The sequence below is a fragment of the Macaca mulatta genome, chromosome 20 (assembly GCF_049350105.2).
Source record: "Macaca mulatta isolate MMU2019108-1 chromosome 20, T2T-MMU8v2.0, whole genome shotgun sequence".
Taxonomy (NCBI): Eukaryota; Metazoa; Chordata; class Mammalia; order Primates; family Cercopithecidae; genus Macaca; species Macaca mulatta.
In genome coordinates this window covers 50,960,805-51,104,983 of record NC_133425.1, presented here as the reverse complement: position 1 = coordinate 51,104,983, position 144,179 = coordinate 50,960,805, and the positions used below count along the sequence as shown (strand labels likewise).

The 144,179-nt window shown below is 39.1% G+C and overlaps 3 protein-coding genes across 4 annotated transcripts; all 3 read right to left on the bottom strand.

Moving 5' to 3' along the window:
* Positions 1–30,300: 30,300 nt before the first annotated feature.
* Positions 30,301–105,963, bottom strand: LPCAT2 (lysophosphatidylcholine acyltransferase 2). Of its 2 annotated transcripts, XM_001088176.5 has the most exons (14): positions 105,683–105,963; positions 89,709–89,848; positions 86,447–86,664; positions 84,768–84,880; positions 82,751–82,811; positions 81,855–81,913; positions 80,267–80,301; positions 77,086–77,140; positions 68,100–68,182; positions 64,521–64,646; positions 62,986–63,139; positions 39,134–39,232; positions 34,311–34,446; positions 30,301–30,629 (listed from the first exon to the last, which is right to left on the bottom strand). In XM_001088176.5, exons 1-14 carry the CDS (start codon positions 105,851–105,853, stop codon positions 30,445–30,447), a joined length of 1,635 nt encoding a protein of 544 aa, XP_001088176.2. In that variant the 5' UTR covers positions 105,854–105,963; the 3' UTR covers positions 30,301–30,444. The 2 variants fall into 2 exon arrangements, with proteins under 2 accessions (XP_001088176.2, XP_014981673.3); XM_015126187.3 differs by lacking the exons at positions 30,301–30,629; positions 34,311–34,446; positions 39,134–39,232 and adding an exon at positions 52,558–53,783.
* Positions 46,260–48,587, bottom strand: CAPNS2 (calpain small subunit 2). Its single transcript, XM_001088386.5, has one exon. It carries the CDS (start codon positions 47,188–47,190, stop codon positions 46,444–46,446), a length of 747 nt encoding a protein of 248 aa, XP_001088386.2. The 5' UTR covers positions 47,191–48,587; the 3' UTR covers positions 46,260–46,443.
* Positions 105,964–108,791: 2,828 nt separating the features above from the next.
* MMP2 (matrix metallopeptidase 2) lies at positions 108,792–136,320 on the bottom strand. Its single transcript, XM_001087939.5, has 13 exons — positions 135,889–136,320; positions 132,398–132,624; positions 131,368–131,516; positions 130,105–130,233; positions 129,755–129,928; positions 126,509–126,682; positions 125,396–125,569; positions 122,977–123,132; positions 121,375–121,510; positions 117,589–117,725; positions 116,183–116,342; positions 111,833–111,942; positions 108,792–109,692 (listed from the first exon to the last, which is right to left on the bottom strand). The coding sequence occupies exons 1-13, from the start codon at positions 136,039–136,041 to the stop codon at positions 109,589–109,591; spliced, it is 1,983 nt and encodes a 660-aa protein (XP_001087939.2). The 5' UTR covers positions 136,042–136,320; the 3' UTR covers positions 108,792–109,588.
* Positions 136,321–144,179: the final 7,859 nt, after the last annotated feature.

The window sequence follows — 144,179 nt, the reverse complement described above, 5'->3', positions numbered from 1 at the left end:
TTTTTTGTTGTTGTTGCATATCTGCCGTGCTTTGGTATCAGGATGATGCTGGCCTCATAAAATGAGTTAGGGAGGATTTCCTCTTTTTCTATCGATTGGAATAGTTTCAGAAGGAATGGTACCAGCTCCTCTTTGTACCTCTGGTAGAATTAGGCTGTGAATCCATCTGGTCCTGGACTCTTTTTGGTTGGTAGGCTATTAATTATTGCCTCGATTTCAGAACTTGTTATTGGTCTATTCAGGGATTCAACTTCTTCCTGGTTTAGTCTTGGGAGGGTGTATGTGTCCAGGAATGTATCCATTTCTTCTGGATTTTCTGGTTTATTTGCATAAAGGTGTTTATAGTATTCTCTGATGGTAGTTTGTATTTCTATGAGATTGGTGGTGGTATCCCCTTTATCATTTTTAATTGTGTCTATTTGATTCTTTTCTCTTTTCTTCTTTATTAGTCTTGCTAGTGGTCTATTTTGTTGATCTTTTCAAAAAACCAGCTCCTGGATTCGTTGAGTTTTTGAAGGTTTTTATGTGTATCGATCTCCTTCAGTTCTGCTCTGATCTTAGTTATTTCTTGCCTTCTGCTAGATTTTGAATTTGTTTGCTCTTGCTTCTCTAGTTCTTTTAATTGTGATGTTAGGGTGTTGATTTTAGATCTTTTCTGCTTTCTCTTGTGGGCATTTAGTGCTACAAATTTCCCTCTACACATTGCTTTAAATGTGTCCCAGGGATTCTGATATATTGTGTCTTTGTTCTCATTGGTTTCAAAGAACATCTTTATTTGTGCCTTCATTTTGTTTTTTACCCAGTAGTCATTCAGGAGCAGGTTGTTCAGTTTCCATGTAGTCGTGTGGTTTTGAGTGAGTTTCTTAATCCTGAGTTCTAATTTGATTGCACTGTGGTCTGAGAGACAGTTTGTTGTGATTTCTGTTCTTTTACATTTGCTGAGGAGTGCTTTACTTCCAACTATGTGGTCAATTTTGGAATAAGTGCAATGTGGTGCTGAGAAGAATGTATATTCTGTTGACTTGGGGTGGAGAGTTCTGGAGATGTCTATTAGGTCTGCTTGATGCACAGCTGAGTTCAAGTCCTGGGTATCCTTGTTAACTTTCTGTCTCATTGATCTGTCTAATGTTGACAGTGGGGTGTTGAAGTCTCCCATTATTATTGTATGGGAGTCTAAGTCTCTTTGTAAGTCTCTAAGGACTTGCTTTATGAATCTGGGTGCTCCTGTATTGGGTGCATATATATTTAGGATAGTTAGCTCTTCTTGTGGAATTGATCCCTTTACCATTGTGTAATGACCTTCTTTGTCTCTTTGGATCTTTGTTGGTTTAAAGTCTGTTTTATCAGAGACTAGCATTGCAACCCAAGCTTTTGTTTGTTTGTTTTCCATTTGCTTGGTAGATCTTCTTCCATTCCTTTATTTTGAACCTATGTGTGTCTCTGCATGTGAGCTGGGTCTCCTGAATACAGCACACTGATGGGTCTTGACTCTTTATCCAATTGGCCAGTCTGTGTTTTTTAATTGGTGCATTTAGCCCATTTACATTTAGGGTTAATATTGTTATGTGTGAATTTGATCCTGTCATTATGATATTAGCTGGTTATTTTGCTCATTAGTTGACGCATTTTCTTCCTAGCAGCGATTGTCTTTACAATTTGGGATGTTTTTGCAGTGGCTGGTACCGCTTGTTCCTTTCCATGTTTAGTGCTTCCTTCAGGAGCTCTTGTAAGGCAGGCCTGGTGTTGACAAAATCTCTCAGCATTCACTTGTCTGTAAAGCATTTTATTTCTCCTTCATTTATGAAGCTTAGTTTGGCTGGATATGAAATTCTGGGTTGAAAATTCTTTTCTTTAAGAATGTTGAATATTGGCCCCCATTCCCTTCTGGCTTGTAGAGTTTCTGCTGAGAGATCCGCTATTAGTCTGATGGGCTTCCCTTTGTGGGTAACCTGACCTTTCTCTCTGACTGCCCTTAACATTTTTTCCTTCATTTCAACCTTGGTGAATCTGACAATTATGTGTCTTGGGGTTGCTGTTCTCAAGGAATATCTTTGTGGCATTCTCTGCATTTCCTGAATTTGAATGTTGGCCTGCCTTGCTAGGTTGAGGGAGTTCTCCTGGATAATATCCTGAAGAGTGTTTTCCAACTTGGTTCCATTCACCCTGTCAGTTTCATGTACACTAATCAAACGTAGATTTGGTCTTTTCACATAGTCCCATATTTCTTGAAGGCTTTGTTCATTTCTTTTCACTCTTTTTTCTCTAAACTCCTCTTCTCACTTCATTTCATTCATTTGATCTTCAATCACTGATACCCTTTCTTCCACTTGATTGAGTTAGCTATTGAAGCTTGTGCATGTGTCATGTAGTTCTTGTGCCATGGTTTTCAGCTCCATTAGGTCATTTAAGGTGTTCTCTGTGCTGTTTATTCTAGTTAGCCATTCGTCTAATCTTTTTTCAAGGTTTTTAGCTTCTTTGCAATGGGTTTGAACATCCTGTTTTAGCTTGGAGAAGTTTGTTATTAGTGACCTTCTGAAACCTACTTTTGTCAACTCATCAAAGTCATTCTCCATCCAGCTTTGTTCCATTGCTGGCAAGGAGCTATGATCTTTTGGAGGAGAAGAGGCACTCTGGTTTTTAGAATTTTCAACTTTTTTGCTCTGGTTTCTCCCCATCTTTGTGGTTTTATCTACCTTTGGTCTTTGACGATGGTGACCTACAGATGGGGTTTTGGTGTGGATGTCCTTTTTGTTGATGTTGATGCTATTCCTTTCTGTTTGTTAGTTTTCCTTCTAACAGTCAGGACCCTCAGTTTCAGGTCTGTTGGAGTTTGCTGGAGGTCCACTCCAGACCCTGTTTGCCTGGGTATCACCAGTGGAGGCTGCAGAACAGCAAATATTGTTGCCTGATGCTTCCTCTGGAAGCTTCGTCTCAGAGGGGCACCTGGCTGTATGAGGTGTCAGTTGGCCCCTACTGGCAGATGTCTCCCAGTTAGACTACATGGGGGTCAGGGACCCACTTAAGGAGGCAGTCTGTCCATTCTCAGAGCTCAAACTCCATGCTGGGAGAATCACTGCTCCCTTCAGAGCTGTCAGACAGGGACGTTTAAGTCTGCAGAAGTTTTTACTGCCTTTTATTCAGCTATGCCCTGCCCCCAGAGATGGAGTATTCAGAAGCAGGCAGGCCTCGTTGAGCTGCGGTGGCCTCCACCCAGTTCAAGCTTCCAGGCTGCCTTGTTTACCTACTCAAGCCTCAGCCATGGCGGACGCCCCTCCCCCCACCCAGGCTGCCACCTCGCAGATAGATGTCGGACTGCTGCGCTAGCAGTGAGCAAGGTTCCTTGGGCATGGGACCTGCCAAGCCAGCCACAGTATATAATCTCCTGGTGTTCTGTTTGCTAAGACCACTGGAAAAGTGCAGTATTAGGGTGGGAGTATCCCGATTTTCCAGGTACTATCTGTCATGACGTCCCTTGGCTAGGAAAGAGAAATCCCCTGACCGCTTGCACTTCCCCGGTGAGGCGACGCCCAGTCCTGCTTTGGCTCACCCTCTAAGGGCTGCACCCACTGTCCAACCAATCCCAGTGAGAGAACCAGGTACCTCAGTTGCAAATGCAGAAATCACCCGTCTTCTGCATCGATCATGCTGGGAGCTGCAGACCAGAGTTTTTCCTATTTGGTCATCTTCCTTCTGTTCCTCTTTTTACTCACTTGATAAACTGATAACAGGCTAAAACTTGATATTCTTTGAACTACATCTTACTGGTGTGTCCGACCACAGGGGCTCCCTGCTAAGTGACATGGGTGTATGTGGGAGACACTGTTCTCTGTCACTTTCACACTGAGCTACTTAGGACTGGGCGCAAAGCCATTCTGTGGTTCTTTCAACTGCCAAAACAAGTGGATGCAGGCATTAGTTTTACATAAAATGGAAGGAGAATCAAGAAGATAATTCAAGTTTTAGGTTCTTACCTTGTCATGGTGGTACAGAGAGTTTAGCAGCCCAGACACTAAGGAATTAGGCATATACAGGAGCCAGAGAAAGAGATGTCACACACAAATCCTACAAGGAAAGGGCAGTGGTGGTTCCTCAGTGCCTAATAAACCTTGGTCTGACATCAGAGTAAAAAATGCAAATGTAGTACAATATCCTGGGGGCATTAATTACTTTAGGGCATCTTGCTGCTGCCCTGTTAGACAGTAATTTGTTAATCCTTAGGATTTCCTGACAAGATAAGGTTTGTATGCTCTTGCTGCCTTTAAGTTACACAAAAGCTTCCAAGGTTCCTGGAAATGTTATCAATTGCAATATATTTTGAAACCAAGCATTATATATCAATCACACTTCTTGAGTTTCAAATTATAACTAACTACCATAGCACACAAGGCCCTTCACAACCAGGCTGCCATTTATCTCTCCATGCTTGACCTCATGCATTACTCTTAGGCTCTCATTTACTCCAAGTCAGACTAAACTGTGGGCAGTACTTAGACCACCAAGCCTCTGTGGATCCCTCCCTTGCTTGTATGTAGCTAATGCAAGCTTCCAGACTCAGTTTGGATATTGTTTCTTTTAGGAAAATATTCCAGGCCTCTCTCACAAGGCCAGACTTAGTAAAAACTGACTATTTTTCTGGAGCACTCAGGGCTTATTTTAAATTCTAAATGACCTGAATTCTAAGGATCCCTGAAAGAAACCGATTGAACAGTCAAATTAGGGTAACTTATGGGGGATTTCAAAAAGGGTCTACTTCATAAAGATGTGTGCAAGATCCAGGGAAACCACATGGGATACAGTACTCTGGGACTAGTAACAGTGAAGGCCATTACTACCTTTAGGCCAGAAGGAGGAAGTGGTTATCAGAATTCTGATAGGACAGTAACATTTCATTTCCTTGAAATGAGCTGTGATCTTCAGCAAAGGGATGTAGTCAGCATAAGAACACTATAGGGAAAAATTAGGGTGATAAGTATTCTGACTTCATCCTCTTGCCATCCTCTGATCTCCTGCTAGGTCTCCACATGGGCTGAAACCAATAGGACATAAGAGAGCAAGGAAAATATTGCCTAAATGGCCTCCCGAGACTGAAAGCAGGCTGAGTATAATGGCAGATTACATACAGAGAAACAATAATAAAAATGACAGCTAACTTCGTATGCAAAACAATAGAAGCCAGAAGACAATGGAAATGGTATATTTAAAGTAGTGCCAAAAAGCCCTCCCAATCCAGAATTTTATATTTAGTAAAACTATGCTTCAGAATTAATGATTGAATAAAGAAATTTTCAAATCAACAAAGACAGAGACTTTCTCACATGCAGAACTGCATTACAAAACATGTTAAATGAAGTTCTGGAGGCTGAAGCGAAATGACAGTAGATGGTGACTCAAATCTATAGGAAGGAATAAAGAACATGAGTAATAGTAAATAACTCGATAAATATAAAAGTCTGCATTTATTTTTTCCTCTAAATTTATTTAAAAGAAGTGTGACTTATTTTATTTTATTGAAGAAAAAACTAATCTGCTTATTGGCAACATAGTGTTTGGGAAGAAAACTTCAGGTTTAGAAACTCTAAGGACAAAGAACAGTGGGCACTAATGTGCATATGGAATGCTAGGCCAATATCCAAATGGAAAAGTAGGATCCCTCAATCATGGACTGAAATGCAGAGACCCACACTGATCTGAAGGCAGTTATGATTTCCAAATTAAACAAGTATATGACATGATTCTTTGCACCAAAAATTATAAAGAGTTGCTACACTTGTAATAATGTAGGTAAATACGTGATAACAATTGCACAAATAATTAGAGTTATAAATGGAACTATAATGTTGAGAGTTCCTATATTGTACATGAATTATTGCAATACTGAGATTTTGATAAGTTGTATAATGTAAGCCCTACAGCAATCACCAAAGAATAATACAAAGAGGAATAGATAAAAATCCAATAGATGAGTTAAAATGAATCTTAAAGGCCATTCATTTAATCTAAATAAAGAAAAAATACACAAGAAAGAAAAGATGGCAAAATGGTATATTTTGTGTCAATAATTATAATAAATGTAAATAAACTAAGCACTCAAAAGGCAGAGTATGTCAATACTTGATACAAAAGCAAGACCCACTTATAGGATATCTAGAAAAGATATTCTTTAAATATATGGACATAAATAGGGTGAAAGTAAATGGGTTTTTTTTGTTTTTTGTTTTTTTTTTTTTTTTTGAGATGGAGTCTCGCTCTCTCGCCCAGGCTGGAGTGCAGTGGCCGGATCTCAGCTCACTGCAAGCTCCGCCTCCCGGGTTTACGCCATTCTCCTTTCTCAGCCTCCCGAGTAGCTGGGACTACAGGCGCCCGCCACCTTGCCCGGCTAGTTTTTTGTATTTTTTAGTAGAGACGGGGTTTCACCGTGTTAGCCAGGATGGTCTCGATCCCCTGACCTCGAGATCCGCCCATCTCGGCCTCCCAAAGTGCTGGGATTACAGGCTTGAGCCACCGTGCCCGGCAAGTAAATGGTTTTTTGTGTTGGAGTCTAGTTCAGGAGCTCAGTCTAAAACAATGGCCTCCCACAAATTTTATTTAACATTTCCTAAATAAGCAATTAAATTTATGCATTTTTCTCTAAGCACTACTTTCATTGCTTTCCACAAATTTTGTATTTGCATTGTCATTCAGTTTCAAATATTTTCTAATTCCTCTTTTAATTTTCTCTTTGACTTTTGGCTTGTTTAGAAGTTAATTGTTTAACTGTAGAATAGTTGGAGTCACTTGTGTTGAGTACCACATAATCAAACTGAAATGTTAAAGAAGCAGGAAAATCTTCAAACAGACCAGTTATTTCTAAAAATAGGAGATTCACAGCAACCAATCAGAAAGACCAGTTAACCTGAGCTGGTATGATAATGAAATCCCTTGCTTTAACCTTTCCAAGGAAAGTTGCATGGAAGTAACCTGATTTTTACCAATTTGCCTTTTGTACTGCTCTGTTTCTTTGTTCCTGTTCAACCTACTTTATGAAAATAATCATTCAGCCATATTCAACAGAGCAATTTTCTATTTTTTTTTTAATAGATGGGGTGCTTCCTGATTCAGGAATCACTAATAAAAGACAGTTAGATCTTTAAACTCAATTCATTGAAATTTTGTTTTTGGCAGAAATGAAATAATGCTTAAAATTAATTATCTTAAAATCCATGTTAAGTGGCTAGAAAAAATATGAGCAAATGAAAACCAAAACTTGAAGAAAGGTAATAAGAAAGATAAGAACACAAATCTATTGAAAAGAAAATAAGCAACAGTTATAATTCATAAAGTATAAGATATACTTTATAAATGTCAGCAATAAGAGAGAGGCTACCACTTAGATTCTGCAGATATCAAAGGAATAACACAGGAATACTATGAGCAACTTTATTGCAATAAAATAAAAAGCTTGGATGAAATAAACAAATTCCTTGAAAATCACAACCTATAAAATTAAAAATGATGACACCATCAAATGTTGGTAAGACTGTAGAGTGATCATGGCTCTTATCCATTGCTGATGGGAACGTAAATTGGCAAAGCTATTTTAGTTTCTTATAAAGGTAAACCTACAGTCACTTAATGACCTATCGATATTTCTAGGTATTTGCTCTAGAGAAGTATAAATGGAGGTCCACAAACACACGTGCACCCAACACAGGAGTGCCCAGGTTCACAAAACAAGTTCTTAGAGACCTACAAAGAGACTTAGACTACCACACAATAATAAGTTGGTACTGGTAGTATTAGATAGATCACTGAGACAGAAAATTAATAAAGATATTAAGGTCCTGAACTCAACATTGGACCAAAGGGATCTGATAGACATCTACAGAACCCTCTATGCAAAAACAACAGAATATACATTCTTCTCATCACCACATGGCACATACTCTAATATCAACCACACTATCAGATATAAAACAATCCTCAACAAATGCAAAAGAACTGAAATCATACCAAGCACACTGTCAGACCACAGCACAGTAAAAATAGAAATCAATAATTTAAAAATCAGTCAAAATTATTCAGTTACATAGAAATTAAACAACCTACTCCTAAATGACTGTAGGGTAAATAATGAAATTAAGGGAGAAATCAAGATGTTCTTTGAAACTAATGAGAACAAAGATGCAACATACCAGAATCTCTGGGACACAGCTAAACGCAGTATTAAGAGGAAAATTTAGGCCGGGTGTGGTGGCTCACACCTGTAATCCCAGCACTTTGGGAGGCCAAGGCGGGTGGATCATGAGGTCAGGAGATCGGGACCATCCTGGCCAACACGGTGAAACCCTCTGTCTACTAAAAATACAAAAATTAGCTGTGTGTGGTAGTGTGTGCCTGTAGTCCCAGCTACTCAGGAGGCTAAGGCAAGAAAATCGCTTGAACCCAGGAGGCAGAGGTTGCAGTGAGCCAAGATCACACCAATACACTCCAGCTTGGGTGACAGAGGGAGACTCCATCTCGAGAGACAGAGAGAGAGAAAAAAAAGGAAAATTTATAGCACTAAATGCCCACATCAAAAAGTTAGAAAGATCTCAAATTAACAACCTAACATTACCATTATGACTAAAAGAAATAGAGAAAGAAGATCAACCAACCCCAAAGCTAGCAGAAGGCAAGAAAACACCAAAATCAGAGCTGAATTGAAGGAGACCAAGACACGAAAAACCATTTAAAAGATAAACAAATCCAGGAATTTGTTTTTGGGAAAACAAAATAGTAAGATAGATAGGCTGACAGCTAGGCTAATAAAGACAAAAAGAGAGAAGATCCAAATAAACACAATCGGAAATGACAAAGGGGAATATTACCACTGACCCCACAGAAATGCAAGTAATCATTAGAGACTACTATGAACACCTCTATGCACACAAACTAGAAAACCTAGAAGAGATGGATAAGTTTTTGGACACATACACCCTCCCAAAACTGAACCATGAAGAAACTGATTCCCTACACATGTCAATAATGAACTCTGAAATGGAATCAGTAATAAATAGCCTACCAACCAAAAAAAGCCCAGGACCAGACAGATTCACTGCTGAATTCTACCAGATGCACAAAGAAGAGCAGGTACCATTCCTACTGAAACTATTCAAACAAATTGAGGAGGAGGGATTCCTCCCCAACTCATTCTATGAGGCCAGCATCATCCTAATACCAAAACCTGGCAGAGACACAAGAAAAAAAAAAGAAAATTTCAAGCCAATATCCTTGATGAATATTGATGCAAAAATCCTCAACAAAATACTGGCAAACTGAATCTGGCAGCACATCAAAAAGTGAATCCACCACAATCAAGTAGGCTTTATCCCTGGGATGCAAACTTGGTTCAACATATGCAAATCAATAAATGTGACTCATCATATAAACAACACTAAGGACAAAAATTATAAGACTATTTCAATAGATGCAGAAAAGACTTTTGACAAAATTCAACACTTCTTCATGTTATAAACCCTCAATAAACTAGGTATTGACGGAACATACCTCAAAATAATAAGAGCCGTGTATGACAAATCCACAGCCAACATCATACTGAATGAACAAAAGCTGGAAGTGTTCCCCTGAAAAACTGGCAGAAGACAAGAATGTCCTCTCTCACCACTCCTATTCAACATAGTATTGGAAGTCCTGGCCAGAGCAATCAGGCAAGAGAAAGAAATAAAAGCCATGCAGATAGGATGAGAGGAAGTCAAATGATCCCTGTTTGCTGATGATATAATTCTATGTATAGAAAATCCCATAGCCTTGGCCCAAAAGTTCCTTCAGCTGATAAGCAACTTCAGCAAAGTTTCAGGATACAAAATTAACATACAAAAGCTTCCTACACACCAACAGCAGCCAAACTGAGAGCCAAATCAGAAACACAATCCCATTCGCAATTACAACAAAATGCATAAAATACCTATGAATACAGCTAACCGGAGAAGTGAAAGATCTCTACGATGAAAATTACAGAACACTGCTCAAAGAAATCAGAGATGACACAAACAAATGGAAAAACATTTAATGCTCATGGATCAAAATAATCAATATCATTAAAATGGCCACACTGCCCAAAGCAATATACAAATTTAATATTATTCCTATCAAACTTCAATGACATTCTTCACAGAATAAGATAAAGCTATTCTAAAATTCTTATGAAACCAAAAAAAGAGCATGAATAGCCAAGGCAATCATAAATAAAAAGGACAAAACTGGAGGCACATTACCTGACTTCAAAGTATGCTGCAAGACTACAGTAATGAAAACAACATGGCACTGGTACAAAAATAGACACATAGACCAATGGAACAGAGTAGGAAGTCCAGAACTAAAGCCACACACCTACAACCATCTGATCTTTGACAAAGCTGACAAAAACAAGCAACAGGGAAAGGACTCCCTGTTCAATAAATGATGCTGGGATAACTGGCTAGCCATATGTAGAAGATTGGAACTGGACCCCTTCCTTACACCATCTACAAAAAACAATGCAAGGTGGATTAAAGACTTAAATGTAAAACCCAAAACTATAAAAACCCTGTAAGATAAGAAGTTAGGTGATACCGTCTGGACATAGGAACCGGCAAAGATTTCATGACGAAAATACCTAAAGCAATCACAAAAAAGCAAAAATTGACAAATGGGATACAATTAAACTTAAGAGCTTCTGCACAGCAAAGGAAACTATTAACAGAGCAAATAGACAACCTACAGAATAGGAGAAAATATTTGCAAACTATGCATCTGACAAAGGTCTAATATTGAGCATCTATAAGGAACTTACACAAATTTGCAAGAAGAAAAACAAGCAACTCCATTAAAAAGTGAGCGAAGGAAATGAGCAGACACTTCCCAAAAGAAGACATACATGCAGCCAACAAGCATATGAAAAAAAGTTCAACATCACTGATCATTAGAGAAATGCAAATCAAAATCACAATGAGATACCATCTCACACCAGTCAGAATGACTATTATTAAAAAGTCAAAAACTAACAGAAACTGGCAAGGTTGCAGAGAAAAATGAACACATGTACACTGTTGTTAGGAGTGTAAATTAGTTCAGCCATTGTAGAAAGCAGTGTAGCAATTCCTCAAAGATCTAAAAACAGTGCTACCATTCAACCCAGCAATCCCATTACTATGTATATACCCAAAGGAATATAAATCATACCATAAAGACATGCACGTGTATGTTCATTGCAGCACTATTCACAATAGCAAAGATTATTAAAGGTAGATGGGATAATGAAAATGTGGTACACATACAACATGGAATACTACGCAGCCATAGAAAAGAATGAGATCATGTCCTTTGCACGAAAATTAATGGAGCTGAAAGCCATCATCCTGAGCAAATTAACGCAGGAACAGAAAACCAAATACTGCATGTTCTCACGTGTAAGTGGGAGCTAAATGATGAGAACACGTGGACACAAAGAGGGGAACAACAGACCTGGGGCCTGCTTCAGGGTGGAGGGCAGAAGGAGGAAAGGATCAGAAAAAATAACTATTGGCCACTAGATTTAGTACCTGAGTGACGGAGTAATCTGTACAACAAACCCCAGTGACACAAGTTTACCTATATAATAAACCTACACATGTACCCCTGAATCTAAAACAAAAGTTAAAAGAAAACACTTGTACATGAATGTTCAAAACAGATTCTCTGAATACTCTTATTCATAATAGGAAAAACTCAAAACAATTCAAATATCTATCATTAGGAAAACAGATAAACAAACTGAGATATATTCGTACAATATAATCCTACTCTGCAATAGTATTCATCAACATAGGTGAATCTCATAGATAATGCAAAGGAAGCTGGACACCAAAGGGTGCATATTTTATGTACTTAAAGCATGTACTGTATAATTTCATTTATAAGAATTTCTAGAACAGGCAAAGCTAATTTGTAATGATAGAAATTAAAACAGTAGTTGTCTCTGTGGTGATGAGGATTATTGGCTGCAAATAGACTTTATGGAACTTTTTGAAATAAGAGTGTGGTTTACATGAGTGTTTCCAGATAGATTTTTGCATTCCATTGTTTACATATTTTAATTAAAATAGCTACAAAAATAACAAAAATGCATGAACAAACTTTTCTCAGTCAGAAGTTTTATAATATTCCCTCTTCTTTGTGTATTTCCATTTCACAAGTTTTTGCTTTAAAATCTTTTATTTATCACCCTATCACGATATTCTTAGTTTTTGTGTAAATTAAGGCCATAAGCATTAAAATGTCTTCTGTATTGAATGTGTTGAATGGAATGTATTATATATTTTACTACTATCAAATACAAAAGCAAACTTTCATTGGAAGTGCATCTTTTTATGAGATGAGCAGGATTTCTTTCTAATTAGTTCATGCATCTGTTCATGAACATTGCTTATTGCTAAAAGGTCATGGTTTATCATTAGTACTATTCCTATTTTCATTTTTATAGATAAAAGCCCTGAAAAAAAATCATTGAAATATATAAAAGATGGGAATGGAAGAGTGTGTTATAAAAAATTTATTTGAATTACATTTATTTGCCAAAAATCATATAGTGATCAATTATCACAGATTATTTGTAATTATTCACCAGTTCATGAGTTGAGTAGTCCTCCTCCAATTTTGTTGAAAACAATGAAAACCACCTGATTTACAAAAGTATTTGTTACCCAATTATTTGCCGATTATATTTTCCCACCTGTCACTATTTCAAATTGTTCCTTTGTTTCATGCTCAGGAAATTCTGACACCCCTGGATTAAAATATGACCTTAAGAGTCAGAATAGATGAGAAATATACCTTTTTCTCTGTAAAATATAGGAAATGTAAATGTAAAAGGAGTCTCCTTTGAAGCAAAGCAGATTAATTTTAAGAGGTCATTCTCCTTCTTATCTCTCCACCCCAACAAACTACATTGCTGTGAGTTTCATGAATAAACATTGCTTGTTCCTGAATATTTTGTTTCATCTGAAGAATGTGTTTCATAGTGTTGGCTTATGATTTAAAAAAAATATTTCTCAATATGTGGTAGTGCCCATTTTTAGATACTTAAAATTGTTTTTCTCTTAATTCATTTTTCTAGAAGTTTTTAAAGCTGATCTTTTTATTTTGAGATAACTATAGATTCACAAGCAGTTGTAAGAAATAACACAGAGAGATCCTGTGCATCTTTATCCAGTTTCTCCGGTGGTAACATCTTGCAAAACTACAGTACAATATTACCACCAGATGACATTGATATAGTCAAGATACAGCACATTTCCATCACCAGGAGGGAGGAGTCCTCATTTTGTTTGTTATAGCCACTGCCACTTCCAACCCACTCCCATCCACACTACCCACCTTAGTGTCTGGAAACCACTAATTGGTTCTCCATTTCTGTAATTTTGTCATTTCAGTAATGTTACGTAAGTGGAATCATGTAACATGTAAGTTTGGGGGATTGGCTGTTTTCACTTGGCATACTTTAAGGGGGTCTGTATGGGTACCAAGGAGTGGAGCTTTGATGATTAAATTTATGTGTCAACTTGGCTAGGTCGAGGTATTCAAATGTTTGGTCAAATACCAGTGTGATGCAGCTGTAAGGACATTTTTTAGAGAAGATTAACATTTAAATCAGTAGACTTTGAGTAAAGCAGATTACCCTTGACAATGTGGGTAAGCCTCATTCAGTCACTTGAAGGCCTTAAGAGAAAAGAGACTGAGGTCCCCAAAGAACAGGGAATTCTGCTTCCAGGTTGTCTTTGGACTCCAACTGCAACATTAACTGTCCACTGGGTCTCCTTGCCAGCCAACATTGCAGATCTTGGACTTGCCAGCCTCCACAATTATGTGAGACCATTTCTTAAAATCTCTCTCTGTCTCTCTTTTCATGTATCTATCTATCCATCTTCCTATTGATCCACTTATCTACTGGCTTTAATTCATTTTATATATTATATATATGTATGTATGTATATATATATATACACACACACAGAGAGATACATATACATATATATTTTTGTATCTTTCCCACATGTTATTTTGATGTGTTTTGGGGGGTTTTGGTAAATATCTGCCATGGAATTCTAACTTGGCTAAATTTTAGTTAGAGTGTTTCTTGGTGCTTCAGTATGTGGTCAAATTTCATGTATGCTTGGGAACATATAGTCTCTAATTGTTGAGTGTATTCTATGTATGTTCATTAGCTCCAATTTATTAATTAACTTGTTCTAATATTTTATAATCTTACTAATTACTCTCTGCTTTATCTATCAATTACTGACAGAAATGTATTAAAATCTCTCTCTGTGATTATGGATTCTTCATTTTCCTGGTTAATTGTCACTTTTTCTTTGCATATATTTGATGTTAGATCATTAGATGCCTGTAGGTTTAGAATTATTGTATCTTCCTAGTGAATTATACCTTTTATCATCATATAATGACTTCTCTTTATCCTTCCTAATGTCTTTGAAGTTTACTTATTTTAATATAAACTTATATTTTGCATGGTATATCTTTTTCTTCTTTGATATTCAGCTTCTTTTTCTTTTTTTTAATATTTATTTTAGTTTCAGAGTACATCTATAGATAAATTGCGTGTCACAGGGCTTTGGTCCATATACCATTTCATAACCCAGGTAATAAGCATAGTATCCAAAAGGCAGTTTTTAAAAATTCTTACCTTCCTACCACCCTCCACGCCCAAGTAGGCCCCAGTATCTATTGTTCCTTTCTTTGTGCCCATGTGTACTCAGTGTTTAGCTCCCACTTATAAGTGGGAACATGTAGTATTTGGTTTTCTGCTCCTGCATTTGTTCGCTTAGGATAATGACCTCCAGCTCCATCCATTATGCTGGAAAGGATGTTATTTTGCTCCTTCTTATGGCTGCATAGTATTCCGTGGTATATATATACCACATTTTCTTTATCCAGTCTACTGGATAATCAATTTAGGTTGATTCCTTGTCTTTGCTATTGTGAATAGTGCTTCAGTGAACATACATGTGCATGTGTGTTTATGGCAGAGCAATTTATATTCCTTTGGGTACATACCCAATAATGAAATTGCTAGGTCAAATGGTAGTTCTGTTTTAAATTCTTTGAGAAATCACTAAATTGCTTTCCATAGTGGCTGAACTAATTTATGTTTCCACTAGCAGTGTATACGCATTCTCTTTTCTCTGCAGCCTTGCCAATATATGTTATTTTTTTACTTTATTAATAGCCATTCTGACTGGTATCAGATGATATCTCACCATGCTTTTTATTTGTATTTCTCTAATGATTTGTGATGTTGAGCATTTTTTCATATGCTTGTTGGCTGTGTGTATGTCTTTTTTTTTTTTGAAAAGTGTCTATTCATGTTCTTTGCCCATTTTTAATAGAGTTTTTTGACTTTTTCTTGTAAATTTAAGATTCTTACAGATTCTGGATATTAGACCTTTGTCAGATGCATAGTTTGAAAATATTTTCTCCCACTCTGTGGGTTGTCTGTTTATTGATAGTTTCTTTTGCTGGGCAGAAGCTCTTTAACTAGGTCCCATTTGTCAATTTTTGTTTTTGTTTAAATTGCGTTTGGTATCTTTCTCACAAAATTTTTACGAGGGCCTATATCTAGAATAGTATTTTTCTAGGTTTTCTTTAAGGGTTTTTTATAGTTTTAGGTTTTACATGTAAGCCATTAATCCATCTTGAGTTAATTTTGTAAATGGTGTAAAGAAGGGGGCCTATTTTAGTCTTCTGGATATGGCTAGCCAGTTATTTCATCAGCCATTTATTGAATAGGGAATCCTTTCCCCATTGCTTGTTTTTGTTGACTTTGTCGAAAATGAGGTGGTTGTGGTGTATGGCTTTATTTCTGGGCTCTCTACTCTGTTTCATTGGTCTATGGGTCTGTTTTTGTACCAGTACCATGCTGTTTTGGTTACTGTAGCCTTGTAGTATAGTTTGAAATTGGGTAATGTGTTGCCTCCAGCTTTGTTCTTTTGGCTTAGGATTGCTTTGGTTACTTGGGCTCTTTTTTTCTGGTTCTATAAAAATTGTAGAACAGTTTATTTTATAATTCTGTGAAGAATGTCATTGGTAGTTTAATAAGAATAGGACTGAATCTGCAAATTGCTTTGGGCAGTATGGCCATTTTAACAACATTGATTCTTCCTATTTATGAGCATGTAATATTTTTCCATTTGTTTGTGTCTATTTGTTGTGTCTTCTCTGATTTCTTTGAGTGGGGTTTTGTAGTTCTCATAGAGAGATTTCACCTCCTTGGCTAGCTATATTCCTAAGCATTGTTTCTTTTTTGTGGCTATTGTGAATGGGGTTGTGTTCTTGATTTGACACTAGCTTCAACATTATTGGTGTATAGAAATGCTAGGGTTTTTTGCACATTAATTTTGTATCCAGAAACTTGGCTGAAGTTGTTTATCAGATCTGGGAGCTTTAGGGTAGAGACAATCAGGTTTCCTAGGTTTAAAATAATAGTGTCTACAAACACAGATAGTTTGACTTCCTCTCTTCCTATCTGCATGCCTTTTATTTCTTTCTATTGCCTGATTGCTCTGGCTAAGACTTCCAGTACTATGTTGAATAGGAATGGTGAGAGTAGGAATCCTTGTCTTGTTTCAGTTCTTAAGGGGAATGCTTCAGCTTCTGCCCATTCCGTATGATGTTGGCTGTAAATAGTTCTTATTATTTTGAGGTATGTTTCTTTAATGCCTAATTTACTGAGGATTTTTAAATAAAGAAATGCTGAATATTATCAAAAACTTTTTCTGCATCTGTTGAGATAATCATGTGGTTTTGTTTTTATTTCTGTTCACGTGGTGGATCACATTTATTGATTTGCCTTTGTCGAACCAAACTTGCATCCCAGGGATAAAGCCTACTTGACTGTGGTGGAATAGCTCTTTGATGTACTGCTATATTCAGTTTGCTGGTGTTTTGTTCAGGATTTTTGCATCTTTGTTCATCAGACTTATTGCCTGAAGGTTTCTTTTTTTCCAGATTTTTGTATCAGGATGATGCTGGCCTCATAGAATGCATTAGGGAGGAGTGCCTCCTAATTCTTTTTTTTTTTTTTTTTAATAGTTTCAGTAGGAATGGCACCAGCTCTTCTTTATATGTCTGGTAGAGTTTGGCTATGAATCTGTTTTCACCTCAGTTTTTCTGGTTGGTAGACTTTTTATTACTGATTCAATTTTGGAACTCATTATTGGTCTGTTCAGGATTTCAATTTCTTCTTGATTCAGTCTTGAGAGGTGTGTTTCCAGGAATGTATCCATTTCTTATAGGTTCTCTATATGTGTGTGCATAGAGGTGTTTGTAATCATCTCTGGTGTTTTGTTGTTGTTGTTGTTTTTTGCATTTCTAGGAGTCAGTGGTAATGTCCCCTATGTCATTTCTGATTGTGTTCATTTGGATCTTTTTTCTTTATTAGTCTAGCTAGCAGTCTAGCTATCTTATTTATTCTTTCAAATAACCAATTCTGGTTTCATCAATCTTTTGAATTTTTTTTGTGTGTCTCAATTTCATTCAGTTCAGCTTTGATTTTGGTTATTTCATGTCTTCTGCTAGCTTTGGGGTTGGCTTTCACTTGTTTTCCTAGTTCCTCAAGATGTGATATTAGGTTGTTAATGTGAGAAATTTCTAACTTTTTAATGTGGGTATTCAGTGCTATAAAGTTTCCTCTTAACCCTGCTTTAGCCATGTCCCAGATATTCTGGTATGCTGTATCTTTGTTTTCATTAGTTTCAAATAATTTCTTGAGTTCTGATTTAATTTCATTGTTTACTGAGAAGTCATCCAGGAGCCGGTTGTTTAATTTCCATGTAATTATAGGGTTTTAAGCAATCCTCTTGGTATTCATATCTATTTTTATTGTACTGTGATCTGAGAGTGTGGTTGGTATGATTTTGTTTTTCTTTGGATGTGCTGAGGATTGTTTTAGCCTGATTGTGTGGTTGATTTTAGAAGATGTGCTATGTGGTGATGATAAAAATATATATTGTGTTGTTTTGGGGTGGAGAGTTCTTTGGAGGTCTATCAGATCCATTTGGCCCAATGTTGAGTTCAGGTCCTGAATATCTTTGTTAGTTTTCTGCCTCAATGATCACTGTTATGGGGTGTTGAAGTCTCCTATTATTATTGTATGGTTTATCTAAGTCTCTTTTTAGGTCTCTAAGAACCAGTTTTATGAATCCGGATGCTCCTATTTTGGGTGCCCATATATTTAGGATAGTTGAGTCTTCTTGTTAAGTTGAACCCTTTACCACTATGTAATGCCCTTTTTTGTCTTTTTTTTGACCATTGTTGGTTTAAAGTCTGTTTTGTCTGAAATTAGAATAGCAACCCCTATTTTTTTTTCCAGTTTGCTTGGTAGGATTTTCTCTATCCCTTTACTTTGAGCCTATTGGTGTCAATGCATGTGAGATGGGTCTCCTGAAAACAGTATACAGTTGAGTCTTGCTTTTATCCAACTTGCCACTCTGTGCCTTTTAATTGGGGCATTTGGCCCATTTACATTCAAGGTTAATATTGATATGAGAAGATTTGATCTTGTCATTATGTTGCCAGCTAGTTATTATGCAGACTTGACTGTGTAGTTGCTTTATAGTGTCAACAGTCTATGTACTTAAGTGTGTTTCTGTGGTGGCTGGTAATGGTCTTTTGTTTCCATATTTAGGATTCCTCATGTAAGGACTTCTTGTAAGGTGTGTCTAGTGGCAACAAATTCTGTTAGCATTCACTTGTCTGAAAAGGATCTTATGTCTCCTTTGCTTACAAAGTTTAGATTGCTGAATGTAAAATTCTTGGTTGGAGTTTCTTTTCTTTAAGAACGCTGAATATAGGCCCACAATCTCTTTTGGCTTATAGGGTTTCTTCTGATATTAAACTTTTCTTATATCTGTTACAAACTGCATAGCACTGGATTAACTTTAGCTATCTTGATAATTTAGTTTACATATTTAATCCATTTATATCAGTTTGCTTATTGGTTAATTTGGATTTATTTCAGTCATATTGTTTTTGTGATATTTACCTTGCTTCTTCCATGTTCTTGTCTCTTTTATGCACTAGTGGTTGCTTGATTTTTAATGAAATTAAAATTTTAAATTAAAATTCCCACAATAGTTTCCACATTTCACCAGCTGTTTCTGTTCTTTTCATGGTTCCCTTAAAATCTTAACACAGATAATTAATAAAATCTAAAGAAATCCAAATCTCCATCCTACTCCTGACTAAGGCTTTAAACCTGATCATAGTCCTCTCCTCTTTTATATGTTATGATTGTGTAGTATTTTAGTTCCACTTTGTTACTGATATTTATTCACTGTCCACTGTCTTCTCCTCTTCTTCCTCCTATTTCTTTTTCTTTACAGTCAATTTTTTAAAAAGATTTATCTACCACTTATTTTATTTATCATTCTTCCTTGAATTTTGGTCTTTACATCAAGGTTCATTTTCTTTATTTTTGAAGTATATACTTAAGATGCTTCTTGAATAAATTTTTTTTGTTACAAACTGTTTTTGTTTGTCTGAAAATAGCTTTATTTTACTCTCAATACTTAAAAATTAGCTTAGTAGGATATACAATTCTAGGTCGACAGTTATTTTCTCTCAGCATTTTAAAGATACTATTCCACTGTCTTTTGGCTTTTGTGGTTGCTGCTGACAAATCTAGCAGTGCTACTGACAAGTTTGTTCCTTGGTAAGTAATATATTTACTTCTGGCTGCTTTAAAAATCTTCTTTTAGTTTCTGCAGTCCACTATGTTGAATTGAGGTACAGATTTCGTTTTATACATTTCCCTGGGGCTCATTACAGTTCTGAATCCAAGGGATTCACATTTGTTGACTCCAGAATAGTATTATCTATTAGTTCTTCAAACAATGCTTTTTTTCCCTCATTCTTACTACTCTCTTCTCAAATTCCAATGAAATCTGTGCCAATTATTCTTATTCTTGTATTTTTTTTTTTACCTTCTTTTCCTCATTTTTCTCTCTTTGCCTCTGTATGCTGCATTCTGGACAGTTTCTTCAAATCTATTATCAGTTTCCTAATTCTTTTGTAAAGCTGTGTCAGTATTTACAGTTTAACTAATCTATTTAGTGTAATATATAGTTTTATTTTCTAGATGCTCTATTTCTAGAAGCCTTTTTCAAATAGATCTGGTCTTTTTTATGGTACCATGTTCACTTCTCATAGTTTCATCATTTTATTAAACAGCCTTTAAAATCTTGCTTTAATTTTTATATTCAACAATTCTATAATCCAAAGATTCTGAGATTTTTCCCGATGTTTGTTTGTGCTGACTCTTGCCTTATCTCCTTGCATATTTCATAATTTTAGAACTTTGGTTTGGCTGGGCTTTACTTGGCAATCCATCACATGTTAGGTTGAAGATGTATCCTTCCAAAGATTTACATTTCTATCTAGTTGGTATCCCAGGGAATTCTTAATTTTCAGCATTGGGGATTCATAGACCATATCAGTAAATTTCAAACTTTGAAAACATGTGAGGTCAGCTCTATATTTTAAAATGCTTGGGATGGAGGCAGTGAGGAAACTCTGCTTCCACCTATGATGGGATAGCTAGTACTTGGTTAGCCCTCTTGCTATAAAGTATTATTAAAATGAACAAAATATATGAAAACTATTTTCAGACTTCCGACAAGAGGCAATGCAGGACTATGATTCCCAAGAGAAGGAAAACAAATGAGGTGATATAATGACCACTCTGTTTTATTCTGTCTAGAAAATTTTCTGGACTGTTTTGTAGAGTGCAAGAGCCCAAACAGAATACAGAAGTGTCACTTAGCTAAGGAGACAGAGATTAGAGCCTGAGGAGGCTAAGTTGGTTGGAAAGTGTGGAGTATGGTACTGAGAAAAAGGAAGTTGGTTATAGATAGAGCTACAGAAATCTCTATAAGAAACCCCTTAAGTCTTTGGTTAACTATTGTTACAAACTGAATTGTGTCTTCATCCCCCTCACCTAAATTCATGTGTTGAAACCCTAGCCCTCAACGTGCCTGTCTGTGGAGACAGGGCCTTTAGAAAGGTAAGTTAAGGTTAAATGAGATCATAAGAGTTGTGCTCTAATGCAATAGGAATGGTGTCTTTATAAGAGAAACAGATACCAGAGCGCGTGCTCTCTCTCTCTCTCTCTCCAGACATGTATAGAGAGAAGAGATCATGTGAGGACACATGAGTAGGCAGCTGTCTATAAACCAGAAATCTTACCAGAAACCATCCTTAATAGCATCTTGATCTTGGACTTCTAACCACTAGAACAGTAAGAAAATAAATTTCTGGTTTGTTAAGCCTCCCAGTCTGTGTTATTTTGTTATGGCAGCCTAAGTAGACTAATATAGCTACTAAGCCACACATGCTCAGCGAAAGACTCCATGAGGCCAGATAAAGAACATCTATTGAAGAAACAAAAAAGTACTGAGGTAAGAATATCTACAAAGGAAGTTGTATATTGAATAACTACTGGAGCTCACATAAGGTTGGAACATAGAGCATAGAGCCAGAGCATAGAGACTTTGTTGAATATCCAGGAGATTCAAAAGAGACCCTCAGAAAGGCTACACCTTAGGCACAAGGCTAATCTAATCCTAGAGTAAAGAATACTATGGCTCCTTTATTGTAAAACCTTAAAATAAGCCTAGAAAGAGCCACGCTGATCTGCAAGTAAATTAACTACCTGGCAGAACAAAACTATACACCCGATTTAAGGATGACAGCCAAATCTAGACACTTAATAAAGTGGGATGCATAATGTCCAGGATATAACACAAAATTATCGGACATGTGAAGAAAAAGGAAATATGACCTATTACTAGGAGGAAAATCAGCTGATAGAAATAGAAACAGGAATAACAAAGACAGAATAGGAAATAAAAATTTTAAAACTACATATAAATATATTCTAGAAATTTAGGAAATCTATGAACACAATGAGAGAATAGGAATTCTCATTAGCCAAATAGAAGCTAAGAAAAAAACTAAATAAAAATTCAATAAGCAAAAAAATGTGGTATCTGAAATGAAACAGTTATACTGCAGTAGATACAATTGGTGAACTTGAAGAGCAACAAAAAATATGAAAACCAAAGCATACAGAAAAAGGAAGATGAAAAAAATTAACATAGACTCAGTGACCTATGGGGTAGTTCAAATGGTCTAACATATATGTAATTAGAGGAGAGAAATGAGAAAGATTAGGGGCAGAAAAATTATTTGAAAAAAAAAATAGCTGAAAATTTTCCAAATTTCATGAAAACTCTAAACTTACAGATCCAAGCAATTCGATAAACCCCAAAAGCATAAAGAATATCACACCAAGGCAAATCATAATACAATTTTTCAAAACTAGTAATAAAGAAAAAAACGTTAAAAGTAGCCTGATGATAAATTACATACAACAGAACTAGGAAGATAATTACTGTTAATTTATCATCAGAGACAATAAAAAGAAAAAGACAATGAAATCTGTAATGTACTAGAAGGAAAAAAAATCAGCCTAGAATTCTGTATCCATCAAAAATATTCTACAAAAATGAAGCCAAAATAAAGACATATTTAGACAAAATAAAGTTGAGAGAGCTTATCGACAGAAGATTTGTGCTACAAGAACTGTTCAAGGAAGGTCCTCATGCTTAAGGAAAATGATGAAAAGTGGAACTACATAAAGAAATGAAGGGTGCCAGAAATAGTAAATATGTAGATAAATACAAAATACCTTTCTTTATCAAAGCCTTACTTTCTCTCAAGGGTAATTATTTATAACAAAAATAATTAAAGTGTCTTGTGGGGTTTAAAACACACAAATAAGATATGACAATAGCAGAAATAATAAGGTAGAGTAAAATGAAAGTATATTGTTGTAAGGTTCACATGCTATAGGTGAAAAAGTATACTATTATTTGAAAGTAGACTATATTACATTAAAGATACAGTTTAGATGTGAAAGATATTGTAAGCCTTGGAGCGACCATTAAAAATAGGTAATTATATCTAATAAGTCAAAAGAAAATATAAAGTGATAAAATGTCAAAAAAAATGATTAATTCAAAAGAAGTCAGAAAAAGAAGAGAGAGTATCCTAGAACAGATGGAACAAACAAAACAAAAAGCAAGATAGTAGACTCTGTATGGTAGTAAACCTAACTGTATCAATAATTACATTAAATGTAGGTGGAGTAAATGCTCCAATTAAAAGACAGAAAGTGTCAGATAGAAAAAAAAAATCAAGGCCTGAATGAGTCATAAAATGTTCATTTAAGAGATGTTTAAAAATATTTATTTAAAAAATAAGGACACAAGTTAATAGTAAAAGGATGAAAAAATATAAACCATGCAAACACTAATGATAAGAAAGTTGGCATAGTTGGAGTAGCTATGGTAACATTAGCAGCATTATTAGAATTAAAGAGGAATATTTCATAATGATAAAAGGGTCAATTCATCAAGACAATGAAAATCATAAGTGATTATGAATCTAAGGGCAGGACGTCAGACAAACTGACTGCTGATAAAACCATGGTTGCAGTTGACAATTTCAATATCCCCTTTTCAATAATTATAGAACAAGCGGACAAAAAGTGAGGCTATAGAGGGTTTATATAGCATTACCAACTAACCGAACCTAATTTATATTTATTGAACATTACACTCAACAAATGCAGAATACATATTCCTTTCAAATGCACATGGGACATTCAACAAGACATACAAACACTGGGCCATAAAATGAGTTTTGAAACATTTTTTAATTGAAATTTTTTGAAAAATCAGAGATTCTTTCCCCCTGCTCCAACCAAGCACCCAGCCCAAGACGGAAAACTTTCCTCATTGTCTTTTTTTGTCAGAAGATGGATTTTTCCAGTTCTTTCTTTTACTGAGCCTCTAACCCTTCATCTGTTTTTTCTGCTATGAGGTCTGAGTTTAACATTCCCACCTTATACAAAAAGCTTGTCTTTTGTCTTCCATAGCCAAAAAATACTAAGTCCCTTTGTTACTGAGATTGACAAATGTCTACAGGACAACTGTAACTTTTAGGCTTTTACACAGTTCTGGTTTTCAGCTGCTTTCCACTTTTGGCCATTGAGGAGTTCCCTCAGTATTTTGCATGTTCATCTTGTGCATTTCAAAATACGTTTGTGATATTGTGTTCAGTATTCTAGGGGTTTTGTGCCCAGCAGGTTCTCAGGTTATCTAGTTTCCATGTTACTGGAAGTTAAAGCCTGTCAAACAATTGTTTGGTTATTTTAAGGGTTCAGGTTACTTTGGCTGAATCAAACATCCCTTTATTTAGAGTCAGGCAGACTTGGGTTTGAAATGTAGCCCTGGTATTCACCAGTTATGTAACTCTGAGCAAGTGATGAAACTTCTCTGAGCCTTAATTTACATATGAGTTTCAGAGATCATAAGTCTGGGTTTTCAAGTTTGTTGTAAGGATTGTCTCTAATCTTACACAATACAAGGCAGAATAAGCAAAAAAAAATTAATGTTATCATTATTCATTCATTCATCAAAGATCGAATGTTTACTATGTGTCAGGCATACCTTCTATATGCTAGGAATAACAGACAATAAATGTATAAACAAGTAAATAATTTCATGTAAGTTCAAGTGTAATAACAAAACAGGTAGTGGGATTGAGAATGTCTGTAGAAACATAATGGGCATTTCTAATTAGTGATTGGAGTTCCTACTGGATGATGTGACATTTGATTTAAAATCTGAACCAAGATGAAAACGTTCTGAAATTGGAGTGTGGTGATGGTTGTACAACTCTGTGAATATAGTAAAAACATTAAAATGTATACCTTAAATGGATAAATTGTATGTCTCTGAATTATATCTCAATGAAGCTGTTTGTTCAAAAGACTAAATGAAGAAGAGAAAGCCAGATAAAAATCCTGGGGAAGAACACTGTAGCTAAGAGAACAGCAGCACAAAACTCTGAGGCTAGAATAGGGCATTAGCCAGTTTGAAGAAAAGATTTGCTGGTAGGAGTTTAATGAGGGAGGAGATTGGAGACAGTTGAGATTTAGACTGTGGGTACGAGCCAGACTCAACACCCTATTTAAGGGTGACAGGGCTTTGTAGGCCATGTTGAATATTTTGATTTTTTTTCCAAAATGCAATGGGCCTTTGAAAAAAATTAAACTGGAGAAGTGATGTCTGGTTTATGCTTTGAAATAATCACTGTGCTTTCCATAAGGCAAGAGAATTAACAGGATAGAAAAAGCACAAACAGGAAGAAAAGCAAAGGAGATAATTCCACGGTAACTAGAATGAAGTCCTAGGTATCCCACTTTTGACTTAGTCCTCAGTTCCCTCAAACTCTACTTTTTTGATTATATTCTTATTTTGAGAACAGAGGTGTGACCAAAAGGGCCATCACAGCAGAAGGACTGATAAGAAGTAGAGAATTCATGCTCCACCACTACCCACAAAGGAAAAAAATTATTGTAGTATCCTGAAGTTCAAATTGTCTCTGATTTCCAGTACCTGGACTACTCAGAAGGTTTTGACATTTTTGGCTGACTGAAAATAGGCCATTCTAAACCGTCTCTGTCTTCCATTTAAAAACTAAGTCAACATTTGATATATATCATTCATCAGTAAGAAAATATATGGCAGAAGCTAAATCTATAAATTCTATAAATCAAGCAGCTGTATTGTTTTATATAAATGATTAAAAGTATGGCCTTTACAATCAGACAAAATTTGATTTAAGCTTTGTCATTTAATGAGTGACTTAGAAATAGTTTTAAATTTTGTTAAATAAAATAAGGGACAAACAAAACTATGAGTCATTGAGGTTCAAATGAGTTGAACTGTAAATAAGATGCCTGTACATCACTTAGCACAATGACTAATACATAGTAGGCCAATAGGTAATCCAAATAGGTAGCAATTATAATTATTATTGCTTATTGTAATAATTGTTGTTTGTTACTTTTACAAAGGAAAAAATATTTTGAAAAGATGAAATCTACTCACTTTTAAAAGACACGAACCTGTTAACTTCACATAAAATTACCTTCAGGCTAAGTTATGGTTAAAATTACCATACTCAATGTAATCTATAATAATATCAAAATTTTCCTGTAATAAAAATAGTTTCAAACCAATTTTAATAATTATAAAATCTTCAGCAGATTTTTCAGTAAGTTTTAGCAAACTATTTCTAATTATGAACTACTATGGAATATTGAGTTGGATTTTTTAATAGATCCCAAATAAAAGTCAAACTCATATGGAGAGGTGAAGCCAGCTGGGCTTCTGGGTCGGGTGGGGACTTGGAAACTTTTCCGTTTAGCTAGAGGATTGTAAATGCACCAATCAGCACTCTGTGTCTAGCTAGAGGATTGTAAATGCACCAATCAGCATTCTGTAAAAATGGACCAATCAGCACTCTGTAAGATGGACCAATCAGCAGGACCTGGGTGGGGCCAAATAAGGGAATAAAAGTTGGCCACCTGGGCAAATAGTGGCAACCGGCTCGGGTCACCTTCCACACTGTAGAAGCTCTATTCTTTTGCTCTTCACAAGAAATCTTGCTGCTGCTCACTCTTTGGGTTCGCACCAACTTTAAGAGCTGTAACACTCACTGTGAGGTCTGCAGCTTCATTCTTGAAGTCAGCGAGACCAGGAACCCACAAGGAGGAACCACCACCTCGGGACACATCACGTTTAAGAGCTGTAACACTCACCATGAACTCCGCGGCTTCATTCTTGAAGTCAGCAAGACCAAGAACCCACCAGAAGAAATAAATTCTAGACACAATATGTTTAATATTAGAAGAATGATTACACATAGTTTGTTACAGATTTCCAAAAAACAGTAGGTACACTTTTTAAAATTTACATTTGCAGAGAATTTTAATGACATTGAAAAATGTTATGCTATAAGTGAAAAAGTAGAATATAAAACAGCATATACACATTGTTGTTTTGAAAATGTAAGAAACTTTGAAAAAAGATGGAGTAAAATATGTGTAAAACTGGTAATAGTTGATTTAAAGTGGTAGAAGTAAACATAATTTTTTCTGTTTATATTTTTCTCTACCTCTTTAATTTTGCTAATGTGCATAGGTTCCTTCAAAATAAGAAAATGATAAAGTTAATACGTTATAAAAAATAGGGAGCTGGCTGAAGTGCAATGGAGACAATTTGTTAGAACATGTTGGTTGTTACACAGACACTTGAGAGGTTTGTTGGGAGAGAACGATTACCTAGGAACAAGAGTTACAGTAAATGAGGTAAAAAGGGCAAAAGTTCTTCAGATTACTATCCTATTTACCAAAGTTTGTGATACGTATTTTGAATATATATGAAGAGTTTCACCTCTATCAAGCCATAGCACTTATTTATCACTCTGATATAACAATTTAACAAAAACTTGAGGCGTTCATTCAAATGCGCAGAAAAGGAAACAAATGTAAAAAGTCTGCTTTCCCAGGAATGGTCTTGTAGCAGTATCTTTCTATCCATGTTAGCATTTTCTATATAAGAAACAAATACCCAAAGACTTTTGTAGTAGAGAGTCCATCTGTTCCAATATAGTCAATGCCCTTCTATTTGAGCATCAATTAATAGCCTTCAATGAACCACCTTGCATTCGGTAATAGTTTGAAGGTGAGAGTTCTGATTCTGGGAATCAGATAGCTTTACTGCTGTGCCTCATGCAGAGAGTAGAACAGATGTCTTCTAAAAGGGAGGCAGTCTCCTTCAAATATCCATAAGAGCTAGCATTATCATCACACTCAGCCTTATAAGGCTCTAAAAGCAGTGGCAGAGGAGGACTAAACACACATAATGCGAGCAACTTGGTCTATAAGCAGTCAGTATGTCATTATCCTTCAACAGAACTGTTTCAATTGAATTTTTATGGTTTAGAGGTTTTAGGATAAAATATTTCTCACTTCAAAGAGTATTTTTTTATATTATTATATGAAACCATGGTGCATTTAACTGATTTAATAAAATGTAATTCTTACTTTAAATCTTAAGAGGAGAAAAGCCTCTGTGAAAGAAATCTTTGTTATTAGCAAGGCATATAAGCAGAGTCCTGGTCTGCAATAATATTGATGATCATGACATGTGTTACTATATAAAATTCAACCAGTTAAAATTCAATGTCTTTAAGAATATTGCTACTTTTGGCAAAATTTGAGTTTTTCATTAGAGTAAAACTATTTCTGACATTTCATAAAGCTTAATGCAAACAAAGATGATTAATCATATTCATAAATATGTAAACATGATACTAAAAAGGTATATTACATTCAAGACAAAATGGCAGAACCAGAATTTTTTTAATTGCTAAGAATTTTATGTAGCAAGTTTGTTTATTCAGTAACATAATCACAAAATAGAAATATCACATTCACAGAAATGGAAATAAAGAGCATAAAATATTATTCTAAAACAGAAAAGCAGTGGGATCACTTTCAAGAGCGTCATAGAAAACCTTTAATTTACAGTGCTATGCTTTCATGATTAATAGGATTAATGTGTGGTTTTTCTTTGATAAAAGTCATGATTTTTTAGTATTACATACATTCATTGCATATGACAGACACTATGATAAAGACGTACTGTTCTAATTACTTAAACAATTGTTTTGGCTCATTGAACACCTTGTTTAAATAGCTTTAAGACATATAAGAGGCAAATAATTACATATACCTAAGGATAAAATTTTCAGGTATTTAATTATCCAAACACACATTTACCCATTAAATTAGAACACTAACTGCTTCATATGTAAAACTAGTTTGAAATCATGACTCTTGATTAAACACATACTTCAACATCTCTCATGAGACTTCCCAACTTCAAAAATGACTTTAAAAAATTAGCTTGGAGGTGAATCACCAATACATTCAGAAACACAGCCAAAACAAGGAGTTTTATTTCAAAGACTGAATTCAGAAAATAAGCCAACTATTTTTGTACATTATATTAATAAATTGGTTCTTTGTTGAAAATCTCAAACGTGAATGATATTAGCAATATGCATGTATGAGACCCATTAAAAATGGCAATTCAGAAAAATTATTGCTTAACCTAAAGGAAAAATGTTGCTGTTGGATTCCTGCCTGGGTCTTAAATTGTGGTCTTGCATTAATAAAGTAGGTTTTTTGATTCCCTAGCTTTGGGTGATACTTTGAAACCTTTTGTGTTTTCTGTGAAGATACTTCACACAAGTTCTAAAATTTGAGAGTCTACTTAACAAAATAAAATTCCCACTTGGAAGATAATATATTAATTCTAATATTATATAAATAGAACAAATCTGATTCATTTATAGGGCAAGTGCTACATTCTGAACTATCTAACTCAAATTAAATTCAACTCTGTGGCAAACAATTCATTTTCTCATTAGCCAATCAACGTTACCTTCAATAAGGCAATTCCCATTTACCCTCTGGCCATAGCAGTTGTCTTAAAACCAAGTTCTAAACCTGTAGTTCATGTAAAAGGATATGATTTCCTTAGCAAGTAGTTAAGAAAATCTACAACAGGCTGGGCACGGTGGCTCATGCCTGTGATCCCAGCACTTTGGGAGGCTGAGATGGGTGGATCACCTGAGGTCAGGAGTTCGAAACCAGCCTGGCCAACATGGCAAAACCACATCTCTACTAAAAATATAAAAATTAGTGGGTGTGGTGGTGGGCACGTGTAATCCCAGCTACTCAGGAGTCTGAGGCATGAGAATCACTTGAACCTGGGAGGTGGAGGTTGCAGTGAGCCAAGATCGCACCACTGCACTCCAGCCTAAGTGACAGAGTAAGACTCCACCTCAAAAAACAAAAGAGAAAAAAACTACAATAGAGATGTATGTTAAAGAGAATATAAGTTCTTAAGAAGTTGCATCTAATTAATGAAGCTCTCCCTTCCCATATTCAGTGATCCAAGACACTGAAATTTAAATGGAAAATGAATCTTTAAAGTTATAGATGTAAAATTCTCAGATTCTTCATTCTTATTTCCCAAATGGAAAAGGATTAGAAATAATAGAATATTATTGATTTTTAGAGGAAAGTAGATTAAAAAGTGTTTATATTTTTAAAACTTTATATAAGGTTGCTCAATCCTCACCAATAGTAAGACCATTGCATTCATTTGTATATGCAAATTAAACTGGAAAATCCATAAAAACATATGTATCACCAGTAAACGAATCACTAAACTATGATATAATATAAAAGAAAAAGAAATATTGCTTGATTTTTTTCCAATAAAAGCAAGGTTAATAAAAACATTTTTAGTAAGAAAATCTATCATTTTTATTTAAAAAATCTTTCAATTTTAAACATCATTACCAACACATTAAAAGTATTATCAATAAGTGCCTTTACAATTTCAAGCAAAAGCTACTGTGTTTTCCTTATTGGAAATACTGCTTTCAGTCATCTTTTTTGTCTGAGGCACTCTCTTCATGCTTTTCAGGGCTGACTTTATTACTGGCAATGGAGGGGGTTGTCTGGACTTCTTTTGGTAATGAAAACACATGGCACGTCTGGAGGTCTAGGTATGTGGTAAATATCTTAGCATATTCTGGATGCCTTAAGGCAAAACTTTTAAATTCCTCTAGAAGAGAAAGAAAAAAATCCAATAAGTTGGGGTGAATCTTCTTTTGACATGATGCAGATTAATAAATGACTCTAATAATGCAATTATTACAAAATTCTACTACTCAACACATGAATATTGCTGATGAAAATAAAAGTTGTACAACCACTTTGGGAGATAGTTTTTCCATTATTTAGTCAAGTTGAAGATATACATACTCTTTGACCCATTAATTCTACTCTGAGGTATATATCCTAGAGAAATTTGTGCATATTGTACTCTGAGAGACATGCATGAGAATGTTCACAGCAACATTATTTATAATAGATAAAAAATAAAAACAACTTGGATGTCCATCAACAGTAGAAATGCATAAATAAATTGTGTCATACTCATGGAACATAAGGCTATAAGGCAATGAAAATGAATGAACAGCTAGTAGTCACAATATGGATTAATCTTAAAGCCATAATGTTTAATGAAAAAAGCAAGATATAAAGTAACACATAATTGTATCAGTCTATTTATATAAAGTTCAAAAACTTAGACAAAACTAAAATTTAATATTTAAAGAGACATACTTTAGGGGTGAACTGTTAAAGTAAAATAAAGCAAGGCAGAGATTCCTTTTTAAGTCAGGATAACAACCCTCTTCTTTAAGAGAGAGGTAGAGGTGTGGTTGGGAAAGGGCACACAGAGGTTTCTGGAGTTGTGGAAAAGCTCTATTTCTTGACTTGAATGGTAGTTACACAGGTGTTCACTTTATAAAACTTCATTGTGCGTTATATGTTTTATTTAGTTTTCTGTATTTTTGTTATTTCTAGCAATTTAAAAAATGTTTAAAAAATTCTATTACCCACCACTTTCTATAACTGGTTTTTAGAATTATTTGAGCCCTTAACTCTGGTACAGAAAAACACAGTCTTAAAAAGCTGAGCCTTGATTTATAATCAATAATGGATAGGAAAGTGTACAATATATAATAATCATACCACAAGACCTCCAAGTAGAGGAGTTCTTTTTACCTCAAGTGTTTTAGAAGCTGGGATAGGGCTATAAAAGGCTTAGTTAATTATCAGGATTTGAACCTCAATCCTCCAGTAACCTGGAGTTTCTGAAATATTATTCTGTCTTCTATTTTTAAATCCTTCTACTGTCTACTTTTGGGTGGATAAAACTTTATTGAGCTTATTACAGCAAAGACAGCATGGTCTTTGGATTAGTTGCCATTTGGCTCTATAATAAAATAATTTTAACTTTAATGTTTAAATTTAAATAAATTTAATGTCCTATTTCTATCCATTTACTTTTTAAAAATCCTCTGATAAGCAAGGGTCTGTGTCATGACACATTAGACTACCTTACTCTTGAATATAAAAATAGGTCTTAGTCTGCAGTGACCTGTGATCATGCCATTGCACTCCAGCCTGGGCAACAGAGTGAGACCCTATCTCAAAAAAAACAAATATACAAACAGGTCTTAGTGATGAGGAAGTCACCAGATTGAACCCAAATCATTATTTGCAATTGCAATGTTGTTTTGCATTAATAAAACACTTTTTATTTCTAAATCAGGCAAACTACTAATTGTTCTTTATTAACTTCCAAAATAAAGTTTCTAGTTTCTAGGGATACATTATAGAAAAAAATAAAAATAAAGTTTTATCTACATGAGTCTGTTTCAATGACAGAGACACATAGAAGACTTAAGTGACTTCGAAGATAAGTGAGCATGACAGTTGATTTACTGAAACCAAGAACTTTAATTTCAAGACTATGGCCAAAAGATCAAGATCTTCTGTTGGGATGTCAGTGGCATTAAAGAGTAACTCATTTCTAGAAGTCCTGTGATTGACTCTACGTGGAATTTGAGCATTAATTTAGATAACAGAAAACTGAAAATAAAGTAATTTAAGGCAGCAGTCCCCAGCCATTTTGGCATCAGGGACTGGTTTCATGGAAGACAATTTTTCCATGGATGGTAAAGGGGATGGAGGAGATGGTTTCAGAATGAAACTGTTCAACCTCAGATCATCAGGGACTGGATTCTTATAAGGAGCATGCAACCTAGATCCCTCGCATGCGCAGTTCACAATAGGGTTCATGCACTCCGACGAGAATCTAACGCCTCCACTGATCAGACAGGAGGCAGAGTTCAGGCAGTAATGCTCACTCGCCTGCCACTCACCTCCTGCTGTGCAACTCTGTTCCTAACGGCCACAGGTCAGTACCGGTCCATGGCCCAAGGGTTGGGAACCCCTGATTTAAAGGATCACATTTAAACAATGTAAATGGTCACATTCATGACAGATATCAATATCTACTTTTTAAACAAAATTATACTTAAATACTTCAAACATGCTTGAAAAACATAGCAGATTTGCCTATTTGCAGAATAAGGGGAGATATTCTGTATTCTGCAAAGAAAAAGGTTGAACTCCAAAAAACAAAGCAGATTTCCCTGCAAAATTACTTAAATCAACAGGTTATAATGGTTTTCTACAAATCATTTTTAGTATTAGCTTCCATTGAAGTAGTTATTCCAATAGTTTTTCAAAATTTAGTAGTTTAGAGTAATAGTCTTACTTATGAAAAGAAAATAGCCAGGGAAGAATTAGTACAAATGAGTTTATGACTCATAAGTTTCATTTCAGTATTTATACTTCCCATTTTATGCTATTTTTTCAAATGAACTCAATAGATTAAGTGCTCTAGGCATTTAATTATCTAAATGACAGTAATTAAAAGTAAGAGAAGTATGTGATCTACTTTTCCCATCCCATGAAAGTTAACAAGCTGAAACTCTTGAACACCATAAGGAAAGAGTAATTAAAGAGGAGTCTCCCTCCAGCCTCAGGGGAAAGACTGGGGAAGATAAGCCAGCTTGACATCCATGACCACATCAAACCCAAGATGGGGAAACAATTATCTTGGCCTCTCCATTGAGGTGTGTTTCTCAACAACTACACTGTGAATAGAGAAACTTCAGCCCAGTGCAACTTGTTTTGATGGGTGGACTTGAGTCATCAAGAGAAAAGACAGTTACTGATGGATAGACCTGCCACTTTGCCACAAGGTCTTTCTCCCTGATAGACCCTAACTCACAGGTGCTGCTAGCAAGATGGCATGAGACAAGGAATGTGAAAAGTTACATAGGTCACTAATAGTAAACATCAATAAATGGTTTAGCTACTATTATTGTTGGTGCCTCAGTCCATGTTCCTTTACTATAGTTGCAACCTATTTGGTTTACTTGTTCAGTTTTGCTTGGCCACACTGACACACTTTACAGTGAGAGCACTAAAGTATAGAGTCAATAGTGCAGGCTCCAAAGCCAAACTGTTTTGGTTTTTGAATTGTGGTTCTGATGTTCTTTAGCTAAATTATCTTAGATAAGTTACTTAAATTCGTTGCATCTTAGTAAAATAAGAATAATTAAGAATACCGATTAGATAGGCTTGCTATAAAGGTTAAATGGGTTAATATATATAAAATGTTTAGAAGAGTGCCTAGCATATAAGTCCTCATAATTAGCTATTACTATTATGCCATTACTACTATTATTACTGTGGTCATCATTATTACTATTATGTCTATTATTAATGTAATTAGTTAAGACAAACAGCACTCTTGATCATCAGTCCATAGTCTGGATGCCCTCCTTGTAAACTAAGTCAGGAGGCCAAATTGCCTACTCACCATAGGAAATTGAGTCCCCTTGGGCTATTTCTTTGAAGAGACCAGAAACATCAAGGTCAGGCACTCCAAGGGAAGCCTGTAGAATGGTAGAGAACTCTTCCTCTGTTATGTAGCCATCCTCATCAACATCAAAGAGCTGAAGAAAATAAAATGTAAGAATTAGTTCCCTCAGGGTCATAGTGGTAGGGAATAATCTTAGAAAATAAAGTCTTTAATAATTCAAACATCTACTGTGGCACGGGCTAGAAATATGTATATTAGGAAAGTATCATCTCTGCTACCCTCACAACACCTGTAGCTTGACGGTTGAGAGAGACAGGATTAAAACAGGAGCTATACTGATGGTACATAACAGGGGAGCTCCATGGGGAACATAATGAATCCTACCCAGAGAGGTCCAAGAAGGCTTCACAGGAGTTGACATTTGAGTTGGGTCTTAGAACATTAAGAGAAGTTCCCAGAATATACAGGGAATGGCAAGTGATTGCTTGGGGCTCCAGTCAGGAGATAGAGACAAACAGGAATCAGATCATGGTGTGTATATAATTCCTCACCAAATCCTTTAGGATTATAATGGGAGTGAAGGTAGTATGATCCCATGAGAACTGAGAAAACTTTGAGGCAGAGTATGGAGGATGAATTGGGAGCAAGAGGTTGATAAAACCAGAGGCAGGAAAACCAATTAAGAGTCTGGTTTTGAGATGTAGGAAGGATAGGAAGGGACAGAATTCATAAAAAGCAAAGACAAGACTTGCATATCAATAAGGGGTCTGTAGTGATGGAAAGGACAGAAGTAAAAATGATATCTTCTAGCTTAGGCAACTGGGTGAAAGCTGGTTACATTAACCGAAGTGGGAAAACAGAACAAGTGCCAATGAGATCAAGAATTAGATCTAGATAGGTTAAATTTGAATCAGAGGTTCCAGGAGTAAATAAGAGATTCAGAATATCAGTTTAGGAAACTGAGGAGTCTTGAGATATGAATTTGGGTAAAAATGGAAACTATAGGCATGTTTCAGCTTATCTGTAGAGAATGCACAAAGTAAAGCAAGGCCTGGGAACAGCAACAGTTGAGGTATGAGTAGTGAAGAGGAACTGACAGAAAAGGCTTAGAAGCAGCAGCCAGACGAGAGAACCAGGAAATAAGAGCATGCATCCTAGAAGCTAAGGGGGTGTGTTCAGGAAAGAGAAAGAGATGCTAACAGTGGTAAGGGCTAACAGAGCAAAATGCCATAGGAGGGCCAAGCAAGAAGCAAAACCGTTTGTTGGATTTGATTATCAGAGGATCCTGATGACTTTAGTAAACAATTTCAGGGGACCGGAAGCCAGATTGTAATGGGAATCATGAGATGAATAGAAGTGAAAAGCAGAGGCAAGAAGTATGGACTCTTCATTTTAAGAAATTATGAAACAAAGGGAAAGAGATAATTGGGGTAGTACCCAAACACAAAAGAGGTTATTTTAGGAAGGGAGAGACTGAATATGTTTTAGGAGGAGGGGAAAAGGCAGTAGAGTGGAGTAGACTGAAAGTCATGCAGCAAAATAAGGATAACTGATGGATAATTAATATTCCATATTCAAAATCCTCTCCTGGGTCTTAAGAATTTTTAATTATATGAGTACTTACTTTTTATAAGCACTGATCAAAAGTGTTCAAATCACTTTACATGTATTAACTCACTCAACCCTCACAATAGTCTTATGGTAGGTGCCACTGTCAGTCCTATCTTACAGATGGGAAAGCTGAGGCACAAGGAAGTTAGGTAACTTTTCCCAAGGTCACACCACTTGCAAGTAGTACAGGGGGCATCCAAATCCAGGCAGATAATATCTAGAGTTCCTGATGTTGAGATTTCTACTTCTGACCAAATACAAGATCAAAAACGGAGAAAAACAGGTATTAGATAAGGGGTGATAACTATGAAAAAAATAATAAGCAAATACTGAATCATGTTTTAATGGTCCCTAAAGGGTAGGAGAATAAAAAAAATGTAACTTGAAATTGAGATTTGTTGCCCCAGCAGACAAAGCTCTGGTCTCAATTCCATTTCTTACCACTCAGTCCCTAGTTAGGGGATACAATAGTTGAAAAGTGAAAAGTGAATTGGCATCTGTTTTCACAAACTGTAGACCTCAGGCTCTTCATGTGCCTTGGACTTCACACAGTAATTGCTGGGACTCAGTCATAGCTCCCTCCTCACAAGCTCTAAGCTTTCTTCAGAGGCCTTCCATTTCTAAACAGTTTGCACCAACTCATCTGAACAGTCTAAATTCTTGCCAGGTTTGGTGCTTTGGTGTCTCTCACTTCTGTGTAAGTTCCTTTTACATGGTCCATACTAGATACTTTTATTTCTTCTATATGTGCCCTTTGCCATAACTCCCCTCACTAAACTCTTCAATTTCCCTCACTTGCTCGTCACTACCCACTACAAAGTTCCTAGATCTAAGGTAAACCCCATGCATGATCCGGACTCTGGTAGAAAGTTTAACACCTCAGTTTCCTTTGAAATGGGGACTGATATCTCCCCATTGCACAGAATAATGTGGAATCTTAATGAAAACATTCTGTCTTTCCCATCAAGCACATGGCCCAAGACCAGCTGGACCCTCCCTGAAATGTGTATTATGAACAGAGTCGAAGTTTGCTCATTTTAACTGCAGTGCCCAGGGAGGGTGTAAGGATATTCCTGCAGCCAGGACCTCTGAATCTGCCTGGCTGTGAGTTTTCCCTTGAGTCTACTCCCTGGCCTTACAAATAATTCCACTTTGGCGTCAGTCAGCCAGTCTATCTTACTGCTTGCAAATGAATCCTGACTACTATTCTACCTCTAAGTGTCACTGTGAAGGTGAAATAAGATAAAAGATGGGAAATTAACTGTGAAGTGCTATCCAAATAAAAGTATGTAAAAGAATCCTATATATAAAAGGATACTACTAAATAAAAAGTATGCAAAAACACTTCCAAAACATAAAACACATTTGAAAAGGAGGGTTAAAAAATAACCAATGTAAAGCATAATTCTTGCCTTACTGAAAAAAAAAGGTAATTATAGTTTTAAGCCTTCCTTTCTTCCCTTCCCCTTCCCCAAACCAAGGTCTAAGCTAGATAAAAATCTCACAGCTTCTTTCAAAACGTAATTACTGTGATTAAAGGCCAAATTTTATATCAGGTCTTTCATTGGTAAACCAAAAATGACCATTTGCTCAACTAAACTTACAATTACACATACAATCCCCAAACAGAAACAGAAATATCTAGATCAGAATAAGTTAGCTGTGTGTAATTTTAGGTTTTATGATGAATAAGTCTGTAAAAGCTGAAGGATTTAAACTTTGGAAAAAGTCTGGCCCTTGCCTTATGACCATCTGCTAAGCATCAACCATTTAGGTTCTTTACAGGCCTAGCAGTTAACTCAGTTTAAACCAATCTGAAATAAAAAGTAAACTCAGGGGCTCTTCTATCAATGATAGTGCACATGAAAATTCCTAAGGCTCATCCCAAGTGGCCTCTAAGACATAAGAAATGAACTCTTGGAAGAAGAAAGTCTTTCTAGATAATAGAGGGGGAAAAGACTTCTTGGAATTGCAGGGAGACATTCTTCTCCAAGAAAGTCAGGAAAAGATGAGTAGAAAACAGAAACAGAAGGCCAGGCGCGGTGGCTCACACCTGTAATCCCAGCACTTTGGGAGACGGAGGCGGGCGGATCATGAGGTCAGGAGACCAAGACCATCCTGGCTAACATGGTGAAACCGTGTCTCTATGAAAAATACAAAAAATTAGCCAGGCGTGGTGGTGGGCACCTGTAGTCCCAGCTACGCGGGAGGCTGAGGCGGGAGAACGGCGTGAACCTGGGAGGTGGAACTTGCAGTGAGCCGAGATTGCGCCACTGCACTCCAGCCTGGGCAATAGAGTGAGACTCCGTCTCAGAAAAAAAAAAGAAAAAAAGAAAACAGAAACAGAGAAGGTCTGCAGCTCTCCTGCTGGACGAAAGCAAGGGAACTACGTGGCTGTACAACAAGGGCAAATATACACAGCTTAGCAAGACAACGAGAGAAATCAAGTTTCTCTTTTACTTGAGAGACGACCTTAGAACAAAAAGGGCATATCATATTTAAACATACTGATTAGATGAAGCCCCTTTACTCTCAGAACAGAACCCACATTTTGGGAATGTATTCTTCCCTCTTCTTTTGCACTTGTAAGTAAATGGTCCTCAAAATTCAAACTTTCATCAAGCTCTGTGGGAACCAGGGATATGAATTTTATTCATCAGCTCCCAATTTAGACCCCTGTATTGCTGTGAAAATATATGTGATACTACAGAAAGCCATGAGGGGCAGGAACTTGGGACATTTATGATGGTGTTCACTTGATGCCACAATGACAAAACAAATGTCATTTAAAAAAAGTACCACTGAAAATATCACTGACATACAGAATGAGAAAATAAGGATAGATCAGAACTTTCCAGAGAGTGAATTAGGATGACTAGTGACAGGTGGTGTTTATTTATAAATTTCCCCTTTGGGGCTTCAAAATGGGGAAGCTGAAAAGAAATAATTTTTTAAGTTAGCTTGTGAAATCTCCTGCTCTTCAATCTTGATGCTGTTAATTAGGCTACTTCTAGAGACTTTTTGTGTAAACAAATGCTTGTGTTTTCTTTATTCTCAGTAGCAACTGATTTAATCACATTATTGTCCTGTACATGTCACAGCAGATCTATAAAATCATGTAATAGATTCACTGATTTCCAAATAATACACTTAGAGTCAACACTTGTTTACAAGGCAGACCAAGATGCTTTCAATGGGGCTGACATTACCTTAAATGCCACTTGGATGATCTCCTCTGTATTGGCAGGGTTGCACAAGACAGCCAGGCCAATCACATATTCTCGGAAGTCGATGCTGCCGTCATGGTTCTGTGAAAGGATGGGAGAAATTAATTAGAAGGGCCACTAGTGGAATTACTATTAATCCTACTACAAGGTGAAATTCAGGTATGTCTTATAGCTCAACATCATCATTCACTGTTCCTATTTGGAGAAAAGTCTCACTGAGAAGGAACAGCAAGCAAGTAGCCCAACTATTCCCAAGAAGGAAGAAAAATATATTTTCTGTTTAGCAATAAATATAAACTATTTATGACTGGGGCCATTTATCATGGCTCAATGGCACCCAGTGTGGGTTCTTGAGCTCAGCTTTGCCATGACTGGAGCCCCTCTGGGAGGCAGGACCTGTGAGTTTCATCCTTTGTGTGAGTGAAGTGTTCATTCCACAATTACTGGTGGTCCTGCCATAAAGACCAACATCAAAGGGTCATTAAGGGTCCTAAAGGGTTACTAAGCAATCTTCCACATGTGGAAAATGGAAAGAAAAGAAAAACGGCAATAATCACAGCTACATTTTTTCTTTCTTCCAGGCTTAATCTGAAGTAAACCAGGAGCAACTGAAGCAAACTTGGGCAACTTTAATAGCCCTGGGGGACATCAATCACCCCAGAAGATCTTGCACTTCTAAGCCAATGAAAATAAAGCATAACTAGTATAATACACCTTAGGAGGCATTTCCTGATGGCAATATAAAGGAAGAAATTGATCATTGTAATTCGGGCTGATTAAATACAGAGTTTTCCCTGTACATTAACTGTTTACCTAGACAGGAGCACTAAGAAGATGAAAATGGAGAGAAGAAAGCTTAGGAGAAAAGGAAGAGAGAGAGAGACAGAGAGAGAGAGAGAGAGAGAGAGAGAGAGAGAGAGAGAGAGAGAGAGAGAGAGAGAGATAAGGCAGACAATAGGGAGGACTGAAAGAAGAGAGACCAGACAGAGAACTAAAAAAGAAAGACGGAGAAGAGGAGAACAGACAAATGAGATGGAAGTGTTAGAAAAAGATAGAGAGGTGGAGGGAGTATAGGAGGAAGGAGAAAGAAAGAGAACTGTAAGTACTTGATTATAATACCAGGTGTTAGAATCATTTTGGCAGCAAAATTTTCAAGTGATACATTCCCAGATAAACTACGAGCTAGTAACAACAAAGCTAGGGCAGTACTTAATTTGATAGACTAATAATAATATTTGACACCACAAGAGTATGATAATTGTCTGTGATGAAGTATCTACACTTCAATCAAAAGTTTCTTAAAAGCAAGGGCTGTTTTCTTTGTGTAACAGTGTATTCTCATTCCGCGGCACACAGACGGGGCTAAGGGAAAAAAAACAAAAAAACAAAAAAAACAAGAACAAACTTTTTCTCATCTACCCTTACCTACTACTCTAGGTTCATAGAACTTTCACTTCTAAACACTAAGCCAATAATTCTTTGCTGGAGTTTCATGGATGAATTTGGGGAAGGGAGGGCTGTGAAGCCCCTGAAATGGTATGCAATTTTTATGACATCTTTCTAGAGAAAAATGTAGCTTTTATAAGCTTCTCAAAGCAACCCAAACTTAAAAAGTTAAGAATCATTTTCACCATATTACTTTATCTTACTGCAGGGCGGAAACTAAAAGCAGCAATAATTTAATCTCACTTTCCCACCAGAGAAGGTAGAAACAGAAGTTTCGAGATTTCCCTAAAGGAACAAGGTTTATTTCTGAAACAAACATTCAGGTCCTCTGACTTCCTTTTGTCTGATTACCAGTTTGTCAGAGAGCTGTTTTTTCTGTTTGTTTGTTTGTTTTTTTTTCCTTTTCTTTAATCAGCTTTATTTGTGTTGATTACATTTACATTCAACAGAATGCATCCATTTTAAATGTAGAGTTTGACGTGTTTTTTGGTTTTTGGTTTTTTTAAAGATATGCTCTTACTCTCTTGCCCAGGCTGGAGCGCAGTGGCTATCCATAGGCACGATCATAAGCGCACTACAGGCTCGAACTCCTTGTCTCAAGAGATCCTTCCACGTCATCCTCCAGAGGAGCTGTAACTACAGGCATGTGCCACCACACCCAGCTTAGTTTGATGTGTTTTGACAAATGTATACACCATGGTAACCAGCACCACAGTCAGTATCTACATTTTCATCACTCTAGAAGTTTCAGAGAAGGCAGAGTATTAAAGGAAATCTTTTCCATCTTTGCCACCACCATTTAATTTTCTTATGCACTCTGGAGGGCTGTTTTTACTGAGCCTTAGAGGCTGAGGAGCTTCTTGAAACATGGCTATATTGCTCAACATAGATACATTTCTTCTGCAATTAACTTTTTCCACTAAGCAACATAGAAGTCTTAAATAGAAGTTCTTAAGAACAGATCCAAGAATGATTTATGGACACTGAAGTTACTATCACAGATTATCTGAATAATTGGAAATACTCCTTTGAATTTATGTTGTATCTTTATTGTGAGACATCCAGTTTTTATCTATACTACCAAACCCTATGTGTAACACAGGTCAAGCATCATTAAGTCATTTTGCAGATGGAGAAACAGCAGTGTGACAAACTCTTAACATTACCACTAGTCACAGAACAAGGTAATATTCTGGACCTCTAATTTCATTAACATATGAGTGGTTCTGAATGACAAAGAATGTTAAAGCAGATGATCACAAGAGAGGGTATATGAATGTTTTCATCCTAGTAATGTGAAGGAAAAAGCAGCATGGAAATTATTCTGAGAGATTATATTATTGGGTTAGTAAATCAATACACTGTTAAGATTCCAAATTCAGAATAACAAAATTTAGAACTGGAAGGAATCTTATAAATCATCCATTCAACTTCTTCATTTTTACCAATGAAAAAAATGAGACAAAACTTTCTCTGAGGTCACAAAACTAACTACTGCCATAGCTGCAATTAAAATTTAGTTAATCTGGCTGCTAACTAAAGCAAATGGCTTGATAAAATGTACCCCAAAATAGATAAAAATTATACAGCAAAATATACTATTTTTAATTCTTAAATATTGAATCAGTATCATGATAAGAATTATTCCACAATCTTTGGTTCTTCTCTTTAAAAACCTACTGAGGTCCCCAGGAAGAATTATAAACTTAATAAAAAAAAATCTAGACTTGAAAATATTTCAGAGCCACATTTCAAAGGAGACCAGCTCTTTGGAGGGAGGCCATAATCCCTCTCCATAACCTGTCCTAATCTGGAGCCCAGAGAAGTCCAGAGTTGGAACTAAGGACTTGCATTGGGTAAGTACAAATAGAAAAGATAATGGTCTCATGGAAACTCCAGAGAGTGGGCGCCATCCCTTTCCTGGAAGTCAGCAGGATCAGAAAAGCATGGAAGTGTGTGTGAGGGGAGGTCACTGTGAGCTCATGGCCCCCCAGCACATTTCATCTGCTCAGTCACACAACACCAGCTTTCAGGGCCAGCAGGAAGCTCTAGGCTACTTGTTCAAATATTGTCCACTTAAAACTCTTGAAAAAATACGTGGTGATTCTCATGTGTCTGATTCTCAGGTATCAGTTCCTTCCAGTTGTGTCACCATTGAATTTATTCAACATCTTTATTCATGTGGAATTAGATACTCTTTATAACTTTTTATGTTCAGCAAAATGTAAGGATATGGTTTTGAATACATTTTGCAATGATAGTCCCTCAAGAAGAGGGACCATTTTTCTTTGTTGTGTTATAACTGATATATATCATCCCTGTAAATGAGAGATAATCAATGTCGTCAAAATAATTTTAAAATGTTTACATAAAACAGAATTTACTTGACAGCAACCAACAGAAAAAAAGTCTTCACATCTTGAAAGATACTCTATAAATCGAAAGGAGTATTAGTATTAAAATACAGTAAATTCTCAGTTATGCAGAAGAGTATGCGAAGAAGTATTCTATTTAACTGAATATTCTGATTAAGAGCATATTTCTAACCATATAAATTGTATCAATTTTCTAGGAATAAAATTGTTTTAATATACTTAAATATTTTTAAAAAGCAATTCAGAAGGTTCTTCAAGATCAGTAGGCACATTAAATATCCATACGTCGTAAGTGCCTCCACAAATATTTTTTAAGTCCCCACTATATGTGTAGTTGTGTAATACTACTGATAAGATTTTTTTTAATAATTGTTTTTTCAAGACAGGGTCTCCCTGTGTCACTCAGCCTGGACCTCCCGGGCTCAAGCGATCCTCTACCTCAGCCTCCTGAGTAGCAGGGACTATAGGCGTGTGCCAACTTCCTTGGCTAGTTGTGGGGATTTTTAATTTTTTTTGTAGAAACAGAGTTTTGCCATGTTGCCCGGGCTAGTCTTGAACTCCTGGGCTCAAAGCGATCAGCCTGCCTCAGTCTCCCAAAGTGCTAAGATTACAGGCTTGAGCTACCATGTCTAGCCAGTACTGATAAGATTTCTGACTGGGGTAGCTAGATAAACCAACTTTTAAAAACACATGCACCACTACCCAAAAATATTTTTAAAGTGACCTTTAAGATCACATACAAATTTTGAATGTTTTTGGAAGTTTGCTGTTCATAGTTACAGAGCACATGGTTCTTTTCCTTTTTTATAGGTTATAAAATTTAGTGGATTATATCAAGATAAAGTTACTTTTCAAAATCACATGGGATATTTTGAAATTTAAAAATGTAGATGTATAATTTCATATATTTTTATCACTGAGTATGATTTTCAATTTACACTGATTAAATTACTTAATGTTAGAAATTTGAAAATAATGGCATGGAGTTATATGAATGATCTTATATAAATCTTAGGCTATAAATAGTCTTGCATACAGAACAGGCAAATTTTTAAAAAGGTGTCAAGTTAAGTATTGCTTCTAACATTAAAAATGCGCCTTTACAAATATTGAATGAAAACTAAGAAATTCAATCACTTGCTAGGCTATTGGTTCTGCACAACGCTAAATATTTGGTTACTTGGGAAAAGTTCAGATTTTTAGTTTCTAGTATCCACTCTGATGTCTGAGGTTACTTACACAAATTCAGAAGAGAACAGGAGAGAAACTTAGGTAATTTCGGGATGTTTTTCCGTGAGCATGCTAGAAGAGAATCGTAAAAGTAGGTAATCCTTTAACTTGAGGAGCAAGGGCAATAATACTACTCCTAGTGTGAGATGATTGTTTTAACTTTTATGAAACATTTACAGTAAAGTGAGGAACAAAAATGTGGTTACACTGTTCTTTCCACAACCATCCTGTGGAAAGGTTAAATTATAAACCTAATATTCTGAGACCTTAAAAGATGTCTGGCAGCTTTCCCCTTTCTTGGCTACTTTACTACATCCATGCCTAACATATTCCTGGACTTATTCTAAAATAGAGAGATTGATATTAATGTGTGGTTGCTGGCAGCAGCCTCCTTCTTGTGTAACCACACCTGGTCTAAGTAGCATACCAGACCAAGGTTAAATTACAAGTCCCTTGAGGAAAGTGGATGTGATCTCTGTGCTTGGCTCCATTCAGAATTATATGTGTGTGGTGTTTCATAAATATTATATGATGGTGATGATGGTGAACACGAAGGCCAAAAGCCAACCTCTCCACATTTCACTAGGGATTTTTAACAGGAAGTTGTGGACGTTAACAGGCTAGTTACATCATTTCCATAGTTACAACTTTCTTCTAAATGAGTCCAAAGAGGAAGGAAGAATTTATCTGCAAACTCAGGATGACCCTCCAAAGTAGCCTGGGATAGAGACAATGCATTAAAAATCAGAGAAGCAGAATGGGTGGAGACCAATTAAATAGCAGACAGAGGAACTGAGCACTTACAATGCAGCCTCTCTAGCTGTGTCTACTGGCACCGGGATTCTGGATTCTGTTTGCTCTGCTATAATAGCCTGTTATCAAAATTATAAAACCAAACCAAGGTCTGTACACAAGAAAGGCACAACTACCCCAGCTTTTGGGTGGCAATTTCTTGGTATTTCTATCTTCCTTCTCCTGAATGCTGGCAACACTGACTCTCCTGTTTGGCCTTAGTTTTGGCTGAGACAGGCTTGAAAAATACTGTGAGGCAGCCCTACTTTAAAGCAATCGAGGCTGTCAACCTTGGCTGATCATCAGAATCACTTGAGGAGCTTTAAAAATATTCATCTCTGGGCCCCACTTTTAAAAAGTCTTATTTAACATATTTGGAGACTCAAGTATTAGTATTCCTAAAGAGCTCTCCCAGTGATTCCAAATTGCAGCCAGGGCTGAGAACAATTGCAATAGTCAGCAATATTTGTTCTCTATATTGGTTTACATTCCATTTAACTGATTACTGTTCATGTGTTTTTCTTTTTTCTTCTTTGTTTGCTGCTTGTTTCCTGCCTGTAGTTTTCAAAGATGAACGAAAGAATTTTCCTTGCTCTAAGGCAGGACAAGACACGACAAGAGCTGGCTAACGTCAGCAGGGCATGCCTGATTTTGTATGAAGTACGTGTAAGAGCGAACATTTTGATTCATTAAGGCAGCTAGAGACATTTTTGAACTATGAGTGTATACTGTTTTATTCCCCAATGTCTTTGACTCTCTTTACAAATGTATCAAAACAAAACGAAATTGCTATGTGCTTTTTACTAAAGAAACAGAATTAAAGAACTTTAGAATTTTAGGTAGTAGCTCCATCATTTTTTAAAAATGCTACCCTTATATGAAACTGCTTAATTTCATTGTCTGAACCTGTTTCTTTACGGTTAAATAAGTTTCCTAAAAAGCACTTTTCATTTTTTTACATAATGGAAAGAACCAGGTGTAAAATTACAAGAAAAACAGATTTTGAACCTCTCTCCCCAACTTCTTAAAATGGAAAATGTATCTCCTGAGGGTTTTCTTGATTTATTCCAGGATTTAAAAAATTCATTCTTAACAACAATAACAACAATAATAAAGTTCCTACTCCTTGGAATTTATTCACCAAATAAGCAACACCTTTTAAAATCTACTCCGTTAGAATTCTACCCCACAACTTCCCCATCATATATATGTAAGTCCATATAAATCCAAATCTCAAAAACCTGATATACAAACCACTCAGAACATTTTTCATGAAATATCTGTTTTAATTCAGCAGTAAAAGGCAGCACACAATCAGAAATACGTAGGGTTGTGAAAGAGCTCGCCAGGAAATGACAGCTGTTGCACAGGGTATCAGCAACTGCGTACAGCATGGCAAGGTTTTCAGTCCTGTCCTCCTGTCCTCCTCTTGACTTCTCAGTGCTCACTTCAGGAATACATGGTCAACTGCAGCCACTCTTTGATAGACACTTGAATCAGGCCATCTCTATCTCTATCCAGAGACTTGAAGGCACGAAACATGGCATCCAGGCGGACCAAACAGCTGATGAAATTGTTAAAATCCATATCTCCATCTTCATTAGCATACCGGCGGACAATCATTTGGTAAAGTTGTTCATTTAGCTGGAAGCCTGCAGCCTGCAGAGCTCCCCGCAGCTGAGAACTTCCCAGAGACCCAGAATGGTCCCTGTCATACTGCTTATAAACACACTGCCATTTCTTGATGTTGTTCCATAGATACTTAAATTCTTCAAAGCCCAGCTTCCCAGTCGTGTCACTGTCCATGACAGATACAATGCTCCGGCAGGTGTCAAGACTAAAACCGTCGGTCTTCAGATCCTTGTGCTTAGAAAGGACTTTGTTGAGAATATTCATCAGGTCAGTGGCACCCACCTCCATATCTGGTCCAGCCAGCTGTGTAAATTGTTGCCGAAATCGCCTAACTTCCTCACTTTCTGAGGCCTCCACATTGGTGAAATGCTGTTGAATAGGAGGCGGTTCTGGAGTATACTGAGCCGCTGCAGCCTCACTGATAAAATTCACAATTCCTCCAACTATCCCTCCAATATTTCTTCCTCCTCCTTCTCTTCTCTGACCACCTCCTCCAAAGAGGCCTCCAAGAGCTTCTCCAAGACCTCGATCTGCTCCTTCCAATAGAGCCTTTGCAAGAAACATGCTTTCAGTTTAACAAGCAAATGTGAAAGCTGCTGCAATCTTAGGGATGGTATGAGAAAAGATGAAATGGAGTTCAAGTGTTTACATGTGGAAGAACTGGCTTTTCTTTACCTGCTCACACTGCACCACGCCCCATGATGTGATGTTTCACATCCTCCTGAAGATACCTGAGTTCCATGAGGTCCTAGAACCTGCCATATTTTACAAGGCCTCAATAAAATTGTTTTCACTCTTCCAGATATTCATAAATTATAGTATGTATGACACCTTAGGATAATAGTTTTAAAGAAAAAATATTAAACTCTGCATTTTTATGTCATTGATTTCTTAGTCCTGTGTCTCAGCACCTAAAACATGATGTGCATTTTCCTAACAGGAAGAAGGTAAATGATGCAAGGAAATCAAAAATTTCTTTTCTAAGAAATATTTATTGTTAGGATAGAATTGAAGAAATCTTGGGCATTGGAAGAATATTTATCTAATCCTCTTCCTTTAGCAAAGATTCTCAAAATCAAGTAGTCCTAAGAAAAACTTAGGACAGAGATTTTTAAAATGCAAGGTCCTGAGTTCCCACTCCCAGATATTCTGATTCCATAGGTCTGCTGTGGGGTCTGTGATCGACATTGCTAAAATCTTTTTTGAAGTGTAATATTCATGTAAAAAATGTATCATATAAATCACAAATGGATAGCTCAAAGAATTTCACAGACTGAACACATACATGTTATAGCATCCACATCAAGAAATAGAACATCACCAGCACCCCAGGGACCTCTTCATACTTCTCTCCAGTTACTTCCTTCTTCCAAGGATAACCATTGTCCTGATATCTAATACTATAGATTTATTTCTGCACCTTAAATAAATTAAATCAGAAAGTACAGACTCTTTCATCTATTACTTTTTCATTATAAAAATTTTAAATATTTTAAAATTGTGATAAAATATGTATACCATAAAATATACTATTTTAACCATTTTTACGTATAGAGTTCAGTGGCATTAAGTGTATTTGCATTGTGAAACCATCACCACCAACTAGCTTCAGAACTTTTGTCATCTGGCAAAACTGAAACTGTACTCGTTAAAGAATAACTCCCATTCTCCCCTTCTCCCACCCCTGGTAACCATCACTCTACTTTCTATCTCTATGATTTGACTACTCTGCATGCCTTATATAAGTGGAATCGTACAGTATTTGTTCTTTTGTGACTTGCTTATTTCAATCAGCATAATTTCTTCAAGATTCATCCATGTTGTAGCATGTGTCAGAATTCCCTTCCTTTCTAATGATGAATAATATTGTATTGCATTAAAATACTCATTTTGTTTTTCCATTATCCCATTGGTGAATACTTGGGTTGCCCTTTTGGCTATTGGGAATAATGCTGCTATGAACATGGGTATACAAATATTTGTTTGAGTCTTTGCTTTCAATTCTTTTGGGTACATACCAAGAAGTGGAATTGCTGAATCATATGATGCTTCTATTTTTATCTTTTTAAGGAACTACCATATGCTTTTCCATATTAACGATACCACTTACATCCCCACCAGCAATACACAAGAGTTCCAATTACTCCATATCCTTGCCAACACTTGTTATTTTCTCTTTTGTTTTGTTTTCTAATAATGGCCATCCTAATGGGTGTAAAGTGGTATATCATTGTAGTTTTGATTTGCATTACCTTAATGATTAATGATGTTGAACATCTTTTAATGTATTAATACTTACTGGCCAAAGAAGATCTTTGGAAAAGTGTCTATTTAAATCTTTTGGCCATTTTAAAATCTGGTTATTTGTTGGGTTTCTTGTTGTTGAGTTGCAGGAGTTCTTTAAATATTCTAGATATTAATCCCTTATCAGATATACAATTTGTAAATATTTTCTTTCATTCTTTCATTCTGCAGGTTACCTTTCCACTCTGTTGTTAGTGTCCTTTGAAGCATAAAAGTATAAAATTTGTATGCGGTCATATTTTTTTTTTTTTTTTTTTTTTGAGACGGAGTCTTGCTGTGTCTCCCAGGCTGGAGTGCAGTGGCGTGATCTCGGCTCACTGCAAGCTCCGCCTCCCGGGTTCACGCCATTCTCCCGCCTCAGCCTCCCAAGTAGCTGAGACTACAGGCGCCCGCCACCACGCCCGGCTAGTTTTTTGTATTTTTAGTAGAGACGGGATTTCACCATGTTAGCCAGGATAGTCTCGATCTCCTGACCTCGTGATCCACCCGCCTCGGCCTCCCAAAGTGCTGGGATTACAGGCTTGAGCCACCGCGCCCGGCCTGTATGCAGTCATATTTATCTATTTTTCTTTGGCTGCCTGTGCTTTTGGTGTAATATTCAAGAAATCATTGAGAAATCCAGTGTCTTGAAGTTTTTCCTCTGTTTTCACTGAAGAGTTTTATAGTTTCAACTCTTATGCTTAGATCTTTGATCCATTTTGAGTTAACTTTTGTATATGTGTAAGGTAAGTTCATTCTTTTGCATGTGGATATATAATTTTCCCAGCACAATTTGTTGAAAAGACTGTCCTTTCCCCACTGAATGGTTTTGGCATTCTTGCTGAAAATCATATGACCATATACACAAGGGTTTATTTCTGGGTTCTCTATTCTATTCCATTGGCTTTTATGTCTTTCTTGAAACCAGTACTACACTGTTTTGATTACTGTAGGTTTGAAGTAAGGTTTGAAATGAAGAAATGTCAGGCTTTCAACTTCGTTATTCTTTTTCAAGATTGTTTTGGCTATTCAGGGTCCCTTGAAATTCCCTGTGAATTTTAGGATTGATTCTTCTATTTCTGTAAAGAAACATTGGGACTTCGAAAAGGATTGCTTTAAATCTGTAGATCACTGTGGGAAGTACTGACTCTTAATATTGTCTTCTAATCCATAAATATGGAATATCTTTCCATTTATTTGTCTCTTCTTCAATTTCTTTTAGCAGTGCTTTGTAGTTTTCAGTGCACAAGTCTTTAGCTTCCTTCTTGAAGTCTATTCGAAGTATTTTAATTTTTTTCTATGCCATTGTAATGGAATTGTTTTCTTAGTTTCCTTTTCAGAATTGCTCATTGTTGGTGTATAAAATGCAACTGATTTTTGTGTGTTGACTTCATATCCTGTAACGTTGCTAAGTCCCTTAATTAGTTCTGTTTTTTGTATGTGTGAGGGGGGATCTTTAGGGTTTTCTACAAATAAGATTATATCATTTGTTAACAGAGATAATTTTACTTCTTCCTTTCTAATTCATATGCCTCTTACTTCTTTTTCTTGCCTAACTGTTCTGGTGATGATTTCCAATACCATGTTGGTAGAAGCATGAGAGTGGCATCCTAGTCTTATTCCTGATCTTAGAGGAAAAGCTTTCAGTCTTTCATCACTGCACATAATGTTAGCTATCAACTTTTCATATATGGTGTTTATTATGTTGGGGCATTTTCCTTCTAGTTTGTTGTGTGATTTTATCAGGGAAGAGTACTGAATATTGTCAAATGCATTTTCTGCATCCGTTGAGATGATCATATGATTTTTCCCCTTCATTCTGAGAATATGCTGTGTTACATTAATTGATTTTCATATACTGAACTATCTTGCATTCCAGGAATAAATCCCACTTTATCATGGTATATAATACTTTTAATGTGCTGTTGAATTCTGTTTGCTAGTATTTTGTTGACTTTTGCATCCATGTTCATATGGCATATTGTTCTGTGGTTTTCTTGTCTCCTAGTGTTTTTATCTGACTTTGGCTGTTGAATTCTGTTTAATGTGCTATTGAATTCTGTTAGACAGTATTTTGTTGACTTTTGCAACCATGTTCATACAGCATATTGTTCTGTGATTTTCTTCTCTCCTAGTGTTTTTATCTGACTTTGGCCTCATGGAATGAATCAGAAAGTATTCCCTCTTCTTTAATTATTTGGAAGAGTTTGAAAAGAACTGGTGTTAGTTCTTCTTTCAATGTTTGGTGGAATTTTCCAGTGAAGCCAACTGGTCCTGGGCTTTTCTTTGTTGGGAGGTTTTTGGTTACTGATTCAATATCTTTGCTAATTATAGGTCTATTCATATATTTTACTTCTTCATGATTCAGTCTTGGTAGTTTGTGTAGGAATTTGACAATTTCATCTAGCTTATGCAATCTGTTGCATACAGTTGTTCATAGTACTTACTCACCATCCTTTTTATTTCTGTAAAATTGGTAGCAATGTCTTCTCTTTCATTTCAGGTTTTATGTGTCTGGCTTTCCACCCCTCCCCCCCCAACATTGTATTTTTGAGATTTGATTTTATATTTTTAATAAGCATCTTCAGAAGTCAGTCTGCAACAGGTAGCCCAGATAATACTTTGAGAAATCCTACCTTTAATACTAGTTATAGTCAGAGTACAAATCCTCCAGAGGTTGTTGGAAGTTCTATTGGTGAACTTGGGGAAAAGTAGCTAGGACTTAATGATTAAGTCATTATATTACTTAGCATTTGGGGTCTCAATTTCAAATCTACAAAATGATAATAATAATATCTCCCTTGCTTACTTTAAATGATTCAATCTGATTTATTATGTATCAGGACTTGGGCTCAGTACTTAGGTTACAGAGGTGAATAAAGCAGGATGGCTGTGCTCAAGAATCAAGTAGAACTATAGGAAACTGTTACAATTATAATATGAAGTCTATGTTCACATTTCTACTATTAATACTAATCTATTGTATTTGTATGTAATATGTTTTAGAGCCTAGGTTTGATTGAATTCCTCTGAAAGATACAAATGTATTTCAGATAAGGTAAGAAAAATTCAAGAAAAGTTAAGCTAGTTATCCAAGGTCATGTAGCTAGTGCACTGTCCTATGATACCAAACCAGTATGGGCATGCAAAAAGGAATCAGTGAATTCCACTGAGGCAAAGGAAAGGAGAACATTTACCTATAGAAGAGATCATGTGTAGACCTGACTAGAGACTGAGTCAGAGTTCTCCAAATAGATAAGGGATATATAAAAGGACAGTCTAGCAAAAATACAGAGGAGCTAAAGGATATGAGGTATTCAAGAGATGGTGAACAGTACAATGTAATGAGACTCTATTGCTAGGAGTGATGAGAGATAAAGAGAGATCAATAAGATGGAATCAAATTGGAAAGGGCTTTGACTGCTATGTGGCAGAGTCTCTCTCACAAATAATTGTAGAAACTACTGACAGCTCAAATGTAAAGTCAAAAGGAGATTAGATGTGAAATTACTTTGGAAATTATGTAATTCTAGAATTGAATAATGATTATTCTAGCTATTATTAGGGAGAGAATAGTAGCGAGGGGACATCGCTCTGTCCAGGACATGAGAGCAATGTCCTGTCTTCTGCCACACTGAGTGGTTTGTATAAAACTTTCCAACAACTGATTTTATTTCTCATAGGCACAATGAAATGGCCTCTGTGAACACCAAAAGCCAAATGTCTTCTTTAACTACTCAGCAAAAGTATCACAAAAGAACTGTCTTCCTTTTAGGGAATCACAAGGGGCCATCTGGCTTTAGACAGATTTAAACACATTCATACAAGCTTCTCTCAGAGAAAATTACATGAACTTTGTTTTTATAATATTGCAAATTAACTTGATAATATCGACTGTCACATAAAATGTGCCTCCTTGTGCCCGTCTGAAGTGTTTTTTTGCTGTGGTTTAAATTCAATTCTTCTCATTTATTTTCTGTGAAGATGGAGGGCATTTGGCTAACAATTTCTCATAAGCCATCATAGAATAAAAGACTATTATTAGATTAACAAGCTTTTTCTCCTCTGGATGATTTAATCCCCTATGGCTATTTATTAGAACATTAATAGCAACCTTAATTTCTGTCTGTGGGAACTCTACCATCCATATCTGCAAAAAAAAAAAAAAAAAAAAAAAAAAAAAGTGTAGGAGGGGAAGAAGCCACATCTGATGGATAATTTAGTCCCAATTTGGGGAACCAAGTTATTAGACTTAAAAAGTACACACTGAGACACAATGTTATTTAAAACATTATTCAAAATAGTCCAAAAGTGGAAGCAACCTAAATGTTCACCAACTGGTGAACAGATAAGCAAAATATGATATATCCACATAAAAGAATACAATTCAGCAATAAAATCATGACTGATATATGCTACAAGATAGATAAACCTTAAAACATTATGCTAAGTGAAAGATGCCAGACACAAAAGACATACATTATAGGATTCCATTTATATAAAATATCCAGAAAAGGCAAATCTATAGAGATAGAAAGTTGATTGGTGGTTGCCTAGGGCTAGGGGATAACTAGGTGACAGGAACTAACAGTTAATGACATAAAAAATCATACTGGGGTGATGGGAATGTTCTAAAACTGCTTGAAAGTTGATGACTGCACAACTTGGTAAATTCACAAAAAAAATTATTGAATTGTATACTTGGGTGAGTTATGATATGTAAAATATGCCTCAAGAGAATTATTTTTTTAAAAGTCAATAGTGACAGTTTGTAGTAAAAAAGAATACCAAACTAGGAATTCTAGTCCCAGTCCTGCAATTAACCAGCTGTGTGGCCTTGGGCATGTAACTTCCTCTCTTGAGCTGGCAATCTTCTGCAAAATAAAGAAGATAGGCAATTTGATATCCAAAGGTCTGTTTAGCTCTACAATTCTGTGAATCTAGATTTGTGACAGCAACATCATTCTTGTATTTAGTTTCCTTCTGGCGCCTAGACATTTTTATGCTATATATTAATTTAATTTAATCTTTCTTTATCTCGGTCTGGTTCCACAACTTTTAAAGACATGCTCACTTACCCTTATTCCCACTTTGACATATTGTCTGGTGACTGAAACCTATTAAGTATGTTGCTTTCCAAACAGAATTCCAAGGGGAACTGAACCTCATCTAGAATAACAGAAGGAATCACAACTCCCACTTTAGATGAAGCCTTTCTGTCAAGTGAGGCTTTCATCTAACTGCAACATGATCTGGACCAGACCTTCCTAATTTGTTGATAAGAATGTCATGTTGGATGAAATCAAAAGCCTTTCTAGAGTCCATATAGATGAAATCGATTTCATTTTCCTTATCATCTTGGACTGTCACTCTGTCATAGAGGGAAATTGAATTGATATGACACAATTTTCTCTTTACAAAACCTTGTTCTTTACTTCCTTGTGCTCTTGGAGGAGGCCAGTAATTACTACCTTGCTCTAGTTTAAAAACTTACATTTTAATTTTACAGTCTCCTTTCTGTTTCCTCTATGCATCTCCCAAGTATACTTGCACTGAGAAGCCAAAAGTAAAGCATATAATTCTCATGTCTAAATGGACATTTTAGTTAACTACACTCGGACATAGGAAATACTATGACGGACTAAATGGAGGAACTAAGTGAACCTGAGAATTGAATAGGGAAATACTCAGACATATAGAACCAAACTTTCAAGGCATGTAACTGAATAGAAAAGTTTATGTGTCCCACCCAGAAAGTTATAGCCCTTTTTTTTTTTTTGTAAACTATATCATATAAGTTGTGGAGTAGAATTCATATAGCAAATCCTGATTAACTGGGATTGGAATCAAAATGGTTCTTTTCATGTGAATTATGAAATACTATATTACATATAAAACCTTAACTGGAAACTTAAAAGATAGAAGACTTCACTGTTTATTTCCAGTCATTTAAGCCACCTAAGTGCCCTGTCCTAACTCTCAGCATGAGCAGAAAACCTGCACACTACAGCACCCTACCTTCTCTAACAGGAAGGAGCAGGCAAGAATGTTTGTTATTATTGGCACTCAAGATTTAACACATGAACTAATACCAAGAACAAGAACAGGGCAGACAGGAAAAACTTGGAATAAAGAAACACATTCATTCCACATAATGTGAAACAGTAATAAAACATCTACAGAAGTTTACAATAGCCAAGAAGGCTGGATTGCCAAAGTGCTAAAGTATACACAAACTTTTCCTGTCTAATATTTAAACAAAGTACATAGTAATGCCAGAAGAACTAAGTACTTGTTAGGAGGCAGAAATGGGAAAAATCATGACCGTTGTTAAATTTTTTACAGAATGGAAATCATAACTATCTATCTAAATTTTCCTAAGGAATAATCTATGATGCATATAATGGTGTTGGTAAAAAGAGAAAGTGAGCTCATGCCAGGCTACAGCTGAGAATTAGAAATCAATTTCCTCACTCTTTTCCTCTCATCTGTGAAGATGAATGATACACCACTACTTACAACTATGGGAGGATAGTTACAAGAGCTAGACAGATTAGTCAATAATAAAGAGTCTTAGTGATCCCTTTAAATCAGATGTAGAATACCCACGAATTAATAACAGTCACTATAAGTCAGACTTATAGTGACTTATAGTAATCCTTCAATCCAGTTCTTAAACCTACAAGCATGCTTTGTTTTCATCAGCTTAGGAAATACAGTAGGGACCAGCGAACTACAGCTGGAGGGGCAAATCCAATCTGGTGCCTGTTTTGTAAATAAAGTTTTATTGGGACACAGTCATGCCATTCATCTATGTATTTTTATGGCCATTTCTGCACTATAATAGTGGAAATGAATAGTTGTAACAGACACCATATGGTCTGCAAAGTCAAAAATATTTTCTATCTGGTCCTTTGCAGAAAAAGTTTCCTGACTGAAATACAGCTTTGCTGCTAGTGAGTATGGTGACAGTGTTAGATAGAAAATTAAGATGAATGCATCTTGAGATGTAGTGTGGAAGAGACATGACTTGCTTGTGGTAGGAGGTAAGAGGCAGATAATATGGTATATTGGCAAGCTTGCAAAAAAAATTATGTGCTTACACAAATATGTGAGAACTGTTTTATAGGTACAGAAGATACTGCTGCCAGGGCAGCACACAACTGCTGAATAACACCATGCTGAAGGAGGATGAAATGAAGAATGATGTTGTTATGGACATTGCAAGACATTGTTATAACTGTAAAAATGATTGTATTATAATTAATTCTGATTTAGCCACTGTAAAACTTTCCTAATCTTAAGTGTCTTTGAATCCCTTCAAGTGTGCTGGCATAACATCTACTCTTAATCTGAATTATAAACATACAAAATGTTGAGAAGCCACTGTTTTAAACCATTGTTTAAGCCCTTAGCTCTCACTCATCTGGACATTTAACTAATCCCCAATGAACCTCTGAACCAGAGTTAAGAACACATTCACGAAAATAAAGAAGCTAACTTAAACCTAAAGTTGAAAAGGGTCTTTTTTGTTTTTCCAAGATATGAGACCTTCCAAAGGAAATTATCCCAAACTAGTGAACTATGCCATGCTTTAGATCATGAATACCACATTTCTGTTGGACCTTCAAATTGTCTGCCATCAAATATCTGAGAATCTAAAGACATGTTAGAAGGAGCTAATAGCATATTTTTGTAGGATAAATTGAGACAAAAAATATTATGAAGTTTTTGCAGACTAACCAAGAATGCAGGTGGGAAGAAAAAGTAAGGGAGTGGTGGAGAGATATTGAGGTTTTCCCTCCATCCCCTAAATGCCAACCACAACAGCATTAGACTTGAGAAAAGATGAGAAAAAAAAAGAAGAAAGGGAGAAAGGAGGATAAAGTGGGAAGGGAATATGGGAAGGGCATATGGGAGCATTTTCCACTGCAGGAATTTCTACCTGCTGAAAGAGCAACAGGGACACCTTACCTTTTCTCTTTCCCATCCTTCCTCCCTTTCCTCCCATTGTGCACTTAGTTTAGCAAGATAAACTACCCTGAGAGAAACAAGCTATGGAGCTGCTGAAATTTCTTGCCTTTCCCATCAAACGTCCCTCTACTAAATCACTTACAGAGACTGAGAAAACAAGCCTAGCATGGAAAGTGGGTATGTGTATAAGGTGTGGCATCAATTGCACAATTCAACTTCTCAAAACAAAGTAAATCTTCACAGGCACAGACATTCAGGTGTGTTCAGAACAGAAAGAGAGAGAGAGGAAGAGAGAGAGAGAGAGAGGAAAAAGGAAGGAAAGAAAGGTGAAAATGCATTAATCATTAATTCTCCAGACTATTTTCTCTACCTTCCAGTATGTTGGAGATCAAAAGAAAAGTGTTTTGAAGAACAGTTATGGTTTATATCTAAACCTCAGACATATCATACAAAGAAGTAAAACAAACAAACAACCAAAAAAAACCCCACGATTATAAAATAATATGTCAGCCTACCAAATCAGTTCATGCAAAACTGTGGTAACCAAATAAGCTACAAAGGCTCACCAGTCTTCCAACTGCCTGGGCCAATTGTTCTCTCTAGTCTGAGTTAGTCAATCAGCTAGCTGGCAGTTATTTTAATCTTTGGTTTATATCCCCTTCCCCACTCAAATCTTCCTATACTCAACAGTGCTGTACAAACAATGAGGGTGTTGGCAGGTATCATCAATCATCAAAAGACAGAACTGGTGTCATAGCAGTTCTGTAACTGCTAGCTATAATAGTTTGACACCTGAAGGACAGGGAAAGCTCTACAGATATTATTTTTAATTTTGATTAAAACTCCTTATGAGCACAATGTCTAAGATACGCTATAAACTTCGTCCTTTGTCCCTGTTTCATGTCCCTATTTCCCTGCCTCCTGTCCTGGTTTGTAGGTCCCTGCCATATTCTTTCCCATTACTAGTTTCACATATATAGAAATGTTATTTAAAATTACTCACATGGTTTCCAAAAACATAGTGGAAAATTCTATATAAATCTTAGAAATATTAGTAATCATACAAGTAAAAAGGTACCTCTAATTTTCCAACTTGCACAGTTACATCCAATAATTTACTTGTGGCCAGTGCAGTAACTCATGCCTGTAATCCCAGCACTTTGGGAGGCCAAGGTGGGCAGATCACCTGAGGTCAGGAGTTCAAGACCAGCCTGGACAACATGGTGAAGTCTTGTCTCTACTAGAAATGTAAAAATTAGCCAGGTGTAGGAGTGCATGCCTGTAATCCCAGCTACTTGGGAGGCTGAGGCAGGGGAATCACTTAGACCTGGGAGGCAGAGGTTGCAGTGAGCTGAGATCATGCCACTGAGCTACAGCCTGGGAGATAGAGTGATACTCAGTCTCAAGAAACAAACAAACAAACAAACAATAATTTACTTATTTCTTCCCCTAAATCTTCATTGCACTTTTTAGTAATACTGCTGCAGTCATACATTAGTATTTAATACATGAAAACAGATTATTTGTATGCTGCATGCAAGCCCAGAAGAGAGGTCCAGGCACTACACCTAAAAGAAGGTGGCTTAACAGCATCTTGTTAAAGAATAGTTCATCTATGAGGTCACAGAATAAGTCATTAGAAGAATGTATTGTGCTCTGGGAAAAAAGAAAAAAGCCCTGGTTATTTTGGTCATCGAGTAATGTTTTCTTTACAAACTACTTTTTTTTCCCAATAGTAAATATAAAGCTGGAACTTTTGTTACATGCCAAGATGGATGGAAAATTTAGCCAGCGTATCATTCTCAACTATAACTGGAAACTTTGAACAAAATACAAAAAGCAACTACCTCTGGACAAAATAGCATAGGAGGAGGATTGGTGAGGAAAGTCAAAACTTGAAGAACAACTAGTAGGGCTGCAAAACCATGGAGGCAACTTAAAGTAGGACATTATTAAACTGTTGAAAGAAAAGAACAGTCCACTCAGAATTTTATATACAGGTTTATCTCATGTTATTGTTCTTTGCTTTACTGAACTTCAAAGATAATGTATTTTTTGTAACAATTTGAAGATGTGTAACAACCCTGCATGAGCAAGTCCATCAGTGCCATTTTTCCAACATCACCTGCTCACTTCATGTCTTTGTGTCATGTGTTGATAATTCTCCTAATATTTCAAAAAATTTTGTCATTATTATATCTGCTATGGTGATATATAATTAGCAATCTTTGATGCTGTTTTATAATTATTTTGGAGCACTACAAACTCTGCCCATGTAAGATGGCAAACTTAATTGATAAATGTGTGTGTTCTGATTGTTCCATGAACTGACTGGCCATTCCCAGTCTTGTTCCCTCTCCTTGGTCCTCCCTGTTCCTTGGACACAACAATACTGAAATTAGGCCAAGTAACAACCCCACGATGGCCTCTAAGTGTTCAGGTAAAAGAAATGGTTGCACATTTCTTACTTTACATCAAAAGCTAGAAATGATTAAGCTTAGTGAGAAAGGCATGTCAAAAGCCCAGACAGGCCATAAGCTAGGTCTCTTGCATCAAACAGCCGAGCTGTGAATGCAAAGGAAAGTTCTTGAAAATTAAAAGTGCTACCCCAGTGAACACACAAATGATAAGATGGTGAAACAGTCTTATTGCTGTTATGAGGAAAGTTTGAATAGTCTGGATAGAAGGTCAAAGCCACAACATTTTGTTAAGCCAAAGCCTAATCCAGAATAAGGCTCTAACTCTCTTCAATTCTGTGAAGGCTGAGAGAGGTGAGGGAGCTACAGAAGAAAAGATTGAAGCTAGGAGAGGTTGGTTCATGAGGTTAAGAAAAGAAGTTGTCTCCATAACATAAAAGTACAAGGTACAGCAGCAAGTGCTGATGGAGAAGCTGCAGCAAGTTATCCAGAAAATCTAGCTAACATAATTGATGAAGATTTTCAACATAGATGAAATGGCCTTTTAATGAAAGAAAATGCCATCTACGACTTTCATAGCTAGAGAGAAATCAATGCCTGGCTTCAAGGCTTCAAAAGACAGGCTGATCCTTTTGTTAGGGGCTAATACAGTGGGTGGCTTTAAGTTGAAGCCAATGCTCATTTGCCATTCTGAAAATCCAAAGGCCCTTAAAAATTATGTTAAATCTACTCTGTCTGTGTTCTATAAATGGAACAACAAAGCCTGGATGACTGCACATTTGTTCATAGGATGATTTAAAGATTATTTTAAGAACATTGTTGAGACCTACTGCTCAGAAAAAAGATTCCTTTCAAAATATTACTGCTCATTGAGAATGCACCTAGTTACCCAAGAGCTCTGATGGAGATATAGAAGGAGGCTAATGTTGTTTTCATGCCTGCTAACACAATATCCATTCTGCCACCCATAGATCAAGGAGTAATTTCGACTTTGAAGCCTTATTAAGAAATGCTATAAGGCTATAACTGCCATAAGAAATGCTATAAGGCTATAACTGCCATAGCTAGCGATTCTTCTGATGGATTTGGGCAAAGTAAATTGAAAACCTTTTGGGAAAGATTCAGCATTCTAGAAGCCATTAAGAACAGTCAAAATATCAATATTAACAGGAGTTTGGAAGAAGCCAATTGCAACCCTTATGGATGACTTTGAGGGGTTCAAGACCTCAGTGGAGGAAGTAACTGCAGATGTAGAAATAGCAAGAGAGCTAGAATTAAAAATGGAGCCTGAAGATGTGACTGAATTGCTGCAATTTCTTGATAAAACTTGAATGGATAAGATGCTTCTTATGGATGAGCAAAGAAAGTGGTTTATTGCAATGTAAACTACTCCTGATAAAGATGCTGTGAACATTGTTAAAATGACAACAATTGATTTAGACTATTACATGAACTTAGTTGATAAAGCAATGACAGGGCTTGAGAGAACTGACCGAAATTTTGAAAGAAGTTCTACAGTGGTAAAATGTTATAAAATGGCATCGAATACTACAAAAAAACTTTTTTTTTTTGAGATGGAGTTTCGCTCTTGTTGCCCCAGCTGAAGTGCAATGGCATGATCTCGGCCCATTGCAACCTCTGCCTCCCAGGTTCAAGCAATTATCCTGTCTCAGCCTCCCAAGTAGTTGGGATTACAGGCAAGTACCACCATGCCCAGCTAATTTTGTATTTTTAGTAGAGACAGGGTTTCACCATATTGGTTAAGATGGTCTCAAACTCATGACCTCAGGAGATCCACCCACCTTGGCCTCCCAAACTGCTGGGATTACAGGCATGAGCCACTGCACCCAGCCTACAAAGAAATCTTTCATGAAAGGAAGAGTCTATTAATGCAGCAAACTTCACTGTTGTCTTATTTATTTAAAGTACCACAACCAGCCCAGCCTTCAGCCAACTACCATCCTGATGAGTCAGCAGGCATCAACATTGAGGCAAGACAATCCATCAGTAAGAAGATTACAAGTTGCTGAAGCCTCAGATGATTGCTCACATTTTTTAGCAGTGAAGTATTTCTAAAATAAGGTATATACATTGTTTATTTAGACATAATGCTATTGCATACTCACTAGACTACTCTATATTATAAATAAACTTTTCTATGTACTGGGAAACCAAAAACTGCATATGGCTCACTTTATTGTGATACTCCCTTTATTGCAGTGGTCTAGAACCAAACCCTAAACATCTCCAAGACCTGCCTGTACAACAAAAATATCCTTCAGAATGAATGCAAAATAAGCTAATTCTCAGATAAGATAAAATAAAGGGTTCTTACTCTTAAGTATTTACCCAAGTGAAATGAAAGGAAAACCTACATTTATATAATAACCTATACACAAATGCTTAGAATGACAGCTATAGTCATATTTGTCCCCAACTGTACACAAACCAAATTGCCTCAACTAGGGAATAAAGAAACTATGGTACATCCATTCAATTGAATACTACTCAGCAGTGAAAGGGAATTAATTATTGATCTATAAAACACCATGCCTGGATCTCAAATGCATTATACTCAGTGAAAGAAGCCATACTCAAAAAAACTATATACTGTATGATTCCATTTATATGGCATCTGGAAAAAGATAAACTATAGAGATGGAGAACAGATCAGTGGCTGCCAGGACTTAAAACTGGGGGAAGGGCTTGACTACAAATGGAATAACTGCAAGAAAATATATATATTTTTTCAACTGTTGTGTATCTTGAAGGCAGTGGTAGTTACATGCTTCTGTGCATTTGTTAGAACTCATAGAACTGTAACCAAAAGAGTGCATTTTACTATCAATTTTTTTTTTTTTTGAGAATAGGGTCTTGCTCTGTTGCCCAGGCTGGAATGCAGTGGCATGATCTTGGCTCACTGCAACCTCCGCCTTCTGGGCTCAAGTGATCTTCCCACCTCAGCCTCCTGAGTAGCTGGGATTACAGCTGTGCACTACTATGCCTGGCTAATTTCTGTATACTATCAATTTTATATATTAAAATACAAATTAAAAAATAGAAAACCTGAAGTCATGATACAGTTTTCCTAGGGAAACTTTTTGACAATTCAGTTATCTAATTGCATGTACTTAAATATTCATAAGCAGCAAACTGTATCCCCAATATAATGGCAAATGGCCAGATTTTAATTAAAATCTTTGTTACAAAACGTCACTTGAAAATAAAAATCTATTTGGTCTTCATCCAGGTTTGTGGAAGTCTAAAACCTTCAGAATAAAATTCTAACACGCATGTCATCAATACATGAGTTTTGATATAAATTTTAAAATTTCTGCCAATTATATAAACTCTTTCAATTCCATACCACAAATGTGGTTATATGGCCACAATATTTATTTCTGACCTGGTATTTAAAATAATAGATATATTGTATTATATTATATTACACTAAAATAATAGATACATATATTATATACGACACTATAATAAATGTTACTATACACACACACAATTATTAATATTGCTATGAAGGAGAAAAAAACAAAATCATGCAATTAAACTATAGGCTCAGGCTTGATTCTTCTAACACTGACCTATCAAGTTTTTCAAATTGTCTACCATATTGATTTATTCACTGTAGGACTGACAGAGTAAAAATGTGAAAGATTAAATTTTAACATACCCTGTCAAAGAGTGCAAAAAGTTGTCTCAAGACATCTGAAACAGGCAACTTTAAATACTTGGCGAATTCGTCAATTCCAATTCTTCCTCCTTTTGAGGAACTCGCGATAGATGCATATTCATCCAATTGCTTACGAACACCATCCCAATCTAATCTAAACACACAAAGAATTATAGATACATGTTATTAGCCCTTTACAATTCACATGGACATTTTATGGGCATTATTTTACTAATGTATCTGAGAGAAAAATATTTTAAGTGTTAAATTTGTAAAGGAGAATAAAATAGGTATTTAAAAGCACATATTGAACATATATGCAGGCATTTAATCTTTTAAAGGATATTTATATAACTGACAATTATCTTAAATATCTCAGGGAAAGAAAAGTAAATAAAAAGAAGAACATTGTAGTGGAATAATAAATTATTCATGAGAAGAAAATAAGAAAGCAAGTATTTTAAATCTAAACATTACTTAGTGAGTCCATAGCACGTTACTAAGTTTTTAAAGGTGAAATAACAATTCTTGCTTTCAAGAAGCTTTCAGGCTGATAATGAATTCATATTTCACAAAACGTTATGATAGGGAGATTCATTAGACTGTACACATGTCCTCCAAGATTAGTTATGAAAAACCACTGTGATAAAACACTGGAAAATGTACTGTAGCTTACATCATACCCTATTTCTGCTTTGTTGAATTAAACAAATGAGCTAACACATACTTCTTAGCCCAATTTCAGTGACTATCTAAACTTTTTAAATCTACAGAACATTGTGACCATAATACGCAAACAAAAGCAAAACATTTTTATCTTATGATATAAATAATATTTTCTATACCAGTTATCAAAATATTATACTTTAATACTGAACTTTGATATAGTAACTGGTTCTTCATCTCCTTCATAGACAGGATGTTAATAAATTCTGCAAATTCCAGATAGGGTTGAGAACAGAATTAACTGCAATAAGGGTAGAGGGAGGTTGAGGGTTATACCTTTTACAGCAAATAGCTCAACAAGAAAGTTCTCAATGGTTTAAACTAGATCATAAGAGCACAAAGAAGAATTTTTGCCTTTTTTAAAAAATAGGTATCCAGAAAAAAAGGTAGATCTAGGGCAAGTATTTAATATTCAGTGATGGTAAGAATTGCAACTATACAAATCAATTCATGTTTCACATGTGAAGTTTTGACTACCACATGCCAGTATCATCTAATGATGCTGTCCTTGTAAGAAGGTGGCAGGACTAACTTCTCTGAGTCACTAACTCCCTCTGAAGAAGGAGGCAGATCTGTGTGGATCCATATTTATTATCCCTTGGTCTCCTCCTGTGGCCAATGCACATATCTCTGAGTTAACTGTTCTTGAAAAAGCAAAAGTAGATGAATAAAATGTGAGATAAATTCACATCTCCGACTTTCCTAATAAACACCAAGTGGGAACTAGAGCAGGAGAAAATAAACAGATAGGATTTCAGATCCCCTTTGAACAACTTTATGAAAGTACAGTCATTTTAAAATACACTTACTTCAATTTCCGGCTAATTTTAGTAAATTCCACCAGCCCAGCTTCCATAGGCAATGTTAGCTGTCCTGCTGAAATCATCAATCTGCAATCTTCGTAGGTATGATCTGTTACTGGTATTCCCAGAGCTCTGAAAGTATTAAGAAGCAAACTAAAATTCATTTTTTTAAAAAAAAAGTAATCATATTTCATTAGGCTTTAACTGGTTCCAAACAACAGCAAATGAAAAAGTATTTACTACTTTTTAAACCAGTAACTCTCGCTTTTCTTGACAAAGAGACATGTTTCTCCATTTCTTTGCAGACTTACTAAGGATCAGGTTAATCTCCTTATATCTACATGCTTCTGTCTGTGTTGCTGATAATTTTTGTTTTGTGTTTTAACTATAATGATAATAGTTGCCTTCAGTCTCATCGAAAGTAATTAGAAGACTTAGGTTCGAGTCCTAGTGGAGTTTTTTTACCAGCTGTGGATGAAGCCTCACTTTTCTCATCTGTGCATAGGAATGAATATTGTCCTTATTCCAAATGGTTACTGTAAGGACAAAAAGAGAATGCCTGTGGAGGGTACTGTTTAAACAGATAAATGGAGCCAAACGCAGTGCCTCACGCCTGTAATCCCAGCACTTTGGGAGGCCAAGACAGGCAGATCACTTGAGGCCAGAAGTTTGAGACCAGCCTGGACAACATGGCGAAACCCCATCTCTACTAAAAATACAAAAATTACGTGGGCATGATGGTGGCACACCTGTAGTCTCAGCTACTCAGCAGGCTGAGGCAGGGGAACCGCTTGAACCTAGGAGGCAGAGGTTGCAGTGAGCTGAGATTGCACCACTGCACTCTAGCCTGGGTGACAGAGGGAGACCCCATATCAAAAAATAAATAAAATAAAAGAAACATATAAATGGCATTTGTATATAGTGTAAGTAAACAGTCTATCCAAATTGCTAGCTATTTATGTTTTTAATCTTTTATAGCTAGAGATCACCTTCTTGCTACATAGCAATCTTCCAAAAATACTGAAGCAAATTGATAAGTTAATATTTCTTCTAAACCTAAACATCCTCCATCCTTAAGTGAAAGTATAGCTCCTAGTTCCTACTTCACTACACACAGATTAAATGATAGTGAATTAAATTTGAAAAAAAATACATATTTATAGGAACTGGAAAAACACTGAATACCAAAAAGCAAAAACAAAAACAAAAAAAACATGCAGTACATGAGATAAAGATTCCTCTTCACTAAATTTTTATTCACAAATATTCAGTGAAAATCATAAAATTATGTCTTTAAACTGTATTGGATTTTGTTGAATCATTGCTAGAAACATTAAATTTTGAATGAATACAATCAGAATAAAACATTTTTTTCAGCTGGGTGCGGTGGCTCAAGCCAGTAATACCACTACTTTGGGAAGCCAAGGCAGGCGGATCACCTGAGGTCAGGAGTTCGAGACCAGCCTGGCCAACATCGCGAAACCCCGTCTCTACTAAAAATACAAAAATTAGCTGGGCATGATGGTGGGCACCTGTAATCCCAGCTACTCGGGAGGCTGAGGCAGGAGAATCACTTGAACCCAGGAGGTGTAGGTTGCAGTGAGCCAAGATCGCTCCATTACGCTCCAGCCTGAGTGATAGAACAAGACTCTGTCTCAAAACAACAACAACAACAACAAATTTTTCTGTCTAAAATATTTTTTTCTAAGCTCTTTGATTAATAAGTGTTTTGGTATAAGAATATATAAGATGTAAAATTAAATTTTAAAATATTTTGGGACTTAGAATAATAAATGGTACAGTATAATAGTTAAGAGCTTGGGCATTGGTAACAGGAAATGTGGATTTGAGTTCTAGCCCAGACAGTCACTACCTAATGTGACTTTGGGCAAACTACTCACCTCCCTGAGTCAGCTTTCTTACTTGTACCATAGAGTTGATGTAAGGATAATGTTAAATAAGTTGAGGGCTTACCACAGTACTTGTGTTTTCAAATGCTTTTATCATATACTTTCCTACTTGAGTCTCCTAATAATCAAAACCATGAGAAAGACAAGGCAATGATTTTAACTCCCATTTCACATGTGAGGAGAAGGGGATTTGGAGGAGACTTGTCCAAGGTTGTGCAGCTAATCAAGGTCTTTCTTACTCTTTATCACAAGTCATTATTACCTCCACACCTTTGAATTCAGAAAAAGGCTGTCTAAACAAATCCCTTCTCTTGTTTCTAAGCACAATTTGGGAAGCCAAAATATCTGATATAAGTTCTCTCATTTTTTTTTTTTTTTCTTTTTTGAGACGGAGTTTCGCTCGTTGCCCAGGCTGGAGTACAGTGGCATGAAAACTCAGCTCACTGCAACTTCCGCCTCCCAGGTTCCAGCAATTCTCCTGCCTCAGCCTCCTGAGCAGCTGGGATTACAGGTGCATGCCACAATGCCTGGCTAGTTTTTGTATTTTTAATAGAGATGGGGTTTCACCATGTTGGCAGGCTGGTCTCGAACTCCTGACCTTGTGATCCGCCCACCTTGGCCTCACAAAGTGCTGAGATTACAAGTGTGAGCCACCGCGCCCGGCCCACTTCTCTCAATTTCTGATAATTATCTTGCTTTCTACCTTTTGGATATAAGCTGACATGAAAACATAAGAAAGGAAGAGAAGAAAACAACATAAAAACTAACTTTGTAGCTGATCTAGAAACTAGATAAAACAACCACATCTTTATACACTTAATAGCAAATTTTTTGCCAAACATTTATTCTATTTTGAAAATAGTTATTCTGCAGAAAAATATTAAGATACATATATTAGAATAAAACATATAGCTACATTCAGAGTTCTCATTGAATTTTTACTAAGAGAATAAACACTGCTGGTCTATTAGCTCCAAACTTACTACTGGGAATGATGGAGGTGGTATGTGGGAAGAGGGTGCACACCTGGAAGGCTCTGAGGCTGCTTGGGTGGTGGTATAGTATAAAACATTCTTTCATTACAAGATAGGGGTTGATTTATCTAGTCAGAATAATGGCCAGTTACAACTCTCTTATATGCAGGAAAATATTAACCTTATGTTTTATAGTTTCTAAATCCTAATTTATAGCCATCCATGAAGAGGTGACTTTTTCCCTCTTCTATGCATCTTTTTACATGGCAAACTTTCTCCTTTTTGGTGCTACAGTCAGTAACACCTTAGAAACACTCAGCCTTGGGCAGCTATATGAAGGTCGAAGGAATAGAAGGTGGGCCACGTCAGGAACCACTGAGATCATCACAAGGCTCATTTGACAGTGGCAGGCCAGCTTAGGAGAATCCACCCTGTGCAAGGCACTGACTGGTCTTTTCTGGTTACTGAACCCTCCCCAGTCTTTCCAGTAAAGACATATTTCCTTATTTGTGGTATGCAGCTGGGGAAAATATTTATAGATTGTTATACTGACCTCATCCCTGGGCACATTATTTTATGTATCAAAATGAGTTGGGGAACGAGGCCTTCAGGGGTTAAAAAAAATCCCTAAAACGAGTTAAACAACATGTACAAATAATTTTCAAATTATTTACAAATTATAATCAAATATAGACACTTACTCTGCCATTACATTCCGGACTTTATTAGCAAAAAGGACAGGATCATTTTTTTCTTCATCATTTGGTACTTGAACTGGCATAAACTGAAAGACAAATATACCTTTCTATAACAATGTCTTAAGCCTAAGACATTAAATGCCAAGTAAATTAATTTATACATTATCAATATATTAAAGCATCTACCTTTCTAGAACATAGCTTATATGAGGTAATGGGACACTGGGCTTAGATTCAGGAGATCTGTTTCTAAGCCCTGGGTCTGCTTGTGTGTTAACTAGTATGTCTTTTAACTTTGCTGAACCATCTCCTCAACTCTAAAAAGAGGGCTATGATCACTACTTCCCTGGTGACTGTGAGGGTGAAACAAGCCAGTGTCTGGAATTCTGGAAGTGTAAAGCTATAGCTACTAAAATCTTTCTCCTCGAGCTGCATTTTCAACTACTCCCATCCCTTTATGTGAACTTTTTTTTTCTTTTCTTTTTGTCTTTCATCTTCTCTATTTATTCTAATGTCAACCATATTTTTACTATTTGGTTGAACTTTGTTTAGTCATTTATTCTGCTTTTTAAAAAAAATCTTAGTATTGGCTTTACAGCTTTTTGCTTACCATCATTTTTTGCTTTAGCATTTTTAATTGTATTTTTTCTCCACTTGATGTTCTGTGATGCCTCAATTGTATTGTTCTTGTTTTTATTTATGGTTTTCTAACATTAACAAGGTTTTAGTGCCATATTCAAGTTATTACATATTTTTCAGCACCTACTATATACCAGGCAAGATTAGTAGGAACCTATTGCCTGCTCTAAAGAAGATCAATATTTTAATAAGATAGAACAACACATTAATAACCCCATATGCTAAGTGTCATTACCTCTATTGCCCCCAATTATAGATGGGGCTCAATAGCTTAATTAACTTACCTAAAGGCATACAAGTCACATGGCCAGAATTCAGCCCAAGATTTGTCAGATTCAAAAAAACCCTATTTTCTCCACTAACCATCCTTCCTGGAGTATGAGAGCAAGAGGTAGGAAAGGATTAATTTTGTCAGGGGCCAAGGAAATGCAGCCAAAGAGGAAGGTGGTGCCTAGGGAGAGAGTGCACACAAGAAAGCTAATTCGGTTAAGGGTGCTCTACAGAAGAACTAATACCTGATGGTGGCTTTTTAAGGATAAGTGAGATTTTTGCCAATAGTTACTGTTTATTGAATTATAACTAGAAACCAGGCATCATGCTAGGTGTTTTACATACATTATTTTATTTCATTAATTTTTCCCCAAAATAGGTGATCAGGTGCTGCACTAAGCCCTAAAAAACATGACAACAAAGTCCCTGCCCTCAAGAAGCTCTCCATTCAGTAGGGTAGAAATTTATGAAACAATGAGCTAAATCCACCAATAAGAGTTACCATCCATTAAACATCTACTGTGTGCCGGGTATCTTATATTAGGGGCTTTATATGATTAACTCTCTAAACAATTCCTTGAGGTAAATCCCACCACTTCCATTTGATAAATAAAGAATGTAACTAGAAGTAGTTGAAAATACCATTTTTTTTTCCAAATGGACCTGTTTTCACGTCTTGTCAATCATATTAAGAAACCTGTGAGCATTGGTATCTCAGAGGTGACATTTAAGCAAGGGAATGACATGACCAGGTCCAAGTTTTTGAGTGGTAACTTCAGCAGTAAGGAGTGGATGCATCAAAGAAGAGACTAAGAGTGGGGAGAATGTCTGGAAGCAGCTGCAATCGTGGGAGAGACAATAAGACCTTGAGTAGAGGGAGTGAGGATGTGGAGGATGACATGGATGCAAGTGGCATTTTTAAGAGAAAATGTATGGAATTATAGAATAATGTGCTATAGGACATTTTTACTTTTCACATTTATCTGATTATTTCCTCTCTAAGGGGGCAGCTGCAAGCTGCAGAAAGAGTTCTTGGACAGGGTTGCTGCTTGAGATCTGCCGTGTGATCCTGGAAAAGTCATTTAGCCTTTAGGAGCCTCAGTGCCTTCTCTTGTCAAATGAAAACATTTAACTAAATGATCTCTGAAGTCCTTCCCATTGGAATTCTGTGTGTGGCTCTCTATTTTGCATAGTTGTTTTTTAAGATGGAAAAATAAACTAAGCCACCAGAGGTCCCCACATCCTTATATATTTAGAATAACTATCTTTGTAAAGAAGTATTTCTAAAAATTCCCTGCATCCTGATCTAGTAAAATTTCTTGAACTTTCTTAGTATAAAATCCAAGAAAAAAACAGTAAGTTGAAATTAATGTTCACAAAATCTCTAACAAAACAGTGTAAGAAATTAAAATTTTTAATTGCCATATAATTCTTCATCTTTTAAAAAAGCCAAACAACCATTTGTAATACACTTGATTTGTAGGTCATAAAAGCACATACTGAAAAACCTGAAAAACAAATTGCTGCCACACTGTTAACCAAACATAATACAATGAAATACAGGTTTGGTTTCTATTAGTGCAGGTAGTATTTTTCATAAAATGATTTTTAATAACTCTCATATTGGCATGGCATCTTATTCTTGAGGAATAAAGATCCACTGAGAGTACAAAATAATTAAAATCCTAAATTTGACACCCATGGGCCTTGGAGGCCCTATTCCTCCTAAGAAGCAATTCAGTGGAAATTCTAATAAAGTCACCTCTCCTAGGATAAGACCTTGCCCTCTATATCACATTTCCATTTTGTACAGTCATTCAAGACTCACAGTATGAATGTATCCTTTATTTGGAAAGGAAAATCAATCAAAGAAAGGGGAACATGATTGCCACTATCTTTTATGGTTCCCAACACACACCTATATACCCTAATGACTTCAAGCCCTGAAGTTTTCCTTTCTAACTTCATCTTTTCTCAGTATCCTCAGTACTCACATTGATGACTCACTTGACATCTTGGCCACAGATATTCTTCTAGACTCTACTTCAGCCATGGAAACAAACTTATGACTCTAATTTCTGATAAGTTCTTCAATCAGTTTCCCCTCATTATCTATTAGTGTTTATTTCTCCCCTAATCTGGTCTTGCATAGACCATGACAACTTAATGGTCACATCTGGATCTAATCATCCCTCTTTAATCATTCCACTCCCTCTGGCAACATCTCCCTGCCTATCTACACTGGACTTGGGAGTCGGATACTTCTGTATGACCTGTTACTTAGAATCTTTCACTTCTGCCATGCCCACAGTGCCAATCACACATCCTCAGCCACCTCTCCTGATCTTGCCTTCATATTCCTGTTAGGGACCACTGAGAGATGCTAAAAATGTTAAATATGTTCCATGCTTTTCAAGTTGCAATTCCACTTTTACCTCACTCTCCCTGGACAAATGGCATTTCACTTTCAACTTTATAAAGAAGACAGCTTATATAAACTTACTCCCTTCTTTTGCACCTGAAACTGGCTTCATATCTCCACTCCCCTCTCCTTTCAAATACAGTATTCTCTGTGCCTTCACCATACTTAACTTTGCACCATCCTGTCCCAGATGAGGAGCAGACTAAGTGACATGTTTCTCAGATTAACATCTCTTGTTTGTGCTTTTGGTCCCAGAGTCCCCCACTTCCTCTTGGTCCTTAAATTGCATACAAGCAAGATACAAAATTCTTCAGCCTACTATTTAAGACATCCATCAACCAAAGCCAGTCACTTACATAAATGCTCCGTATCACTAAAGCTAGTTTATTCATTTTTTCTTGACTACATCAAGAACATTCCTTTCTACTAAAAAAAAAAAAATGATGAGGAAGATTGAGGAATTATGACACTATAATCAATCTTTTATTTTTTCCTTGCAACAAACAGAAAAGAATTTTAAAAGGACAATCTTAACAAATGTGCAGTTCTAGTTCTTTCTGTAATTCTTCTTTTAAATCTTCAAAGAGAAAAAATGCAAAATAAGGAAGATATTTATAAACAATGTTTGCTGCTTCCTTCCCAAAAGAACAGAAACATCCAGATGAGACAGAAAGTAAAAGTTAGTGCTTACTGAACACTTACTATGTGCCAGCACATAAGTAACCTTATGACTCCTCAAAACTCTATAAATTAGGTGTCATTATCCCCATTTTTGTCAGTGAGAATGCAGGCTTAGAAAGGTTTCATTTTCTCAAGCACATACAGGTAGGTAGTAACAGGATTAGAACAAAAACTCTAGTTAATACCCTTTTTATTTCTCTATTAGTATTCACATATTCCAGAATTTTACCAAGTTCCAGAAGAAATTAGCTTTGTTAGAACAAGTATATATATGGGGGGGCGGGGGGCGGTGTGTGTGTGTAGTTGTGTGATTGAGGTTTTCTAAAAGGCTCATTTTAGATTAAAAACTACAAATAATTGTAGTGCATTTGGATACTTAAATAAACTATATAAATGTCTTTGAATCCTCCCTAAGTAATTAACTCTCTACAGATCTTAAAAGTGATATATACATATAGCTGTTGATCATAATACTCATCATTAATTGCAATCTTTCCCTAAATCAGAAATTCTTTTTAAATAAAAAAAACCTTTCTATTATTTTAAGGAAATGAATTGCCCATCACAGAGCATTTTAGGCCTAAAACTAGCTACTATAAGCTCACTATAAGCTTTGTAAATGAATTTTCCTAATGAAAATACAGTAGTCTCCCTTATCTGGGATTTTACTTTCTGTGGTTTTAGTTACCAACAGTCAACCATGGTCCAAACACATTACATAAAAAAGTCTGGAAATAAACAATTCATAAATTTAAATTGCATGCCATTCTGAGTAGGGTGATGAAATTTCATGCCTTCCTGCTCTACCCTTTCTTCATCACAAGGAGAAGAGGGATGAGTATAGTACAATGAGATTTTGACAGAGAGAAAGAGAAAGACTACATTCACATTCAGCTCTTATCTATATTGTTATAACTGTTCTATTTAATTATTAGTTATCACTGTTAATCTCTTATTGTGCCTATTTTATAAATTACATTTTATCAGAGGTATGTATGTTTAGGAAAAAAGTGAGTATATATAGGGTTTGGTACTTTCTGCAGTTTCAGGCATTCACGGGGGGTCTTGGAACATATCCCCTACAGATAAGGGGGGACTTATTACATGTTTAATATGCCCACTACAGACAATTTTTATGTATCTATAATATATACTAGATGGCTTCTAAAGTCAACATGCTTTGAATACAAACTGAGATATAGCCTATGAAGGAAACTGACTGCACAGTCAGTGTAAATGGCTTGTTTCCATTCATAAACTAGCAGAGGCCCACTTAGTGCTTTATAGTGTGACTTAGCATGTATTCTCTCTCATAAGATAAACTAGCAGACTCTTAATTCATGTCACATTTTGCAATGTTTCCTACTAGCTATTTTATTCCCTATGCCCTAAGCCATATCCTTATAAATGTATACTTGTGAAGTAGCTGGTCACATTTTGCAATGTTTCCTACTAGCTATTTTATTCCCTATGCCCTAAGCCATATCCTTATAAACGTATACTTGTGAAGTAGCTGGTTAATAAAAGAATGACTAAAAGATACTTTAAGAACACCCATTATGCCGCATTACAATTCAAAGAATAGCTTTTAGTAGAACCATACTGTAGACAGACGTCTTCATCATTGTTCAAGGATGCCAGCAGAACAGTTACACAGGACATGAGGTTTAGAACTAACTATATTTTTAAGATCCAAGAGTCGAGAATATAATAACCTTTTCAAAAACACTGTATGTTTCTATGTTGGGAAGCAGAGAGGGCTGGGAAGAGGTGGTAAGAAAATATTCCTGGCCGGGCGCGGTGGCTCACGCCTGTAATCCCAGCACTTTGGGAGGCCGAGGCGGGCGGATCACAAGGTCAGGAGATCGAGACCACGGTGAAACCCCGTCTCTACTAAAAATACAAAAAATTAGTCAGGCGCGGTTGTGGGCGCCTGTAGTCCCAGCTACTTGGGAGGCTGAGCCAGGAGAATGGCGGGAACCCGGGAGGCGGAGCTTGCAGTGAGCCGAGATCGCGCCACTGCACTCCAGCCTGGGCGACAGAGCAAGACTCCGTCTCAAAAAAAAAAAAAAAAAAAAAACAAACGAAAATATTCCTAAATATTAGATTCATTACATCTTAGATATCTAATGATTTTGGTAATTAAAGAGTTCGGTAGTCATCATTACTGAGAGGAAACGTGTGAAACTAAAGGATATGGCAGTCAACATAATGGGGTGTCATGTGACTCACAAAAGCAAGAGTGTCTAAAAGGGCACTTTAATAATTCATTCAAAGTTCATTTGAAAAACCATAAAATTAATACCATATTCTTGAATAATACATCTTACATTAGGTTTACCTAATATTCAAGAAGTTCCAAAACCATGTTTAAAATAAGATAGTAGCAAGGATTTCCATCAATTTTAAAGAAAAAGAAAAAAGTGGGTTACTTGAGAACAACCAAAACAATTGAAACTGGAGCAACTAAATGTACTGAGACCACAAACCAATCTCAAGCGGGGCCTCGTCAGACATAGTGGAAAAGCTGGAACTTCAGAGATGGCCCAGCTCTTACAGAGCTTCAAGCCAGGGCATGGTATACTTAGTGCCTGAAGGGCTGCTGGGATACATTTCGGTTAAATCCAACAGTGAGTATTAAAATATTAAAATATCATAAAGTATTCAGGAGTCACCTGGGTGAAAGGGGGAGTCATAAATTTAAAGTAAAAGTAATTAAAATAAGAATATCTGTACTAAATTTGAAGTCCACAAATTCCCATCCTCTTGTTCTGCACCGCAATTCTAATTCATCAAATCTCTGTCGATGCGGCTATTTTCAAGCAGCTGAAAGTCATTTTATTTGTGAAGTTATGGAACAAATAATACATTGTTTTCTTTGCCAGAAAAATATGATCCAAACAGGTCTCAGAACTGGCTGGAGAATGCAAATATTGTAATTTTTTTTTTTTTTAAAGAATGAAAGAAAAAAAAAAAGAAAGCCATGACACAGAAAGGAAATGTGGTAGTAATGGTCATGACAAAAAAACAAAAAGAGGACTCTGAATACCTCTGTTGTAATGCAGTTTGACCATTGACATGCTACGGCAAAAAAGACAGCTTTGTGTACATTTGTTTTTTTTTTTTTTTTTTTTTTTTTTTTTTTGAGACGGAGTCTCGCTCTGTCGCCCGGGCTGGAGTGCTGTGGCCGGATCTCAGCTCACTGCAAGCTCCGCCTCCCGGGTTCACGCCATTCTCCTGCCTCAGCATCTCAGCTCACTGCAAGCTCCGCCTCCCGGGTTCACGCCATTCTCCTGCCTCAGCCTCCCGAGTAGCTGGGACTACAGGCGCCCGCCACCTCGCCCGGCTAGTTTTTTGTATTTTTTTTAGTAGAGACGGGGTTTCACCGTGTTAGCCAGGATGGTCTCGATCTCCTGACCTCGTGATCCGCCCGCCTCGGCCTCCCAGAGTGCTGGGATTACAGGCTTGAGCCACCGCGCCCGGCCAATATTTATATGTGCTGCTAGATCTTGTTTTAGCTACAGAGGGGTGCATTGAGAGGAAGAGACAATATCTTGCAGAGAAGATAGCATGGCTTTTTTAAAGTATGAGTTTTCTTTTTTTTTTAGAAAAGTAAAACAGGCCTAGACTACCTGAGCAGCTATTGGAAAAGCAAGAGCAGTGCTCAGAGTATTTAGAAATAGTATGATATAAGGCTTCCTGAAGTGTATTCTATAGAACACTGGTTCCGGGAAATATCCAGAGAAAAAGGTTCTGTAAGTCAGACATTTCAAAGGCACTGAGTAGTCTTGAGAAAAAAAAAATTCATTTTCTTTACCTTGATACTTTCTAAACTTATTAGTTTTTGTTCCCCAGGAACCTCTAAGAAAAACCCAAGAACAAGTGTGTGTTTTGTTTTCTGTTTTTTTGTTTGTTTGTTTGTTTTTTGGCCACAGTGAGAGATACTGAGCTGGTTTTAAAAGTGGGGAGGTGTGAAATATAATTAATAAACAGATATTTTCAAGACAGGCAGAAAACATGCAAATCTCAAGAAAATTTCACTAAACTCATTCTGAAATGTAATTTGCCCTCCTAAACCATTTGGTATTGCTAACAATCTCTAAATGGCCAAATCACTAAGCTATCCAACAGAGCAAAATAGTATTCTTGTGAATTAAATTCCACAGTCCTGTCACTTAGGCACTAGACCCCACTCAGAACTCTGTATGACACAGGCAAACTTAAGGTTTTCATTACACAATCCATGGATGCAATTAGAAAATCCAGGAGACCCATGATCAAACCGTCTCTCTTCAGAGACTACCTGAGGGTATTGCTAAAACCCACTGGATTCTGAATTCAGGGGTCCATTCTACATCATATCTAGAAACTAAGAACAGCTCTGGAACCAACCTTTAGAGCCTTAAAAACCTGGTTGAAATTTTCAGAATGTTATAATAACTCCTCTCTCACTACCTGCCACTGTAACTCAAACCAAAAGACTGTCCTGTGAATGATAATACGTGCTGCCTCCCGGACAGAATTTCCTTGGACTTTTCATGTGCAGGGTGATTTCACAGTGAAGTCTTCTGACCTCTATGTCTCTCCCCTAGACCCCAAGTAGCATCTCTTAGCTTTCATAAAATATTTTCTTTAAAGAGGTATGGGGCTCTATCAGCTATGGTCAGCTCCTTTTGTCAGGATGTGAAAATACATCATTCAATTTAGCAGGTGTCAGCATTAAAGGAGTAAAAAGATGAGAGCAAGGTGATGCCCCTCTGGCCAGCCAGGGTGGTTACGTTTCAGAATCTAGAGGTGTTTTCTAACATGATTTCAAGGGCTAAATCTGACAGGCTAGGTTTATATACACAATTTGTAAAACACCAGGGTTTATGTTATGGGTGATGGACCTTTATATCTGGTCTCTCTAGACTAGAAGTTCAAAATTAAAGGCAAGGCCAAATCTCAAGTTCCAAGGCTACATTTTGAATGACTTACCTCAACTTCTACCTTTGTGAAGAGCTGGCAGAAAGTAAGCATGCAAAGCTGAATGCTGAAGAGAAAAAAGAAAAGGCTATTTTTATACAGTAATGCAAGTATCACCTTACATTATTCAACAACCATTTCTTTATACACAAATACCCCCACATCACACTTCATATATATTTTGCATTTATAAATGCTACACTGCAGCTATAACACTTTTTGGGCCTAGACAACTAATCTTTTTTTTTTTTTTTTTGAGACAGGGTCTTACTCTGTCACCCAGTCTGGAGTACAGTGGCATAATCATAGCTCACTGCAGCCTCAACCTCCTGGGCTCAGGTAAGCCTCCCACTTCAGCCTCCCAAGTAGCTGAGACTACAGGTGTGAACCACTGTGCCCAGCTTAGACAAGTATTCTTGACAATTATTATTCAAAAGTTAAATCACCAAATGAATACCAAATACGTATTTGAGTCAGACCCTCAGCTCAACAGACTAAACCACAAATTTGAAGTTTCCTTGACAACACAGACTCAAAGGCCCAAGTCCCTAGAGAATATACCCAAGGCCACATTTCAAGGTATGTAAATGTGTTTATAAGAAAACTCCTAGGTAGATCATTACATTTCTGAACTCTTTTTTGACATTAAATCAATGGGCCTTTCTGTAAAAGCGGAAGCTTTATCAAAATTGTCCCAGTTATTAATAAATGTTCTAGTTATGAGGAAATCTGGAAAGTTTCAAATTTCATTGTAAAGGCAGGCAAAGGCTGTCTTCAAAGTAGTTAAGCAACCCTCTCAAAGATAATGTTTGAAATAGCTGTTCCTACTTACAGCTTTCCAGTACATATTTAGACCCTCTGGATAAGATTTCTACTGGATTTTTAGTTTAGTCTCATTAGACAATTGACCCAGAAACCAGGCAGAATGGATTAAACTACACATTTAAGAAAAGAACCAACCAATCTCTTTTCACTGTTAAGAAATTAAAATATAATTTATCTGTAAAAATTACCTGAGGCGACTTATTTAAGGAATTTAGGAGCTTAAGAATTTAGTTAAAAGAAAGAATTTAGAAAGTAGATATATCACTTTCATAATTAATTATAAATTGTTAATGTGTCAGTTTACAAGTCTTCCATTTGAAAGAAAAACATTTTTTACTATCTATAAACTCTAAAGTCAATCCACACTATCTTGCATAAATTGTTTTTAATTATTTAAATGGAGCTGTAGAATTCAATTACTTTAATAGATGCATATTCTATTCTGAAAATTCTGAATACTGTACAAAATATGAAACCACACATAAAATCTAACCTGTCTTGTCCACCCTATAGACAGACCAAATACTTCTTAGACTGATACAAAACTTCTCTAAGTTTATTCCAAGTCTCCTTTCCCTTGGGATATTTGTTTTGGTATAAAATCTGTTTCTTAGAATCCGTATCTGGAGTAGCACTTTGAGCAAGGGCAATTGAGAAAACAGATTTAGAAGTAACAGACACAGTGCTAACAATATTAAGTAGATGAGAAGAAAAAAGTGGACGTGAGATTTGCAATAGATAGGTGCAATGTGACATTTGAACAACACAAAGCTGTGCCTTTTAAAGATTTTGTGTTTGTTTAAAAGTCCTGAAAATTTTTTGACTTTTGAAATATTTTTTCTCCCTTTCATTCCTGAATTCTTTCTCCTAATTTCCTTTTCCTCTTCTCACATACTTCTCAGTTGAGAAGGCTAGATTAACTAAACCTGTCTATTATATTTTCTATTCTCAGTTACTCTTCTAGAAAAGCTTTCTCCTATTTGATCACCACATTAATCTGGACTGCTGGGCAACCAAAAAAAGTCTTGTTGGCCACATCACTATCTCTGTAAGGAACTTAACCTGTAAAGGCCCAAAGGATGGCACACCTCAGGAAGTGGAAGTATGCTATGCATCCATTGTTAAGGCACTTTGTTTTCCCAAATACTTTCATACTACCTGTTTCTCCCAATTATCCCATGTCTAAAAGCAATCAGGAATTCAAAATAAGTAATGGCATGAAACATGTATTTTAGTTAAATGAATAAATTGATTTCTTGGTAAGTGAAAGATAATATGCTGTTTAGATATCCTTTACAATTTATGTTCTTTATTTTTGGTGTTATTTGCTTATCTTTAATTATCAAGGACTGGAGCATAACAAGAATATAAATGTTTCATATGTGTTAATATTTATTCTATTGTCCCATCAGTTACATATTCTGATTTAAATTTATTATTTCAAAGCAATGTATATATATACAAAGTGGAGAAATTACGCAGTTTTGATTTCAGAAGTTGGCTGGATTACGCTGAAGGTATCTAAAAAAAGCCTACAATGTGCCTAAGGCAACTGATGATTTCCTTAAATATTTCCAAGTGATTGTCACCTATCCATCAACAATGTTATCTGAGCTTTGTGCTTAACAATATGAAAACTGGGTAAGACCCTAAAGGAAGTCTTCAAATCCAGGTGTTTCATATGGCTCTCACCAAAATTTAAACAGGCTCACTTATTCAGAGGGAACTAAACAAACGATCTTGAGAGAAACCAAGTTTCTACATGTTCTGTTCTTTTTAAAGGCCTACTTCACATCAGCTTGCTTAATAATGAAACTGTATTCCTCTTCTCTCTTAAGTAAAGTGCTTATAGAAACTGCTGATTCCAATGCTTTTCAAATCCAACAACAGAACTGAAATCTTGGTTAGCTATTTTTTCAACTCATATCAGACACATCATAGCTATTTCAGGCCATATGACTAAATTTTTCTGAATGGCTTAAACCAACATAGTAAGTAAGGATAGAGACACTGGATAATGCCAAATCTGCAATGGAAATAAAACTGCAAAATTAAAGCTAACTATGATGCAAACTAGGTCACTTACAAACTAGCAGACAAACACTTGAGACCCATTTGAATGAGACAGATGACTAGAATTTTGCATACAGGGGACTTGAGGGGTTAGTGGTCAAGATAGTGCAAGACATTGATGCTCTCTACAGAGACTTATCAGTTATAAGACTTAGGGCTCTGATCAGAAATCTTTATGTTTTTAAATATAATAAGAATTTAAAATAACACTTTTTAAAAGAATGAATAAATGATCTTTCTTTTTCTTCACTAAAATAAAATGTATATAAACTAATAATGGACATAAGTGACTTACAATGTATATCCTTGCCATGTCCAGGTCACAGTATCCTATAATAACAAAATTATTTTAGCTGTTAGTCTGGAGGAAAAACACTAAATAAAATAAAGATCTTATTTTAATATGGGGATTCATTTATATTTTTCTGAAACTAAAAGCAACACGTTGAGAAGTAAAATAAATACATTATTATTAAAGAACAGTAAACTGACCTATGAATTCTTGGATTACATATCTGCAAAGCAAAGATCTTCCTAATGTCAACAACTTTTGATGAAATGACGTGCTCTAATTTTTTAAAAACTATTTTACATGCTTAGCCACTTTTCTCCTAATATGAATATATCTGGATAATTAATTTGCTTACAAAAAACTCAGAATATATCAGTTTTCAAAAAAAAAGCTTATTTGGGGGAAATAAAATAATATGAACACACAATAAATCAAACCTATAGGCAGAAGTACAATGAATAAAAGTTTTATAGATTTTAATTCTTTTTTTAACCATAGATGTCCAAGGTTGAAAAACCAGCCTCTAAATACAAAACTGATTTGATCAATAACCCTTAAACTTACATAGTAGAGATAACTAATAATTATATCCTGGCTTTTAATATAAATTCTCTCATAAAGAAAGTTCCTCTCAGAACCAAAACATCCCCTCAAAAATCTTTCTTTAGGAAAATGGTGGTACAATCAATATCTAGAAGAAAACAATGTATCCAACTGGAACAGAAGAGACTACTTCCTGAATCAACTCTGGACTTTATATAAGATGTTAAGTTAGCCCAGGCTTGGTGGCTTATGCCTGTAATCCCAGCACTTTGAGAGGCCAAGACAGGTGGATCACTTGAGGTCAGGAGTTCAAGACCAGCCTGGCCAACATGGTGAAGCCCTGTCTCTATTAAAAATTCAAAAATTAGCTGGGCATGGTGGCATACGCCTGTAATCCCCACTACTCGGGAGGCTGAGAAAGGAGAGAGAATCACTTGAACCCAGGAAGTGGAGGTTATAGTGAGCCAAGATCGCACCATTGTACTCCAGCCTGGATTACAGAGCAAGACTGTCTCAAAAAAACAAAAAAACCCAAAAAACAAACAAAAAAAGATGTTAAGTTTTCTCAGGTGTTTTCTTATTTAATTAAGCTACTTATTACCAAGGCTCACACAATTAGTGCAATAATGAAAAACCAAGCCTCTTCCATATTTATCCTGCTATTTCAATACTTCTTCACTAGCAATGAACACTGAATCAAGAAAAATTTCCTTCTAGAGTTAATGAAAATCACAAATTTGTAACTACTCATTCTAATGAGACCCTAATCTGGGAATTAATCACACCAACATGGTGACAACAGAGTAGAGGCTAAGAAAATATCTTCCTGAAGTTCAGTAATAGCAAAATAATATTTAATATTAGTATCAATGGGTATGTGCCTATCTTGCAAAATTTTAAAAACTAGATGTGGTGAGCAGAATGAGCTCTCCCATTTGCTTCCACCATTTATCTGTTCACAGCCTTATTTATATATTAAAAGGGGTTCCAGAGAATCTGTGCTACTTGGAATACTGAAATTCTTCCTGTGGTGAAATACTATGCTTACCAGCTTGTTTGGGTATCTGAGGAGGACTGGCTGCACTGGAACTCCTGGAATGAAGGCTCCTGCAACCATGTTGAAATTTTATAATGTGTTTTTATGTGAATAAAAGTTTTATGATAAAGACAAAATAATAAATAGTATAAATAGACTGAATATTTTAAGAGTATATATAACAGAAATCGTTTGCTAAATGTTGATAAATCCCTAGTACTTACCAAAATGAGGGATTTTTTTTGAATTAAGAACTACTGAAGCAAAATATTAAATGCTGTGCCTATGCCACTTATTTGTTTATTCATTGATTTATTTCTCCACTTTTTTTCATTTTTCCAAGTGTTAATATTCAACAGAATTTTTTAAGTAATGATAAAATCGAGACAAAGAAAAAATAAGAAAGCCTACATGAAACCAAATGCTTGAAGCAAGAACCACCATACTTGCTAGAAGTGAGTCATAACTTTGCTGCTGAGCATTCTAGCAGCTAATACAAAAACATTTTAAAGTATTACAAATTATAATGAAAGCTGCATTCACTGACTTCTAATGTTAAAAAAGAAATGAACCACAGAAAGCAACTGAAGACATTATAATGATAATGAGATAGGTTTTCTACTTGATGGCATAGAACCTCACGTGTCTGTGAGGGTTCCCAAACATACACACAGCCACTCATCCTAAGCATACATGCATGGAGTGGACACTCCAAGGGGAGAGGAATTATGACACCAAAAGAGAAAGCAAAGCAGTGAGTTCTGTGGATCCACAGTGTTAAAAAGTTGCAATCAGAAAAGAAAAAAATGTTCAGAGCAAGCTCAAGAGTTATTTTGTGTATTTCTATAAAATCATTTGTGAAATCTTCCATATTACTTTGTTAGAATACATAATTTAATTTTTCTCACCTGGTTTAAAAGTAATCAAACAGGAACGATTAGTACAAGTACCTTCTGGGAAAACTAGTATCTTGGGAAAAAAGGAATAGATTTAATATTTCAATCTAATTAATAAATTACCTCTTTACTTGCTTTCTTATGACTTCACAAACAGCTGCCAATGCTTCAAAAACAAAAATGAAATAAAAGGCTAACACTTGATTCTAATGAAAGCTACCATCAGATTATTCAATTTTCTTGTAAAGAAAGTGCTGTCTATTAATTTAATTAGAAAATGGATTTAAGTTTTAACAAATGTCTCTTAATGATAAAACTAATGATCTGAATAAACCTAAAAGATGTAGAGCATAATTCATGGTCAAAGTGTGCATTAGGCTACATTAAATTCTTTCTTCTGCTATATATGCTTAACCAAATAATTTCCAATTTTGTTTCAGTTTTCCCATTAATATTTACTCCCACAACATATAGTTCAGGCATGTCTTGAGGACAAAGGAAAAAAGATATGTGTACAATGTGCTTTATGTTTACTTGAATTAGTTGACATGTGGAATACAACTTAATATCTTTTTTTCTTTTTGAGGCAGTGTTTTTAGCTTTTAACATACTTCTTCATGTTTTCAAAGTAAAAGATAAGCAGCATGTTAGCTTCCCCATTAACTAAGTAAAATAGCAACTTAATTTTCTGATGCTTTTAAAATTTAGCCATGAATAAATTGCTAAGTGAATAAAATAAAATAAAGTAAAATCCTGCACTCACAGCAGTTAGCAAAGTGTTTTTATGATAATTAGATAGGGAAAACATTATTGGGCTACATTGCCACAATAACAGGTTATTTATAAAATAAAAATTATGAATAGATATAATTCCATTTTCCAATTTAAAAGTGGGTTTCCTATAACAATAGGATACAATATCAAATATATTTTATTCAGTGAAAATTCAACAACTAAACTACTAACAATTAATGGATATACAGTGAATTGTAAAATCTCAGAGCTGGAAGGGGCCATAAAAGTCACCTAGCATCTCTAATGCTTTAATTCTTTCTACAATAGTGGTAGTTCAGCCAATGCCTGAAAATTCTAGAAAAGGATTACACATCAGACCATTCCACTTCTGGACAGAAAGTTCTTCCTCAAGATGAGCAAAATGAGCTGAAATTTATCTATTTGTTATCTCCCACCTACCACTGCTAGATATATTCTTTGGATCCACAGAGAAAAATCAAACCCTACTCCCAATGCCACCTATTCACAATCCTCTTTTTAATCATTCCTTCCATGCCTTGGTTTCTAAAACAACCTGTTTGGTCACATACTTTCTCTTGGACTTTAACATCTTCATGTCATCATGTGTGGCCAGATAACTGTAGGACTATTAGTCTGCTAGAGATGAGTTGTTTTCAACTGGGCAAAGATAAAGGGGTTCCTATTAGAATCACCCTTGGCTTATTTTGCAGTAAATGTTACCCCCCTCAACCCCCGCATTCAAGGGAAGGGGGTGGTGAGATGGTAAAGTTTGAAAAACAGTTCTACAGGTGATTTTGATATGCCCCTTGAACTGAAAAGCACTATCTAAATATACCTCAGGTGAGATTAAAGATCTTAATCATTTACCCACCACAATATTGAGTATAACTGAGCTTATATAATTAAGCTTCTAAAACATGAAATAGGAGATACTTTAGTATAACGGTAATAGATACTAAGGTATTTCCTATCTCATCTTTAAAGTGGTAATTAAATTTAGAGTTAGAGAATCAAATTTTTATAACACAAAGAGAAAATTGCTTCAAAGAGTTTGGAGAATAAAAAAGAATGATACATTTAATTCCATGGAGTATCTCATGGGGAAGAGGACTTCTTAATACTTGCTACTGTATTTATTCTGCACTTATTATGCTAAAGATACCTAGTATAGGTGTCCACAGATAGCAATATCTGTGGATCCAAATGAATAAGTCTACAGACATACAATTAACAAACTCCCAATATGTTTAAATTAACATCTACCATGTTTTACCTGGGGCCATTCTCCTCCTGATGTTGTTCGCTTTATTATTTCATTCATTGTGTTTTTTCGGGAATCCGGATCTACACGGGACACCAAAATTGGTTGCACAGCCCGTAACATTCCTTTAAAACAAATGAAAAGTCACAGGCAAGCCATTTTTTGGCTAAAGCAACCACAGCAATAATGCTGGATATATAACACATTGTATGGAAAATTTAAATGAGCAAATCAAAGAGAACCATTCAAAAACAATTTATTAGAACTTAGCTTCTAATTTTGAAAGGAGAAGTGGATATTTACAACTAAAAACATTTTATTAATTTAACAGAAGTAAGCAGCAAAAATACAAAAGAAAGCAAATATAATTTTCTCCCTAAAGGTCTCCTAAAGGTCTTCTTCCTCAATTGACATTAAACCTTTGGAATATGCTACAAGATTATTGTTTTACTTTAGGAATACCTTGAAAAGTGAATTCATAGTACACATAAGTAGGAGTAACCATTACTCATAATACTGCAATTTTCAGCACAACATTTTTTTGAAATAGCTTCCTAGCACATGAAAAATCAACTTCAATTTACCAAAAATCTATTGCTACACAATTTTTCAGGAAAAAGCCACATTACACAAAGCATGGAAGTTACATTAAAAAAAAAAAAAAAGTGTCTTAGCTGAATGACAAAGCTGCAAGAACTACTATTACTTTTCCAGAGCACTGAGGCAACATCAGGGAACTTTCACACTCTCTCATCATCTGATGTTTGCAATAACCTTGGGACAACAGGGAGTAGTTACTTGGAGACAATTCTTGAGGGAGACCAAAGCATGTGGTAGGAAAAACACTTGCGTCATTATTTTTTATGGCAGGAAGTACCTATTGTTCCACATCATAATTTTCAAAGAGCTACACATAGGTCCCTCATGGAGATTTGGGGGGCAATAATGAAGAAAACAGAGTGAGGAGAAATCACTTACTGCATTTAGCAGCCTAACATCCTGAAGATAAATTCATGAAACAGCATATACCTGTGTTTTCACAGATTCTCTCAAATCAAACATGGGTTAAATTCTCTCAAATCAAGCATGAGTAGTATCTGAAAACTAGTCTTTCTGGCTATATACAAGAACAGAAAGACATAATGATATAGTGATAAAAAGTTTTAAAGAGTTATGAAGCTATAAAAGGGAAGTCTAATCTTTTTTCATAAATATACTATTTCCATGTAGTAACTTATTACAATAAAGTAAATACGTTTGAAATGTTTAAACTTTTTAAAAAGTTTATCAATAAACTATATATGATTATTTTAATTTAAAGCATGAGCATGAAAATATTTTATCTGGCCGGGCGCGGTGGCTCAAGCCTGTAATCCCAGCACTTTGGGAGGCCGAGACGGGCGGATCACGAGGTCAGGAGATCGAGACCATCCTGGCTAACACGGTGAAACCCCGTCTCTACTAAAAAATACAAAAAACTAGCCGGGCGAGGTGGCAGGCGCCTGTAGTCCCAGCTACTCGGGAGGCTGAGGCAGGAGAATGGCGTGAACCCGGGAGGCAGAGCTTGCAGTGAGCTGAGATCCGGCCACTGAACTCCAGCCTGGGCGACAGAGCGAGACTCCGTCTCAAAAAAAAAAAAGAAAAAAAAAAAAAAGAAAATATTTTATCTACGTTACCTTACAAGTACTTACTGCCAATCAGAGGGACTTGTGCATTCTCATTTCGAGATACCATAGAAGGTAACCCAGCTACAACACAGGCAATTCCATCAAAGAATGTTGAATGAGGGGCAGCAACAAAAACCGGTGCTTCCAAAGGACTTGCAATCCTTCCTTTTACAGAAACTATAAATCCCATTGAAAAGAACATAGCACGACCCAGAAATTTCAAAGCTGTTTGAGTAATTTTCCTTTGAAAATATAGAAAAGACATAATTAGCTTTGTTAATTAAAGCTAGCAGCAAGGTTTTACTCTATAATACAATAAGAAAACCAAAATATGTCAGAGTATTTCATATGAAAATATGAGATGAGGAGAATAATAGCTAACACTTACATGGAGCTCTTTCTGCCAGGTGCTAGACACTATTCTAAATGCTTTACATACAGATTAATCTCTTTAATCCTCAGCCTAATCTTTTGAAGTAGGTATTTTGAAATTATCACTCCCATTTTATAGATGAGAAAACTGAGGCACAGAGAAGTAATTTGCCCAAAGATATGTGTGGCTAAGAAACTGCTCCATCATTCTGAGACTATAAAGTGTTAAAAATGAATTTTCAACACACATCCCCTACTGAGATATCCAAATCAGTACTGTTCTTCAAAGTGGTTATCTTGGGAATCCACATTTGTGTAATGAAGATGCTACTATCTCCTAAAACACTTTTGGAACTCTCACACTGAAACTGTTCTCAGAATTATTTTAGGAATTTTTTAAAAAAGTCTTGTAATCCGTATTGTTACAGTTTTTAGATATCATTAACAATCATCAGAAGTGAGTTCATCATCTCACTTTCCTGGAACAGAGATGCACTTAAGCAATTCCAGAAACTACTTTTTTAAAAAACCTTTAAAAAAGATTCTGCCATTATAGATTAGTTAATTTATCAAACTGTGTCAGGAACTATGCCAGACACACAAGACAAGTAAGATCCAGTTAAGCAGGGAAACAAAAATGTATTCCTAGAAGTGCAAACACAGGAGGGATATCTTGGTATGTGAATAAGCACATAGCTTTTTATGAAAAATAAAATATGTACATCATCCAGGAGGTATCTAATGAGAGTTGTTGTTTGTTTTTTTTTTTTTTTTTTTGAGACGGAGTTTTTCTCTGGTGCCCAGGCTGGAGTGCAGTGGCACAATCTTGGTTCACTGCAACCTCTGCCTCCCAGGTACAAGTGAGTCTCCTGCCTCAGCCTCTCGAGTAGCTGGGATTACAGGCGTCCACCACCAGGCCTAATTTTTGTATTTTTTAGTAGAGATGGGGTTTCACCACGCTGGTCAGGCTGGTCTTGAACTCCTGACCTCAAGTGATCTGCCTGCTTCAGCTCTTTTTTTTTTTCTTTCTTTTTTTTGAGACGAGTCTTGCTCTGTCGCCCAGGCTGGAGTGCAGTGGCGTGATCTCGGCTCACTGCAAGCTCCGCCTCCTGGGTTCACGCCATTCTCCTGCCTCAGCCTCCGGAGTAGCTGGGACTACAGGCGCCCGCCACCACGCCCGGCTAATTTTTTTGTATTTTTAGTAGAGACGGGGTTTCATCGTGTTAGCCAGGATGGTCTCAATCTCCTGACCTCATGATCCACCCACCTCGGCCTCCCAAAGTGCTGGGATTACAGGCGTGAGCCACCGCGCCCGGCCTTCAGCTTTTAAAAATAGGATTTTCGTCTAATTCTCTTCACATTTTTGTAAAAATATAGTGAGGAGCTATTAGCAACTAGCTCCAAAGAAGTTTCTGTGACTTTTATTTCACAAGAAGGAGATAAAGAAAACCACAATACTTTCCCAGAGGGCACAGAAACTGTTCCTCCCTTTCTTCTCCTTTAGTTTAGAGATGAGATTTCTACTAATGTAATGAGATGAAGTATATTCCTTTATCAAATTTTCACACCTCTTATTTTTTATCCATATTGATGTAGCTTCTGATAACTATATTTATCCCATATTCTGAGCCATTAAACACTCCTATTTAACATATTTAAAGAATGGCTCTAAGTCTGGTCCCACATAATAACTTCGACATTACCTGTTTGAGAGGAGAAAGAGATACTGCTTTAATTGACAAAAGTAAAACTTTGTTTTCTAACATTTATTATATCTATTGTCTGGATTACTTAGACTATTCCTTCTATCATCCTAAGTTTTCATAAGCCACTGACAATAAAAACCAAAGAGGTAATCTGAAAAGAATTGGTGAGTCATAAAAACATCCCTTGAAACATTGTTTTATACTACACAACCTTGAGTTATAAAACAAAGGAGTATGATTTGCAAGAACTGAGAGTTCTCTGGGGCATTGCCAGCACTGAATCCATTTCCACTTTGATAGTGACATTTGTTCACTGGAACATGAACTGAACAGCAAACTACATATTTCTTTAAAAGTTTCTATAACAGTCTTTCTCAAAATTTTTGGAGGATGCATTCACATTTGAGATTTAAATACAAAAATATCCTTGCGTACAAAAATTGGGCAACAATTTCAAAGAGTTTGACAATGCCCTAAAACCCATGTACAGATTTGGAATTCACATGGAATCCGTGGAGTCCACATAAGAGGCTGCACTTTTAAGGCATACAGACCACAACAATTTGGTTCTGTTCAATAAAAATAAACTTTTACCAGTAGCTTTGTTAACTCATGATCAGTTTCTCCTCTATTACCATCTTAATTAGATAATGCCTGAAAAGCAGTTCCATTCTGCCTCATGCTAATGTTTAAAATAACTAGACTATATTGGTTAATAATTATTATTAATAATTGTTATAATAGAAGTTACTACTAAAGTAATTAATAAAAATAATATAACTAATCCACTTATGCCACTGCAGAAAGTTGTAGAGGGAGAAAAGCAAATGTGAAAACTGAGGAAGAACAGAAGAGAGCAAGGTATTTTGTAGCTTCAGTGATTTCAAGTACAGTAGTTGGGTATCTTTCTGAACTAGGGATGTATCGCATTTGGCAGTAACTCAGAAAACAAAATATTTTAACATTAGGAAATTACAACTTTTAGGAGATTATCATAATGTTGGCATTTGGGCAGTACTTTCTACATATTTCATATGAGAAATAAAAATAAATTATTTATTATTGAGTAGGCTGATAAAACTGTAAAATTTATTATTGAGTAGACAGATAAAATCACTGACTAAACTATGATGAACTCTTTTTACATTGATTTAATGTATGTTAATTTAATATTATGTCCTAATATTTTGGACAAAATCATTTCTTACCTCCTCCAACCAGTTACTGGGTGGGTCAGCTTTTCAGGACAGCATACTGTTGAAATTGCAGCAAATGGCCATGCAAGTAATAAAATTAAAGCAACCAATAAGACACGAATTGGAAGCAGGATAATCCCAAGAAGAAAAATCTGAAAGTCAAAGTTGGTAAAAATAAATGAATGGCCATTATTTTAATTCAAAGCTATCAAACAGAAACATGTAACAGGAGACTTTTATGGTGTTCATGCATTTAGTCAAGGATGAATTGACTACTACCCTGTACCAGACAAGGATTTAAGCACAAAGAAAAAAACAAATTATATCTGACTTCACAAAGCCTACTGTGTAGCAAGAGAAACACTAAAGAAAACCATAAGACAAATGATCTGCATACCCATGAAAGCGAATAGAGAATGTTGGGGGAACAAAGAAAAGGTGTATTTGATTTAGCAGCCAGGGAAAGCTTCCTGGAGGAATTGTAGCCTGAACAATCTTGCAGTAAGTAGGAGCTAGCAAGGTAAGAAGGAGAAATTGCTTTTTGAGAGCTTTAGGTAGAAGAGTGAAGGTATCAGAGTGTGAAGAAGTAAATACATTGTTTTATATATATACCTGCCAGAACTTTATAACCAATAACAATAAGGAGATAGATGCGAAAATAAAAAAATTAAGAAGAAATGGAAAGTAAATAAATAAGAATAGCAAATAATACATGAATTCTTACTATGTAATATACCAGCCATTCTAAGCACTTGGCATGTAGTAACTTTTTTAGTTTTTACAACCTTAAGTTTCAAATTTTACAAACCAGAAAGGAGTAACACAGAGGAAGTTAAATTGCTTAAGATCACAAGTGGTAGAACCAGGATTTGAACTTAGTTTGGTTATAAAGTTTGTGCTCTTAATTCTTTTACTGCACTGCCGTTTGAGTAAAATAGATTGTGCTTATGTATGACACATTGTCTTTTTTTCTATAAGCTAATTATATTACTCAAACAGTAGCCTTCTTTTTCTGTCTCTACTGGCCCTTACATGATTCTGAGCACCATCAAATAATTTAGAAAAAAAATGCCAAAATATTCTAATTATCTGATCTTTAGAATATTAAACAGTAACACAAGGAAATGTACAGATCTAAAGTATACAATTCAGTGAGTTTTAATAAATATATACTCATGTAACCACCACCACAATTAAGACACAAACCGTATTTACCACTCCCAGAAAGTCACCTTGTGCCTCTTCTAGTCAAACCCTATATTCTTAGGTAACAAATACTAGATTTCTATCACCATAATTTAGTTTTATCTGTTAAAGGTCACATAAATAGAATCATACTTTATGCATTCTTCCACTTAATACTTTTTATTCCACTATGTTGTTTCATACATCAGTAATTCATTCTTTTTAATTGCAGAGTATTATTCTACTATGTGACCATATGACAATTTGCTTATTGATTATCCTACTGATTAACATTTGAGTTGTTTCCAATTGTGGGCTATTATGAATAAAGCCACTATGAATATTCTTGTACAAGCCTTTATGTGAATATGTTTCCATTTCTCTTAAGTAAATACCTAGGAGTGAAAATGCTGGCTCATAGATGTTATTTAACTTTATAGCAAACCACCAGTTTTCCAAAGTTGTGTCATTTAAAAGTATAAGTGGAAATGTGTGAGAATTTTCAGCTGCTGTACATCCTTGCCAGCATTTGGTGTTGGCAGACTTTTAAAAAGCTTTATTAAGGTATAATGTACATAAAAGAAAAAACATCTATTTTAAGTTTATAGATTATGAGTTTTTCAAATGCATACCCTTATGCAATGACCACCACAATCAAGATATTTACATCATCCCAAAAAGTTTTCTTTTGCCCTTTGCAATTAATACACCCTCCCCAAACCTAAGCAACCACTGATAGGCTTCTTTCACTGTGGTTTTACCTGCTGTAGATGTTCATATAAATAAAATCACATAGCATTTATTTACCCTTTTATATCTGGCTTGATCACTTCCTATTTTTGAGAGTCAACCATATTGTCATATATATCAGTATTTACTCTTTTTAATTGGAGAGTGCTATTCCATTGTATGAATATATTACAATCTATTTATTTACTTGTTCATAGACATTTGGCCTATTATAAATTCTCAGCTATTATAGCTCATATGAACATTAATGTTCAAATCTTTGTGTGACCATACATTTTCATTTCACTGAAAATAAAATCATTGGGTCATAGGGCATGTTTAACTTTATATAATACTATAAAACTGTTTTCCAAAGTGACTTCACCAGTTTATATCCCCAGCAAGGTATGAGAGTTCCTGTTGCTCCACATCCTCACCAACATATGGTATGGTCAGTTTTTTTATTTTTAATGTTAGCCATTAAAGTGGGTATAAAAGAATATCTCATGTGGCTTTAACCCACATTTCCTTGATGAACAATAATGCTGAATACATTTTTCATATACTTATTGGTCATTCCTTTAACTTCTAATATTAGTGTCTGTTCAAGTCTTTGGCCCATTTTTACTGGTTTGTTAGTCTTTTTCTTATCAATTTGTAAGAGTTCTTTATATAAATGTATACAAGCCCTTTGTCAATATATGTGTTGAAAATACTTTTTTCCTCATTCTGTGGCTTGCTTTCTCATTTTCTTAGTGGTATATTTTGATTAAAGCAATTTTAATTATGATGAAGTTTAATTTATCAACTTTTATTTTATGTTTAATTCTTTTCTGTGTCCTTCTGAAAAAATCTTTACCTCAAGTTCCTGAAGATACTCTATATTCTTTTCTTCTAGAAGCTGTATGATTTTCACTTTTATATTTCAATCTATGGTCAATCTTAAATGACATTTCTTGTGTGGTATGCAGTGTGGATTAAGGTTCATTTTTAACCATAAATTTATCCAGTTGTTGCAGCACCAAAAGACTTGACATTCCTCAATGTTCTTGGCAACTTTGCAAAAAATCAATTGAATATTAATGTATGGATTTTCTTTCTGTTGCATTGATCTGTTCATCACACTTCTGTCAATACTCTGCTACCTTATTTACTACAGTGTTGAAGTAAGTCTTGAAATCAAGTAGTGTGTGTCCGCCCATACATTCTTCTTCTTCATTTTTCTGAAGGCATTTTAGATACTCTGCATTTCCATATAAGTTTTAGAATTGTCAGTTTTTACACATACACAAAAGCCTGTTAGGATTTTTACTGAGATTTCAAAATGAATCTACAGAACAATTTGGAGGAAACTGTCATTCTAATAATATTGATTCTTCCAATTCATAAACATGGTATATCTCTCTATGTAAGTCTTCATTAATTTCTCACAGAAATATTTTGTAGTTTTCAGTGTAGTGGTCTTATATGGTTTTTCCTAAGTATTGAATGCCATTTTATTGCTGTTATAAATTAGATTACTTGATCTCATTTTGCAATTGTTTGCTCCTATAGTATATAAATGTAAAATTGACTTTTGATCTTTTATCCTATGACCTGGTCAAGTTCACTTATTGGTTTTCATAGTTAGTTGTTCTGTTGATTCCTTAGGAAGTTCTTCATATACAGTCTATACCATTTGTGAATACGACAGTTATACTTTTTCCATTCTAATCCATATGTCTTTTATTTCCTTTCTTTTCTTATTGCACTGGCTATGATCCCTAGCATAATGTTGAACAGAAGTGGTGGACAAGATATTTGTCTTATCCCAAACCTTTGAGGAAACAGATTCAATATTTTACCACTATGATATTAATTGTGGGTGTTTTGTAGATGCCCTGTATCTGATGGAGAGAGTTTCTCTTTATCTCTATCTTACTAAGAAAATATTTTTATCACCAGTGGGTATTGAATTTTGTCAGGTGAATTAATGAAATTTCTGCATCTATTGAGATGATCACAGGCATTTTATCATATGTTCTGCTTATATGGTGAATTACATTGAAATTGGAATTTTATGTTACATCAACCTTATATTCCTGATATAAGATAAACTTGGAAGTGATACACAGTATCATCCTTTCTATACAATGCCATATTTGACCTGCTAATATTTTGTTAAGAGTTCTATGGCTATGATCATGAGAAATATTGATCTATAATTTTCTTTTCTTATAATGTCTTTTTCAGATTTGGTATCAAGGTAATATTAGCCCCATAAAACTAGTTGGGTACTGTTCCACACTTCCCTACTTTCTGAAAGAGCTTGTGTGAGTGATTTTATTGTACTCTTAAAAGTCTGACAAAATTTACTAGTAAAATAATCTTGGTGAAACGTTTTCTTTAAATGTATTCCTTCATAGATAAAGGGCTATTCCTATTTTCCAGTTCTTGTGTCTATTTTTGATACACTGGATTTTTGTCCATTTCATGTATGTTTCAAATTTACTGGCATAAAGTTGTTAATAATGTTCCCTTATTAGCCATTTAATCTATAATGATACATGCTGTTTCATTCTTGATACTGGTAATTTGTATTTTCTGTCTTGTTTTCTTATCAGTCTTGGTAAGGATTTATCAATTCCATTAATCTATTCTATTAATCTATTAGACAAATGTTTGATTTTAATTTTCTATGTAGTTTTCTATTTCACTGATTATTGCTCTTATCTTTATTATTTCCTTTCTTTGACTTACTTTGTCTTTAATTTGTTCTTCCAGCTTCTGAAGGTAAAAACTTAAATCATTAATTTTAAACCTTTCTTCTTTTCTATGTATTTAAATGTATTGGTTTACTGGCAAGCACTGCTTTAACTGCATCCTACAATTTTGATACATTGCACTTTGTTCACATTTAGTTTAAAACATTTCATAATTTCACTCGTAATATATTTTTGACCCGAGGACTATTTTAAATTATACAGCTTGATTTCTAAATATGTGGATTTTTATCAGATATATTTGTTATTGATTTCTAATATAATTTATTGTGTTCAGAGAACATGCTCTGTAATATTTCAAACTTTTGATATTGATTGAGATTTTTTTATGATCCAGCCTTTGGTCTATGTTGGTAAGCATTAAATGTGTACTTGAAATTATATTCTGGTACTTTTGGAGGTAGTGTTCCATAAATGTCAATTCAGTAGAAGTGGTTACCAATGTTCAAATTTTCTATATTATTAATCTTTGGTTTGATTGTTCTGTCAATTACCAAGAAAGGTGTGTTACCATCCTCAATTATGTTTTATTTATTTCTTTGCTTAGTTTTCTCAATTTTAGCTTCAAGTTTTCAAAGTTCTGATATTAGGTACATAAACATTAAGTGCTGCTAAGTTTTCCCACTGACCTTACAAAATGTTCCTCCTTATATCTGATGTCATGACATGTCTTGAAGTCTACTTTATCTGATATTAATACAGTCACATCAGCTTCTTACACTTACACTATTTCCACATTATCTTTTCTTCCTTCTTATCTTTGTATTTACATTTACAGTGTATGTACTGTGGATTAATGTAGAGCTGGGTCTTATTCTTCTGTCCAGTCTGAAAATCTTTGCCTTTAAGTTAGGATGTTAATTAATGTATACTAAATGTAATTATTGATTATTTGGGTATAAATCTACTGTTTTGCTATTTCTTTTCTATATATCCCATCAGTTCCCATCAGTTTCATGTTTCTGTTTCTCATTTTCTGTTTTCTTCCTTGAGTTCATGAAATTTTTCTTTAGTGATCCATTTAAATTTCTTTAATGGCCCCTTAGCTATACCTTCTTGTACTTTTAGTCAGCAGTTGGTCTGAAGATTACAATGTGTGCTTAGCATAAGATGAAGTACTCAGAGTTAATACTGTACCACTTCACAGAAAGTGTAAGAAAAGTACAATTCCATCCCATCCACCACCCTTTCAGTATTGTTATATGTTTTACCACTAAATATATATAAGCCCAAGAAAACAATAATTTTTGTATTAAATGGCTACATTTTCTAGCTCTTTGATGAAATTAATATAAAGAAAAAAGTTTTATATCATTCTTTCCATATTTACCATTTCCAGTGTTCTTCATTCTTTCCTGTATATCCAAGTCTCAATCTGGTGTTATTTTCCGCCAATCCAAAAAACTTTCTTTACCATTTCTTGAATACAGGTCTGACAACAAATTCCCTCCATTCTTATTTGAAAATGTCTTCATTTTCCCTTCATTTCTGAATAATATTTTCATTAGATATAGAAGTATGGGTGGATAGTTGGGTTGGGTTATCTTTTTATTGGTGAGTTCTAAAAGTTATTTATATGTTTTGAACACTCTACTCTTATCAAATGTATAATTTGCAAATATTTTCTCTCATTCGGTAAGTTATCTTTTCGATTTCATTGTAGTGTACTTTGAAACACAAAACGTTTTATTTTGATGAAGTCCTCTTTACCCATTCTTTCTCTGGTGGCTAGTACTTTTGTTGTACGTCTAGAAAACCACTGCCTAATTCAAGGTCATGAAGATTTACACTTACGTTCTCATCTAAGAGTTTTATGATTTTAACTCTTACATTTAGTAGTTTAATCTGCTTCGAGTTAATTTGTATATGTTATGAGGTAAGGACCTAACTTCCTTCTCTTGCACATGTCAATCCAATTGTCCCAGACCATTTGTTGCAAAAACTACTCTTTCCCCATTTTATCGTCTTGGCAATCCTGTGGAAAATCAGTGGCCACAGATGTATGAATTTACTTCTGTATTGTCAATTCTATTTCATTGATCTAGATGTCTGTCTTTTTACTGGTACAATACAGTCTTGATTACTGTAGCTTCACAGTACGTTTTGAAAATGAGAAATGTGAGTTCTCCAATTTTGTTTTATTTTTTCAAGATTCTTTTGGTTGGTTGTAGTCCCTTGCATTTCTGTACAAATTTTAAAATTAGCTCATCAATTTCTGCAAAAAATAAAGAAGCCAGCTGATATTTTGATAAGGGTTATACTAATCTGTAGATCAGTTTGGGGAGTGTCATTATCTTAACAATTTAGGTCTTCCAAATTTATGAACACAGGATGTCTTCCCATTTATTTAAGTCGTCTCTAATTTCTTTCAATGATATTTTGTAGTTTTCAATGCAGAATTCTTCTGTTGCTAAAATATTTAACTCTTTTTGATGCTAACTTAAATTGTTTTTAAATTTCATTTTTAGATTGTTGCTTGTGAAAAAATATGCCATGATTTTTGTATATTGATCTTGTATCCTGCCACCTTGCTGAACTGATTTATTAGCTCCAAGTGTTTTTGTGCATTCCTTAGGATTTTCTGTTTAAAAAATCATGCCTTCTTGATGGTTTTACTTCTTCCTTTCCAATATAGATGTCTTTTCTTTTTCTTGCCTAATTGCCCTTCCTAGAACCTCCAGTACAATGTTGAACAGAAGTGATGAGAGTAGGTATCTTTGTCTTGTGCCTGATCTTAGAAGAAAACTTTTTGGTGTTTCGCTATTAAGTATAATGTTAGCTATTTTTCACAGATGCCCTTTATGAGGCTGAGGAAACTCCTTTCCACTCTTAGTTTATTGAGTGGTTTTTATCATGAAAGTGAGTCAAATCATTTTTCTGTGTCTATTAAGATGTTCTTGTGCCCTTTATTCAATAAATATGGTGCTCATGTTAATTTTTCTATGTTGAACCAAAATTACATTTTTGGGATAAATACCACTTTGCCATGGTATAGTTCATTTTATTAGTTGATGGATTCAGTTTGCTAGCATTTTATTGTGGATTTTTGCATATATATTCACAATGGATATTGGTCTGTAGTTTTCTTTTATTATAATGTCCTTTTTTGGTTTTGGTATCAGAGTAGGCCTGGCCTCACAGAATGAGTTGGGGAGTGCTCTGTCTTCTTTTATTTTTTGGAAGAGCTTGTGAAGGATTGGTGTTAATTCTTTGTTAACTCTTTGGTACAGTTCACCACTGAAGTCATCTGGTCCTCAACTTTTCTCTGTGGGATGTTTTTAAGAACTAGTTAATCTATATATATATATATATTATAGGTCTATTTGATTTTTTATTTATTCTTGAATCAGTTTTGGTATTTTGTGTCTTTCTAGAAATTGGTCCACTTGAACTAAGTTATTTGTTAGCATGCATTTGTTTATATAATTCCTTGTAATCCTTTTTATTTTGGAAAGGTCAGTAATATTGTCCTCTCTTAATTTGAGTCTTCTTTCATTTTTTTTCTTGGTCAGTGCAGATAAATATTTGTCAATTTTTTTTCAGAGTACCAACTTTTAGAGTTGTTATTTTTCTCTATTGTTTTATTATTACTTTGGAATCGTTGGTTATTTAGAAGTAATTTAATTTCAACATATTTGTGAATTTTTTTCTGTTATTGATTTCTAGTTTCAATCTACTGTGGTCAAATAACATACTTTGTATTATTTTAACCATTTTATATTTATTGAGAATTATTTTATTGTCTAACATACAGATCTACCTTGGCAAATGTTCCATGGGCACTAGAAGAATGTGTTTTCTGCTGTTGTTGAGTGTTCTACATACATATCTGTTAGATCTAGTCTGTTTATAGGGTTCTTCAAGTCTTCAATTTCCTGATTGATACTGTCTCATTGTTCTACCTTCTATCATTATTTGGTAACTGAAGTCTCTCGTATTGTTGAATTGTCTTTCACCCTTCAATTTTGTCACTTTTTCCTTTGTGTATTTCTGGACTCTGCTGCTTGATGCATATATGGTTATAATTATTACATCTTAATGAATCAATCCTCTTATCATTATGTCTTTCGTTAGCAACAATTTCTGTCTTGAAGTCTATTTTATCTGATAGTAATACAGCCATTCCAGCTCTCTCTCGGCTACTGTTTGCATGGTATATCATTTTCCATCTTTTACTTCCAACCTATTTGTGTATTTGAATCAAAAGTGTGTCTCTTGACCAGGCATGGTGGCTCACACCTATAATCCCAGCACTTTGGGAAGCCAAGGTGGAAAGATTGCTGAGCTCACGAGTTTGAGACCAGTCTGGGCAACATAAGGAGATCCCATCTCTATAAAAAATACAAAAATTTGTTGGGTGTGGTGGTGCATGCCTATAGTTGCAGCCACTCAGGAGGCTGAGATGGAAGGATCACTTAAGCCCAGGAGGTCAAGGCTAGAGTGAGCTGTGATTACACCACTGCACTCCAGCCTGGACGACAGAGTAAGAGCCTGCCTTGAAGTAAGTAAACGAATAAATGAATAAATAAAGTGTGTCTCTTTTAGGAAGCGCACAGTTATATATTTTTATCAATTCTGTGAATCTTCATTTTAATTGGATTGTTTTATCAATTTATATTTAATGTAATTACTAATAAGGTAGGATTTATATATGACATTTTGCTATTTGTTTTCGATATGTCTTAGGTCTTTTTAAATTTCTCTATGTCTACATTGCTGCTTTCTCCTGTGTTAAATATTTTCTAGTGTATCATTTCAATTCCCTCATTCTTCCTTTTGCTATATTAAAAATGAATTTGCTTAGTGATTGTCCTAAGTGTTGCCATGTTAACTTATAATAATTATCTGGTTCGGATCAACCAACTTAATTTCAATAGTATACAAAAACTGTGATCCGTTCCCTCCTTTCTCCTATTTGCTATTATTGTTATACAAATTATGTCTTTATACATTGTATGTCCATCAACACAGATTTATAATTATTGCTTTATGTAGATGTTTTTAAAGTTGGATAAGAGAAAAAAAGATTTACAAACAAAAAAAAATTACATTTGTACTGTCCTTTACATCTAACCATGTAGTTACCTTTACCACTGCTGTTTATTTCTTCACGTGAATTTGAGTTACTGTCTAGTATCCTTTCATCTCAGCCTGAGGGACTCCCTTTATTATTTATCTTAGGGCATGTGTGTGCTAATGACAAATTCTCTCAGTTTTTGCTCGTTTATAATTCATTTTAAGGATAGTTTTCTAGCTATACAATTCTTTATTGACAGTCTTCTTTCAGCACTTTGAATATATCATCCTGCTACTCCCTTCTGGTCTCTGTGGCTCTTGATGAGCAATCAGTCATTAATCTTGTTGAGGATTCTTTGTACATAATGTACATAACATATCTGTAGATATAGGTATATTTGAGTTTATTCTTAGAGTTCCTTGAGCTCCTTGGGAATGTAGATTAGTGTTTTTAATCAAATTCATTAAGTTTTTGACCATTATTTCTTCTAATATTCTTTCTGCATCTTTCTCCTTTCCTGGAACTCCCATTATGAATCTGTTGGTAAAATTGATAGCATCCACAGGTCTCTGAGGTTCTGTTCATTTTTCTTCATCTTTTTTTCTTTATGTTCCTCAAACTAGATAATCTCTGTTGACCTGTTTTCAAGTTTGCTGATTCCTTTTTTGTTAGATATAGTGTGCTGTTGAGCCCCTCTAGTGAATACACACACACACACACACACACACACACACACACACGCATTGCATCTGTATTGATATTCCCCATTTGGTGATACCCTGCTCCATATTTTCTTTTAGCTCTTCACACATGGTTTCCTTTAGTTATTGGACCATATTTAAATATCTGATTTAAAGTCTTTGTATAGTAAGACTAAAGTCTGGGCTTCCTCAGGGAAAGTTTGTATTGACTGCTTTTTAAACTACTTATAAGCTATACTTTGTTTTTCTTTACACACCTTGCAATTTTTAAATTAAAACTAAACATCTTAAATAATATAGCAACCCTGGAAATGATTCTCATCCCTTTCCAGGGTTTGTTGTGGTTGCTGTTTGTTGTTATTTGTTTGTTTAGTGTCTTTTATAAACTAATTTGTAAAGCTTGTATTCTTTGTCATTGTGGCTACTAAAGTTAAAGTCTCTGACCCGTTAGCTTAGTAATCAGCTAATGATTACAGATTTTCTTAAGCACCTGAAACCAATAAGTTTCCTGATGCTTGCAAAGGGTCTCTTTGTGCACATAGGGGCACATCACAAACAGTCAGGTGACAGATGACAACTCTGCCTTAGCCTTCACTTTCTGCTTGTACAGTCCCTCAAGGTTAGTCAGAGGTGAGAGCTTAGGGTATTTTTCGATATTTTCAGGACATGTGCATAGCCTTGAGCATGAATAAAGCCTTACTCAGGTGGACAGCCTTCTAGATTCCTAGGAATATGTCAAAGCTTTTAAAGTCCCCTATGATCATCTCATCCCTTAACTTTTCTTTTAAGGTTTTTGGCTAGCCTACTGTTTGCTCCAACTGTTACTGTCTCAGGCAGCTGTGATGTTAAGCAATTGCCTTTGATTTTTTTATTTTTACTTTTTAAGAAGCAGAGTCTCCCTATTTTTCCCAGGCTGGCCTTGAACTTCTGGGCTCAAGCAATCCTCTCACATAAACCTCCTGAACAGCTGGAACTACAGTGCACCACTGCATTCGCTTTCCTCTGATTGTTTTTGACAAACACCCTTGAGAAAAGGCTATTTGCACTGTGTAAGCACCAAGACAAATCAAATAAAGACAGTCTTGCAAATAAGGCCTTCCAGGCAGCCACCAGACTGGCCAATAATGACAGTTCCTTGGTAATGGGGCTTGAAAATGCTCTAACACTATTTTTCCCCCTCTAGTGGCTGACAGGTTGCTGGTTTTCATTATGACTGTAGGACGCTGGTTTTTAAGGCTACTGCAGAGATGAGGATGAGGGATGAGAATAAAATTAAACTGTAACAAAGCCTACTATTTTAACTAAGAGTCAGCACTCTTAAATAAATGCTCCTTGGATTGTTGAAAGCCTTTGGTTAATTTTCAGAGCTAAGACAAAGTTGATTCTGATAATTTTTTTGTGTTTTCATTGCTTTATGGAGAAGATAATTTTCAGAGGCCTTTACTTCACCAGTTTTGCTGATGTCTCATCTCAGTTTTCTTCATTCTGCTTTTTAGACTGAATAATTTCTAGTAACCCATCTTCAAGTTCACTAATACTTTCTTCTACCATCTTCAATGTGTTGTTGAGCCCATTCAGTGAATTTTTCATTTCAGATATAACAGTTTTCAGTTTTAGAATATCCATTTGGTTCTCTTTTACATTTTCTATTTATCTGCTAAGCTCCTTCCAACTATTCATTCATTGTGCCACTCTTTACTTTTAAGTCCTTGAGCATTTTTATAATAGCTACTTTAAACTATTTTTCTGCAAAGTCCTACATTTGATCATCTTAGGGTCTATTTTTATTGCCTGATTTTTCTTTTGATCATAGGTCACATTTTCCTATTTCTTTGAATGTCTAATATTGTTTTTATAGTATTTTGGCCATTTTGCGTGATATATTACAGATATTCTGGATTCTGTTATCCTTTTCTCAAGAATGTTGATTTCTGTCCTAGTAGGTAGGTAAAATTCTGGCTGATTGCATTCACCTTGTGAAGCCTTAGTTTTATACTTTTTAAGGGAAAATTTGTTTGAAGCTAGCCCTTAGACTTAGATTGAAGCCTTAGTCCTAGGGTATAGGACTAGTTTTTCTCCTATGGTATAACCTTTGTGAGGTTTCAGTGTAAAGCCTGAGATATTTGCCAAGGTCCTCTTAATTTGGTGGGATTCTAACTGTGCCTTCCCTGTAGCGTCTATCAGTTGAAATGTCTGCCCAGTTTCTTCTTCCTTCCAGCTGTTACTTTCCTCCAGGGCCCTTGAAGGCTCCTTTGTAAATATACAGTTCAGGAATTGACCAACGTTTTGAGATAATTTATATGCCAATTTAGGGGCTCCCTCATTTCTAGCTTCCTCCTTTCTGGGACTTCCTCCTTCAATTTTTAGCCACTCTGATAGTCCTGAACTTTGTGCTCTGATATATCAGGCCAATAAGACTGAAGCTTTCTAACAATCCCTTCACATGGTGTCAAGTGACAACCTTCAGTGAAAAAAGGGGGTTGGGGTAATGTTTCACAGTACAGAACTATTATTTCAAGCAACAAATCCCTCCAGTTTCTGTCTGATTTGTGTTGCTCTATAGTGCCTTCATGAAGTTTTTCCTATTTTGACTACAGTTTATAATTGTTATGCATGGAAAGGGTTGTCTACATTAAGCTACTCCACCATTCCTGAGACTAAAACTAGTCTTGTTAAATTATTTTTCACTTGAAAACTGACTTACAAATATAATGAAACTTTGCTATCAGTCTTATTTCCTATAAAACAGAATATGTTTTAGGATGAGTAGGAGTTTCAGAACTATAATATAGAAGGGATCTTGGATCCAGGAGATTTTTCTTGAAGCTCTGTGTACATGGTAAGCACACTATTTTTAGATAATGTTATATTTATTTGAATGGTGGTGCAATGAAGTATGGTGGTATACTGGGGAAGAGTACTGTGGAGAAAGATGAGATGACTCAAATTCCCAAGTTACTCTGGTAGGTCACTGGCTGAGATTCTCTTTGAAGAGGTATCATTATTAAAAGACCGAGAAATAATCTTGACTGAAAGAAAGGCCATATAGCATAGACCCTGAAGAAAGAGTTGGAATGAGGTTAAAGTATATTAGCATAAGAGTCACTCATATCTACACTGAGCAACCCATATGGATTTTAACTGAACAAGTTGCGAAATATTAGGCAACTTTTTTTTTTCTGTGCCATCTTCAAGGTTTGCAACAAATAATAGTGCTTAATAGTAAATCAATTTTGAGTTAACTCATTGACAAATTAAGAGAATTCCCCATCATATTTCCATTTGATAATATGTCATCTCCATTGGGTGGCCTCCTCTCAGTGTTATTCTCTGGTTTTCCTTCATTACACTTACTAAAACATGAGATTATATATTTTTGTACTTATTTGTTTAACTTTCTTACTGAAATGTGAGGACAACAGTCCTTAAGCAAGACATTGATCACCATTAAAGATTAAATTTAGCCTAAATTAATTATACTAAGCCATACTTAAATGAAAGTATGTCCATCTTTTAAACTGGATAATATGGACATTGTTTTTCTACCATGCCTATTCAAATCTTCCCTTTACCCAGATGACTCAAGCCATTGAAACCTCTTTGGTATCTCTGATCTATATAAATTTAAAAAGTATTTTTAATATCTAGACTTTGTTAAATCCCATTTAATCCAAGTAGTAAATTTTAAGTACAGTATATACTTTCTAGAAAATAAATAGGATAACTATCAATATTATCAATATTAAGATCAACAAACAATAACAGATTATTTCACTTAATTTTAGCCCTCCTTTGAGTTATTAATATTCCAATGTAATAGACGAGAAAAGTGTAGTTCAGAGAGGTTAAGTGACTTGGCTAAAGTCACACAACTAATAAATGACCAGGTCCTATAATTGACTAGCTATCATTCCATTATACTATAGCTCTCAGAGAGTTATTTGGAAGAGACCTTTAAACAGTAACAAACCAGGTGATGGAAAAACTTAATAATTTATTATAGGTTCAATATAAATATTTATCAACATTCCATTCTGATTCTTTCCAAAATATGAAGTCAAATAGATGGGCATATTTTCATTTAAGTATGATTTAACTAAATCAGACTAAATTTAATCTTGAACAATGGTCTATGTATTTACAAATGTTTCAGAATGTCAAGACACAAAAAGAATATCTATTCATTTAAAGACATGAAGATCACATTTTTAAACGTTTAATTTCCTCACAAAGTGGTATTACCATATTCTTTATCTTCTTCCTCTCTCACATTCCTCTTCAACCAGACACCCATTTACCATTACTCAAGCCGCCACCTGTGTTGCTTAGCTCTGCACTTAACCTTCCCCCACTGTAGAAGACAATGGTTAGTGCATACAAGCTGATTGCAAATATTATACGACTTCAAATCCAAAGTAATGTGTGAGATGGACATGAAAACTTCAAAATTGTTCCCCTTGCCCCCCTGCAGAACACACAGGACAAATGTGGTTAGCAGGGCCTATCTTGTTCTCTGATCACTAATTTCAACAAAGAGGAAGTCCAAAGAGTGCAACTGCCAATGGTAAAAGGAACCCTTTACAAGAAAAAGGAAAGGAAAGGAAACTTTCTTTGTGAATAACAGTATAGCCATTTTTAACAATGGAAAACAGTCTGGGCTACTACTTCTCATGCTTCTACTTAGGAAACATTTTTAGGTGAAGACTGATTCTGGACCAAAACTTCTTGAACAACCTACGCTGACTCAGTTGTCCCTTTTCTTTGATTCTGACTTCGCACCTTCCATCATGCTCCTGCTCGGCTAAATCTTTCCAGCCTTACCTGTTGTTCTAATCACAGACCTGGGCTTTCTGCCTTCTGCCTCACTCTTATCCATCCCATACTGACTTCTCTCTTTCCTAAGGCAAAAAAAAAAAAAAAAAGCTTCTTCAAGTCTACTCTCCCGTGGTAGATCTGCCTCCCACTACACTCTAATAAACTCAAGTTGAAACTTCTGTCACAGATTCAGATTCCTTCTCCCTTCTGGGGCATGGACTGTAGCCTGCGCCACCAGCCAGCTCTGTCTCTTCCTGTTTCGGATCCTCCTCTCAGACCCGCATCTTCCCTGCATCTTCTCCCCTCCTGTGCCCGCTCAGACCATCCTCTAAATGTCCTCAATTCTCAGACGCACATCTCTGCCCCTTTCAGACTCACGGTCCCTCAAAAGTCCTCTCCTCTCAGATCCACTGCTCTTTCTTTCTCTGATTCCTTTGCCTCCCAGACCCACACGCCCCTCAGACCCACGCGCCCCTCGACCGCCCTCCCCTGTCAGACCTACACCGATCACCTGGACCTGCCTCAGACCCTGGCTCCCCTCGGGCCACCTCCCTCCTCAGACCCACGTCCCCTTCAGGCCACCTCCCTCCTCAGACCCACGCCCGCCGCAGACCACCTCCCTCCCTCAGACCCACGCCCCCCCTCGGCCGCCCTCCTCTCTCAAACCCACACCCCTTACCTGGACCCCCCTCAGACCTAGGCCCCCCTCAGACGACCTCTCCCCTCAGACCCACATCCCCCTCAGACCACCTCCCCTGTCAGACCCACGCCCCTCACCTGGACCCGCCTCGCGGAGCCGATCTGCGTCTGCTGCACGAAGGGGTTAGGCACCGGCGGCGGGAAGAAGGACGCCTGACGGGGCACCATGGGTGGCCGCAGCCCTACGTTCCCGACGCCGGCAGCTGGCACTGTGGCCGCCACTGCCGCCGCCTGGGCGCACCGGCTCATGGTCGAGCCGGGCGTGGAACCCGACCGAAACGACCTCCTCGGGCGCTGCAGCCACTACTGAGCCGAAGACCCACTAGAGTCCCAGCCTACGGCGACGCTGGGGAGCCTCTGCGCAGGCGCTAAAGTTACCTAGAAGCCAGCTGCTGCCGCCCTGCCCCTTCGGCTCTGACACGCCCCAGGCTCTGGCCACACCCCCTCAGGCATCTGGCCCCACCCCCTTGGTAATATAGCCTGTCTCCTCGGAGAGGAATGCTTTTCCTTCAGAGCCAAGACCTTGAAGGGTACCCCAGGATCCCTAACACTCCACAGAGAGACACTAAGCAGAGTTCCCTGCTTTAGCGTCAGGCGGACCTGGATTTTCAGTCCCTTTTACTGGGCCTGTGACGTTGGCCAAATCACTATCTCCATGAACCTCAGTTGCCTTCTGTAAAATGGAGATAAATGTATTCTCAGATAATCAGAACTTGGATCCAGTAATGCCATTGAGCAACCACTTCCCCCGGGCTCTTCCATTAAGTGAACTAATATTAATACACCCATGATGGCACAAGGAGTGGAATTTGTTTCACTCAAAACATAATGGACTGACAGGGGAGAGATGGTCCTCTAGAGGAAAACTGAGCTACTATTACCGGAAAAGACAAAAATTACAGTTGCCCTCCTCGCTAGATGAGGAACCTGACCAGAAAAGGGAAATGTATTGGGCTGTGGCTCCATTTCACACTGAGGAAGTTCAAGCCTGTTTGGACCTATGTAGGTGCTCGTGGGGGTGGGAGGGCAGGGGTTTGTCCCATTATCTGAGAACAGTTGATCAACCCTGAGTGGCTGAGAGTTAAAGGAAAGAGATGATAATCAACTCATCCCTACTGATCAACTCTGCTCACAGCAGGCAGGAAGGCCAGGATGAAAATCTGAGTCTGAGCCCTGGAGTTCTCCAAAATTATCCTCTGAATCTCACAATCTTCCAGCCCGACCACATAGATGTGTGGCTCTGAGTCAGTCACTTAACCTGAGTTTGCTTCCTTGTCTAGGAATGAGAGATTTATTCTAACTCCATAGAATTGTAGCAAGGATTAAATAAAATAATGCATGTGTAGTGTTCATAGAGAAACACTGAAGAAATGGCATGTTTTAAGCATTATTATGCCACTGACTTTTCTCTCAATGTAACATTAGTAACAGTGTATTACAGCCATGACAGAAGATTCCCCAGTCTAGGGGGTCTTCAAGTTGGGACTGGCAGACCCTTCAGACTCTTTAGCCAGATACCTGCACAGAAAGATGTGTTTCCAACTGTCAACAACCTAAGCCAGGCCAGGTGTCGTGGCTCACGCCTGTAATCCTAGCACTTTGGGGGCTGAGGATGGATCCCTTGAGCCCAGGAGTTCGAGAACAGCCTGGGCAACAAAGTGAGACCCCCCCTCCCACCGTGTCTCTAAAAAAAAGTAAAAAGTTAGCTGGCTGTGCTGTTGCATGCCTGCAGTCCCAGCTACTCAGAAGGCTGAGGTGGGAGGATTGCTTGAGCCCAGAAGATCGAGTCTGAAGTGAGCTATGATCATGCCATTGCACTCCAGCCTGGGTGACAGAGCAAGACGCTGTCTCAAAAGAAAAAAAAAAAAGAAGAAGAAGAAGAAGGAGAAGGAGAAGAAGAAGAAACAAAAAGAATCTGAGCCAGAAGGGGCAGGCCATGGGAAGATAAAAGATAGAAAAGATGGGGCTGGGAGCGGTGGCTCACGCCAGTAATCCTAGTACTTTGGGAGGCTGAGGTGGGTAGACTGCCTGAGCTCAGGATTTTGAGACCAGCCTGGGCAACAGGGTGAAACCCCATCCCTACTAAAATACAAAAAAAATTAGCCGGGTGTGGCAGCGTGCACCTGTAATCCCAGCTACTTGGGAGTCTGAGGCAGGAGAATTGCTTGAACCTGGGAGGCGGAGGTTACAGTGAGCCGAGATTGCGCCATTGTACTCCAGTCTGGGCGACAGAGACTCCGACTCAAAAAAAGAAAAACAGAGAGAGAAACAATGACATCAGGTTCACTGAGGAGGTCACCTGTAGAGTTCACTCCTTACCCACCTTCATCACCAGCCCCATCATAAGAGGCCAGAAGCAATATACTATCAATCAGATTATCGGAGCCAGAAAGGGCCTCAGAAAAACCCCAGGCCTTCCATTTCTGTTCAGCAGTAGCTCCAGAATTTCTATATAGATTAGGGGTGGGTAGACTGGTAGGGAAGGAGTAAGGAGCTTATCCATTAATACCAGTTGTGTTTAGAAGCAAGCACATTATTTCTCCCCTAGTTGTGTTTACCCAGCATGGTTGTGGGGGTGGGGGAGGGTAGCAGGAGTGGTTTTGAGGGTGGCAGAGGGTGGTGGAGATTCTGGTTTGAGGGCTAAAGCTCCTCTGCTAGGCTATCCTTTGGCCTTGTAGGTCCCTAATAGCTATGGGACCCTGGAAAAAGCACTTCTCTTGAGCCATCAGTCTCTTCATCAATAAGATTCAACTAATAATAGCCTCTTTCTATTTATGTGGTTGGAAAGGTTAAATTAAGTGATACAAGAAAAGTGCCTTGCACATAGAAAGCACTCTATTAATGGAGGAGGATATTATCGTTGCTGTTCATTGTTATTAGTAGTAGCATTAAAACTGATATGATTGCTAATGAAGAAACTGAGACTTAAAGAGGAAACAAACCTTGAACAGATGCCACAATAAAGCAACAGAATTGCTGTTTCCTGGGGGCTCTTTCTACAGGACAGAGGGACTAGAGCTGACTCTCCCTGAGGTTCTCTTGCTGTTTACTTTGGAAGCTCTGACCTTTCCAGCAGACACCATCACCTGTGCCCTGCAGGGAGCAGAGATTCGGATTTCTTAAGTTGTCGCTTCTGGCTGGGTCTGTGGCCCTTGTCTAGGCTCTGCTAAAACAGATGGCAAACACAGCCACTCAATAGGTGTCTTTATTCATACTTGTTGACATTTCCCATGGGGAACGGTTGAAGGGAGGGGCGGGGAGGGCTGAGCTGGAAGCCACGGCTTGGTTTTCCTCCATCCAGTGGAGGAAGAGACTCGGTAGGGACATGCTAAATAGAGTGAACAGGGGAACGATCACTATGTAGGCTGAGATGCACTGTGCAGTGACTTCAGACAACCTGAGTCCTTCTGTCAGGAAATGCAATTTCTAAGTGGAAAAAAAAACAAGACCCAAAGAAAAAAACAAAGTGCATACAAAGCAAACTGCTAATGTAAGAAAGGTTCTAAGGCAGCCAGCAGTGAAAAGCCAGGGCTCTGGAGTGGCCACCTGGCCATGCCCCATCCCACTGCCCTATGCCAGGCTGTCGGGCCACCAGTGCCCTCTTGAGACAGTCTCCATTGGCTCCAAGGGTGCTGTGAGCCACAGAAGGTTGTGGAGGGAGAAGAGTCTGAAGTGTGGCAGCACCAGGGCAGCCCAAAGCAGGGCTGCATTGAAAATATCAACGTATCTCTTTAGGGGTGGCTCTGAGGGTTGGTGGGATTGGAGGGGGAAGGGGCACCTGGGAGGAATACAATCAGCATCTATTCTTGGGCACAGGGAGGAGCCACTCTCTGGAATCTTAAATTACCAGGTAGGAGTAAGAATGCTGATTAGCTGTAGAGCTGAAGGCACAGCTGCCAGGCCCCTCCGGGTCGTTCTCTAGTGCTCTAGGCCCGGTGTATGGAAGGCAGTGGAGAGGAAGGGCCTGTGGGAGCCGGGGCCAGCTCAGCAGCCTAGCCAGTCGGATTTGATGCTTCCAAACTTCACACTCTTCAGACTTTGGTTCTCCAGCTTCAGGTAATAGGCACCCTTGAAGAAGTAGCTGTGACCTGGGATAAAGAAGAGACTGTGACCCCCTTATCCTGACATTCTGGCACACAGAAGGTTCCCAGGAACTTTGAACTTCTGCCTGGCATAGGGAAGAAGTTTTTAAACCAGAAGAGAGCTTTGAAAGGCTGAGGCAGGAGGACTGCTTGAGCCCAGGGGTTCGAGACCAGCTTGGGCAGCATAAAGAGATCCCCGTTTCTACAATTTCTTTTTTTTAAATTAGCTGGGTATAGTGGTGCATTCCTGTAGGCCACGCTACTTGGGAGGCTGATGTGGGAGAGTCGCTTAAGCCCAGGAGTTCGAGGCTGCAGTGAGCTATGTTTGTGCCTCCAGCCTGGGTGACAGAGCAAGACCTTATCTCTAAAAAAACAAAATTCAATTGTTTCAGCCTGAGCTGACTGAAGAAAATAAAATAAAAACAAAACCAAAACACAACAAAAGCCCAGAAGAGCCCCCTCTGAGACTGGAAGAAGGAAAATGGCTGTGAAATAAGCTCTCTTATTCCCTGTTCACTCATTTCTGAGATGAGGATAAAGATATCAACCTTCTAGGGCTTGCAGTGAGCATTAAGTCAGATAACATATGCTATTATTAAAAACAATAGCCCCACTTAACACAAACATCAAACTAAGCACAGTCCATGTACCAGAGGTGGCAAAACTGGATACGTCCAGTCCTATCAGGCCCACAGATGGGTTTTATTTGACTCTCACAAGTTTTTTTGTTTAGTTTTGTCTTTAAATCTGAATAACTTGCCAACATGTAAACATCCAGAAAAGTCATACAAAAATACAGATATCCGGCTTCTATTAAAAAAAATAGAATGTCTAATATAGAATATCTAACAATACCAGACTCCATTCTTTTTTTTTTGAGACCGGGTCTCACTCTATCGCCCAGTCTGGAGTGCAGTGGCATGAACACGGCTCACTGCAGCCTCAAACTCCTGGGCTCCGGCGATCCTCTCTGCTCACCTTCCCCACTAGCTGGGACTACAGGTGTGTGCCGTCATGTGTAGCTAATGTTTTTAAAAATATTTTTTGCAGAGATAGAGTCTCACTGTGTTGCCCACGCTGGTCTCAAACTCCTGGACTCAAGCAATCCTCCTGCCTTGGCCTCCCACAGTGCTGGGATTACAGGTGTGAACCATGGCACCTGGCCTAAGCTCCTAATCTTGCCCGCCAATAATTATGTGAAGGTGAGAAGCAACTGTCTCCTGTAAATGAGGCACGTGCTCTCTGATTCAGCGCAGACTCCACAATTCCCCACTGTCTGCCCCTGCCTGCTTTACTCATTTGTGCTACCTGCCTGATCCATGGAGCTGTTGGAATTTATGACTCCTGACATACATAATTCATTTACTATTAATATGCTAGCATGCAGTAGGTGCTCAATAGATGTTTATTCTTGAAGATAATCCCTAGTCTAGCATCTGATTGTACACTGCTTTTTCTTGGACATATAAGACCTTCAGCTACTGGAGGTCAGGACCTGTGCTTAGCATACAGTAGGTGCTCAAAAAAAAATTCTGTGGAATTTAGTTAAAATCTCCTCTAAAAAAGCCAAACTGGATCCATTTCCAGGACCCCAGAGAGCTCACAGATGCCTCCTCAAGAGTATGACTTTCAAACTCCAAATTCTATCCCTCGCTGCTACTGGTTGTGTTTTAATCTGCAAGGGGCCAGGGGCAAACTGGCTGAGTAGGGGATCTTTGCCACATGAGCAACAGAGCATGACAAAGTTTGCCTTGTCTCAAATGGAGCCATCCTTCTGCTAATGGGAGGTGGTCACAGGCCTATGAAACCCAAAAGGGCCTGGACCAAACCCCAGAATGAATCCACAGCACGGAGCCCATGTTCCTTCCTCTTCCCCCAGCCCAGGCCTTCCGTCCTCCCCTGCCCTGGCTCCAGGCCCTGCAGCTGTGAGAAGCCTTTCTGGGTCTTACTGCCTGGAGCCAGGCCAAGGAGCAGAGGTCAGGGATCTGGAAACCTTCCCAGCACCGGGATGAAGGAGTTGATTTGTTTTCCCGGGCGCCGCCTGCCTGCCTGCCCTGCACAATGAAGAAGTGTGTGTTTGCAAGGAGCTGGGCCCTGGCTAGGGGCGGGGAGTCCTAGAAAGCGGAGACAGTCCTGGGTGGCTCACCGCTGCCCTGCAGGTCCACGACGGCATCCAGGTTATCCGGGATGGCGTTCCAGGCATCTGCGATGAGCTTGGGGAAGCCAGGATCCATTTTCTTCTTCACCTCATTGTATCTGTAAAGAAACAGACACAGTGAACCAGCAGGGCCTCTCTAAAAGACACTTCCCCCCTAGCCTAGATGGGAGCACCCAGCTGATGGCTCCTGGCTAGGCCTGGGAAACCAGACCTAGCCCTTCAGGGAAGCAGCCGGCTGCAGTGGAAGGAAGAGCATGGAATCAGACCTGAGTCTGAACCTCAAATCTACCACTTTTAATTATATGACTTTGGATGACCCCATAAAAACAATCTCATGATTATTGCTAACATTTATAAAGCACTTACTACATGCCAAACAGTGTGTTAACCGCTTTCCATACAGCCTCAGTTTTACCAGCTGTAAAATGGGGTTGTATCTAATTTATTGTATTTAATTTAATGCATGCATTAAATAAAATAGCGCATGCAGAGCCTCTATCCCCATGTCTCATAAATATTTAGTAGGTATTTAAGAAATGTTAGCTCCCTTACAAGCAAATCCCTGCTGTAATCCCAGGAGTGCTAAACTAGAAGCCCAGGGATGGGAACCTGCCCCACCATTCTTTCCCTTTGTGGCTTGGAAAAATTGCTGCTTCTTCATCTATCAAGGGAGATGACAATCCCTGCCCTGGGAGATGATCACGGCTGGGGCAGTGAGGTTACAATGCAAGGTGGTAGGTATGTGTGAGTCCAAGGCCTGTTAGTCACAGGGTGCCACCTCAGTTCCAGCCACAGCAATCCTGGGCCCCGCCTCTAATTTAGGTAGATACTTTGGGCGCCCGTTGGTATGTCCTTTTCCCTGGCTAGCAACCCTTCTGTTTTTTAAGATTTTTGGAGAACTTTTTAAACGCTGCTGTCACGTTGATTCCTTTGCTTCTCCACTTCATTATTCCGTAAATATTTACTGAGCTCCCACTATGGGAGCTATGGATATCCTAGTAAACAAGATCAAGTCTTGCCCAACTGGAGCTGTTTCTAAACGGATGTTTCAATCCCATCCTGGTAGCAGCCACCCTTTGCTCCACAGTGCCTCCTAGTGGGCTCTCTTCCTCTCTGCAGCCAGCCTTGACCACCTCCACCCTGGACCCCAACAGCAGCTTTCCCTATATGCTCCCTTCTAGAGGGAACTTCTCCCTCAGCCATCACCCCAAATAACTGCCAGAAAAGCCTTCCTTAATCCCAGCTGCAGCTTTAGACTCGTTCTTGCAAAACCTGGCATGCTTCCTCATGGCCTGGGGCACCAAAACCAAGTTCCCTAGCTCAAAATCCCAACACTCCCATCCGAGGCACCTCCACTGAGCCCTCAAACTACATTCCCTAGTGTTAGGATGGTTTGGAGATGTGTGTCCCACGCTTGAACTTTATTTCTTTCTCATTCTACCCACAGAAGGTGGGGATGGCAGAAGTCAAGCCCGCTTTTACAGATGAGAAAACTGAGGCTCAGATAAGAGAACTATTTTGCTTCCAAGTTCTTTTCATCCAGAAAGAATGCAAGCACTGTGGTGTCCGAAGATGTGGTATTCTCTGCAGCTTTAGAAGTTGCCGCGTATAGCAGGTGTTAAGAACACAGACATTTGTGTCCCAGCTTTTCCTTCAGCCACTTTAGCCTCAGTTTCCACACTTCGGAAAAGGAGCTAACAGTATCTATCTCAACTGAGAAATATAGGTGATATGCATAGTCTCAAGCTGGGCTGTGGTAGAGGCCCCATCCTGACAGCCATCATTATCCGATTCAAATGTGTTTACATAATTTTCCCTCATTCTACTACATGAGGGCAGGGTGGGATGATTTCTTGACTCCGTCTCTCCAGCAGCTAGCTAAGTGCCTGGCACACAGCAGATGTTGAACATATATTTGTGGCTTAGTGAAAGCTTCTATAAGCAGGGCCTGAGCCTTTCCTGGCATGCTGAAGACAGCTGCTCAGCCTCTGTCACTGTGGGGCTCTCTCTCCTTCTCCAGCAAAGACGCCTCGGGGGCCTCTGCAGACTCCTCACCACTTCTCTTGGAATAGAGATCTGTCTCCTTTGGAAGCCAGCCCAGAGCTTCTGATAGGCCTTTCAGCTCTGCCCCTTTTCAGGAAGTCTCAGGGTGGTTCCTCTGTAGAGCAGGCTGTCTGTCCTGGCTCTGGCTCTGTGAGGTGGGCTTCTATGGAAAAGGACTGGGAGGCAAATAACTCTGCCTGGAAACCCAGCAAGGCACTGCCACAACCTGCATGCCTCTGTGTGTGTGTGTGTGTGTGTGTGTGCGCGCGCACGTGTGCACACAATCATGCTCCTATATGCTGGGAACAGGTCTGTTTTTGCATGTTTACATAGATACAGTGCCTGGGAAAGTGATTTAAAAAGTCCTTCCAACACCGTAATCTGAAAACATCAGAGCTTTAGGATTCTAAGATTCACGTTTCTTTGAGTCTGTGCCGCTCACCAGCCACAATTCTAAGATTTGGAGATTGAGGGCTCCTACAATGCTGAGATGTCATTCGCAGTACGTGTGTGTGTGTATGTGTGTGTGTGTGCACACGCGCCTGCTAGTGTCTGGAGCCTGTGGGTGGAAAGCCTGCTCTGTGGTTTCCTGCCTGACTGTTTTCTTTCTTGAGGCTTGAGATATCAATCAGCTTAGGTTGCTAAGTGTCTTAGCAATATGTCTGGAATTCCACCCTGACATGGGCAGGCCTGGGATATAAAGAGTTTCTGAATGCAGGGCAGCTGGGGGGCAGAAGAGTGGGGAGGAGGGAAGGGGGAGAAGACAGAGGCCTTGGGAAGTAAATGGGATTGTTTTGGGGATGGCAGACAAAGGCCTCAGGGAGTACCCTCTGAAATTCTTGGGTACAGCCCAGATGCAGTGGCAGCCACAGAAGGAATGTGGGGATACCAGGAGGGAGGGGATAGAAAGACACACCACAAGTTTTTGTGCCCCAATCACTCTTTCCCCACTAATCAAATGGACTGGCAGGTATAGTGGAGGGGGCACTCGGTTAGAATACAAGAGAAGTAGCTATAATCCCGGCGTTGTGCAAACACACATATCTCAATAGCTTGGACAAGTTATTTAATTTCTTTGGACCTCTGTTTCCTTTTCTAGAAAGTGTGAAGAATTACAGTCAAACTCCTGAGGTTTGGGCTAACTCTCACCAGCCACTCCTGGGTATTAGGTTCCCTGGTCATGACCATAGCCCCTCAGAACTGGACCCTTCCCTATAGATAACCTGGAGCACAGAACCACCTACTTCCAAACTGTTCCCCTGCCAACCTGTACCCACAGCCACGGGCCTGCTGTGGCCACGCCACAGGGTGCCTGTTCCTTCCAAAAGGTCTGATTTGGATGCTGGTTTCTATGGATGACTGTTGCACCCATCTCTAAGTCTTCTTAATATTTTGTCCTCTGCCATCATGTACCCCCATCTCTTGGAATCCCCTACCCCACCATCTCAGGTACAGAATAGTGGTGAAGACTAACACGTTTTCCCAGGAGACAGAATGCCAGGGTTCAAATCCCAACCTGTCCCTACCTGGCTGTGTGACTCCAAGCTGGTTACTTAACCTTTCTTTTTTTCTTTTCTTTTTTTTTTTTTTTTTTGAGATGGAGTCTCGCTCTGTTGCCCCGGCTGGAGTGCAGTAGCATGGTCTCGGCTCACTGCAACCTCTGTCTTCCGGGTTTAAGTGATTCCCCTGCCTCAGCCTCCTGAGTAGCTGGGATTGCAGGCATGCACCACCATGCCCAGCTAATTTTTTGTATTTTTAGTAGAGACGGGATTTCACCGTGTTGGCCAGGCTGATCCGGAACTCCCGACCTAAGTGATCTGCCCATCTTGGCCTCCCAGAGTGCTGAGATTATAGGCATGAGCCACTGTGTCCAGCCACAGTTACCTAACCTTCCTGAACCCAAGTTTCCTCATCTGTAAAATGGGAGGAGTAATAATTCCCACCTCACAGAGCCCTTGGGACAGTCTCTGGCACACAGTGTCAGTAGGAGCAGTTACTATCTTTATTTTTATTACCCCCTTCTTCAGTGAGTCATTTCAAAATGTGGGGGTCCAGACCAGACATGGGCCAATCAAAGGAATTCTGCAAAGGGAAAGGATGTTCCAACCAGAATTATATCAGTAATGTGACAAGAATGGTTCACCTTTGGCAATATCTCAGAGGTTAGAGACCAGAGAGAGGGCATCCAGAGCCCACCGACCTCTGAACCCGACCCAGGAGGCTTGAAGCCTCAGGACGGCTTCTCTGTCTCTCACAGCCAACTGTGCTGCTGTCCTACCCACCGCCCTCCCTTACCTCCAGAATTTGTCTCCGGCAAAGATGTATGTCTTCTTGTTTTTGCTCCAGTTAAAGGCGGCATCCACTCGCTGGACATCAGGGGGCAGTCCCAGGCTGGTCAGTGGCTTGGGGTACCCTCGCTCCAGGGTGCTGGCTGAGTAGATCCAGTATTCATTCCCTAGGGTGGAAGCAAAGGGTGTGTTGGCTGGTGCTGACATGCCCTAGGCCAGCCTGTTCCTCCCATCATCTGTCTGTCCTCGGGCCCCACTGCAGCCATTCCCAACAGAGTGCAACTTCCTGCTCACTCCTGGTTGCAGTGCCCAGAATCAGGGCTCACACAGAGGACTTCAGAAGTCAATTACAGAAGGTGCCTGGTCAAGGAAGTGAGTTGGGGGATAAATCCAGCTCACACTCTGCTCACCAAGTCGTGCACTCTAAGGGCCTCGCCTGCCATGAAGAGGCACCTTTTGTTAATTTGCAAAAAGGTGCCGTAGGAGCCAGCAGTTGTCCTGGCCAGGACCCATGATTATGGTGGGATGGGGGAGATGGGAGCCAGGTGGTGGAGACAATAAGTACCCATAGTCTTGGCTGAGCCTTTATCTTCTCTAGGATCCCACCTCAGACCAGGGCAGGGACCTCCTAAGTCCTTCTTTACCCCCTCATAACCCCCAGCTGTCTGTCTCCCCAAGTAGTTTGTGAGCAACGTGAGGGCAGAGCCTGTATCCCCAGGGTCTGGCAAAGCCCAGCACATGGAAATGCTCCAATAAATGTTAAACAAGCAGGGCTTCCCAAACCTTAGCCATACAGACCTCACCTTGATGATTTTACCACTTCTAGGGACTCCTTGTACTATTATTTACTTAACATTCAGCTTTCAGTGATTTCATTTGGAAATCTTTAAAAACAAATTTATTAAAAAATGTTTTTTGACTGTCAAAATATCAGTTACTGAATAATCCGTTTCTGTCCTGATTTGAAACTTCACCCTATTATAACTACCTACCTCTGTTAAAATCAATTTGTGTTTAAAAGTAAAAATGAAAACAAATCTTCTTTAAAACATTCGAACTAAAACTGTTACCTGCCAAAGACTGTATCACTACAAAAGTGTTAGGGACACACCAGCACTAAACGGAGACTTTTTTTTCTTCTAGAAAAGAAATGAGATGATTGAAAAGAATTAAGAAAATGAAATGTGTACACTGAAGGTTAATGCTATCTGATGTTGGGTGTCGGAACCAGTCTCCCAGATGAGTTGCACACTGTGGGAAATGATGTTGAAAGAATGAATCCATAAAGGAGAGGGAGCACCCACGGGTGCATAGGAACTGTGGTTTGGGAGGGGGAGTGAGCCTGGGACACACAGGAGCCCTAGTGCAGAGTCCTGTGGAGCTGAGGGCCAAGGAAGGGTGCTTCCCACACACCTGCAAAGAACACAGCCTTCTCCTCCTGTGGGGCCTCGTATACTGCATCAATCTTTTCCGGGAGCTCAGGCCAGAATGTGGCCACCAGCAGCGGCCCCATGGGCTTGTCACGTGGCGTCACAGTCCGCCAAATGAACCTGGCAGGAGGCAAGGGGGCACAGGAAACCACATCTTCAGTCACCCTGTAGCTCAAACCACACGCACCCCCCAAACCCACCCAGAAACATCCCAGAGATGATCCCTTGATGGGAGTGGGAGGCAAGATCAAAGGAAGGTTGGAGAAAGACTGGAGAATGGGCAGAGCTTCTATCTGCAATCTGCCGGAGCTGAAAAACATCCTCCTACCTTGTTCTCTCCCTCTACCTCCTCCAGGAAGCCTTCCCTGACTACCTCTGTCCATATTGTGTTTTCCCTCTCTAAGCCTCTCAAAATCATCAACTCTGAGGGCCTGGAACAGTAGTGTCTGTTTGTCTTAACTCTCCTGTTTGATTAGAAGCCAATTGGGGCAGTAGCTGATGACACTCAAGTATTTCCTGAATTAAAATGAAATGAATTTGTGTACTTTGTCAAGAGTAAGAGTTATCATTTATTGAGGTCCTGCTAAGTGCCATGCGCTTTTTGTGCCTTGTAATTTAATCCTCACAATCTTATAAGACAGCATGCACTCTGGATGGTCTACCTAGCATTTATTATCTATTTCCCCACCATCCTTCCTCACAAAACTCCACATTTATGATCCAGCCTTCACCTCCTCAGACCCTGTGTCCCTGACTCCCATTCTAGGGGTAGATACTGATTGGTCTAAGCCACTGGTTCTCCAAGTGCAGTCTCCTGCCCAGCAGCATCTGTGCACCTGAGAACTTACTAGAACTGCTAATGATTGGGTCCTTCCAGAGATCTACAGATAAGAATCTCTGGGCTCGGGGCCCAGAATCTGTGTTTTAACAAGCCTTCCAGATGATTCTAATGCATGCCAAAGTTTGAGAACTGGTCGAAGCCAATCAGAGTTTAGCATTCTCTGGCACTGTTACTGATTCAGCAGTTGCCATATGACTTACAGTAGTGTTAAGATGGAACACACAGACTTATTTCACATCTGGGGGTCTGTGTGTATGTATCTGTGCGTGTCTCTTTCTCTCTCACTTCCTGGGAGAGGGGAGGGATTAGAGCCCCAATTACCACTGGTAGCCTTCTTATGACCATAAGGGGGAACCGGCCTTAGGATGAATTCAGTGCAGAGGCTAGCAGTGGACAAAGACATCAAGTCACTGACCCTCTCTCTGCCCCTGCAGGCAGTTCTACCCCTGGACTTTGTACCACATGAAAGCAATTTCTTTCTACTGTTTAGGCTGGATTGAGTTTGCAGAGGGATCATCTCTGTTTTTGCAGCAAAACATCCTAACATAGGAAGGTGTCACAATTTTTATTTAGCAAATGAAGCTCACAGAGATTAAGATTCAAATTACTTAGTTATTACTACATCAATGACTAAGTAAATTAGTTATTAACAAGATTCAAATCCAGATCTGACTCCAAAGTCTGAGTTTAATCACCCTGTGATACTGTCCTTCACGACCCCCACCCTCACCAGTGTCTAGCAGCAATTTTTATTCGTGGTTGATGTTTAATATTTACTGGTTAATCAAACAAACCCATTAAACATTCATCAAGTTCCTTTTGAAAGAAAACTGTGATGTGGTAGGCCAGGGATGGCTCCAGCCTGGGTCTGGGCTCTGCATCCTTTCCTAGGCCCCACACATCTGAGATCTGTGTGTGCGGTCAGGGCTTTCTTAGTGGGAGGTGCTCCAGATGAAGGACATTGCCAGATCCTTACAATGAGGACTGCAGAGCAGCGCTGACATCTGCTGTTACATACCCTGGTTTGGGCATTCGAGGCCTGATGGGACCTGATTTCTCACTACATTCTAAGTCTCATCTCTCATTGCATTCTTGCCATTTCCCCATTGGCCAGCAGACCCTGTGAAGGGCAAAGCATCTGCACCCCAGAATCTGGCCCAGTGCCTAGAGTAGAGGAAATCCTTCCTGAAAGTTTATGGAACATCTTCTAGCTTCACCAGATTCTCGCTGGTTAATCCAGAAACTTTCACATCACTATGGCTTGGCTCTGCAGGTCCCTCTGTCTCAAAGAACCTCCTAACTTGTCACCCCCATCAGATTATTGCTTCTCCTTTAAAGGCTCTGCTTAAATGCTGCTGCATCTGTGAAGTCTTCCTTGACTGGGATGTGCCCACAAAAGCACCTAATGCCTCTGCGATCACTTTTCTTTGATCCTGCCATTCAGTTCTCTATATGCCTATTTCTCAAACTGTACTTGTGATGCAGACTTCAATGTGCATCAGAATCACTGGGAGAATCTGCTATGATGCAGATTCCTGGGGCCTATCCCCAGAGATTCCAGTCAGGAGGGTCTGAAGCTGGGGCAGAAACTCACCTTTTAATACTCACACTCTGGGGGCAGAAACCCACCTTTTAATCCTCACACTCTAGGTGGTTCTGTTATGGGAGGCCCACGCTCCTGTCTTTGAGAACACTGATCTAGCAGCCCCCAACCCCACTGTCCCAAGAACATCATTCTTCCTCCTCCAGCTACTAAAGCCTAGCCAAGTATTTGGCACAGTAGATGTCAAACAATTATTTGTCAATAATAATAGCTAATATGAATACACTTACTCTGTGTCAGGCATTATTTTTGTTCTCAGCGCTAAGTTCATCTAATCCTTACAACAACTCTAGGAGATAGGTTGGAATATTAGCCACATTTTATAAATGAGGAAACCAAGGTACAAAGAAGATACTTAATTAACGTGGCTATGATTATATAACCAGTAAGTAGCAAGTACAGAATTCTAACCCAGACAACCTGGCTTCAGGGTCCATTTTCTCAACTACTACGCTCTATGAATGGATAAATGGATGAATAATGAATAATGGATGGCTGGATCATAAATAATGGATAATAGATGGCTGGCTGGCTGGATGGATGATGGATGGAAAGATACAGGTATGGATAGATGGATGGATGATAGAAGAATGGAAGGACAGACCCTTTAATGAGGTCCTAGATACTGCCTGCCATTCTCCAGGGAGCTAGGACATTAGGGTAAACCTCAGCCTTTAGTCAACTGAGTGGTGATTTTTACCTATAGCAGGTAGAATACCACCTCTTTCTACTCTGCAGTCGCTCACCACCCATACACAGAGTAATCTGGCCATTTGAGGGCAACGCCATTCTAGAAGAAGGCCTGTGGTAGACTGAATTATTGTTCCCAATTCTTCCCTCCATTTCGATTTTAGGATTATGCATTCATGTACATTTCCATGTGACTTTGCAGTACCACCCTCTAGGGTAGGTGTTGGGATCTGCCATGTGATTTATTTCAGGCAGTGGAATATTCTCAGACAAGATGTGAGTAGAGGCTTTAAATGCACTTGTGTAGTTCAATTTGGCCTCTAGCACCATGTCATCTGCCATGTGTAGCTGCTAATCCCATGAGAACAACAGGCAGAGCATACCTGAACCCAAACTGAAGCTGGAAGCCAAGATAACTAGTAGACCCACAGACTATAGGAGAGCAAACAAAATGCTTGGGTGCAAAAAATCTACTGAAACCTGGAGGTTGTTTGATACACACCAGAAACCGCCTAATACAGGTCATTCTGCGAAGCACTTGGTGGGGTCTTCGGCAAAGAGTGAGGGAAAAGAATAATAGTATAAGAGCAGAGGACAGGAGACAAGGAGGACAAGAAGGAAGCTCCTGCACTCACCGGTCCTTGAAGAAGAAGATCTCACCACGGATCTGAGCGATGCCATCAAAGACAATGTCCTGTTTGCAGATTTCAGGAGTGACAGGGCCCAGCGTGGGGGTGGGGCCGGTGCCAAGGTCAATGTCAGGAGAGGCCCCTGGGGGAGAACACCTGACTTTAGACTCTCTGCAGCTGCAAAGGTTCTCCCCACCAGGCTGAGCCCCCAGGGGTGCCCACCCAATCTGCTAAGAGTCAGAAGAAATTGTCTTCTGGCCTTAGTGTAAGCTCCGTAAGATAACAAGAAGATGCCTGGACTTTGGGAGTCCTGGGGCCTTTTGTACTTTAGATTCGCTTTTTACTGATATCACCCAAATCGGTCCTCTCTATATCCCTGAGAGTGGGGTATCATTATTGCACCATTTCACAGGTGAGGAAACTGAGGCCCAGAAAAGTTGAGTGACTTGCCCAAGGACTCAAACCCAAAGCTCAGATTCTTAGACCCACAAGAGTCAGGGCAGTCAGGGGGCCACTGGTGTGTCCAGCACTGAGAGTGGGGCACTCTTCATGATAAGCAATTCTTTTAGAGATGAGGAAACTGAGTCCAAAGAGGTATAAAGACTTGCACAATATCTTGTAGCTGGTGAGAGGCAGAGGCCACGCTTGAACCCAGCACCCTTCACAGCAGACCTTGGGCTTCTTCCTGAGTCTAGCGGTCCCCAAACTTCATCACCATTTTCACTATTTTGGCCTGGCTCAGATATCACCAGGACCATTAAATATTTCTTTTTTTTTTTTTTTTGAGACGGAGTCTCACTCTGTCACCCAGGCTGGAGTGCAGTGGCCGGATCTCAGCTCACTGCAAGCTCCGCCTCCCGGGTTTATGCCATTCTCCTGCCTCAGCCTCCTGAGTAGCTGGGACTACAGGCGCCCGCCACCTTGCTCGGCTGTTTTTTTTTTTTTTTTAGTAGAGACAGGGTTTCACCATGTTAGCCAGGATGATCTCAATCTCCTGACCTCGTGATCCGCCCATCTCGGCCTCCCAAAGTGCTGGGATTACAGGCTTGAGCCACCGCGCCCGGCCGGCTAAATATTTCATTAAAAAAAAAAAACTGAACAGACTTTTTAAACTCTAGCCTCACTGTAAGCACCAACAATAAGTAAATCACTGGCTTAAGGCACTGGTTGTTCTGTTTCTATTACATACTAAAATCAAAGCTTATTATGAAAACCAGAAGCTTCCACCCGCCTACTGTTAAGGTAATTCCACATGACGGAAAATTCTGTCCTGTACTTGGCTATTCTTCTGGATTCTAAACTCCACTGGGTTGCTCAAACCTGTGTAACCTTGCACCAGGTGACCTTACTCACCTAGAAAATGGGAGAAACCCAGAAATGGAGAGCTAAGAGTGACATGGATATTAGCATTGTTCAGATAGGGAAGAGTTATCCAAGTATCCCCTTGCAGAACTGCTCTGCCTTCCCAGGACTAGGTCAACACTCCCGCTTCCTGCCCTTGTCTCCAGCACTCCTGGCTGGATGAGATCTTGCTGATCCCAACCCCTGGGCCTCCATCCCAGGCTACATGACCTCCCTCCACCCTATCCCCCACCCCCCAAGGTTTACCGTAGAGCTCCTGAATGCCCTTGATGTCGTCCTGGGACAGACGGAAGTTCTTGGTGTAGGTGTAAATGGGCGCCATCAGGGCCCCAGGGTCCTGGGAGTGCTCCAGCCCCATGGCGTGGCCAAACTCGTGGGCTGCCACGAGGAACAGGCTGTACCCTGAGGGTTGCAGGGAGGGGAGAGGGTTGAAAGACAGGAGGAGAGATGAGAGAGAAGTCAGGATCTGACCCAGTGAAGCAGACTTTTGAGGACAGCCCCACAGTAAGGCTAGAGAGCCCTGGAAGAGGCATGTATTGATTTGTTTTTTCTGGGATTAATACACAATTTTGGGATTAGTGCCTTTTGCCTCCAAGTGGGGTCAGCCAAAGTCCTCTTGTCTCTTTCCAGGTTAGTATCAGGACAGATGTGCTATAAAGGAAGAGGACAAGTAGTATCTGTGAATTTTTTATTTAAAACCCTATTCATTTTAAAATCCTGCTTCCTGGCTTTTTGTGTCTCTCTATAAAAGATAAGCTCTACAAACCCAGCTCCTCAGGTTCTCTGAAGAGGTAAGATAGTGGGGACAGGCTGGCCCCATGTTACTACCATTTCTGCCCAAGTGAAAGCAGTAGAAACCATTCCCGCTTAGCGTGGTTGCACACGCTGAGCCACAGCCAGCGAGCAAAACCTGTCACACCCTGTTGTGGTTAAATGTGTCCCCCCAGAAAAGATTTGCCCAAGTCTTAACCCTAGGGACCTGTGAATGTGATCTTATTTGGAAATAGGGTCTTTGCACATGTAATTAAGATGCAAGTTAAAATGAAGTCAGATTGGACCAGAGTGGGCCCTTAATCCAATATGGCTTGTGACCTTATAAGAAGAGGAGAGAGGCCAGGTGCGGTGGCTCACACCTGTAATCCCAGCACTTTGGGAGGTCGAGGCAAGTGGATCACCTGAGGTCAGGAGTTCAAGACCAGCCTGACCAACATGGAGAAACCCCGTCTCTACTAAAAACACAAAATTAGCCATGTATGTTGGCGCATGCCTGTAATCCCAGCTACTCGGGAGGCTGAGGCAGGAGAATCACTTGAACCCAGGAGGCGGAGGTTGCAGTGAGCCGAGATCGTGCCGCTGCACTCCAGCCTGGGCAACAAGAACAAGACTCCATCTCAAAAAATAAATAAATAAATAAAAGAGGAGAGGCAGGCAGAGGGGGAAGACAGCCATCCATATCATGACAGAAGCATAGACTGGAGTGACACATCCTTCAGAGGGAACATGGCCCTAATGACACCTTGATTTTAGACCTCAGCTCCCAGAAGCATGAAAGAATACATGGGGTTTGTTTCGAGCCATAAGTTTGTGGCACTTTGTCATGGCAGCTCTAGGAGACTATAATATTCACCCTGGGTGAGTCACTGAGCTCTGGATCCTTGAACTACTCAGGAAGATGGAGAATCCCACCTTTAGGTAGAAGGCTGGTAAAATCAGAATGTGTCCTAGCAACGAATTTAGCAAGGGATAAGAAAACCTCCTTTGGCCAGCCTCTGTCCACTGACATCTGCCAAGTTCCATCTCACGATGATTATAAAGAATGAAAGTAACATAAAGACAGGCTTGCCTAATTCTGACAAGCCCTGGACCTGCCCACTCACCTGGCCATTGTGGGCCATCAGGGAGCTTTAAGTAACCCTGTAACCCTGGGCCCTGCGCCTGGAGTGGGCACAGGGCCCCAGGCACCCTGCTCACTGCACCAAGCACACAGTGAGGTCACAAGCTGTCTCCTGGGCACTCTCTCCCCCAAGCTTGTGAGTCCTAGGGGGCAGAGAGTTGTCCCAGCCAGCTGCATCCTCAGCACCCAGGACTGACAAGGACCCACCATTTACACCTGGTAACAGATGGTGCTGACTGATGGGGGAGGGAGGGCTCTGGGGGCTTCCCCAGGGCTGCGTGGACCATGGGGTCAGCTCAAGCATGAGGCTGTTTCTTTTTTCCTTTCTTCTGCTGCCCACCAGCTCCTTGAAGGCACCTCTTTGTGCAGTGGAAATGTCTCAGGAGAATTGTCTCTCTGGTAACCTGTGCTCAGAACTCAGCCATTTTTTGGTAGTTACAAGCCCACCTGGAGGGTGGCTGAAGGGGAAGGCAAGAGTAGTGACTCCTCAGGAAGGCCGGTTCTTGCCCAGGAGGCAGGTAGCAGCATCTGGTCTGCCAGGGTCTGGTTTTGGAGGCTGTGCCTCCACCTGGATGGGCAGTATCTAAGCAGGGACCTTGGTTCCACCAGAGATGGGCATTGTCTCAGCCCAGGTGGGCGGGTCTGGGTAGATAGGTGTCTGGGGGGCAGTGTCTATGCTTGAAGTGGGTGAGGTCTCAGGAAGGTTTTGGGAGCAAGTTTAGGGGCAAGGGCGATATCCAGGGTCTCTGTCCAATGACCAGGGCCTCGTACCTTGGTCGGGGCAGAAGCCCCACTTGCGGTCGTCATCGTAGTTGGCTGTGGTCGCACACCACATCTTTCCATCACTGCGGCCAGCGCTGGTGCAGCTCTCATACTTGTTGCCCAGGAAGGTGAAGGGGAAGACACAGGGGGCACCTTCTGAGTTCCCACCAACAGTGGACATGGCTGTGGGGTTAGGGATACAGGTCAAGGCACAGCAAAGAGTCTGAGGCTACCACCAGGAAGCAATGACATGATGCTGACCTTAGCAAGCCACACCTAAATCAGACTCAGTCCCAGGCACTGTATCGTTAGACTCATCTCACCCCACCCCTGACAACAGCCTTGGGCAGGAGGGACTGAATGGCACCCCGTTTCATGGATGGGAAACAGGAGATCAGAGAGATGATGAAATTTCCCCGAGCCAACACTGCTAGGAAGGATCAGCTGCAATTCAAACCCAGGAAGCCAGATTTCAGAGTTCTAATGAGCCTCCCATGGAAAGGGGCAGATGGGCTAGGGGCAAAGGGAGTAGTTGGACGAAGCTGATGGCACCAGCACACGCTCCTCAACTGCGAGCCCCCTTGGGCAGGGCTTTTCTGAGACCAGCCTCTGCATCTGCTGCACAAAGCAGGCACTCAGTAAATTCCTGGTGGAGGAAGGGAAGAAGGAAAGGAGGGAGAAATGGAGAGAAGGAGGGCAAGAGGAGGACAGGGAAGAAAGCAGGGAGCTCTTAATAAAACACAGACTAAAAGGTGGAGATACAGACCAGGAAAGGCAGGGAAGAGAGACTGAAGGGTCAGAGAGGAGGAGAGAGAAGTATCTGTCAGAGAGTCTGAGAGAAAAGGGATGCAGGTCAGTCAGAGGATCCTGAGCAGGCCTGACATTTAGGTGTCACCAATTCAACTGTTGATACCCAATGTCTGTTCTGATTTCAGTGTCCAGGCCATACCAGGTGACAGGTATCCTGACCAGCTGCACGGACATCTTGGGTGTGGATGTCATTCGCACAGATGTCTTAGCATCCCTGTCTTGGGGAAAGGAGGTTGGCACAGGGAGTCTTATGGGTTTTTTATTAGACAGCAGGTGCTGGGCCCTGAGGGAGGGAGAGGTAGTGGCACCCACCGGTCTCAGGGCAGAAGCCATACTTCTTGTCGCGGTCATAGTCCTCAGTGGTGCCGCACCAGCGGTAGCCATCCGTGCGGCCCTCAGTAGTGCAGCTGTCATAGGATGTGCCCTGGAAGCGGAATGGGAACTTGCAGGGCTGTCCTTCAGCATTGCCGCCCATCGTGAACAGGGCTAGGGGTAGGGGAGAGAGAGAAGGATATGAATGAGACATACCTCCATGGGCATACAGCTGGCCGGCTGCCCATCTGCCGGTTCACATCAGTGAAGTTGATGCATTGTTAAAATATTAAGAAAACAGGCCGGGCGCGGTGGCTCAAGCCTGTAATCCCAGCACTTTGGGAGGCCGAGACGGGCGGATCACGAGGTCAGGAGATCGAGACCATCCTGGCTAACACGGTGAAACCCCGTCTCTACTAAAAAATACAAAAAAAAAACTAGCCGGGCGAGGTGGCGAAAGCCTGTAGTCCCGGCTACTCGGGAGGCTGAGGCAGGAGAATGGCGGGAACCCGGGAGGCGGAGCTTGCAGTGAGCTGAGATCCGGCCACAGCACTCCAGCCTGGGCGACAGAGCGAGACTCCGTCTCAAAAAAAAAAAAAAAAAAAAAAAATTAAGAAAACATAAACATCTCTACTGGTTGGTAAGGAGCTGCTTCTCTGAGCTCCCAGAGAGAAGCCCTGCTTCCCTGGTTATCCCAATCCCTCCCCTGGGATCTTATGGACCACCCAACAACAAAATGGCTGACACCTGGGACACAGCAAGGGCTTCTAGAACCCTGCCTCAGCCCCAAGGTCACTGTCCACACTGCCTGGTCCATGCCTGTACCATGCAAATTTCATGAAATAATGATGTATGACATGAATATAATAGTCATGGCAGGCAGGACCACGAGAAGCTCTCTCCGTTTGATAGGTGGAGAAATCAAGGCTAGGACAAAGCTGGTTCTCAAACTGCTCACGGTCACATAAATGAAACAAGTGAATGAAGGTTGTAACTAAAAACTACAAAACACACCAATCTCAATCTCTCTTGCTCAGTCTGTCACTCTCATACATGTAGATGTGTGTGTGCACACGCATATACAGAAAGAAAGCTTTACCTCCTGTCAACCCCAGGCCCCTTCCTGGATGGCCTTGTTGCAGTCTCTGTAGGAGGGAGAGAAAGAGAGAAGAGGAGGAGGGAGGGAGAGGAAGGTGGTGCCTTCAGGTTCCTTTTACTAAACACTCTGGGCTTCTACTTTGACATCTTCAATACAGGGGCCATAACTGGAAAGCTGGGGGAGGGAGTGGGGTTCAGAGCCTGGCCTGTGTGTCTTGGATTCTCCCCATCTTCCCCTCATCCACCCAAAGCTAAAAAATGGTGTGTCTCTGGAATTGCCAACTAGCAAAACCACAAGTCCATAACAAGGACCATCTGTGCACAACGGCGCCAGAGGTGACCTCACCAGCCCCCGTTAACTCCACCATGGCCAGAATGGAGCCCAGTGCCTGGCCTCCCACCACAGAACTTGGAGTCCTGTATCCTCACTGCTCCCCTCTCTACCAAAAGACCTTGTCCTGCAATGCCAGAAAAAAATGTCACCTAGAGAAAAGGCAAGACTGAGTCCAGATACCTTAGTGGCCTCAGAGTTGAGAAAGGCAAAGTGTTAACTTTGACCAATGCCAGCCCCCTGCCTCTGACCTCCCATCAGCCGCATTTCTACCACCCAGGAAGCCCCTGTCTCCTCCCAAATTCCCCTGACAAGGATGGCAAGAATCAGACACTGACTCAGCAGTCAGCAGGGGCTGAGTAACAAGAATCTCTGCCTCGAGACCCAGACACGTGCGTGTTGTGCGTACTTGCATCTGGCTAAGCACAAAGTAAATAACTAATGTCCAATGTAGGGAATAACCCTTCCCAAACTTATGAAATACAGCTGTTTCCACATCTATCTATCATCAAAGCATTCTGTTCCTATCAGAGGGGTGACACAGGGAAGGGTTAATGCCACATGTAATCCCTACCGGGAAACGCAAGATACAAAAAATATTTTTATTTCAAAATTTCTGACTTAATAATGGTGAATGGCTTAAACTCTTACTTAATATAAAGTTTAGCTCTGGTAATAAAAGTGTAAACAGGAAAGGAATTAACTAGTTCTTTGTTTCTTTCGTTCTGTGAAGATGGTTGGTGCTTAGTTTTCAGTTACAATGGGGTTAGGGAGATTCACAGATGTAAAATTACAGACAAAAAGACAGTCTTTAGTCTATGTAGATTAAAGAGTCTTTGTGAGATGGGAAAGAAGATAGTGATAAAAATTTTTAGATTTTTTTTCTGTTTTCCCCAGGTTTTCTGGGCTTTCAATCTGCAGAATTATCAAATATGATGACTTCATAGACTATGAAGTTACATACACCATCAAGACTATGAAGTGTGTTAAGGATATTTTTAGAAAGGATTGAGTGTGTATGTCAATATCTATACCCCATTTTAAAAGGTTTCCCCCATGTGGCTTCAAAATATCTGAAAATGTTGTGTCTCAGGCACTGACAAGCACACAAACACAAATACTGAGTCAAGCCTACAGTATTTATCAAGACACAGAGATGCAGACACAAGCTACACAGGAGGCAGAAAAAGACAGTGCCCAAGAGAGGCAGATGGTATAGCCCCTGTGCCCAGACACATACACACACACACACACACACACACACACACACACGCATTAGCAGAGGCAGCATCAGGACCAAGGCTGGAGCAATAGGTGAAATTCCTCGGTTGGAGTTCGCAAACCAGGTTGAGTCCAGCCCTGGTCTGAGTCCTGCCTCCTTATCACACTGCTAGGTTTCCAGCTACCAGCAAGCCTTTCCTCATGCCCTTGAAGTATCAATCTTGATTGAAGTATAAAGACTGGTTCTAGAGAGAACCACTGGGCATTGTAATAGTTCTAAGTTTACTCCAATATATGTAAGAAATAAATAATTAGCACATCAAATCTGTGACTCCTAAATGATTGCTAATGGTGAAACTTAAAAAAAAATCGACTTGATTTAATTAAAGTATTATGTTCATCATGGTACTGGTGGGAGAGAAACAACAATGGCTCAGATCAGGTTGGGGGGGAACTGAGTGAAGGATGTTGGAGGGATGCTCATTGACTGGCAGTGCCAGCCAGTCCTGGAGAGTGTGGAGGGTGGAGCACAGTGGAGAGCCGGGGAAGCTGGAAGCTTGAGGTGGAAAGTCTTGGGTACTAGAGTGGATGCTCACCTTCGTGGGGACAGAAGCCGTACTTGCCATCCTTCTCAAAGTTGTAGGTGGTAGAGCACCAGAGGAAGCCGTCACTGCGGCCAGTGTCAGTACAGCTGTTGTACTCCTTGCCATTGAACAAGAAGGGGAACTTGCAGTACTCCCCATCGGCGTTCCCATACTTCACACGGACCACTAAAGGGTGACATGGAAGGGGGAGGTTGGACTTCTCCATGCCTTCTTTGGAGACCAAGATTCTGACTCACCCAGATGTGTGACTTTGCTCCCCTCCCACCTCTCCGGTCCAAGCAGATGGAGTGGAGAGAGGACAGGAGAGAAGGTCTGGGGCATGCAGAGGGCCCCTTTCTCACCTTGGCCTTCTCCCAAGGTCCATAGTTCATCATCGTCAAAGTGGGAGTCTCCCCCAACACCAGTGCCTGGGGCAAAGGCATGAGCCAGGAGTCCGTCCTTACCATCAAAGGGGTATCCGTCGCCATGCTCTGAAACACACATTGGGTCTTAGCTTCCAGCTGTGCCACCTAGACCCTGAAACCCCTCCCACCCCATCTACATGTGGAGCCTGTCAGCCCACCCAGCACCTGTCCCCTTCCGTCATCCCAGTGGGGTTATCCAGGACTGCAAACACTGGGGCTCGGTAGAGATCTGCTGACCCGGTTGTTACCATGCTATGGTCTACACTGCTCTCCCAGGTTTACATGACTCCCAGTATCCATACCCGCTACCTTCATTGTCTACACTACCACGATGACACTATACCTACCACATACACACATTACCACACTAGTGTCCTCACCCCATCCTCATCAGCCCCAGTGTCTATGCCACCCACCCTCTTGTCAATACCGCCCTCTTAACCACAATCCTGCCTTTATGTCACACTATCACCAATATCTGCAACACGAATCCTCATGCCCACCTTGTCACCAAGGCCTGTACCACCCACCCACTTGTCTACACTGTTTCCCATGCTCTTTACCTTCATCACTTACCACTCAGTGTCTATACCACCTACCTTTATGTCTGTGCTACTGGCAATGTTCACACCATAAACTCACATGGCCACCTGGCCCCGGGTTCTATGACCCTTCCTCTCATGTCTACACTGCTCCATTGTTTCCAAACCACTCTCATATATCTACACTTCCTCAGTATCTACCAGCATCATCCAACAGAGCTTTCTGTGATAAGAGGAAAATTCTTTGTCTGTGCTGTCCAAAATCAATAGCCACTAACCTCCTGTGTCTTTTGAGCACTTGAAATGTGCCCAATGTGACCTGGAAACCGATTTTAAATTTTTAACTAATTTAAATTTAAATAGCCATGTATATTCTACCCAATGGCTGCCATATTGGACAGCATAGTAGACCACTTGCTTCGGGTTTAGACGGCCTCCAGGTTACACCACAGCATACCATCTGCCCCTATGTCAACGTGGCTCTCCAGTGTCCACTCCGTGTTGTGTTGCCCCCATCTAAACCACCCCCAGGGTCCACACCATCTACTGTCCTATCTAAGCTGCCCTCAGGATCCCCACACCCCTCTAATGTCCATCTCGCCCCTTCGTCTCGACGCTGTTCCCTGCTGGCCCCTCTTCTGCCCCATCTTCTGCCTACCCCAGCGGCCAAAGTTGATCATGATGTCTGCCTCTCCATCATGGATTCGAGAAAACCGCAGTGGGGTCACATCACTCCAGACTTGGAAGGCACGAGCAAAGGCATCATCCACCGTCTCTGGGTCCAGGTCAGGTGTGTAGCCAATGATCCTGGAGGTGGTAGAAATGCATGTGAGTGTGTATGCATGGGCATAAGTGTGTGCATATGCAAGTATGTGTGTGTGCACAGATATGTGAAAAAGTTTGAGTGTGTGTGTATGTGAACATACAAGTATATGCACAAGCATGGGAAGGGTGCACAAGTATGTGCATGTATATGTGAGCATGTGCCTGCATGTATGTGTGTGTAGGTTAGGCAGGGCTCACTGCCAAGAACAAACTTCCCAGGATACCTTGAAGACCCAGGGAGTCCCAGGCCAGCCAACATTTTTAGGCCTCAGCTCAGGAGTTCCATCTGTCACTTCTGGCTGGTGGGGGAGGGCCATAAGTGTGCATTATGGGGCATAAGGCAAAGATCTCACCATTGGAACCCAGCAGCAGCCATACAGAGCACAGCTCTCAGCCCAATTAGCAACAATTTATAACCCAATTGGGCTGCTAAACTCAATTAGCTACCAATCATCACGTTCCTTCTGCCCATCCCAATGACCTCATCTAAAAACAATAACAATGGCTAGCATTACTACACTCTTGCTCTGTGTCAAAAATCATAGAAGTCGTTTGTATTAGTTCAGTCTAGGTTAGTTCCCCAACCAACCATGTGGGGAAGGGCATTTTTAAAGCCACATTTTGTAGATTGGAAAGCCAACATTCACAGCACTGAAAAGGAACCCAATGTCTGATGGCTAGCAAGTATGAAATTCAAGTCTGTCTGACTTCATTTTCTAAGAACTGTGTATTGAAACTCCCTAAGATGCCAAGCCTTCACAAAAGACACTTCATGGATCCCCTGAGTGGAGAGAATGCATGGGTCAAGGAGGCTCGTGTCCCTCAGCCCAATGGCCCTGCCTCCCCAAGCCCTGCCCTGGCACCTGTATGTGATCTGGTTCTTGTCCCACTTGGGCTTGCGGGGGAAGAAGTTGTAGTTGGCCACATCTGGGTTGCCGCAGCGCGGCTTCCGCATGGTCTCGATGGTATTCTGGTCAAGATCGCCTGTCTGGGGCAGTCCAAAGAACTTTTGCATCTTCTTTAGTGTGTCCTTCAGCACAAACAGGTTGCAACTCTCCTTGGGGCAGCCATAGAAGGTGTTCAGGTATTGCTGAAAGAAATGCACACCCCCAAGGCAAGCAGCCACATTAAGATGGCACAGTATTAACCAAAGCAGGCTGTAGCAATCAGCCCCCAACCCAGTGCCATAGTCCAGACAAGATATAAGCCAGGGGTCCCAGAGCACTGGGTGGAGTACTGGGTTCCCAAATCAGCACTGGCACCCCTTAGTTGAGCGACAGGACATACAGCTATAGAGAGCATAGCTACCGCTTGTTGGTGCTGGGTGCTGACTATATGCCCAGGCACGAAAGTCAGAATATGTTAATTCATTTAATGCTCAAAACTCTATAATGTAGATATAATATCCCTATTATACAGAGGAGGAAACTGAAGCACAGAGAGGTTAAGAAACTTGCTTACGATCACACAGTTCACAAATGGTAGATCCGGATTTGGGACAAAGCAATCTGGCTCCAGAGCCTGTGCTAGGAAACGTGATACTCCAGCATCCTTCTTTTACCTCTATCAACTCTTTTATCTACCTTGCAGCTGGTGACTTGGGGACTTTTTTCTTCCTTTTTTCTTCTAAAGAGATTCAAAGACTATGTGCATGGGCTCTGGCAGCAGACAAACCTGGGTTCAAATCCTGAATCAGCCATTTGCAAAAATAAAGCAGTGCTGTCCTTCAGGAGCCATACAACTGGCCTTGCCCAAACTGAGGCCAAAACTGAGCAGGTCCCTGCAAAGAGGTTCAGGGAGCAACAGACTCATTTATTTAGTCAACAAATACTTTTTAGCACCTACCACGTACCAAGCCCAGTGCTACTGCTGAGGATAAATTGGTGAACAAGATAGACAGCTCTGTCTCTAAAGTTCAATCCTAGCAGGGAGGCTGATAGATCACAAATAAAACCAAAATGAAGTATGTGATAAGTGCCCTGTTGGAACGGTGAAAAGAGCCAGGAGATCTTCTGACAATGGTCCTAGCCTTCTTGGAAGTAGTTAGGAAAGGGGAAATCAAGGACATAATAATAATATAATAGGAATAATGACTAGTGCTTATTGAGTACTTACCATGTGCTAGGTAAGCACCTAAGATTACCTCTCTTTTAACCCTGAGATATGGAATTTCCCAGTTTGCAGATGAAGAAACTGAGAAGTCACTTGCCCAAGATCATCACTAGGCCAGCTAGTTAGTTCACGCACCCTTTGATTTGAAGCCAAGCAGTCTAAGTCCAGAGCTATCTTCTTAAGCCCCCCACTGCATTGCCTCTGGACAACACAGACTTCCGTTTGTCAGTGGTGTTCAAACCAGGCACCTCCATCTTGAGTAGAGGCTGGGTAAGATGAGGCTGAGACCTGCTGGGCTGCATTCCCAGGAGGGCAGGCATTCTTAGCCACAGAATGAGACAGGAGGTTGGCAGGACTGATTTCACAACATACAGGTCAGGTCACAAAGACCCCTATGATAAAACAGGATGCAGTAAAGAAGCTGGAGAAAGCCCACCCAAACCAAGACAGCAATGCAAGTGACCTCTGGTCGTGCTCACTGCTCATTATATGCTAATTATAATGTATTAGGATGTTAAATACATTAGACACTCCCACCAGCGCCATGACAGTTCATAAATGCCATAGCAACATGGAGAAGTTACCCTATATGGTCTAAGAGGGACAGGAACCCTCAGTTTCAGGAACTCCCCATCCCTTTTCCGGAAAACTCCTAAACAATCCACCCCTTGTTTAGCATATAATCAAGAAATAACCGTGTGTATACTCACTCAAGCAGCCCATTCCCTGGTCTGCCTATGGAATAATCACCCTTTTATTCCTTTAGCTTCTTAATAAATTTGTTTTCACTTTACTCTGTTGGCTGGCTCTTGAATTCCTTCCTGTTCCACGCCAAGAACCCATGTGGCCCCCAGGCTGAGCCCCAATTTAGGGGTTCATCCTGTGACCCATTGGCTGGAAAAAGTGTAAGGAACCCAAGCAGCTTTGTCATTGTCCCACAGCTCCACTCTCAGCCCCACCCAACAGCCACATCATTATGCTAGCCAGCTCCAGACCCTTGAAAAAAGTAGCCCTCTAAAAATGTACAGTTTCCCAACCCATCTATCCAGAGGGGGCTGAGACTTAGCTGCCTGGAAAGGGTGAGAGTTGGGAGAGGGTAGGTGTCATCTCCTGAAGGAGTTCCTAGGGTGACCAGAGGTCATGGGCGTCTTCTCCCGGACAGGTTGAGGGGGAGGCTGGAGGGCAGGGTGGCTGAGGCAACAAGGGAGCAGATATCCCCCGGAGTGGAAAGGACATCTTGAAGGGTCCCTGGCTGGCCTCCCTCCTCAGGCCCTACTTACGCAACACTGCGGCCAGGCTCAGTGTCCCTCCAGCCAGGCGCGCGCACGCTCACAAGACAACATCTGAACCGCAGTTTGGGAACCCAGCCAGGAAGGAGGACTCGCTGGCCGCTCTCCGACCCTAGCGGAGCGCAGTCCGCCCCCGCCCCACGCGCCAGGCCCTCCAGCGCCTGCCCCACTCCTCTTCCCTCCTGCCGGGCAAGCTCTCTCCTTCTTTCCTCCGACCCTTTGGAGAAGTTCGAGGAAACTTTCCGAGGCCCAGCCCTTGACCAATTTGTCCATTAAGCCAGGTGAAAAAAGATGCGCTCTCTGCTTCCCTCCTGCCCCAATCACTTCCCAAATGGCCCCCTTGAGCTGTTTATTTAAAGGCCCCTCTCCGGATCTGTGCTGAAGGTTCCTAGAAGTTTGCCAAGCCCCGCGTTGGCTAAGCTCCCTCCCATCCTTATGCGCGCATAAATTTACCCAAATTGTGTGCCAGAGCCCCGTTCCCAAAGTCCTACATTAGGAAAAACGACCCCTTTAGCTGTCTGCCAAAGGCCTACCAAGACGCTTGGCGAGAGCCCTTAGCAACTGCCCAGATGTGTCCAAAAATTGTTTACAAAGACCGCCCCCCCTTGCCAAATGTCCCAGATACTAGAGGAGGTCCCCGCCATTTACATAAGAGTCCCTTTCCAGTAGTTTGCCAGGTCACCCCTCTCCCGCTCTCTGGCTTGTTTTTCGCCCCACTGCTGTATCCTGAAGGTTGCCAAATTGTTTATCAAAGGTCTTCTCTGCTTACAAAAGATCCCCCACCGTTTGCAAGACATCACTCCAATAGCTTACCAAAGACCCCCCAAGCTGTTTACCGAAGCCCCTCCCCCACACTGTGTGCCCACCGCCGAGGGCAGGGGGAGAGACACCCCCATGTTTTGCCTCCGAAGTTTGTCTAAACTTGGTTCCTTGAGGCCAGCGCAGCAACTCACCACTGCCAACTCTTTGTCCGTTTTGGGGGCAACATCGCCGGGGAACTTGATGATGGGCGACGGCGCGGCGGCGGCATGGCTCAGCAGGCAGCCCAGGAGGCAGAGCGCCCTCAGGGGACCCGTGAGCGCGCCCCGGGCCATTAGCGCCTCCATCGTTGCGCTCCCGGGCCCCGTGCGTCGCCCGGGGGTCGCTGGCTCCGTGCGTGTGGCCGCGTCGCCGCCTGGTTGGAGCCTGCTCTGCGGCTCAGGGCTGCGCTCCGAGGGTCCGCTGGCTCGGTGGCCTGGGTTTTGCCCGGCTCAGCGGCTCATGGTCCGGCCCCCGCGCCCCCGCTGCCGCCGCCGCCGCCGCCGCAGGTCCTGGCAATCCCTTTGTATGTTTAAAGCCCCAGATGCGCAGCCTCCAGCCACCGCCTGAGGAAGTCTGGATGCAGCGGAAACAAGGGAGGGCAGCCGCCAGATGTAGCCGGCTGGGCTGGGAGGGAGCTGGCTGGGCCGGGCTGGGGGTGGGGGGCGCATTCGGGCCCGCCCCTCTCTGCCCCACCCCCCTACTCGCCCTCCTCCGCTTTTCTCTCTTTTTCCCTTTCTCCACCTCTTTTCCCCGGCCGCCTGCTACTTCTGGCCTCCGCGTCCACCCTCAGTGCACGACCTCGTCACCCCACTTCCCTCTCTCGAGATCTGGGCTCACAGCCTCAGAACCCCTTGCTGGGAAACATCTGGCGCTGTCGCTCTAGGCCCTTGACGTCCTGAGGTTAGAGAGTGGTACTACTTGGAGGAACGCCGGCTGGGCCAGGACTCCCTGCACTCCCTGGGGTCAGGAACGGGAAGGAATGGTCAGAAACAGATGATCAGCCACATTGATAGATGGTCAGAGACAGAAATTTTCGATATTTAGAAATGGGGACAGAGAGGAATGAGATGAACAGAGATGGAAAGAGATAGAGAGATGGAAACAGAAACAGTGGAACGTCCCAGGTTGCTTCGCTACCTCTTTCCTTCTGCAAATGTGTAAGCCTTAACTTGGCCTCGCGTAGTGCGAGATGCTAGATACACCTTGGGAAACAGAGTAGTCACGGCCCCGCGTTAGAGACGTTTGAACCAGAGCGACTCCATCTTGAACAGGGGGCTGGGTAAAATGAAGCTGAGACTTGCTGGGCTGCACTCCCAGGAGGGTCCGCATTCTCAGTCACAGGATGAGATAGAAATTGGTCAAGACTGGTTTAATAAGATAGAGGTCACAAAGACCCCACTGATGAAACAGTATGCAGTGAAGAAGCCAGCCAAAACCAAGATGGCAAAGAAAGGGACCTCTGGTCATCCTCACTGCTCATTTTATGCTAATTATAATGCATTAGCATGTTAAAGGAAGCACCCACCAGTGCCAAGGCAATTTATAAATGCCATGGCAATGTGGGGAGGTTTACCCTATATGGTCTAAAAAGGGGAGGAGCCCTCAGTTCCAGGAACTCCCCACTTACTCTTGAATCCTTTCCTGAGCCAAGCCAAGAATCCATGTGGCCTCTCAGGTTGAATGCCAATTTTGAGGTTCTCCCCGTGACAACATTCTCTGAGGAATGTCCTCTCCCTTTGTCAGGAAAGACAGTTGAGAGATAAGCTGTGATGGGAAACTCTCGCAGGCTATTGGGAACACCTGACTTCAGCCCTTAAACTAGCAAAGACAATCAAGGAAGGCTTCCTGGAAGAAGTGACTTCTGAGTTGAGACCTGAAGAGCTAAAGATGTGGAGTGCTGGGTGGGGAATATGGGAAAAGTTTTAGGCACAATCTAGGGAACATTGGCAAAGGCCCAGAGATGAAAAACAGCAAGAGGCACTGGAGAAGGAAGTTTTTTCCATCTGAAAAAGGTGGGGCACAGGGTGAGGGGATGGAGCTGGAGGGGTCAGTAAGGACCAGCCTAGGAAGGGGGCAGATAGGACTGGGGTTCAGCAGGGAATAGTTTGAGAAGCAAGGTCAGGGGCTGAAAGAATCAGGAGCAATATGCTTGTGGAGGGCTTTGGAGGTCACGATTATGAGTCTTGATCATCACAGCTGGAAAAGTCTCTGCGGCTTGGGTCTCAGTGGGCTTCGGACAAGTTCAGGCTTGTCTGAAGGGGGGTGTGTGCTGCTGACTTGCCAGAGTCAGTTTTAAAGGAGCCTCTTGGGAGGGACCTTGCCCAGCAGGAGGGAACCAGGCCCTTCAGCCTGACCCAGTGAGAGACCTTGGCTGTTTTGGAGAGGGCAAGACTGAGGTCAGTTGGGAAGGGGGATTGCCTGCTGGCCCAGCCCCACTGGGCTCGTGTCCACGTCCTGTGAATAGCCAGAGAGCCAAGTTGGAGAGCTGAGAGCTGAGAGTGAAAATGGAAAAAGTTGTCTCACTAAAGCAGGGGCTGCAAACTCGTGGCCTGTGGGCTGAATCCAGCCTGAACAGCATTTTGAAATTTGGGACACTTCATGTAAAAATCTGACTTTCTGGTTTTCTTTTTTTTTAAAAATTTCCCAAAAATCTGGCAATACTGGATGCCAGTTTCCATATGGCAGTAATTTGCTGAAGCTGAGTAGTGACTGCTCCCTTTAGCTGGTTTGCCACAGTCCTCACCACTCTCTGTCGTATTGCCTTGTATGTGACTTCCTTCACTAGGTGTAGCTCATTTACACTTGCTCAGTTTGAGTTTTAACCTTTTCGGAAAATCTTTGGGGTCTACATAACATAGCTTTGGGGCTCCTCTGGCAGAGGGCAGCTTTGACTGTACCTCTTCACAGCCTCTGTGGTTATGGCATTCCAAGGGCATCGGTTTCCATCCAGTGTCCGGGCTTGGTGCCCATTCAGAGATGGCAATGGCTGCAGAGGCAGCATTCAGTGAGAGAGAGGCTTCTGTGCCCAGCAGTGACTATGTCAGAGGCATTGGAACCAGAGCAACTCCATCTTGAATAGGGGTTAGGTAAAATAAGGCTAAGACCTGCTGGCCTGCATTCCCAGCAAGTTAAGGCATTCCTAATCATGAAATGAGATAGGAGGCTGGTATAAGGTACAGGTCATAAAGACCTTGCTGATAAAACAGGTTGCAGTAAAGAAGCTGGCCAAGACCCACCAAAACCAAGATGATGATGAGAAAAACCTCTGGTCAGCCTTACTGCTACACTCCCACCAGCCCCACGACAGTTTACATGTGCCATGGCAACATCAGGAAGTAATCCTATATGGTCTAAAAGGGAGAAGCATGAATAATTTACCCCTTGTTTAGCATATAATCAAGAAATAACCATGAAAATGGGCAACCAGCAGCTCTTGGGGCTGATCTGCTGATGAAATAGCCATTCTTTCATTCCCTTACTTTCTTAATAAACTTGCTTTCACTTTATGGACTACCTCAAATTCCTTCTTGTGTGACATCCAAGAACCCTCACTTGGGGCCTAGAATGGCCCAGGGGACAAGCAGAGAACAGGCAGTATCTGATGATAATGGGCTTGTTGGTGAGCACATGCAATATGCTCCAGGGCCCCTGTGCACTCCTGGAAATCTCTCTTCCCCTGCCATGGTAACCCTGGGAGCCCCGTGTTGATCTGGCAAAGTCATAAAGTGAAAGCAACTAGACCCACTACAGACTTCGTAAGTGAAAAACAAACTCTTATACAACGAACCACGGAGCTTTTGGGATATGTTTGTTACTGCAGCATCTTTTAGTCAATCTTAATGTAGAGGCAAAAATGCTGTTTAGTGGATAGAATTGTATTCCCCAAAAAGATATGTTCAAGTTCTAATGCCTGTGACTGTGCCCTCACATGGAAATAGGGTCTTTGCAGTTACAATCAAGTTAAGATGAGTGGGCTCTAATCCAATGCCTGTTATCATGATAAGAAGACAAAAATTTGGACACAGAGACACACAGCGAGAAGAACTCCATGTGACCATGGAGGCGGAAATTGGAGCAATGTAGCTGCAAGACAAGGAATGCCTGCAAGACAAGGAATGCCTGCAAGACAAGGAATTGCCTGCAACCCAGAAGCCAGAAGAGACAAGAAGGAATTCTTCTCCAGAGGCTTCAGAGGGATCATGGCCCTGCTGGCATGTTGAGTTTGGACTTCTAGTCTCCAGAACTCTGAGAGGATAAATTTCTGTTGTAAGCCACCCAGTCTGTAGTGTTTTCTTACAGCAGCCCCAGAAAACTACGTGGGCTGTGATTAGAAGACATCGTGATTTGACATGAATTCTGTCATTTATTCCGGACGTTTTTGATGAACACTGTTTTCGGTGCTGGGGTACAGTGGCATTAAGATAGTGTTTTATTGATGAAGACACAGAAATGACAATGTGGGATGCTAAGCAGGGGACAGAGCATTGAGGGAGGTAGTGGCCACTGCCATGTAAGCCTTCCCAAGACCCTGTTCTCCTACTTCTGGTTAGCTGCCCCTTAGTTTCCCATTGGGAAGCCACTTCTCCCCAACTCTAGGTCTGAGTTCAACAGATATGACCCACCTCCTGGCTCTACAGTGGCGATGTGACCCAGGCTGGGCTAAAAAGCAGATCCAGACATCTTGGCGAGGTGATGATTCAGATACTGGCTTGTGAATCCATTGGAGCCAAGGAAAATTAATTCTGGGAGTTTAGCTGGAGGTACAGGTTACCTCATTTGATTCACACTTTGCCCTATTGTGCTGTGCAGATACAGCATTTTTGCAAATTGAAGGTTTGTGGCTACCCTGCGTCAAGCAAGCCTATTGATGTCATTTTCCCAAAGGCATGTGCTCACCTCATGTCTGCGTGTCACATTTTGATAATTCTTGCCATATTTCCAAATGTTTCCTTATTATTATATCTGTTATAGTGATCTGTGATCAGTGATCTCTGATGTCACTATTTAATTGTTTTGAAGTGCCACAAATGTCAGGCCTCTGAGCCCAAGCTGAACCATCATATCCCCTGTGACCTGCACATATACATCCCAATGGCCGGTTCCTGCCTTAACTGATGACATTCCACTATAAAAGAAGTGAGAATGGCCAGTCACTGCCTTAAATGATGACATTACCTTGTGAAATTCCTTCTCCTGGCTCATCCTGGCTCAAAAGCTTCCCCGCTGAGCACCGTGTGACCCCCACCCCTGCCAGCCAGAGAACAACCCCCTTTGACTAATTTTCCTTTACCTACCCAAATCTTGTAAAATGGCATCACCCCTATCTCCCTTCACTGACTCTCTTTTTGGACTCAGCCCGCCTGCACCCAGGTGAAATAAACAGCCTTGTTGCTCACAGAAAGCCTGTTTGGTGGTCTCTTCACACGGACGCGAGTGAAAGCGAATACCAGGGTGAACTTAATCCATATACCAGGGTGAACTTAATCACCCTTGTGAATGTGTGTGTTTGACTGCTCTACCAACTGACGGGCCATTCCTCATTTCTCTCCCTTTCTGTGGGCTTCCCTATATCCTACGATCAACAATATCAACGTGAGGTCAATTAATAACCATACGATGGCCTCTAAGTGTTCAGGTGAAAGGAAGGGCTGCACATTTCTCACTTTACATCAAAAGCTAGAAATGTTTAAGCTTAGTGAGAAAGGCATGCCAAAAGCCCTGAGAGACCGAAAACTAGTCCTCTTGCACCAGGTAGCCAAGTTGTGAATGCAAAGGAAAGCTCTTAAAGAAAATTCAAAGTGTTATCCCAGTGAACACACAAATTAAAAGAAAGTGAAACAGCCTTATTGTTGATACAGACAAAGTTTGAGTGGTCTGGATAGGAGAACAAAGCAGCCGTAACCTTCCCTTAAGATAAAGCTTAGACTAGAGCAAGGCTCCAACTTTCTTCAATTCTGTGAAGGCTGAGAGAGGTGAGGAAGCTGCAGAAGAAAAGTTTAAAGCTAGCAGAGGTTGGTTCATGAGGTTTAAGAAAAGAAGCCGTCTCCATAAGATAAAAGTACAAGGTAAGCAGTAAGTGCTGATGGAGAAGCTGTGACAAGTTATCCAGACGGTCTAGCTAAGACCGTTGATGAAGGTGGCTACACTAAACAACAGATTTTCAATGTAGATGAAACAGCTTTCTATTGAAAGAAGATCCCGTCTAGGACTTTTATATCTAGAGATGAGCAGTCAATGCCTGCTTCAAAGGACAGACTGACTCTCTTGTCGGGGGTTAATGCAGCTAGAGGCTTTAAGTTGAAGCCAATGCTTGCCTGCTAATTCAAAAATCTTGGGCCCTTAAGAACATTTCTTTCAAACTACCATTGCTTATTGAGAAGGCACCTGGCCACCCAAGAGCTCTGATTGAGATGTATGAGATTAATGTTTTCATGCCTGCTAACACAACATCCATTCTGCAGCCCATGGATCAAGGAGTAATTTTGATTTTCAGGTCTTATTATTTAAGAAATGTATTTCATAAGGCTATAGCTGTCATACATAATGATTCCTCTGATGGATCTGGGCAAAGTAAATTGAAAATCTTCTGAAAAGGATTCACCGTTTCAGATGCCCATAAAAACATTCATGATTTCTTGGGAGGAGGTCAAAATATCAACATACCAGGAGTTTGGAAGAAGTCAATTTCAACTCTCATGGATGACTTTGAGAGGCTCAAGACTTCAGTGGAGGAAGTAATTGCAGATGTGATAGAAATAACAAGAGAATTAGAATTAGAAGTAGAGCCTAAAGATGTGACTGAATTGCTGTAATCTCATGATCAAACTAGAACAGATAAGGAGCTGCTTATGGATGAGCAAAGAAAATGGTTTCTAGAGACAGAAATCTACTCTTGGTGAAGATGCTGTGAACATTGTTGAAATGACAACAAAATATTTAGAATATTCCATAAACTTAGTTGATAAAGGAGTGGTGGCAGAGTTTGGGAGGATTTACTCAAATTTTGAAGGAAGTTTTAGTGTAGATAAAATGCTATCAAACAGCATTTCATGCTACAGAGAAATCTTCTGTGAAAAGAAGGGTCAATCGATGCAGCAAACTGTATTATTGTCTTATTTTAGGCAATTGCCACAGCTACCCGAGCCTTCAGCAAGCACCACCCTGATCAGTCAGCAGCCATCATCAATGAGGCAACACTCTTCGTCAGCAAAAAGACAATGACTCACTGAAGGCTCAGATGATTGTTCGCATTTTTTTTTTTTTTTTTTTAGCAATCGAGTGTTTTTAAATTAGAGTACGTACATTTTTTTTAAACATAATGCTATGACACACTTAATAGACTATAACATAATGTAAACATAACTGGTTTTTTTTGAAACAGGGTCTTATACTCTGTCACCCAGGCTGGAGTGCAGTGATACAATCATGGCTCACTGCAGCTTCTACCTCCTGGGCTCAAGTGATACTCCCACATCCGCCTCCCGAGTAGCTGGGATCACAGGTATGCACTACCATGCCCAGCTAATTTTTTTGTGGAGACAGGGTCTCACTATGTTGCCCAGGCTGGTCTCAAATTCCTGGGCTTAAGCAATGCTGCCCCCTCAGCTTTCCAAATTGCTGGGATTACAAGTATGAGCCACTATGCCCTGCCCATAACTTTTATGTGTATTGAGAAACCAAAAATTGTGTGTGACTTGCTTTATTGCAATATTTGCTTCATGGTGGCTGCCTGGAATTGAACTTGCAGCATCTAGGAGTTATGCCTATATTTGGGATGCATCTACACTTTCAGCTATAAATGAAGTTGGTCTGACCTAAGGTTGGAACTACCTTTAAGGTTAGAGGCTTCCCGAGGTTGAAGTTTCTCCAATGGGAACAGAGCCAAAAAATCAGTGGAAACCCTGGACCCAGCCCTGCCTGTAGCCAGATGTATCCTTCATTTTCTAGTTTGTGAGCCAATAAATCTCCTCCTGTCAACCCTTGAGTTTTGTTTTGTTTTTGCTTAAAGCTGCCTGGGTTGAGTTGCTGTCACTTGCAACCTGAAAGTCTTGACTGAAATAGTGAAAGACTTTAGCTGAGAAACATCTTAGCCGAGAAACCTCCCATCTTAATGATAAGAAACTGCAAAGCTTCTTATCTTTACGGTCTCAGCTCCAGTGCTGCCTCCTCAGCGAAGCCTTGCTTGGCTGATCATCCCCTAAAATGAGTCACCTCTGTGTTATTTCATTTCTGGCAGCTACTGCTGTCTTGAAACAATCTTGTTATTTTAATTTCTGACTTCTTTATTGATTTCTGAACTAGAATGTCAGTTGTGTTTCCAGTACTTAGAACAGGGTTTTGCACATAGTAGGTGCTCAATAAATATCTGTTGAACAAATAAATGGTTGAAGAAATGAATGATTCTCCCCTACATATGGGCAGATAGAAGGGCAGGCCCAGTAAT

What these genes read in the sequence shown, in the direction of transcription:
- CAPNS2 (XM_001088386.5), bottom strand. Translation starts at nt 47,190, where the DNA reads ATGTTTCTTGCAAAGGCTCTATTGGAAGGAGCAGATCGAGGTCTTGGA.
- MMP2 (XM_001087939.5), bottom strand. Translation starts at nt 136,041, where the DNA reads ATGGAGGCGCTAATGGCCCGGGGCGCGCTCACGGGTCCCCTGAGGGCG. An exon ending in AAGAACCAGATCACATACAG is followed by an intron (nt 131,517 to 132,397) that starts GTGCCAGGGCAG and finishes TACCACCTCCAG; the next exon opens with GATCATTGGCTACACACCTG. An exon ending in GGGCTTCTGCCCCGACCAAG is followed by an intron (nt 123,133 to 125,395) that starts GTACGAGGCCCT and finishes TGCAACCCTCAG; the next exon opens with GGTACAGCCTGTTCCTCGTG.
- LPCAT2 (XM_001088176.5), bottom strand. Translation starts at nt 105,853, where the DNA reads ATGAGCCGGTGCGCCCAGGCGGCGGCAGTGGCGGCCACAGTGCCAGCT. An exon ending in CCAGTAACTGGTTGGAGGAG is followed by an intron (nt 86,665 to 89,708) that starts GTAAGAAATGAT and finishes ATATTTTCAAAG; the next exon opens with GAAAATTACTCAAACAGCTT. An exon ending in TCAGATACCCAAACAAGCTG is followed by an intron (nt 80,302 to 81,854) that starts GTAAGCATAGTA and finishes TTGTTATTATAG; the next exon opens with GATACTGTGACCTGGACATG.